The following is a 143,849-nucleotide window of genomic DNA, read 5'->3' as shown; positions in this document are numbered from 1 at the left end:
GTGGCAGTAGAAAACTGCTCCAGGGAAGAACCTTAAATAGGATCAAGGCAGGAGCAGTAGCACTGTTAGGAGCAGAATAGCGGGTAGGAAGTGACAGACAATCCAAGAGTAGGTTTACAGGAATGGAAATTTGTTTCCCATTGTGCTTGGTCCAAGGTTGAAAAGCAGCTCAGCTTTCTGTACTAGCAGACATTAAACATATGATATTTACTCATCAGTTTTCTGTGCTATCACTCAAGTTTTCTTGCTGCAGGCACTGAATAGTTTCACCACAAGTTCTGCTGCTTCTCTAGCACTTCTGGGTGTCAGGTGAAGCTCATGACTGTTTTTCACATGAGCACTGACAGAGTCACAGAGGGTATTCTGAAGAATTGTTCACTAAATATGACTGGAAGGGCTGTTGTGTCTTCTTAATGATGTTTTCCAAAAAATGGTGCCCTTCATATTTCTGCACCTAATTAGATATTTTTTATATGGTTTTGTTTTTTTCTCAGAAGGTCTTGACTGCAGTATATTAGTGTGTATTTCTGAAACACTTTACACATTGTATTAATAAAGTGGTTTAAAAGTGGCTGCTACTAAATCTTACAAGAAAACATCTCAGTAATGTGCATGTTAATTCCTGTGCTGGCTGTGAGCAGGCACTCAGACCTTAAGGGTGTGAATTACTCACAATATTGGACCAAACAAAGGCTCTAACTACCAAAGCCCAATTGTAAAAATTTCAGTAAAATAATTGCACCAGTGAAAAAAAGTGGGTAAACTCTACCCAGTTTTCTTCTCAGGGAGCAGCCTCATGGGCATTGCAGGCAAGTTTTAAATCTAGTAAGTCAGCTGCCTAAAAACCATGTGGGAGAAGATAATTTTGTTGAAAAAAAAACAGCAGTTAAGGAACCTTACATATTATGACTCAGCAATCATTAGATTCAACAGTAAATCTTGATCACTACAGCCAAAGTAGGATCACAAAGTATTTTGTTCTTTGGTCTTCCAACAGTCAGCAGCTCAGGGGCTTCCAGAAGTGCTTTCCTTTCTGTTTAATAGCTACTGACTTAAGGCCTCACCACAACTGCAGTTATGTCCTTTCTCAGTAGGTGCTGTATAGAGCCTTCTCCTGGAAAATCCTTCTTGAAGCTGCAAATTCTCAGTTGCACTTTTTGAGTCAGGAAACCCTTCAAAGTCTCAAATGCTCAATGGCTTGGAGAGTCAGGGCATTTTATTTGAATTCCAGCCTTGTGCTGAGCATCCATGCCTGGAAGTTTGGATGTAAGCTTAAATGTCAGTGGTAAAGACAAAGAAATCTGAGAGTTTTAGTGATCTGCAGCAGTATAACCCCACTGAGGGAAATACTCTGACCTACTCCTCCTAATCTCCAGCACATGGTAAAACAGAAAGGCTGAGTTTCTTTAATAAAGTGCCTGAAGCATAAAATCATGGGAAGCCTGTTATCCATGATTAAATAGCAATGTAAATCTGCTTCAGGAGTAACTGGAAAATGTAGGTAGGTAGCAAGGCTGCATTACACCTCGTGTTTCTCATACTGGCCATAAACATAAACAAGCCAGAGCTTGCTTTCAGATACATCACTCTTGTCAAACCTGCTGCTTCTAAAAAAAAAAAAAAAAAACAATCTTTTTTTTTTTTTTTTTTAAATAAGCAGTAATGGGAATCATGTCAGTTATATAGAGTTACTTCTTTCTGCCAGTACTTATATTTGTAATGTTTATTTTTAAAGTAATTCTGTTTTTTTTTTTTTAACTTCTATATCACTTTTTATTCCCCCCACCAGTGCAAGTACTGTAATATAATAAAATGCAATGATGGAAGCCTTTCTGGTTTGAAATAACCTTTTTAGGAAACTAATACAAAGGAAGGACAAAAAAAGGAATATGTAACCTTTTTGGAATAGTATTATCACCCCAGAATAATTGCTAAGCAATGTACTTTGAGACAGAGCAAATGTAGAAGTGACTGAGTCAGTCAATGCCCCTTTTGTGCCTGTATTTTTGGTTAGTAGGACACCCAGCTCGGATGGAGTAGTGATTTCACATTAAGAGGACATGACTAAGCTGCTAAAAGGCTTTTCAATATTCTGAAAAATTTCCCCTATAATGCACCGAGTCCCAGCCAACTCTTGATGCAAATTTGATGAAGATTCAAGAATCATTTGATGAGCATTCACAGGAATAAGCTATTCACCAGCCCTGTAAACATTTACCAGGCTTCGCCCTAAACACACCAGTGTCTGCTTTACTACACGTGTAAGGGAGTAGTAAAACCAAAACTCAAAGGGGAACCTAAAGAAAGATGCCTTATACCTTCATGGTTTTTACAGGTAAATTACTTTATAAAAGCCAGGCTGATTTTATTTATTTTGCACATGAGCTGCTAGAACTCACCTGACCCCACAGACCTACCAAAATATGGAGTCTGTTGAAGAGCCAAGAGAATCTACTGTTGTGTGTAAGTGCCTCTGAAGATATTGTACAGTTTTTATCTGTTTGCATCAGATTTTAGGCCAAATAACAAACAAACTCCAGGCTTTCCATACATCTAGATTCCAATTTGGATTGGTAACTGTTTTTAAAAGCAGAATCCCCAAGGAAAACCTGGCACCACAGACATCTAAAGTGGGAACTGCTTGGAGGATGGGCAGTAGTTAGTGGCAGGTTGGGTCATTACAAAAGCAGATGTCACTTTGACCTTGTTCTGACTCACTTGGTGCCAGGTGCCTTTGCAAGCCCACAGGCCAAGACTTGCTTCATTACCATAGAGGGAATTTCAGGAATCTAATTAGCAGGTGCTGTGTTGGCCTGGTAACCATTGAAGTACTAAATTAAGAATCAGTAGAAAATTGAATTATTCAGATGTATAGTGACTACAAGCATCACTTTTCTCACCTGTCAATTGCAATCTGTTCCACTGGCAAAACAAAAGTTTGCTGGCAGAAGAGTGCAACCCGTGCTGTAAACTGTTGGATGACATTGCTGGAATTTTTTGGAAAGGGCACCAAGTAGAGGAGCCTGCCCCTAGTTTGTTTTTCATGCCACCCTAGTGTGTGCATTAGTAGCAAAGTACTAATTCCAGTTCTCAATAACAAGTTTATGCTATGCTATTTCAGCTCCCTGTTAACACATTCATGCTGTGGTTATTTGCTGCATAACGATTTTGGTGATAGGAACTGATCAGTGCTCTCAGCCTGTTGAGGCTGTTTAGATCAACTTTTCCAGATTTATTGAGATATTTATCTGGATATTCTTCATCAATGAAGCACAAAGGTGGAATTCTGCCCCACTTTGATTTCTGGGTGCTGCATGAAGAAAATGAGAGCTATATGTAAAGCATGCAGAGTAGCATGGTCTTAGCAGCAGTGTTCTATGCAATTTCCTTTTCCGCTGAGGTTTACTCCATTTGTGATAATTTTTGTTGCATTATATCAATGCTCAGGCAAACAGGAGCATGAGAAAAGAGACCGGTGGGTGCTGCCTATCACATGTAATTGTCAGTTTACAGGATTCTGCTGCTGGGCTGCCCCCTGATGTACACAGTGGCAGTGCCTGCAGGTGGCACAAGCACAAGCCAAATGGCATTCACTTGCAGCCAGAGGAGGATTAACAAGGCATTTGTGCTGGCAGCAGATAACACCATGTTGTATGAGAGTGTTGGTCTGCTAGGGGCAGGAAGGCTCTGCAGAGGGATCTGGACAGGCTGGATCCATGGGCCCAGGCCAGTGGTCTGAGGGTCAAACAAGGCCAGGTCCTGGGTGCTGCCCTTGGCTCACACCAACCCCTGCAGCTCCAGGCTGGGGCAGAGGGGCTGGAAAGCTGGGAAAGGCCCTGGGGGTGCTGGGGACAGCGGCTGGACAGGAGCCCAGGGGGGCAAGAGGCCAAAGGCCCCTGGGCTGTGCCAGCCGTGGTGTGGCAGCAGGGCCAGGGCAGTGACTGTCCCTGTGCTGGGCACTGCTGGGGCCACACCGCAGATCCTGGGGCAGCTTGGGAACCTCAGGACAAGATGGACATTGAGGGGCTGGAGCGTGTCCAGAGAAGGGAATGGAGCTGGGGAAGTGTTTGGAGCACCAGGAGGGGCTGAGGGAGCTGGGGAGGCTCAGCCTGGAGAAAAGGAGGCTCAGGGGGAACCTTCTGGCTCTGCACAACTCCCTGACAGGAGGGGACAGCTTCGGGGGGGGGGGGGGGGGGGGAGGGGGCGTGGGTTGGGCTCTGCTCCCAGGGAATAAGGGGCAGGACAAGAGGGAACGGCGCCAAGCTGTGTCAAGGAGGGTTTAGATTAAATATTAGGCACAATTTCTTCAACAAAAAGATTATTAAACCATGGAACAGGCTGACCAGGGCAGTGTTTGAGTCATCATCCCTGGAGAGATTTGAAAGATGTGTAGGTGTTGTGCTTAGGGACACGGTTTAGTGCTAGACTTGACAGTGATGAGAGAACAGTTAGACTAGATAATCTTTAAAGTCTTTTCCAACCTAAATGCTTCTATGATTCTAACAGAAAACTCTCTATTTTTTCAAAGACTGACTCTGTTTCCATTGGACCAGTATTGGGATTTAGTGCTTCTCATGACCTGTGTTTTCTTCCTTCAGGAAGGGAAAATTTGGTTAAAATCAAACTCAGATTAAAGTAAATAGTCTGAACAGCAAACGGAATTGCTCTAACACATAGTGTGAATGTTTTGCTGTAGTTCTGACAATAACAGGTTGGAAAATGAAAGAAGGAATTAGAATTGGTTCACATGGCAGATACCTAACTCTGGAAAGGGTCTCAGGTACTCTTGTGCAAGTAATTACACTTAGACAATTAAAGTCCTAGTAATGAGCTCAGTACAGACATCTCTGTGGTTATAAACAGTTGAATTTTTTGTGTATACACAGATGAATGTTCAGATGTGAGTCAGGGCCTTGTGCTCTCTTCTTCAAAATTTGCAAATGGGGAAAAACAAAGAATTCTGCAACTTTAGTCAAAATTTCCCTGTGGAAATTATTTTCCAGAGTAATTAGTATCTACATGAACTTCTGCACAACAGTCAATAGCCTTTTGACAAAGCACAGGGAAAGCAGTGAGACACTGGAAGGTTTCTGTGGCTCTGCCTGTGTTCAGTCCAAAGCCTGCACTACCTCTTTGTCCATTAAAATTTTTCTCTTCATTTCCTGAAGTCTAATAGTGTTGGGTGTTCTCAGGAGTTTCTGCAAGTTGCAGGCAGTTTGTCAATGAGAAAATTGCTGTTGTTTCTACCCACCCAGAACCCAAGCAAAACCCAATATCCCTTTTACATAAATTTTACAGGGGTTGAGGTTTTTTATGGAGCTGCTGTGCCTGGCAGCAAAGTTGGCTTTAGAGTTGAAGGAAAAGCACGTGTGATCTGCAGGACAGAAATCCTTTGAAGAGAAGCTGTTTTCAAGAGGCATTTTTTACATTGAGCTAGGGAAATGTGGGCACAAAGTTTGCCTCACAGTGATGTGAAGGAAATCTCTCAAGACTCAGAGGCTTGGTTTTGACTGGATGTGGACCTCAGGCTTGCTGCACAGATTGCATCCAAGTCCCTGCTGCTCACAGGTGGGACCTGCTTTGCTTTAGTTTTGGTTTCTTAGGGAAAGTCATTCCCTACTGTGGTCCTGTCTAGCCTCAATTTATTCATCTAAGGCTAAAACTAGTTATACTCCATAAATAAACTTAGCATAGCAGCTCTTTTAGGATTACTTTCTTAATCTCTTTTGTCTTTAGTCATAGATTTCTATGGGGAAAACATAGTGGTAGAGTTTCTATTGCTAATTTATTATATTCACACCCATATTTATAATAATAATCTCTCAGAGTGAGGAAATATATTTTACTCAAGATCATGAAAAAAAGCTGGGGTTTCAGAAATTTTATAAATGGAAACATCAGATATATTTTGAAAGGTTAGGATGTCGTCTTTATAATTTGCTTTTTCTCATAGGAAGACTCATATTTAGATGAGATCTACCATGAAAAAAAAGGAGCCTGCTTGTCAAAAAAATTACTATTGGTAGTCTGACTCATATATGTAGGTATGAAATATGATGTTTAATCAACATGGATTTTAATTTTAACCCTTAACATGTAGCTTAAGAAGAAGGTGAGAAAACCTCAGGTCATTCAGGGTCCTGGCTTCAAAATTGTTTCGAGTCAGTGCTCTTAATTCCACTGAAACTTGTCACACAACCTTGTTAAAAAAAGTCTTTGTTCCTTTCCAGTTTTGGAATCAGTATTTGACTGGGATAGAGCAACAAACATTCCAGTCAAAATGGAAGTGGGTTTTGTTTTTTCTGATTAAAAGGAAAGGATGAGGACATTGTGATGGCTTTTATAAATACAAAGAAAATGCAACTCACATCAGCTGAGCAGAGTGATAACAAGGCTTTTATGACAATATTAATGACATGAATTTGTTTCTGTTTGAGGCCACTGTACTTGCATACACTGAGTACAAAGATGAGCTGAGAAGGTCTAATTTTGTTTCTTTGCTATTTAACTAGAAAGCAACAATTTCTTCAGTGGTCTCCATTGTAGCAAAAGCTTTATATTAGAAATAGTAAAAGAGATGTAGGCTTGAGTCCATCTTTTGTTGTTACTCGTTGCACATCTTACTCTAAATGTATTTCCTGCTATGCTGCAGTTAGATCCAGAAGTTACTTTACAGCTCCATATTATATATGAAAAAAAAACAGTTTACTGTATATAGCCTTAAACTGACTCCTCAGCTGGCCAAAAGTACCAAGAGAACAATGCACCAATATTTCCCTGGTTTTGAATTTTCAATTATTACTTCATTATAAAATTGTTAAAATGTAGATTGCTTGGTTTGGTTTTGTTTTACCACACTTTAGTGAGAGTTTTAAAACACCCAAAACTAGAAACAGAAATGGTATTTGTGCAGCCACCCTACATTCTCTGTATTTTGGGTCCATGTGACAAGTTATGTAATCTTAATTTCATTATTAAAAAAGCCCAAACCTCTTTGCCAGGATCTTGCATTTTCATGGAACTTCCCACACTGGAAAGTAAAGTTGTGTGAAGTTTAAGGAACTCGAGCTTGGTAGAAGTCAAACTATAGGCAAGGAGAGTTGCAACTTGCTTATGCATTAAAATAAAAAAAATTAAAAAAAAATAAAAATAATTACTGTTATGTTTAAAAAGTTGCATTCAGCAAAAACTGGTTTTAAACATTAAAAGAAAGAATATATAGAATATCCAAAACCATGTACACCAAATGTGAAAACAGAGAAACATTACAGTTTTGGTAAACCACTCTCCTTGAAAAGCAGTTGGAAAGATAATAAATGAGTTGCAATCACTCCCTTGATATTAATTTTCAGTCTAATGAAGTTTGATTTTTTTTTTCCCCAAACTGTAGTAGAACAAAATTACAATTAATGCTCAAGCAGTGAGTGAATTGAATTCTACTTGTAATTACAACACCTTGGTAATGCAGAAGGATTCTGCACAAGACTGATTTTGCATTTTAAATGGATTTTTTTATGGGAAAAATCACTCCTAATCAAAAAACGTGTTGAGCAAAATTCTATATGGCTGTTTTGGGCATAATGAGCAGCCAGGTTCACATTCAGCTCTGGCATTGCTTCAGCATGTGACTTGGAAGAGTTGTTTGGCTTCTTTATCATTTGACTGTCTGAAAAGTGAAATTAACAAATTAATGTGCTGGGGGCTCAGAAAGCAAATCAAGATTTTTTTTCTTAAATGTGGCAGTGACTGGCAGCTATGCCATTCTACTGGGATTTGTTTTACAAAGAGGTAACAACATTTGCAGAGCAGGTTTTATTTCCTAGAAAGTGAAAGTCTTTAAAGTTGTCCCTGTCTCTATCATCTTTTAAAAATCTTGGTCTATACAGCCATTCTCGTATTTGCAATCCACAATCATCTCTAAATGAACATTTTTGTCACTGCAGGTCACGTAAAATTCTCTGCTGGTATTTGAGGCTTTCATCTTCTGAAACAGCTTGCAAAGGTGTACAGCAGAAAAGTCACACAAATAATTTCAGTTTTCTTCTTGTAGTATACATTTAAAACTGGGTTTTAAAAAATGATAGTTGAGGTAGCTTGCAGTAGAACTTTTGGTGGAAAAAAAAATCTTCAAATACCAAACCAAACATCTCAAAGAATTCTGCCTGGGTTTCTCACAGAAACAAAAATATTGTGGGATGCTTCACTTAGAAAAAGTTCCCAGATGTCCAGAGTAAGAGGTGTTTTTAAGGCCGGTGTTTCTCCCTCCAGTAATTATGCACTCATTACAAATTGGTTTCTTCTGTGATGTGAGTCCAGAAGATTTATTCTAAGCCAGCACAGTAACAATGAATCAGAAGTTGTCCATAACACGTACTCTGAAAAATGAATCATGAGGTGATTTTGGCTGTTAAGGAATTAAAAGGAGGAGATTGTGCCTGGCCTTCACTTACATGTAGTTATACTTACATGTGGTTGATGGCCTTCACTTACATTCTAAAACACAGAGTAATTGCTGATGTCCATTTTCAGCAGAGACCTATAGATTTTTAAGTCCATGTAATTTTCCTGCCTTTAGTGGAAACAGTTCACTCAAACCCATATTCTCCCTGCCCACAAGGAATGAAGAGGGACTTAACCTCTAAGAAATAATTGCAACTGTTATGCTCCAGTAGTTACCTGAGTTCACTGAAATGCAATAATCTCTGTCCATCTTAAAAATAAAAACCTTTACAAGTTTTCTTCACTTTAAAATAAAGTGGCTTTGCTAGACATAAAGCACTGAGTGTTTTAGGAGTACAGCAAATACTGGTACAGCCAAATCCCAGATGTTCACATTTTCCTTTGAGAAATCTATGAAACAAAATAAAAAAATAATTACTTCAAGTTACACAACTTTCAAAGCTCAATCTCATGCTATGATTTTGTGACAGCTGTGAACACTCAGAGGACTCCCTCTCCTCTCTGATTCTGTGCCATCCTTGTGAGTTTTGAATGAATTTAACAGGAGGTGAAGAAACAGGGTGGGATTGGAACAGCATCCCCCCTGGAGGTGGATGGCAACCCTCCAGCTGACTGCAGTAGGAATGGAAAGTTCAGGGAGGTTTTGCATAAAGCACAGAGTGTAGGGATGCTGTGGAGGATTGCTGGGATTTCTTGGGGACCTGGGAGCTACCATACTTTTTCCTCATCTCCCTTTATTTTTCTTTTTTCAGAGGTAAGGTTACTTTTGTCTCTTTATTTGAAATAGTTTCTTGGATAAAAAGTTATACTTTGAGCTTTCTCAACAATAGAGGCTTGTATCTGTGATCATTTCAGGTGCATGACACTGTAAATAGCCAAAAAGTTGGAAAGAATAAATGTATAAATATAAATTGCATTTCTGTATTGCTGCAGTTCCCTCAAACTGTACCTGTGCAGGGAGAGAGACTCAATTACCAGCCAAGACAGGAGCTCTGTTTTCAAGGTCTGGATAAATAACTGGGGTTTTTAATGATGGGGGTGATGGGAAGTGAGAGTGTTTAGGCTACACTCTGCTGCTATTGTACTTTACAAAGAAACTCAATTACCAGATGACTTCAGCAACACAGGATAGAGAACAAGTCTTGTTAATGTTACACGGGAAAATCCTACCTATAAGGTTTAATCTACAGCTAATTTTGCAAATTAAAGAGGATATATGATTTGATAGTAACCAGTTGAGATTTTAAATTATATAAATTATTATAATTATGTGAAAATCCCCTTAAACATTTTCTGAACATGTCTCAATACATATTATATAACTGCAAAAATCTTTCAGTCACTGAGACAAGTAGTAGTACAAGTAGTGATACAACACTTCACATACCATAAAATATTACCCTGACCGACATGATTTGAATGTGAACTTCATTTGTAAGAACTGAGCTTTCTGTTTACTGGAGCTGACCTTGAGTTAGTATTTTTCCTGTTTTCAGACCTAAGATTATGAACTGGAAGTATTTGGCTAAGTCCATCAGTCTTCTATTGCCGCTTCATGTAGTAATGCAAGCTATTGTAAAGCTATTGGAAAGAATGTATTGCAATCATTTTTCTTAAAGTATTGTTCAGTGGTTTCAAAGAACTTTTCTTTTATCTGACCACTCTGTTATTTCTTATGGTAGGAAAATGCTTAGTCCACAAAGAAAGCAGGAGAGAGTTAAATGTAAAGAAGATTTATCCAGGTGTGAGCACTGATGCTACAAAGAGCTGTAGAATGAATCTGTGCCATCATGTCAAGGAAATGCTTCCTTGACAGCTTTGTCTTCCCACTTTTGGGACACCAACCTTTGACCTTCAAAACATGGTGCTGACTGCAGAGTTGGCTTTCTTAGGGTCATTCTGCACTAGGCTACCCTTCTAAGTGCAATAGAAATAATTTCTTCTGTGTGAGGCCTGCTTGTGAGGCCCTGCTCCACTCAAGGATCACACTGCTTCCAGAGCAAAATGGGCTGCAGCTGCTGAGGAATGTGACAAAGAGCTCCAAATTATCACCTTCTCCTCAGATGAGGGAAAATGTTCACTCTTATCATTTCAGAGAGGTGCTACTGGGAACCCTGCTTCTGAAAGGAAAAGAAGTTTGAGGGATTTTTCTTCTTTTTACAAATTGACATTTATGAAGTTACACTTTTGTCTGCAAGCTTTTGCTGAGCTCAGCTTGAATGCTGAACCTTTCAATTACATGAAGTTGCTTTCCACTGCTTAAAGACTTAAAACCTTGGTTTGGTGTGCCAGCCTCAAGGTAAATTCATGACATATGGGAATTGAGTCATAATGGTAAAAGCATTCAAGGTTTTGTCCAAATTTTAGCTGTGTCACATGTGTCTGAAGTAGGATCTTTGGAACAAGGATGAAAACTGAAACAAGTACAGATTTCTGCAGTGCTTCATCAGTCCTCTAACTGCCTTTCAAAATCCCATTTCTGTGAGATTTTTACTTTATTCTGTAGCTTCTTTTGGTTCATGTGAAGTGAAATGGTACTGGGACTGTTTTGTTTTATTGTGCCATGTACTACCTGTAAGATATAGAGACTGAGCTAGGAAAAGAACAAAGCCATCATATTTTTAGTCTTATCACTGACAGTTCTTTTGCTAAAAACCTCATGTGGATAATACAACTTAGAGTAGAGAAACTAGTATTATCAGTGCAAGGTTTTCAAACTAAAGTCTGACACATTAATTACACTTGATAAATAGTCTGGTCTGAATGTAAAATCTTCAACAATGATATCCTGCAACCCATGTACCAATAATGAGCACAGTCAGTTAAAATCTGGTTATAAATGATTGTTTCATGGTGTTTTCCTGATCCTGGAGGTGTTTTTCCAAGCCTCTGTACTGTCTGACAAGCACAGATGTTCTTGAAGAAAACTCCTCTGATTTTGAAACTGGAGATATTCTCTTCCTTTCTTTCCCTTATCAACTTATTCTCCTATCTACCTAATGGATATTCTGTGATATTTTAATAGCTGTCTTTGTGCTTTCCTATCATCCCTTGATGTTTGTGTAAGTCTGGTATTACAAAGACACAGGAACATTGTGGAGGCTAGCTTTGGAGCAAGCTGCAGGCCCCATGGCCTGCCAGCCCTACCTGAGAAGCTAGCCTGGGAAATTCATGGGAGGATTCAAAACAATCCTCAAAGACAGAAAACAGCCTGCAGGTGCTGTTTGTCTGTTCCCGTGTTTTCCTTGCAGGAGAGGGTCGGGGGGGTGGTGAACCCCACTGACCAATGATGGTAATGTAGCACTTTACTAACCAATAAGAGTTTCCTTTCTGTACTTTCCACGAACTAGTCTATATAACATGGCTGTAGCAATAAACTAGAGATTCTCTCCTGTTCTGACTCCCTTGAGAGTCGTGTCATTCTTTCCTGCCATTCCCAACTAGAACGACAGAACATAGTGTAAGAGACAGTTGTTTCTTATAAATATATTAATAATGTTGTGAAAAGCAAAGAATGTAATTGTACAGAGTGTAATTGTACAGGATAGGGACAGTCTATCAGTGATTGTTCACTCTATTTTTTTAATCATATACAATTATTTTGAGTAGACACTTAATTCTGAGGGTTTGGTGTGGGCTTTTTCCTGTTTTTCCCTTTTTATTTCTTCCTGAAGTAACACTTACTGTCTTGGCCTTTTAGTTCAGAGAAATAAAAAAGCATTTTTGCTTTCCTCTTACAGTTTGCTGTTCTTACTGTAGAAAAAAATCATATTCTAATACACTTATTGCTGTAAAATACAAAGTGCTTATAGGGCAAATGTATCCTCTGCTGATTAGGTGAGATAATGTGCAATTGACCTTCTCTGGATTTTTCACTTGGCACTGGAAATACTGATAGTTATTCTTTCATCTTCATTGCTTTACAGCTGCACTGTGTATTTTTTTTCCTGGTGATGGCACAGATTTAACAATGCTTTTACTGCATATTTTTTGTCACAGTGCTCTGGCATCATCAGGTTCCAGGGATTCCCAGTGCTGGATGTTTTCTGGATCACTGGAAAGCAGATCCCTAAAAAAGTCTTTAATGTTAAATAGTTTCTCAGTGAGAAGAGACTTGTGACCTGTCTTTAAAAACACGAGTGTCCTCTGGCATGAACTTTCTGCTCATCTGCTAATTCAGTAAACGTGTTTAATGCATAAATGCCAAGTCTGTAATTCTGTGGCAATGTCCACAGGGGTAAGTAGCTCGTAACTTCAAAGGAGGGCACAACAGTGCAGTGGTACCTGAAAGTTGGGAGCTTGGAAAGTCTCTGGGGATGAAGTGAACAGAAGAGAACGGCCCTGGGCCCCTGCTCTGCCTGAAAAACCCCCTCCATAAACATCTGGGGGCAGAAGAGCAATCTGTGATCAGGGTGAAGAAAAAAATCCAGAAATCCATAGTGAAAATACAGGATTCATTATTCCATTTTATGGAAAGCACCCACAATCTTGGACAAGAGAAGCGACCACCAGAACCATCCTTGAGGGAACAAAAAGTTTGCACTGGGTGCTTGGTAGCAGAGCTTGCAGGCCACAGGAGGAGAGTGAACTAAGGGTGTTCTCCTGCCTGGACCCAGGAATTCCCAGCCAGGAGCTTGGGAATGCTCATTGGTGGGTTTAAGGAGGAGCAGTTCTGCTCTCTGCCCTTGTTTTTGATGGAAGAAGATCAGCACTCACAGACTGGTTCTGCCTGCGTTTGTAGTATGAGTAACTCAGTAGTTAGTCTTCTTTATGCTGCTTTTCAACACACTTAAGCTTTGTGCAGGGACAGGGTTCTGAGTGAGAAGATCTGATCCAGTCTGAAAATTCATATCTTTCCAGTGGTATGGCACTATCCTACCACACCAGTGATTTATCAGCCACATAAGAACTTAACCTGAATGATATCTGGAAAAGGACTGGGCAGAAAACCCAATTAAATTCAATATATTCTCCAAAATTCCTCAACTTCTACTTTCTAGTTAGCCTTCTGAAACTTCTTACTCTGATTTTTATTGCATTTTCTAGTGATTTTTAAGCATTTATCTTAAAGACAATTTTCCCTCCACACAGAGTTCTCTTGAAAGCTTTGGGGTTGTTCACCCTCTCAGACATTTTCTTCCAAACCTCTCACTTCAAGCTCTGCTCAGCTAACTGCAGAATCATAGCTTGGACCTGTGAAAGGATTTCAGCCTGTTTTAATGTGAAGACAGGGATGGTATTTTTTCCTCAATAAACTCAGTTCCAGAGAGAAAATAATTTTTCTGGCAAACATCTTTTGATCCCTGCCTAGGATTGTGGAGGCTAGCTTTAGAGCAAGCTGCAGGCCCCATGGCCTGCCAGCCCTGCCTGAGAAGCTAGCCTGGGAAATTCATGGGAGGATTCAAAACAATCCTCAAAGACAGAAAACAGCCTGCAGGTGCTGTTTGTCTGTTCCCGTGTTTTCCTTGCAGGAGAAAGTCAGGGGGTGGTGAACCCCACTGACCAATGATGGTAATGTAGTACTTTACTAACCAATAAGAGTTTCCTTTCTGTACTTTCCACAAACTAGTCTATATAACATGACTGAAGCAATAAACTAGAGATTCTCTCCTGTTCTGACTCCTTTCAGAGTCCGTGTCGTTCTTCCTGCCGTTCCCAATTAGAACGACAAGGATCAAGAGGTGAAATTAAGAAGTGCGATTCATGGAGCACCATCCACCTGGAGGAGAGGGAAGGGTTCTTGCTTCTCATAAGAGAGAGATACAGCTGGGTAGTAGAAGGAGGCAAATTATTTAAAACTGCTCAGGGAGACCATGGGGCACTGTAGCCTGCTCAACATGCAATCATTTTAAACCTTGCATGAAAAAGAAATTAAAAATATATTCACTAATACTGAAGGCTGAGAGCCGAGGTAAAATCACGTGAGTCGTCAGGTATTTAAAAAACATAAACACAAACTAGCACAGCTTATCATCCTGTTGCAGTGTGCCTCGGGGAAGACAAAGAGTTACATTGTCCCACCCCAAACCCCTTGTGAAGGACGGCCCAGGTGCTCTGATTGGGTTTGTGTCCCTGGGGGGGGGGTTTTCCCTTGCTGTGTTTCTAGTGGTCCCTGACCCTGAACTCCACCCTCAAGGGTGGAGACCCTCAAGAGTTCTATCCCACAAAAACACCGGCTCTGCCTCTGTTCGGGGCTCTCTGTTCTGGACCTGAGTTTGTTCCCATGCTGAATAAATGGTTTCATGAACCGGGAGCCCATCTCGTCGGTGCTCCATGCTGGTCTCAAGAACCCTACTGCTTTCCCTGAACGAAATCCTGAGGTTGCTGACTGCAACATCATCCCTGTGTTTTCCTTCCAGGTACACTTCCTCCTGTGTATGGTCCCCAATTTTTCTGGGACAATCCTGATTTTTCTACTTAATAGTTTCCACAAATTGCTTTTCACTCTTTACTATTACTAAGTCATGCTCTTTACTATTTTACACCTAGGTATACTCACCTTGCATTGCTAACCCGTATGACCCAAGGAATTCAAGAATAGTAAATGTGAATAAGCAGATTTTTATTTGTAATGAGTATAGGATATTCTGCAGAATGACACCAATGTTTTATATTGACATTGAATGGTTTGTCAGGCAGGTTGGCCACACCTGATTTAAGTATTGGAAATTGTATAACATAATGGCTTGCTAAGTCCAAATTGGAGTTTTTCACCTTGGACACTGAAACATTAAATTCTCAGTAATTCATTTGCACCATTTAGGTGCAAAGAGAATTTTCATCAAAAATAACCATTTATCTTGGTGTAGGAGAGACCTCAATGGGAAAATTTCATGCTAATCATAGTGTTTTATTGAATGTTTAATGAAAGAAATGCTTTTTGTCTTCAATTTAATATATCTGTGAATTATATGCATGGTTGAAAAGTAGATGATGTAAGAAAAAATGATGAGTGTCATTTCTTCCACGACATCAACTCTGACAGCTGGATGTTGAGGAAGATGCATTGTCTGTTTTCCTTTGCTTGTTAGCTTCCTTTTATAAATAAGGAATGAGGACCAGCCTTCTTTTGATGTATAAGACATTTCTGAAAGTGTGTGTTTTTTTCTCTTTTTATTTCCCTACTATAATGGCGAAGTCACACTCAAAACTTCCAAGGCAAAACTAGGAGACAAGAACACAGGGCACATGTATGCTAGTTTTTATTTCATTTAGATGGCAAACAACTCATAAATCCTTAACTATCCCTGCAGTAACTACAACCTAGTTTGCAGTGAAAAATAACAGTCTCTCTGTCAATTTACCTTGCTATCAAAAGAACTTCTCCCCTATTTTTTTTTCGAGCCACAGAAATCTCTGTACAGTAGGAGTGAGACTTTCCAAGACAGGAATTATACTGAAATGCCCATCCTCCAACAAAAACCATCATGAATTGAAAATGTATGGCCTGTCCAGTCCTTTATGTACTCTAATAAAACTGCCTTTGGGTTTACTAATGGAAGCAATCAGTCGGGGATCTGTGCATAATAAACCAGCGACTGATTGAAAAGGGAGTTTCCTAGAAAGGGGGCTTTGACAATGCAGAAAACAAAGACTCTTTCCTCTAAATTGTGGCTATGCAATCTCAAAATGTAAAATGATTTAGGTGAGATGGTCAGTGCACACCCAGTCAGTTCATGGACAGCACCCAGCTAGGTGGGAGTGTGGATCTGCTGGGGGCAGGAAGGCTCTGCAGAGGGATCTGGACAGGCTGGATCCATGGGCCCAGGCCAGTGGTCTGAGGGTCAACAAGGCCAGGTCCTGGGTGCTGCCCTTGGCTCACACCAACCCCTGCAGCTCCAGGCTGGGGCAGAGGGGCTGGAAAGCTGGGAAAGGCCCTGGGGGTGCTGGGGACAGCGGCTGGACAGGAGCCCAGGGGGGCAAGAGGCCAAAGGCACCTGGGCTGTGCCAGCTGTGGTGTGGCAGCAGGGCCAGGGCAGTGACTGTCCCTGTGCTGCGCACTGCTGGGGCCACACCTCAGATCCTGGGGCAGCTTGGGAACCTCAGGACAAGATGGACATTGAGGGGCTGGAGCGTGTCCAGAGAAGGGAATGGAGCTGGGGAAGTGTTTGGAGCACCAGGAGGGGCTGAGGGAGCTAGGAAAGGGGCTCAGCCTGGAGAAAAGGAGGCTCAGGGGGAACCTTCTGGCTCTGCACAACTCCCTGACAGGAGGGGACAGCTGGGGCTCTGCTCCCAGGGAACAAGGGACAGGACAAGAGGAAATGGCCTCAAGCTGTCCAGGGGAGGTTCAGGCTGGACATCAGGAGGAATTTCTTCATGGCAAGGGTGGTCAGGCATTGGAAGGGGCTGCCCAGGGAGGTGGTGAAGTTCCCATCCCTGGAGGTATTCAAGGAATGACTGAATGTGGCACTCACTGCTGTGGTCTGGTTTACAGGGTGGGGATTGGTCACAGGTTGGACTTGGTGATCTTGGAGGTCTTTTCCAACCAAAATAATCATATGATTCTATTTAAAGATACACACTTCTGCATCACTCCATGCTTAGAAAATCTTCACCTTGCACCTTCCTGTGAAGTTTAAAGTAGAACTGTCTTATCAGATCTGGAACCTGAACACCTGTAGCTGAAGAATCCATTGTGTTGCTTGGTTTTCAGTCCCTGCTCTGTGGGCTGTACACCAGAAATGCTCTCAGGACAGAGAAGCTGCCTTAACTAGCTCTGGTGTGTGTGCTAGAGCCTGTCTGTCTGTGTTGTCCCCTTGTGTTATGGCAAGGACAGTGAGCTTGTCACAAAATGTCAAGTAATTTTATAACCCTTTTCAGAGCTGTACATGAAATGAAAGTAGTGCAGAAGACAGGTCTTCATTCTGTCAAATGAACAAAGCCACCTGGAAGGGTTTTTTATACTTTAAAGTAGTTTTATTCACTTCTCCCGACCTCATCAGAAAGTTTTGGTAGCTGACTCTCAGAAGGAAAATAAATGGAATGACAGGTGGAGAGGACAGCAGGTTTTGCCTACTGGCGAACAGGATGCCATGAAGTCAATTAGTTTATGAAGTCAATTAAATCTCCCTCTGTAGCCTAAGCTGGCCAGCCCTGAGTGAGCAGAGGAAAGAGGCTTCTGAACCAGTAGACCAGCTTCTGTCTCAGGAGATCAGACAGCGACTGCAGGCACAATTTTAAGCTATTAATTTAATTGCTGGAGTGAAAAATCAATCTGAAATCCCCTCTGCTCAAGGGACAAGTGCTGATCTTACTGAATCCTCCAAAATATTTTGTTGGTTTGCTGTAGAGAAAATGTATGGATGCTAAATATGAGCAAAAGAAGGGAGTACAGTGCCTGTAGAAAAGCAGGCCGCATAACATTCTCAGACTCACCTGAGAAAGTGGCCTGGGAAATCATTAGGAGGAATTAAAACAATCCTCAGAGACAGAAGACAGCCTTGCAGGTGTTGTTTGTCAGTTTCTTGTTTTCTTGCAAGAGAAGGTCAAGGGGTGGTGTACCCCACTGACCAATGCTGGTAATGTGTTAGTTCACTAACCAATAAGAGTTTTACCTTTCTGTACTTTTGTGTATCAGTCTATAAAAGAGGATCTGAGGTAATAAACCTTAGAAGCTCTCCTGTTCAACTCACAAGAGAGTTGTGTCGTTCTTCTCGCCGTTCCCAATAGAGCGACAAGAATGTTTCTCTATTGAAGTCAAGTCATAGCCCAGTAGTTCACTTTACCAAGTAGAGGTATTGCAAATAACAATTCTTTTATCTGAAAAGTTAAATACTGTCAACTAAAACCTTGATATTTTCATGTGGCACTTCACCTATCCTTCCACTGCAAAGATAGAGGGATTGCATAGGAAAGCCATTGCAGGCCAAGATGAACTTATTCTTTGGGCTCTTTAATTGAGAGGTGCTGTGATAAGAAGAAGGAGGATGGTTCTTCTCTAGGTGTAACTGCAGAGAATAACAACTGCTGTCACTAACAGCTCAAATGTTTCTAGAAAAGAAGAGACTAAAACAAAGATAGAATTAGAAAAAAAAGGGGGAACTGATAATCTATGCTGATCATGAAAATTGATTTGTTTTATATAGGTCTTTTTTTATATAACCATTTATTCTTGGCAGAAAAATTAAGAAGGCATTGACTTCTGTTTCCAGTTTTACCTTCTCAGTTTACCTTCTATTTGTATCAGATTTGGATATTTTTTCTTTTTATAGAGCAAAACATTTTATTTCTGGGCTAATTTAAACAGTTCTTACTTGCAATGTTTTACTCAAAGTGTTTCAGTTAAACTGAAAGAAGATTTCATGAGAGAAGGAAAAATGTTTTTTGACTCATTTATTTGGCATGAGCTGATATATTTTTACAGTATTTTCCTCTTATTTCTTTCCCATTATTCAGTGTTTCCCATTCATCATCTCTCCTCTCTGCGCTCCCTCTCACATTCCTTTATTATAGTGCTATGAAGCTTTTCTTCCTCAAAAGCCTGGGAAAAATTGTCAGGTTGCTCTTGTCATCATCTCTCTGTGTCACACAGAATAGTCATTTTCTATCCTCACAGATGACATTTTTTGGATTTATCAGAATCCTCAGCCATGAGAATGCGGTAGCTCACTGTCACCACCTCGCGGCACCAAACCTGTCTAATCAAGCTGCTGTTCCTTTTTGCACCTAGAAGCCATATTTCAGCTGCAGCATTTCTTGACAAATGAATGTATCGCAAAAGGAATATTCAAAGCATCTGCTGGCTTTTGACAGCTTCTGAGAATTATTTTCTTTAGCTTGAGCCCTCTTCCTTCCCTACTTCCTTTTCCTTAAATTATGACGTGGAAAAGGAGGGGAAAGAAAAAGTGGACAAAGCAGAAGCAGACTGAAATAAGCACACAAAACCTCTTTTCATTAAAGTCAGGTTTTTGATGATTTTTTTCCAATAAGAAAAGAGACAAGGGGGAAAAAATACATGGAAAGAGGCTTTTGAAATAATGATTTCTCTGAGTGGTATGAGATTGAGGAAGGAATAAAGTAATTTAAATCACCTATACATTTCTAAATACTTTTTATTTTTGCTGTCACGGGCTGGTTTGCAGTTGCCAGCCTAGACAGTGACAGCTCGTTATTTCAAGCCTTAGGGTGTTCTCTCTGCCTCCTGAGCCACACTGAGATGCTGCCAGGAAGGTGTGGTGGCAGGGGCACCTCCTTGTCTACTGTGCCAACCAGGATCTGAGAGGAAACAGAATTCCATTATTTATGGGAGGCATCCAGAAATGGGGTGAGGGGAATATTCAGCAGGGCAGTGTTACCACCCTGAGCTGCCTGCCAGCTGTGCATTGGGGGAGGTGAAGGTTTCCCCATCATTTTACAAACAAGATCTGTTGTTGCCTGCTATGGAGAGGAAGAAAATTACAGTGACAAATGATAATGTTGTTGACTGGTAAGGATGTGGATGCTTTATTTCTCCTCAGTCAAACAAACAACTTCCTTTGCAGCTAATGAATAGCTTCAGCTCCAAGTCAAATAATTGCAGATAAACCCTGCTTAATATATCAAAGCTGAAAGCAATTAAACTCCCCAAACTCCATCAGTTCTTTCTTGGTGACCTTTGCTGCACAAATTGCAAGAAGAAAAAATGATATGGAAAAAAATCTCATAATATATTGGATCATGATGCTTCATGAACTCTGAATATTCATAATGAGAACATAATTTCTGGGATTGCTTTGGGACTGCAGCCTTATGTCACACCAAATTTCTAATGTAAGGCGCATTTATTAATATTTTTTTATTATTATTATTTATTTGCTTGGGATAGGGGAAATTATCTGGGAATTCTCTTACTTGATCTGAGAAAGACTCATTGAGGAACAACTGTGTGGCTATACCAAGTTTTCTACCATTTCTAGCACCAAGAGACCTATACCAATGCTATCACTGACGTAAGCATTTTCCCCAGAGACTAATTAGAGAAAATATTAAAATTTCAGCATTGGTTCGAAGAAGATTTGCATTTATTATTTTACCGTTTTCCTCATCCATGACTGCAGTAGTTGGTTTTGCATCCATGGGTTTTCAGTGTAAATGATTATATTTCATGCCTCAGGCAACTTAATTTCTCATCACATTAAATACTAAAGGCTGTTTTTCTGCATCAGATCCACAACATCTGTCAGCACTTGCCTAAAAATCTTAGCCTGCTGTGGAAGTCAGAGTGGTATATCTGTTACCAGCAAGCTAAAAGTTAGGATGTGGCTCTAACATTCCTGATTACACCGGCAATAAGGTTGGATATATGGGTTTTATGAGAAAAATCTATAAAGTTTCCCTACTTCAAGGAAAAGAAGACATAATTAAGAGAGAGAAGTAACAGTATTAGCAGTGATTAAGTATCATACCCTTACTTAGTGACATTTCGCTTCTTATCTTAAACAAGAATTTGGTTCAAGTGATATTTTAGAATTAACTGTTGTCCTCCACTTCCTTCTGTAAGATGAGTTTTAGTCTGTTTTCAAGGATCTGTTCAAGGTCTCATTGTACAATTAATTTAATCTAATGTGATTCCCTAATCACCTACTGTATGAAGGTGGACACAGAAAAGTTCATGTGTCCCTGAAAATATTATTCTTATACCCTGTGGTAGTTATCTAATTATTCTAGTGGAGGATTTGATAGCTGAGCATCTGAACAAGGGGTAAGAGAGCTCTGATTTTGGTCACAAGAGAAACTTAGCTGTCTGGTTGGCAATTCCAACTTTTCACTCCCTTCCTGGTGAGCTGTGCTCTTTAGCCTTTCATGTACTAATTGGCTGGGTAACCAGAAAGTAAAAACACTTCCCAATTGTCTGATGGTTTTCCAAACAGTCCTCCAGTGTACGTGGAGTGGAAATCCAAGAAATCAATGCTCATTTCTCCCTGCCATTTCTGCCTGCTCTTCTTTGCCAATGTAGTGACACTTTTGCATCTGTCCTTCCTCTGTACTGAGGAAGTATTGTATCTGTGTCTTAAAAGCCTTGACTTCAAAGGCTGTCAAGTTTCCTTACAGCCTCATGTTTGTATGCCCAGCTTGTCACTGGGATGAATGAGAAAGCCTGAGAAATAGGAGAGAAATGCAGAGAAACTCTGATACTTGTGTATTATTTTGTTCGCAGCTGATTCCTGCAGCAGCAGGTGCCAGGCATTTGTGTGACCATTAATCCCTCAGTAGAGATGGTTAACAAAAGCTTCTCCAACCTTTGCATATTGTTAGTGTAACTTAGTACTTCATGGGCACATGAGTTATTATTTCACAGATGCCAGTGTGATTATTTTTCTTCCCTTAGATTTCTACTCTATTAAAAAAAAACTTGAATCCAATGACTTCCTCTTAATAAAAAAGTACTAGGCTGTTGATTAAGATAAGGAATAGATTAACTGAATCAGATCCACATGTTCCTCAGCTCCATTTTAGTAGAACTGAAATGCTTCTCACCTTTGCTTTTTTGGGCTGTCCTCTGCCTCCAAAAGGAAAACAAAAGCCCCTTGGGGGGTCTGAGAAAACTCTGCCTAAGGGCAAATAGAAAGTTAAGGAAGGAAGTCTGAACTTTGGATTTCTGAACTAACTGGTTATTCACTTCTGGACTGACTGTACCTAAGATGGAAGAACCTAACAAGGGGTGTTTTAGAAAAAAACAGGTGTATTTAAAAAAGACCACCAAAACAACAGGGACACCTGTTTTTTCTGTCTAGGATCAAAGATCATTATGTTCAAAAGCCTTAGAAGTGTTGCTTGGTCAAACAGGCTGCAATTATTTTTAATCCTCTTTGATCAGGAGAGACAGCAAAAATAGGTCTTTTGGGGCATTTTTTTGACCAATCTTATTTCCTCTAAATGTTCCCCATAGTGAGCTGCTTGTTAAATGTCAGACTCAAAATTGAGAAAAAGATATTTCCAGAAGCAAGACTGGAGTTTGCTGTATGCAAATATTTCTACTATAAACCAGACTTTCAAGGGTAGTATTGATTCAGTCAGAAGCATTTCTAAGGGAATTAGTATGCAGTAACAACATCCAGTAAACCTGGCACTTGAAATACCAGGCACATGTAATGAACTCACTTGAGAACAGTCTCCATAGATAAATAGCTATAAAATGAACAGTACTGGGTAGTAAATAAATACAAAGGTGTTACTCTCCTGGTGAACAGGAGAAAGGCGTAAACTGTTTACAAACAACTCGCTGTAGACTCCTATCCTGGTTCTCCATGGAAATAAATATTTTCATGAAGTACGCAGCCCATATTTGCAGACTAATGGTGTTGGATGAAGCAGATGAAAGGGACAATTACTAGAAACAAGTAATAAACATTTCTGAAATGTATGCAAGCTATAAACATTTCTGAATCTTGCCTATCACTCTGTGCTAGTCCTTCAGCTGCAGAAGCTTCAGCTTTTTATTTCCTTTTTGAAACTCAATCATGCAACTTAATTGATTTCAATACCATCATATGGAGCTAGATGCAAGGAAAATGCCTTTCAGCATTCATGGGGCACCCTTTAGGACAGTGGATGCCAGAAAATTGAGTGTCTGTGTTTACACCACTGCACTTCTCTGCTGTCCTGTTTTTACCTTCCAACATAGAGATGTCCCCAGTTGTGAAGAGAGGTCTGCTCAGGAGTAGTTTCAAAGGAGAGGCTGTGTCACACCACTCTATGTAATTTCCTGTATAATTTCCCACAGAATTTCAATGGAGCTATCTGGAGACAAGGGACAAAAATATGTCTGAAGTAGCTCTACCTCCCTCTCAGGCTTTCCAGTGGGCCTCATTCCCAACCTAAAAGCTTTCTGAAGTGACCCACTGAAACAGAACAATCTCTCTTCTATTTTGCAAACATAAGGTGAGAAAAAACTTGGGATAACTGGGAAGACTTCAGAAAAGCAGCTAAAAATCCTAGCAGTGGTTGTCTTGCTTTTTTTTTTTTTCCAGTAGTGTGATGGTGAGAGCCTCACTGTGTCCTATTAAACACAATGTCTTAAGCCTTTCCAAATAAATGCAATAAAGGATTGGAAACAGGTTTATGTTGTCCAGTTGTTTTGGGGAATTTAGTGTTGGATGGACCTTCTGGTATACTGAGTCCAGTTTACTTGTTGTGACAAGCATGACACATTATCTGCTACAAAAATACATCTTAGATCTTCAGTCCAGCAGTTTTTCTCAGCATCTACCAGGACAGTGTTTCAGAGGAATACTTTTCTTCTGTTACAGATCTCCTTCCTCTGTCCTTATCTATATTTATTTATATTTGCACTCTGTGCCAACATTATCTGGTAACTTAAATCATCTTCTCCCTGCACAATGCATTGCTGATGGAGAGGACATTAAGATGGATACTTTTCTCATTTATACAGATTACCAAGGACATCCATAAGAGTTCAGGATTCATCTAGTTTGTCTGTGTTTAGTATTCTTCTCAGACTTCATATATATCACACAGGACATGGCTACACATCTTCATAAATGTAGTAATTACATTAGGTCTGAAGTGTAGCTCTACCTTGTCTCCAGAATAAATGCTATGAATGTGATGATCTGTGGGGTCTGTAAGTAATGTTGGAAAGAATTGGAAATGCTCCTCTGAAACATATTCATAAGTATGTATTTGGAGAAAAATGCTTGCCCTGTGACCTCCTCAGAGCTCCAGCTTTATGAATCTTCCTAGTACTTCCCAAACTGGGATAGTGATCCTATCTCTGGAATACCCCAGGTCCAGCACAGTAAAGGAGGCCTGGTCCTTACCAGCTTTGCTGGAAACAAGCCGTTTCCATGTACAAATGGAAACATTTGTAAGCCTTTGGTTTCTCTGAGTATTCTGGAGACTTCATTCTTTTGAGGCAGCTGTTATTTTCACACACGTTCCTGAATTCCATATTCCACATTGGGCAGGTAAATATCTTCAGTAACACACCACAGGCTGGGAGCACCCCTAACCCACGCCCTAGTCTGTGGGAATGAGACAGACAGCTGTAGATGTATGAACGCAGCCAGTGAAGGAGCAAAGGACAAGTTGTGTTCCCATCTAGTTCCCTCTGAAGGAGCTGGAATCATCTCACAGCAAACATATCCTGTGTGTTCTGTTTCAGAAATAACGAAGGCTGTCCAGGAATAAGAAGGCTGAATGTTTCTGCTGTCTTTAAAATATCTGGGTGAGTAAAGATACTACAGGCAAGATCTGAAGCACTAGCATCGAGCCTGGTAAATCCTCCACCTTGCAGATGCAGGGATTTATCTGTTTAGAAGCAGTTACCATGCTCTGTGAAGGAAACAAAGAATATTCCCAATAGATTGGAAAGGGAGTTTATCTTGTGTATCTTACTGTGCACCAATACAACAGTCAGTCACTACTCGTGTTTCTTCCAGCTGTGTGAACTGCAGGAGAGGGATTTAAGCAGGATGAGTTACCAGCATCTGGATGGTCAATCCAGCATCTGCCTTGGGGGTTATAATGGTGTATTTGGTTTGTACTTCATTCATGTGAGCCAGTTTAAATACCCCTTTGTTTCTTTTAAATGTCCTATACTCCACCTAGCCTCCACCTTGTTTAGGAGCATGAAAAACCAGATTACATTGTAGCTGTTGAAGCTGTTGAAGAAATTAAAGCAAACCACAAGAGTCAATAGATCAAGTCCTTTCCTGAGTTTCTTTCTTTCCCAAAAGCAAGGTCTGCTTTCTTTCCCCAGAACAGTTCCTTTGTCTTTAGAAGGTCTTGTCTTCCAGGGCTTTTAGTATTGTAAAGCCTAGATTTGGACTCCAACAAGCAGCATCCTGTAAGAATTCAATTTTATTCCTCTGGGTATCTTAAACATTTAAGTATTTTGAATTGATGTTTTTGTTACTAAAACCATTGACATGTTTCTGGCTCACCCAGGTTGGAATACGGAGGCTGAGTGGTTAAACAAGGTGAGCTCTGTGTCCAAGTTGTTCACCTCACCATGTGGGGCTTTCATCCTCCAGGGCTGTAGCACCCATCTTTATTCTGCTTCTATATTTCACTCGTTATTCTTGCAGCATTGCCCATGAAGACAAATGGCAACTGATGGTGACAATTGTGTTTCTGGCAACCAACCAGCCTCTCACGTTGTATAATTTTTCCTGTTGAAGACATTCCACTCCATCACTTGCAGCTGTTTATCCCTAATTACTCTGCTTCAAATTGACTTCATCCTGCTCAGGAATACATCCTGCTACTTTCTGAAGTATCAATGGGTAATTCTATGTAATGTAAGCATATTTTTAACCCTTATACTTACTCCTTTTTTTGAGTATCCAGTACCAGGATTGTTTTCTACTGCTCAAGTCCTATATGTTATGAATTTTATAAAAGCAGCCCTAAGCAGTTGGCTTTGACCATTGTTTCAGATGTTGCTGTTTGCTAAGTTAATATTCATATACAATTTCACAAGATTTCTGGGCTTGGTTTAATATCACCAAATAGAAAATGTTTACTATATTTTGCATCACTAAAATAATGCTGGCAAGCAATAGAGTTGTCTGTTTTAGCTGTTGAGGTTGACTGCAGGCATATCTTTAGATATTTTATGGAAAAAGGCATTGTGTAAATATGTTATCTCTTTGTGCCAGATATTAAAATTGATGTCAACTTCTCAAACAATTTTCTCTGCAAATGAGGAAATGCAGATTTTTTATAAAATCAATTGCTTATCTCTTGCAGCTGGAAGAATTTGGACTGGGAATGATAGACACCCCTTTCTTCAGTTGCAAATCCTGCTGTCTCCATCCATTCATTCCCTGCAGACCTCTCTCCCTTGTGAATTTACATTTACCATGCTGTTTTCATGTAAGACTGTAAACTACCCAAAAAAGCAAACACACAGTGTGTCTTAATAGTGTAAATATGCTGAACAAATGGAGTATGCTGGGATGAACATTCTTGAAGCAAATCTATTCTCAGCAGTAACTCTTTGCCTTTTGGCCTGTCACAGGCATTCTCAGGGCATTATCACTACAAACAATGCAAGTCTGAAGTTCATCTGCAGGGTTAACAGCTGAGGAGGAAAACTTCTAGCAGTTTCTCACTGTGTTTCTCCCAGTGCAGAGGATTTCACTGTGATAAAATGCTGGTAAACCTTAGACAGGTGTCAACTATGATGACAGACGGAAAATGGGAAGGAGGGACTGTATGTTATGTGCTAAAACTGCATTTTTTTCACACAATGATTAGCTCCAGGTGCAATTATTAAATATAAATCAGCTCAGCAGCTCTTTTGTGCTCAGCTCTCACTTCCTACTCAGTTTGAGCCTGGCAGAGATCAGTTGGTGGTACCTGCTCAACCTCCATTCCCTGCATCCAAAGACTCTCTGGTCATGCTAAAATGATGTGCCATTCACTTTTCACTTGGCAGGGTTTCACTTGTCTCCTTCCTTACATTTTTATCAGCAGTGACATCAACTGCCAAACTTTGTGCACCCCTGGGCGACACAGTGCCGAAATTTCCCCAGCCAGCTCCCAGCACCAAGCCAAGAGTGGGCTGCTCCTGGAAATCAGGGCAGCTTAGGGCTTATGCTCTACAGCACAGGCTGTCCAGCATTGAGGGCAGGAGCAAGGATGAGGGAGAGGTCTTACATGCGGCTTCCAAAAGGGATTTATTCTTTTAAAGGTTCCAGGGAGGAAAGACAAAAGATACAGCAACTTATATATGGGGGAGGAGCAAGGGGAGTGTACAAATAATAAACCAATAGGGAACACTTAGGGGGATGAGCACAAGGTGGGGTTACACAATACCTAAATCAATGGGGAACACCAGGGGAGGAGAGTGGGGCACATGGGCCAATGGGGCTTGGAGGAATAGGGGAATTCCAAAGGGGCAGTCCAGACAGGGGGTTTGCACAAGGGAGGATTGACAGCTTAATGGTAGGGGGAACAGGGAACAAGGGGCAGGTGTGGATTGGCAACTGGGGTAGGGGGGCACAACTGCGACTAAACGATTAACAAGGAGGGCGGTACAACTTAACAATACAGAAGGTAATTGAATCAAATATAATGAACATAAATGCACTGCAACATCTGGGTGAGAGTCTATGCACATTATTAGCACATCTGTCTTGTACATTTAAATGCAAATCATTCATATACAATGTACAATTTAGCTCAGTATGTGCATACTGAGCACTGGGGAAAGGCTTGTGAGGGGCCAAATGTCTATTGCTGTGCACTCACCAGGACCCCTTCCAGGTTCTTGTTTTAAATCAGGAAAATAATTGCCTTTCCTCTGAGGAAAGGATAGCCCACTTGGCTCTGTGATGAGCACAGCAGAAAAACACAAAACTGCAGCAATGGACAAAAGAAGGGGTGATCAGAATATGTGGTCCTTGCTCCAGTCCAGCTCTTTGCCCTTTAAGCCAGGCATGCTTGTGCAAAGCCACACATTTGGTCTGAGGTTCAATAGGGCCAAGTGCCAGGTCCTGCCCTTGGGTCACACCAAACCCGTTCAGCTCCAGCCTGGGGCAGAGAGGCTGGGAAGGGATGTCAGGCATTGGAAGGGGCTGCCCAGGGAGGCACTGAAGTCTCCAGCCCTAGAGAAGTCCAAGGAACAACTGGATGTGGCACTCAGCACTCTGGGCAAGGTGACATGGTGGGATTGATAGTCTCAGGGTGGACTCAGCAATCTGAGTGTATGTGTTTGTGTATATGCATGGATTTGAGTTTAGAAAAATCACCTGCAAGCAAAATAAATGTAGAATTTTACTATCTAGTTGGTGATTCTAAATTCTTAAAGAAAAGAAACACTAAACTTTTCAAATGTATGAAATAGGTTCAATATAATTTTCCTGCCCCCCTCAATTACTCAGGCCTTGGGTTTCAATCTTGAAGTCTTCATAGCTGCCATCAGTAAAGTGAGCATTTCCAAAAACTGCTTTTGCTAATAATCTGCTGTCACTATTTGCATAAATAATTTGATACCTTAAGTGATTAAATGTGATTAAAACACATGTTTTGCATGCATCATTTTAGATTTTTATGGTTCAGGAGATTTTTTATTTTTTTCTTTCATAAATACAATAATAAGGTGTCGCCCTGAAAACTCAGCTTCTGAGCTTGCTAACATAGTTTTCTAAAGACTTTCCCAGGACAGTAACTGTAAACATAGATATGTGTACATTCTTTCTGTTACACGTCTTGTGATGGGCATCTCTCATGGCCAGTGCTGTGAGAAAGTGTTATCCTGACTATCCAGCCCCTGGCCGTGGTCAGGAACCTATAAATCCTGGGGGGAAAAATAAACTCTCTCTTTTCTTTCACCACACCTCGACCTGTGTCCGTGTGATCTATTCATCTTCAGCGGTAACAATAAGGTACATAGTCATTATCCCAAATAAGCCTCAAATATGAAACAACTGTCGGAAGATAGGCTATTTTAAATAAGTCTACAAAAATTAAAACTACTTGTAGAACTTGTTTGTGAAACAGTGACAGGCTGTTCAATCCCAACAAAAGCTAAACAGCTTTTGTTGGGATTTGTGTTTGTGTTTTTATAAGTAGAGCTGTGGGGTTTTTTTTCAAATAAAATACATATATATTGAATACTCTTCAGAGATAAACATTGTCCTGCTAAAAAATTATCCTAACAGAAAAAATTTAGAGTAGAAAGGGAATCTCCAGATTCCATTTGGCAAAACCGGTCTAGTTTATATTGACTTTGATTCAGAGGCTGAACTACATTTAAATATTTTACAGCAATACTGCCTTTAAGTGGGTTATAAATAATTCACTCAATAAGTGAACAGAGGTCTCTGTGGAGTGCCAAGTCCCTATATCTTAATGAGTAGATTTAATAGAGTAAAGCAAGCTTTCAAGCTTTCAGGTTTTGGAAAACAGATTACAGGAAATGTGACATGCTGCTCTGTGTAAGAGGAACAGAACTAGAAATAAAAGTACAGGGAGTGCTTAGATATTTTTTGCAATTATTTTTGAGGAGTCACATTGCACAGCAGTAATGTTGTAATGGCCTGTAACATTTTGCCACAATACTACAGGCAATATACTGTCTTTATAATCTTTATTACTCAGAGATGTAAAACTGAAAAAAAGAATTTTAACCATCTCCAAACTTCCGCAGAGTACCCAGGAAGGTTCAGAACATTTGTCCCACCCAGCATGACCCCCAGGGACATGAAGTTAGTTGATGGGCAAGGCTGTTCAGAGGTGATTGCCAAGGCTGAGGTGAATGGAATGGAGGGATCTAACTCTGCATTTCCTGTGTGCCCCTTTGCCTTCCCACTGTCCCCACCCACTAATACACAGTTTAATGCTTCCTGCATTCCCCCAGACCCCCTACACCCTCTTGCCTGGATGCTGAAGCAATAACCACACAAGCTGCCCTCCCTTCAGTGGCCACAGTAACCATTTATACTGACCACAGTAACTGGAGGCATCATACAGAGCCTCCAGTCATTTCTTGTTGCAGGAGATGGTCTTGTTCATTGCTTGCAGTAACAACATTCTCATGGCATTCAGATTGTGTCTGAAAAAAACCTGTAATTTCCCTATACTATACATGAAATACTCATGTACTGCCTGTGCAGAGGAGAGAGCTCTGGTATCCCAACATGCACCAAGGCTGGGAGGCCATGGAGGATTAAAACATGTTGCCTGAGTAGTTCAGTCAGCTACAGCTGGAGCAGTTTTGGGTTTTATTCTCTTTGGCTGGCTCATTAATGAGTGTGGGAGGAAATGATGGGGACATGATACTATCCCTGCAACCACCAGGATAACTCTGGGATGCTTTCTCATTAGAATCACAGAATATTCAGAGTTGGAAGGGACCCACAAGGATCATTAAGTCCAGCTCAAGTGAATGGCCCATATAGGGATCAAACCCACAACTTCGGCATTATTAGCACCACGCTCTAACCAACGGGGGTTTAAATATAAAAATATTGGGCATATACAGTCTCCAGCATTGCTGAAGGGCCGATCAGAGAAATTCTTATGGAAAAAGATAGAAGAGGAATTCTGCCTGCTGAATAGGGCCTTTCCTTTTTCCCAGCTGTGTGGGAAATAGCAGAACGCTGCCCCCTGATGGGAACACTGACGTATGCAAGAAATTAGCACGTCTAGAAAACTTGAGAAATCTTTTTCACAGAAAATAATTTCAATTTCAGGCAAGGGGGGAAATCAATAGTATGACCTATGTTGCATATCACTTACCTAAAGCAAAATTTAGGTGTTTTTAGCATAAATTGAACAGAATATTACATATATCCTAAATTAGGTAGAATTCACTGTAGAAGGAAAATTATCTTGGCCAATTGCTGATCTCCTGCAGGCAATGAAGGATTTAACTTTTAAACTACTGATGTGCTGAAGTGAAAATAACAGAGGAATGCAAGGTGTGCAATCTATTATTCTAGAAGAAAATACAATCTATTTTCCAGAAGAAAATATAAGTTCTGGAAAAATAAACAGTGTTAAATTAAACCATGCTAATTATAAAAATGTGTCAATATTCTAGTTCAATTCTTTTCTTGATTAAATAAATTGGGAATAATTATTCCAAGACACTTGAAAATCTTTCTAAAATTAAATATTTTAGATTTTATATTTTTGAATGCTTTAAAAATTGAATTTATGTGCATTTCACTGCCACAGAGTCACACAGTCAGTTAGATTGAAAGGGACCACAGTGGGTCGTCTCATTCAATCTCCCTGCCCAAGCAGGTCATCACAGAGCACATTGCACAGGATTGCATCCATAAGGTTCTCTAATATCTCCAGTAAGGGAGACTCCAAAACCTCTCTGGGCACTCTGTTACAATGCACAGTCACCTGCACAGTAAAGACATTCCTCCTCATATTCAAGTGCATCAGTTTCTGCCCATTGTCTCTTGTCCTATTGCTTGGCACCACTGAGGACAGCCTGGCTCCTGGTTCTTGGTGCCCTGCTTTAGATACTTGTATACCTTGATGAGGTCCTCTCTTAGTCACCTCTTCTCAAGGAGAATTTTCTTGTAAAGAATGTTCTCAAGAATATTCTCATTCAATTTTTTCCTGATTAAATAAATTGAAAGTCTTTCCAAAATTTCCAAAATTATCTTAGATTTTACATTTCTTAATATTTTTAAAATGTATGGGCATTTCACTGTCAATTAGATGGAAGAGGTCTCTGTCTGAAACACGTAATTTCCCTTTCTCTGCTTGTGCCCAAGTGTTGTTCTGATGCAGTCAATCTGGGACCAGGGGCTCCTTTCCTTACCCCAGAGTTCCTTTTGATGTCAGGTGGGTCTGTGAGCTCCCAAGCATCACCACAGACTGGGGTCTGACCTACCTGACAACAACTCTGTTGAGAAGGACCTGTAAGTTTTGGTGATGATAAGTTGACTGGCAGTGTTCCCTTGTGGCCGGGATGACTGACCAATGGTATCCCGGGGTGCATCAGGAGCAGTATAGCCAGCAGGTCCAGGGAGGTGACCCTCCTCCTCTATTGGACCCTAGCAAGGCCACATCTAGAGTGCTGTGTCTAGTTCCAGGCTCCTCAGTACAAGAGAAACAAGGAGCTGCTTGAGAGGGTCCAACAGAAGCCACAAAGATGATTATGGAACTGCAACACTGTCTTAAAAGGAGAGGCTGAGGGAGCTGGGCCTGCGTAGTCAAGAGAAGACTGAGAAGGGATCGCATCAATACATTCAAATGGGAAGCTGAATATGAATCAGCAGTGCCCTGGCAGCCAGGAGCGCCAAACATGTCCTCGGGGGCATCACCAGCTGGGCAAGGGAGGGGATTATCCCACCCTGCTCTGCCCTGGGCTGGCCTCACTTCAAATCCTGGAAGGAGCTTTGGGCATCACAATATAAAAAAGACATGAAGTTATTCGAGAACATCCAAAGGAGGCTGTGAGGATGGTGAGGGGTCTGAAGAAGAAACCTTATGAGAAGATTTATGAGACTTTATGATGCTTCTTGGTCTGTTCAGCCTGGAGGAGACTGAGGGGAGACCTTTTTGTGGTCTTGAACATTCTTCATGAGGGGCCGTAGACAGGCAGGTGCTCACCTCTTCATTCTCGTGATCAGTGACAGGATTTGAGGAAACATCATGGAGTCAGGGGATGTTTAGACTGGATATTAGAAAAAGTTTATTCTACAAGAGGGTGGTTGGGCACTGGAACAGGCTGCCCAGAGAAGGAGTCACAGCCCCAGCCTGACGGAGTCCAAGAAATGTTTGGACAATGCTCTCAGGCACAGGGTGTGACTCTTGGGGTGTTCTGTGCGGGGCCAGGAGCTGGATCCTGATGGGGGCCCCTTCCAACTCAGCATATTCTATGACTCTCTGATTCCAAAAATATATAGATATATATTCTATATTATAAATAGATATATAAATATTTCAAAGACTGGTGTCAAGAGGATGTGCCAGACTCTTTTCAGCGATGCCAGAGACAGGTTGGGTAGCGTTGGCCATAAAAAAAACCACAAGAAGTTCCACCTCAGGATGAGGAAGAACTTTACGTGAGGGTGACAGAGCACCGGAACAGCTGCCCAGGGCGGTCGCGGGTCTCCTCCTCTGGAGACATTCCAAACCCGCCCGGGCGCGGTGCAGGTGTCCCGGCGCAGGCGGGGTTTGCCGGGACCGTGCCCGCTGCTCGCCTGAGGCCCCGCTGCCGCCTGGCCCCGCCCCGCGCCCGCCCTGCACTGCGCCTGCGCCTGCGCGCGTCCGCGGAGTCCTTGAGCGGCCGAGGCGCGGCGGCACCGCGGACATGCAGCGTTGGGGCCGCGTCTCCTGTGCGCTCGCTCGGGTACGGCACCGGCGGGACGGCGAGGGGAGGGCAAGGGAGGGGACAAGGGACGGAAGCCGCGGCGGGCAGCTCGGGCCTGGGCTTTCTTTAGACCACTCAGGCCGCCGGGGGCGGGCGGGGCCGGAGTCGTGCCTTGAGACGGGCGCGGGCCTTGGCCACGCTCCCCTCCCTGCTCCGCTGTCCCTTTCCTTCGCCGCTCGGCCGGGCGGAGGGGACGCGGCGGCTGCGGCGGCCCTCAGGGTCCGTGAGCGGCAGGGACCAGTCTCCCTGCTGCCGTGTGCGTTGTCGGTGCTGGTCCCCCGGTGTCCCGGCCCGCGGGAGGCCGCGGCCGTGGTGACTGCGAAAAGCGCCGCCGTCAGCCGGCCCCGCGTTTGGGCTGCGGTGCTGGGGACTTAGCAAGTGTTTCCAGGGACATCTTCTACTCCAGTTACAGGGTGATCGGCCCTCCATGTGTTTGTAGCAGCTGTTCTGTTCTGTCCCATTATTTTTTCGTAAAGGTTAAAAAAACTTGCCCTCCCGCACCTCCTATGTGATGCAGCTGCCTACTTATAGGAAGTGGCCGAAGGGGTTGGTTACAGAACAAGGCTCTTTCTGAACTTCTGTGGATGTATAGTTTATGTCATTATGCGGTTTGAGAGTGTCATATAAACAGTTGAAAGTTTTGTAGTTAGAGGCAGCCTGAGGTGAGACTGACCTGAGAGCAGGTGTGATGACAGACTGAGGTGGCAGAGCAACTTCTGCCTCTTGTTCCAGTCAGTGCCCACTGTGCTTCAGTCATGCTGTTCCTGTTTTGGTTAACTGGTGACAGTAATTCTGTGTTCATCTGTGTGTGACTGAATGCTTATTTTTCCTCGAGGATAGACATAAACTTGTAAAACTAAGGGGTTCTTTTTATTTTGTTTTTTCCTTTCTAGAGAAGCCATTTTGATCGGATTCATCATGGTCTTCAGGGGGTTTGTGCAGTGCCACAAAGGTCCTATGCTGATCAAGGTAATTTCTTGTGAGAAACCTTTTTTTTGACAAAAAAACCCCATCAACACAAACTCCCACAAAAAACAGAACAATACGTCAAACTCAGAAATCAGTCTTCCAGATGAAGTCTATGTCAGGGTGGAGATTTAGATGAAAATTGTTGTTTATTTGCATAATATGATTTCAAGCTAAAGCTGTAAATAAAAGTTGGAACTTCACCATTGTTATTAATTAATTAATCAGTATTAATTAATGTTCTAAAAGAGATTGTGGTTACAAGATATGAATTATGTACAAAGTTCATAGCTTCCACTGCTTTATAATCAATAGAGGTTGCACAGATACCTATTGCAGCCATGTTTTCCCCTTTATAAATTTGTGGCATTCAGTAAGCATTTATGTTTTGTGCTAAACATCAATAGAAGGTATGTTGAAAAAATGCTACAATAAACTATGGAGACATCTTGAGTTAAGTTCTTAAAGGCTTTAGAACAAGAGGGATGGGAAATTCAGTTTCTTTATGCCATTTTACATTATTTTCCTTGTGAAATTTAAGACTGATTATTTTTCTTGTGGAATGAATATCTTTACACAACCGTTCCCCGTGTCCAGAAAGTTAATTTCAGATACAGGCATAGCTTCCTTATCTAATCCTATTTCATTAACTTGCATAATTCTTAATATGCAGTTATTTTGCTGAAAAAGCAATAACTCAACTATTCTATGTTTCAGTTGATGCTGACGTCACGGTTATTGGCTCTGGGCCTGGAGGATATGTTGCTGCTATCAAAGCAGCTCAGCTTGGATTTAAGGTGAGACCTCACACAGATAGCAGAATACTCATCCAGGTGAACTTGAAAGGTGTCTGTGTAATACTGTAATTCTTCTGTCACATCTTGGGCCACCAGATGCTGTTGACATGTTTTGTTAATCTTTCCTTACCTTGCTTACCCAGATTATGTGGAGTTTGAAATGGAGGTCTGTATTACTCTTTATAGTCCTGCTACTGACAGAGCTGCTTAGGAGAGCTTGGTTTTTGGTTGGAACTGATAATTGAGGTGGGCTTACACTCTTGTGAAAGAGAAGGTGAGAAAACAATGCTAGGGAGGATTTTTTCTCTCAACAGAGGGAAAAATAAAGAGATAATAAGTGACAGAAAGACCACTGGAGAATATTTTGAAGAACAGACTGAGGGAACTCAGAAGGGGAAAAAGCCATATTCAACTGATAACACTTTTTGAATGTGATTAGTGGAATTCTACTGCCATGTGAGAATTTTAGAGGCAAAAATATGTGTGTAGAAATACTGTAGTATCTTAGTTACATTTATTTATGTTCATCTCTGTTGTTCTGCCTGTTGTCTTTGAATGCCTTTCAGAAGAGGCGGTTTGTGTCTGATGTGTACTAGTGCTGTGTCATTTAATTAAGTATCGTGAGAGTTGTATGTATATATTATATTTCAGATGTTTTTAAACTTACAAAAATACAAAATGTGATTTCAGGATATTTTTTTGCTTTCACTTCTTAATATGAGACCAGCTGACACTCTTGGCATTGCATTATTGTTCTCATAATTACCTGGATCTCTCAGAAGGTGGTGCTAGCAGTCTTGAGCATGTTTCTGCTGTTTGATATGTCAAAATGTTTCTGAATTACCTAAAATAGACTTTATGACTGAAATGAGCTGGTTTGACCACCTGGCAAGGACAAGAGCTCGTGGTGATGAGTTACAGTGAAGCACAGGAATAGGGGCCCATGCAGTATGTAGTCTTCATCTTTCAGAATTTTCAGAGCTTGGCTGTACAAGGCCCTGAGCCACCTGATACATCATAGAATCACAGAATGGTTTGTGTTGGAAGGGATGTTAAAGCTGGCCTAGTTCCAACTCCCCTGCCATGGGCAGGGACACCTTCCACTAGACCATGTTATTCACATACCCATCCAGCCTGGCCTTGAACATTCAGGGGTGGGGCATCCACAGCTTCTCTGGACAACCTTTTCCTGTGCCTCACTCACAGTAAAGAGTTCCTTCTTAAGAGCTGATGTAAATCTGCGCCCTTCAGCTTAAGGCTGTTTCTGTCACTAAATGTGAAAAGTCCCTCCCCAACCTTCTGCAAGTCTCCTTTAAATACTAGAAAGCTGCAGTAAGGTCCTCCCAGAGCCTTCTTAGCCTGTCCTCAAAGGAGAGCTGCTTCAGAACTGTGGTCAGCTTGGTGGCCTCCTCTAGACTCACTCCAGCAGGTCCGTATCTGTCTTGTGTTGGGGGCCCAGAGCTGGACACAGTACTCCAGGTGGGGTCTCATGAGAGCAGAGTAGAGGGAGGGAATCACCTCCCTCAATGTCTTTGATGTTGACTCTTTGGAGAAGGAGTAATTCTGAGTGTTGTCCCTCATTGGTCAGTACTCCCACAACTGGGTGTCAGTAGCATCTTTTTGGGTATCTTTTAGCCTTCTAATATGTAACTGTCCCAAAATATATATGTTTGAGATTCCATTAAGTTGTACATCTGCCTGTGACCTAGTGCAAAATAATTGAGTTGTCTTTACATATCTTTGTGAATTACCCTTTTGTCATAGTAAATGCTCTTGCTTCTGGATGTATGTGGCTACTTAGCTAGCAGCCTGAGAAAAAAGGGTGCTCAGTGCTGCAGGTATTAATTAAGATTGTGGCCATCTGCCTTGTGAGTTCATGTTTGATTATTTTAAAGCTATTTTTGTGGCTGGCTATAAGCAGCTTTTCTTGGAACAGTACTGTCTTTGAGTGCTTCATATCTGTGAGTAACAACAGGATACCATACACAGAGGGGTTACAAAGTGCCCTGGATTCTGTTTTTATGATAGTAAAAAATAATTACACTGTTAATATAAATACACTGTTTCGTAGCTAGTTAGAGAGGGGAAAATGCTTTGACATACTTGTGTATGTTGCCATTGTCATTGAATAAACATGTAGAATGTTTTTGGTGTCCTTGAGGAATGTATGGAGGTGTTTTTAGCAGACTGGCAAAAAGATTTCATAGTTACATCATCCATGGAAGAGCCTGATTCTTCTCTACTGAATTACTTAAATTTCAATTTTAGTGCTATTTCTGCTAGCACAGGCATTGAGTCCTTGTATAACCACCACAGCATCCCATGTTATTGCCAATAGTGTTCTCTGGATATTGGCTTTCCAAAAGCTTTGCATGACCTTGTCAGTGAAGTTTATGTAAAACGGATGAAGCAGAACATCCTTATTGGGTAAAGGTAGGAGCAGTCTGGTGCTGTTTGATCCATAGTGCAGCTTTTAAAGCCCTTGTGTTGTGTTTCATGTATTCATGTGCCTAAAACAAGAGGAGGGAGAGGTAGGGGATAAGCATGTCTCAGAATGCTCTTGTGATTTGATGCGATGAATTCTGTTCTTCATGTTACCGTCATCCCTACCTTAGCACATAAGCAGCAAGTTGAAGAAATTGTGAAAGGCTTTCACCTAGGTAGCTGCCTCTCAGTGGAATGGAACTCTGAAGAGTGTAAACCAAGGAACAATTATTTTGAATATGTGTGTGCCTTCCAAAGAAGGAGATGCCAATTCCTTTGTTCCTACAAAAATAGTTCAGGATACTCTCTCCCCCATTCTTGTCTCCCAGTGATCTGTTTTTATATGAAGGTTTGGCAGTTGTTTTTGTCCTTTGCACACTTTGATGTTGTCAGTTTAATGAGAAGGAGATGACATATTTTCCATCCCTGTTGCTATTGACCTTGTTTTTGTTTGGTTTTGCTTTACTTGATTTTTGTTTTCTCTTTCTTTATAGGTGGTGGTACAACTTTATAGCAGTGGGAGGAAATGTTGTTTGTGACTTGGGGGTTCTGTTCTGTTTTGTTTTCTTTGAAGAAAATACTGCATCATGGGATTTCAATCCATGCCAGTTCACTTACCAGTTGTTTTCTTGTTTTTATGAATCTTCACATGATTTACATGTTCTGCTTTTTGCAGTTTTTTTCTGTAATTGTTAGGGAACATCTTTCACTGGACTTAGTGTTGTATTTATTATTTACTTTGTATATTTTTGTAGTAGGACAGCACTTGTATGAAAGTATGAATGGTGCATTAGCTGTTGTGTGGTAGAGAATTTGCAATTTGGTTGCAGCTACTTTGTGGGTTTTAAGTTAACAAAAAACAAGAGACGAGAAATATGAGCTGTAAAATAGATCTAGGAATGAATTTAATGGGACACTTGTAGAGATAGAATTACTAGACAAGTAGAAAAATGACTTTGTCATCAATTCTAAATTGTGAGGAAATGATGGCATAGTATTACTAAAACATTTTTTTTTCCTCTGTTCTTTTTCCTCAGACTGTCTGTGTAGAAAAAAATGCAACGTTAGGGGGAACCTGTCTGAATGTTGGATGTATTCCATCCAAGGTAAGTGTGTATAGTTTGTCACAGCTTCATTAAACAGTTGACATGATGTGCTTCACTTGGAAGGAGATTAGGAAGGAGTTTCTCAAGATGGATGTACATGTACAGAGTAGCCTGGAGGTGAAGCTGGTGATGCTTGTGTGGAGTAATGCACATATGGAGAGAAAGAGCTGAGTCCAACACATGCACTCAGAAAAAAAAGACAAGCAAGAAGAGATTAATAGGAACTTCATATTTGACATTGCCAGTCTAGGTTAAAGTAATTTCAAACCTCAGCCTTTGAGGTGAGGTCTTGTTACCTCCACAAGAGCAGTGCTGTTGCTGGGGGATCTGCCTCAATAGCACCCAGCTGTTGAAGGAAGACACTGCTAATGCCAGGTTTGTGATGGCTGTAGTAACAGACATAATATTCTTAACAAGATACCTTCTAACTGTATTGCTGTTTCTGATCCTTTTGCTCAAGAGGTTCCATTGGCATGGAAGGAAAAAATACAGTATAAATACTAAGGTTTTTTTTAAATTTTGTATTAATTTTTCTAAACATTTTAGTAATCATTTTAATGAAGTTCAGAGTATCTTAATATATTGAAGCACCACTCAAAAATGTCAATCCGCACCTTGAAATTTGAAACTTTGCTAGGATCTATTTAACTAACTTCTCACTTCCCTTTTTTTTTCCCTTAATCCTTTAGGGTTATTATGAAAATACTATTAAACCAATGGCTAAACTTGAATGCTATCTAGAGTTTGTTTGAATGGCAATAAACTTAAGTAGTGGATATGTAGGCTGTGTACACCAAAGCAATAACGAATGATTCTGATATTCCTTTCCAGAAAACAATCCAAAATAATACATTTGGCATGGATTTTTCTTTTCCTTTCTTGTTGCTGAAAGTGGTTACATCTTTTAAGTAATGTGGATGTTAGAGGTTCAGGGCTGTGTCAGTTACGTGAAGTAGAAAAATTACTTTTAAAGACAGTTGATAAAAATTATAAGAATGGAATTATCTTATTAGTCTGTGCAAACTTGCACTGTTGTCCTTGCGAAGATACAGATCATTTCATATTTGCAGTGGCTATAACAAAGGAATCAATTTTCTAAGTAAGATCCTGCCTTAACTATATTGTTATTTCTAATCGAAATACAATTATTTAGGTTCTGAATTTGAAGCTGCTAGTTTATAGCCATCCATATAAAAAATATTCTAATTTTATCTATGGATTTGGAGGATCCATATACCTGAGCTAGCTCCAAACCATCACGCTCAGCTGGCTATGTGGTTATAGAAACTTCAGCAGCACAAAACCTCAAAATTTAACTCATATGTCTACACAGGCTAAAATCTTAACAGGCATTTTAATGTTTAGTTTAGATTTTCCTCGTCCAGTTTTTCTGTATCTTCTCTTTGGCCATCCTTTCTTTTCCCCTGCTCAGTTTGTTCCTTCTTTTTTTTTTGATCTCTGTGGAGTAATTTCTGATTTCTATGGTGAAATGAGCAAAAAAGATAGGTGTGGATGTAACTGTTTTCTATTTCTATGTAAAGTATGTAACTTCATTGAGTATTTCAGTAGGAGCTACTGTGTACAGTTTCTGTGGTTAAAATACGCTTCTTCAAATACGTGTGTATCAAACTTAATAGTGAGAACATTTTGCAAATAGTATAATTATTCTTCCTTATAATAAATAAATTTTTCTTGTGAATGTGTGTCCAAATTCATGTTTTTGTGTGTCTGTTTTAGGCCTTGCTGAACAACTCACATCTGTATCATTTGGCCCATGGAAAAGATTTCGCTAACAGAGGAATTGAAAGTGAGTGAAGAGCTCTCAGTGCCTCTTACATGAGTGGTTTCCACCAGGAAGTAAATTTAGTCTTTCCAATCTGATTAGTATGGTTTGCTGGTCAGAAAATGTTTTTAGTTATAAATAATGTCCTTTATCTGTCATTTGGAGGCTTAGGGACTGCTCTTTGAACTCTGAATAATGGCTAGGTAAGTTATAGTTGGAAAGTGCAGTACTGGTTTTTAGCATAGCAGTTGTTGAATGTAACCTTTAGCATTTAGTAGGGCCATTCAACTTTCTGTGCCAGCTGTTAACTGTGTTGAGGTCAGCTTCTTTAACATTAACACACTGCAATGCCTGATGTATTATTTTGTTTTAACCTTAGTTACAGGAATCCGTTTGAATCTAGAGAAGATGATGGAACAGAAGAGTAGTGCAGTGAAGGCCTTAACAGGTGGAATTGCTCATTTATTTAAACAAAACAAGGTTAGTTTGGATTATATAGTGAGGTATATGTATTTTTCTGATATGAATTTCTTACTTTTTTACATTTTCATACTACTGCATAAATTAGAGTGACTGATATGACAAGGGCAGAATTTGAATGCTTCACTTCCAGAATACTTTTAAATGCCCAGTGCCTTCTTTCTTAATCTGTTTAAAGGAGTAGTATACAGTTACTTTGTGATTTGTACCAGATAGTGATACAGAGAGGTGTTTTAGCAGCACTTCTAAGCATTAATGAAATGTAGCCAAACTTACATATTTGAACCTGACTTCACTGTGTTCTGATTACTAAAGGTTGTACATGTATCTGGGTTTGGAAAAATAACTGGCAAAAACCAAGTGACTGCAACTAAAGAAGATGGCAGCACACAAGTTATCAATACAAAGAACATACTCATAGCCACAGGCTCAGAAGTTGCTCCCTTCCCTGGAATTACTGTACGTATTTGAACTTAATTGTACTTCCTTTTCAGTGTCTCATAGCCACATAATTTAATGTGTAATAACGGTTTGCACTTGATTGCACTTCACGATCTGTGTGCTTTGTATATAATATGTAAAAGAAATTGTAAACCTCGCTTTGTGCATTTCTTTGTCATTAGATTGATGAAGATAACATTGTGTCATCCACTGGTGCACTGTCACTGAAAAAAGTTCCTGAAAAGATGGTTGTCATTGGTGCAGGAGTCATTGGTGTGGAACTGGTGAGAGGAAATTTAAACCACTTGACTTTTAATTTGTAATGGAAAGGGTGTTACTTTTTGTTGTATTTGATGTTTCTGCTGTGATTTAACAGTTCAGTGAGTTGTAGTGAATCTGTTCAGACTTCATAGCCTATGAGCTCCATTTTTTACCAGAAAAGCTGGGATAAGTGTTTGCTGGGGCAGTACTTCTGCAGCTGTTTAGATAAGCAGAGAAATGAGAGAGGAGCATACAGGCCTTGAATATTTATTTTTCTGTTTTGGAGGAGTAAGGATGTGGAGGGAATGCCAGGATACTCAGGATAAATTCTTACGTTTAGTAGTTAATCTTAAGAGATGTTTAATGTGGTGTGATAGTACATACTGTATCAGCCAAAAGCACGGAGACTTTGTAGTTCATCATCGTCTGAGTCCTTTTGCGTCACACCTACACGTTCCAGAAAGAATTTATATTTCCTGGTCTTGCAGTTTCTGGAAGCTGTGCCCATCTGCTTAGCCTTCTGACCATTAAGCTGGGAAAGAGTAAGCAAAGTGAAATTCTGTGTTGGGTGGATAATGGGTAACTGCAGGTAAATAGGGTGTACGTGGGTTTTGTTGGTGAGGCTGATCATGGTTAAGGTTATAAATACAGACAGGACCAGCAGTGACTCCATTTTGTTGCATAAAATTTCCTTAATGTGGTATTGTTTTGATTAATTAGTAATGGTATTAGAGCACCACAAGCAATTCCCTTTGGGCTTTCCTTTCAGATTCTTTGATTTTGGATTTCTTCTATACCTATAGTATAAAACACACGAGTTATGTTTAGTTATTTTGTTAGCTATTTGGTCATGGAAGTTTTCAGTCTGCAAATAAACAATGATAAATCTCTTTTGTTGAAAGGCTGGGGAAAGTTGAACTTATTTTATGCTGTCATGTTTGTAGAAACTCATCAGTTTGCTGTTGCGTGTTATCCTGTTCTGGAAGAGTTTATAGTCTGTTGTAAATATTAGAGTAAAAGTATCTGAAGTTTGCTTTTCAAAAACTCTATCTGTATTGTGAATGCAGGGTTCAGTTTGGCAGCGCCTCGGTGCAGATGTGACAGCTGTTGAGTTCATGGGCCATGTTGGTGGAATGGGAATTGACATGGAGATCTCTAAAAACTTCCAACGTATTCTTCAGAAGCAGGGATTCAAGTTTAAACTGAACACCAAAGTTACTGGTGCTACCAAGAGACCAGATGGAAAAATAGATGTAGCGTAAGTGTTTAACATAAAACTCAAGGAATGCAAAATATATTCTTCCTCCCAGTCCATCAAACCTATTTCAAAATACAGTCTGATATTATTTTCTAAACAGGAATGAAAATTAATTATTTAGTGCAGTTAAGTGTTTATCTGCCTTTGTAACTTACAGACCTCATAATTTGAGTTTATTAAATCCTAAGTTGCTTATACAGGAGAGGTTCCATTGACTTGAGTTGAGGGCTTGCTGGCATAAAACCACTGTTATAATGAGATCAGTAATAGAAACAGAACTGTAAATCATTCTTTTCATGGAAGATATTTGCTTCTGGTATAATTAGGATAAATACCATGATTGTTCATACAGTAATTTCCAAGCCATTAATTCTTGACTACATACTGGAAGGTCATCATGTCTTAGGGTAAGCATGGCAGAGATATTATTGTTCTTGAACAGAAATAAATGAAATTACCCAGAGAGTCTATTTTAATGGTTATACTCAAGACCTTCGAAGTTTCAGTGAGATGTGACTAATGTGAACAGTTAATACAGAAACATATAAAGCAAATTTGCTTAGTAAAAGTCCATAAGTATGCACTAGTTCCATTTGTGTTAATGGATTCTCCATGCAGAAACTGTACTTTAAAAAAATGCTTGATGTTACTTCACAAAAATAAGCTTGAATGTTTTTTCACTGGAGACTTAATATAGTGACTTTTACTTGATGTATCACTGTAGCTTGGGGTAGTCTGTCATCCATCACTGTAAAGGTCCAGGACATGGGCTTCTTTACATGCCTTGCTGATGCTGGTTGGATCTCTCAAGTAGTCTGTTCCTACTTTTAGAATATCGTTTTGGTTCATGCTTTTGAAGCACACTTCCAATTATCCTCACTTCCCATGCTTTGGTTCCTGTGCTCTCAGAGTACGTGAACTGATCTTGTTCTGGGTGCAGTTAAACACAAGATGCACGTGAGGGATGCATGGAATGCACGGCAGCTGCTAACACAGGTTTGGTTCCTGGGCCGGAAGAAAGCTTGCTCAGAATACATGGCTCGACCCCACCCCAAACCATATATGTTTTGGGTGGCAAGTACTCAGAAGCAATTACTTTGCTGTACAGATTTGATCCTATCCGGTCATGCTATTTGCTGTTGAAAATACACCCTGAATTTCTCTGTAACAGTTGTTAAGAAATGTAGTAAGAGGTGTTGCCCCTTCTTCCGTATTTTACTGCTGAACTCTTGCAAGGAGGCATCATGGGGAAGGCTGAATGAAGTGCTTTGGGTGCCAGACCCAGCCAGCAGGTCACCATCTTAGGTCATACTAGTTACTAGCCAGAGAGAGATAAGGCTGCAAGTTTACAGCTTACCATTTTTGCTTCTTATTTTACTGTAGTGTTGAAGCTGCTGCTGGTGGCAAGGCAGAAGTAATAACTTGTGATGTGCTCCTAGTTTGCATTGGTAGGCGCCCTTTTACAAAAAATCTAGGTCTTGAGGAACTTGGAATTGAACTTGATAAGAAGGGAAGAATTCCAGTCAACAACAGATTCCAAACCAAGATTCCAAAGTAAGTAAGACTCATTTGTTTTTTTCCTTTTTTTTTTTATGAAGAACATCTGTTTTTAAAGTTTAACTTACTAGAGCACTTCTGGTTTTTAATAGCAGAACGTATTTTCCTTTTCTGAAAAGAAAACTCAAGATATCTGTATCATTTCAGTAGCTTAAAATTTTTAGTCAGCCTTTGAAGTTTTGTCATTTAAAGGTCACTGTTTCATGTCACTAAGTACCTCTTGAAGTGTAGTCATTCTGTGGAAACTGCTAAAATGAAATATTCTAATCTGTTTTGAATAAGAGTTTTCAGTAACATGTTTCAAAAGACTTATGAAAGGTAGCCCAGGTGTGCTAGGATGTTTTTAAACAGTGTCTTATTCTGTTTCATTGGTCTGATAGCATCTATGCTATTGGTGATGTAGTTGCTGGACCTATGCTGGCCCACAAAGCTGAGGATGAAGGCATTATTTGTGTAGAAGGCATGGCTGGGGGAGCAGTTCACATTGACTATAACTGCGTTCCCTCTGTGATCTACACTCACCCTGAAGTGGCCTGGGTTGGAAAGTCAGAAGAACAGCTGAAAGAAGAGGTATTGCTTGTTTTCTTTTCCAACAAAAATTGCTTTTCCACCTTGGGCCTGATTTCACTCTCTAGTTGTTTATCTAGCTACTTTATCCAAATTTCTGCATTTGAATATATTGCTTAGGGGGGTGTTAGTGAATGATGCTGTTGTGCATCCCACTCTCCCAAGAACCACCATGTTCTCTTTAATGACTTGCATTCTGTGACATTAATATTGTTTGTTTGCAAATTAATCTTTTTTAGTACACTCTTATACTACTTTTGGTGCTTGTTCATGTACATTCCTCTGTGTCTCCTGTTTTACTTCTGTTGCTTCTCCTCGTGTATGTAACAGTTGGTTACATTGTTTTTGTTGGGCATTAACTCAGTAACACATCTGTTTTGCAGGGTGTAGAATACAAAATTGGGAAATTTCCATTTGCTGCAAACAGTAGAGCAAAGACAAATGCTGACACAGATGGCATGGTGAAGATACTTAGTCAAAAGTCCACAGACAGGATGTTGGGTGCACACATTTTAGGCTCAGTAAGTATCATCAATTGTGCTTTCTTGGCCTTGTGATGTTCTTCTTATTTAGTGTTGCGTAGTTGTTGAAATTAGAACTGGTGTTTGTAAACAGGAAGGTTTGAGTTTGCTACTTTTTTTTAACGTTCTGTACCCCTGCCCCCCTTTCCACATTTTAGTTACTTTGGTGTAACTAAGAAAAAAGCCCAGCTTTTTTTTCTCCTCTTGAATTGCTGTGGTTATTTGGTTTCTTTGGCCATTTTTGTGTGGTGAGATTTTTTTGGTGGTGGTGTGGTGTTTTGTTTTTATGAATACTGCCAAATACTTGAGAGAACAGCAGAAATTGCTGATTCAACTTTTGGAAGTTGAGGGAGCTGAAAAGACTGTGGCTTTTTCATTGGTGTTTTCTTTTTTCCCTTCTCTCCAGCTAAAGACTTCAGCAAAGGTGGTAATCTTATGCTGCAGTCACCAAATCTGGGGTCAGTAATTTGTGGAATTTAGAGTAAAAAAACTTTTGGGATTTCCCCTGCTTAGGAGATTTTTGGTTTTTTTTTGGTCAAAGTTTAGACCCTTATCTTTCTCTGTTTTGTTTTTTAGCTGTAAATATTTTTCTTTTTCAAAATATTTTTTCAAAATATATATTCTGCAAATATGTTTGCAGAAACACTTCCATACATTTTTGTGTACAGCTTTCTTCAAGGGAAACACCAAACTGTTCTCAATAAGATTTTATGCTAGTTATTTTCTCTTGCACTTGCAGTAATTTAGAAACCAACATGCCTTAAAGGAAACACAACTTTGTCTGTCTCATACCAACAAATCTAATTTTCTTCATTAGGAAAGGACTGGGGGGAAATCTTATTGTCATGGATCTAAGTACTAAAAATGTGAGAGGAAATTTAACTATTTTTGACTCCTCAAAGATACATTCTCTTAGTAGATATGCATAAATACAGCAAATAGAAATGATGGTGTAGGTGTAGTAACATGCAGGGAAACACTGAAGTTTTGGTTAGGTTTTCTTTCATGGAAAAATGCCCAGCTTTTGCGCAACTCCGAGGCATAAGAGAACAAGTACTCTCATCAATGTTTAGATTTAAGCTGGGTTTTAGCACAGTCACCAAATAGATTAAGTACTTACGACTTACATTAGAACACAGATGGAAGTGCTGGTTAAAACATAACTTTTCTTTTTAGCAGAAAATTCTTATAAATAAGCTGTTACTGATACAGCAGAATCTGGACAACTGCATGAGGATTTGTGCTAATTGCAAGTACCATTAAATTACAGGGTGCTGGTGAAATGGTGAATGAAGCTGCCCTTGCTATGGAATACGGAGCATCGTGTGAAGATGTAGCCAGAGTTTGCCATGCCCATCCAGTAAGTGTTTTCTAAAGGGGCTGTTGAACATCATTACACACACATGCTGTTACTCCATGTAGCTGTTAATGACTTGTAACTTTTTGTGTTTGCTCTCTACAGACGGTGTCAGAAGCCTTCAGGGAAGCAAACCTAGCAGCATCCTTTGGCAAAGCTATCAACTTCTAAAATGAAAGAGCAGATCTTTGTACATATATAGTACATCTCTGAAAATGGACTGTGGGCCCTTATGGAAGGCTGAGTCTGAGGATTTTAGGACTGACTTAAGTGAATATCATAATTTTAAACATCAGATATTTAAACAAGTAGAGTTTGGAACAAGTGGAATTATCCAGTCTCTGTAAATTAAATACTTAAAATTACATGTTTATTTACACAATGAATGTTGCAGAAAAGCAGCCTGACAGAACTCTTTTCTTTTCCAAAACCAAATGTTTTGCTGCTGCATGGGATTATCAGGTGTGCTGGTCAGAACTCTGGATAATTGTCCAGAATACTTTGTGTTTTCTTATTTGAAGTAGTGACACAATAAACCAGTTAAATGCTGGCACTTAAAATGCCACTGGCACTTAAAATGCCACTGTCACTTCCGCACAAAAAATGTGTTTTCTTCTGAAGGGATTAACTTTGGTATTTAACCTTCTTCTTACATATGAGTACCAAATCTTATTTTGACCTTATAGTGTTGGGATGTTGGGAGAGGAGGAGCTCGTGTAGATCAATTACAATTATATTCACTTTCTAAAGAGAAAATTACTCTCTATGTGATTCTCCATGTCATGTTTTCATATTGAAAACTTGTTAGGGGAAAAATTGAGTGCTGATTGAGAAATGAAAGATTGAAGACAAATTCATTGTACTGCTACCTATTTTTTTTTGGTTTTAAAGCTTCCATTGTCCAGCTCTCTTAAACTTGAAATGCTAAAACTGGGTAGTGAAGCAGTGTTTGCTGTTAAGTGGTATGACATGAGGGTTCTTCTGCACCTTCCACCCATAAGGGCTGCAGTGTCAGCTCTCCACACAATTAAGATATACTTTCTTCTCTTCTGTTTTCTATTTTGTTCTCCCTTTCTGTCTCTTCTGTAGCAAGAGAGCTTAATAAATATTTGACATGACTGGAGGGTCTTCTTGGATTTTGTTTGCTGATTGGATCCTTGTATTGTCTAGGTTGTTGATTATGTGAGGAAGCTCACAAACAGATGGCATATTTGGAAGATCTTTAATCTGTGTATGGAGCATGCCTAAGTCCAGTAGTTCATTTTAACTTTTCCAAGGTGCCATTACTTCTTTTTTGTCAGGTTCTTCTGCCTTGAAGAAAACCTTAATACCTGCTGGTATTGTGCATGTCCTTTTTCATTATGCCAATGGAATGAGAAGTGTACATTCAGAAAGTGATGCTACAGCTACTTGGTTTTGTGTATAGACAAGATAGTTACATCTTTCTGGTTTGCTTTAATAGCTTCTTATTCAAGTATTGATCCATTATCCATAGTGAGTGATGGAGATGGATGCCAGCATTACCATACCAGTTAATTGGCAAAACACCAGATACTCTTCTTCATTGTGATTTATTTTCTTAACTCCTGCTTTAAATGTAGATGGGGTTAAACCATGATACCTCATTAAGCTTATCACCATCTGATTCGTGGGTATGCTGGGTTAGTGAATTAATGTGGATCTGCTTTCAGGTGTTAGTAGGAAGCTGCTGAATGGAAAGCAAAGCTGAGACAACAGGGAAGAAAAGCTTGATTCTTCCAATAGATCTTGGTATTTCAGAATCACTTCTAGCTTAAGGCAAGTAAATGTTAAGTGTTAATCATGTGATTTGCAAGTTCTTCCCAGAAGCCTTGCTCTTTAAGTAACAGTTTTGTGTCCACTCCCTCCACCTCCTGAATACTTGTAGCAGCCTAACTGCAATTCATTACTGAATTGCATCAGTTACAAAAGTTTCTGTGTCATTTTATGTTAAATGAAGTTTGAAAAGCCTGGGAAACTTACAACCAGTACTACTGCTAAGTCTGTACTGGAGGCTATAGTTTTCCAGACATTTAAAAATAAAAGTCAAGGCCTTAAAATTATTTTTGTTACTTCTCTCACTGTCATTCCCATTCTTGTTAAGTGTACAAAAAAGTGTCTGTGAAAGTAAAATGAGCTCCTGAGCAATTTGTCAGTGGTCTCATGGCATTTAGGCCAGAGTGCTGCCAAGTTGGCACTTTGTAGAAGCTACTGAGTGTACTGTGAACATGATGCTGTTGTGATGATCAATTCCTTCAAAGGATTTTTTTTGTTGTTGTGTGTGTAACCTCTGGAGCTTAGGGGTAATTGTTTATTTAACCATAATGTTCTTCAGTTTGCTTAGGTGGTGCTGTATCCTGCCATATTTGTCCTGATTTTGATGATGTTAGTCAAAGAACATACACAGAATCCTGGAGTCAGAGTTCACAGTTTGGATGTGCAAACACATTGCAGTTTTGGGTGCTGATTTGTGTAGCTGATGAATGTTTGTAGCTGTAAATCAGTTTGTGCCATACTGTACAGCTCTGTGAAGGTACACTGTACTACAGTAACTTTGAACTGAAGTCATGGTGAACTGGATGCTCCTCTTGCACATCATTTGTGTTAAGTACAGGCTGTTCTTAGAGCTGTTTGTATACAGCTCCTCAACTGTTCACATTATGTGCCCTGTGAACTTCTGTAGTTCTTTCCCAGGAAGGCCTAATTCTCAGATGTTTTTACACTAATGCATGCAGCATGAGGAACCAACGAGGAGCTCGAGGCTTTGTCCCAGTCCCATAGATTTGATATCATTGGGATAATAGGGATCATAGGTGTAAGTGAAACAAAGTGGGGTAAGTCCTGTTAGTGGCATGCCTGTTGGATGGTCAGGAGGGATAGGTGAGGCTGAGGGGTGGCACTGTGTGTAATAGAAGGGATAGAATGTTGGCAATGGCACCATTAAGAGCCTCTGGGTAAGAATCAAGGGGCAAACAAATAATGCAGATGATAAATATATGCAATATATTTATACAATATGCAAATAATGCATATTGTGGGAGCCTACTATAAACTTCCCAGCCAGGATGATGATGCAGATGAATTATTCTTTGAGGAACTAAGGGATACTTCCAAATCAACTCTCCTTGACCTTATGGGGAACTCCAGCTTGCCAGAAATTAACTGGTAACATGACACCTGGGCCAGAAGATTCCTAAACAACTGGATGCCAACTTTATGGGACAAGTTCTAAGGGACATGACTCTGAAAAATGGCCTCCTTGATCTACTGCATGTCAACAGAGTGCATCTCATAAGTGGAGAGTGGTAGCTGTCTTGACCACAGCAACTATAAAGGGATTGAGTTTAAAATCTCTGTTGACAGGAGGAAAAATGCCAGCAAAACTTCAGCTGTGGACAGGAGGAGAGCAGAACTTCAGGCTGCTCAGGGAACTAGTCAGGTCCCCTGGGAAAATGCTGTCTCCGGTGTTGAGGTGTCTCAGTGCTGGTCACTTCTTAAACATCACCTCCTAAGGGCATAAGAACAGGCACTTCACAAGTGTTGGAAGTCAAAGAGGTGAAGCTTGGCTGAACAGGAATGTTGTCTTGGAATTAAGATGAAAAAAGGAAGATGTGTGCCCAGTGGAAGCATGGTTAGGTGCCAGAGGAAGAATACAGAGATGCTGCTGGCCACTGTAGAGAGAAAAATCATGTGGCCAAAGCTCAACTGGAATTGAAGTTGCCAGAGTGGTGGGGGATAATAAAAAGAGTTTTTTTCAAATATATTAATAGCAAAAGACATAGCATTGTCCCATTAAATAATGAGGATGGTCATGTCACAAACAGGATCAGGGACAAGGCTGAGGTGTTTAATATGGTCTTTGCCTCTGTCTTCAACACAGATGAGGGAACAACGGGGTCTCACTGCCCTGAGCTGGAGGACTATGTGCAGGATGTGCTCTAGCTGCAGCTGGATCCCTACAAAATCTATGGGGCCTGATGGGATTCATCCAAGGATCCTCAGGGAGCTGCTGCTGTCATCACAAAATGCCTGTTGGTTTTTTGGGTTTTGTTTTGGGTTTTTTGGGGTTTTTTTTTGTTGTTTTGGTTTTTTTTTTTGAGCAGTCTTGGGACTCTTGAGAGCTCTCAGCTGACTGGAAAGTGGTGAAAGTTGTCCATGATTTCTGTGAAGCACAAGGGGGACCCCAGAAACTGGCAGTCAGAGGCCTGTCAATCTCACTTTAATGCGTGATAGAGCTATGGAGTTTATTCTGGGAGGTGTCAAAAAACACTTGAAAGACAATGCAGCCATTGGTCACAGCCACCATGCCTTCATGGGAGGAAAGTCCTGCTTATCAAATCTGATTTCCTTTTATGACATGATAACCCTCATAGCTGGTTAAGGGAAGCCAGTTGGTGTACCCAGTTTGGATTTCAGCAAAGCTTTTGATACTGTCTCTCAGAAGAGCCTTCTGGACAGGCTATCCAGCACACAGCTGGATAAACACATCAAAAGGTTATGGGTGGCATCAAAGTGGTGACCTGTCACTAGTGGAGTTCCACAGGGCTCCATCTTCAGCTCTGTGCTCTTCATTAATGACTTGGAGGCAGGACAGGAAGGGATACTAATCAAATTTGCAAATAATACAAAACAGGCAGCATCTGTTTGACTTCCTACGAAGGCAGAGAGGCCCTGCATAGAGACCTTGACAAATTATAGAACTGGTCAATCACCAACCATTGAAAGTTCAGCAAAGGAAAGTGCCAGATTCTGCACCTGGATGTATGGACAGACTGTGGAATGAGAGGCTGGAAAGCAACGCTGTGGAAGGGACCTGGGGGTCCTGGATGATGGAAAGTTGAACATGAGTCAGCAGTGCACTGGCAGCCAGGAGGGCCACCCACCCATGGGGGCATCAGGCACAGCATCGCCAGCTGGGCAAGGAAGGGGATTGTCCCGCTCTGCTCTGCTCTGGGGTGGCCGCACCTCGAGTGCTGGGGCAGTTTTGGGCACCACAATATAAAAACTATTCAACTATTAGAGAGCATCTAAAGGAGGGGCAACCAAGATGGTGAAGGACCTTGAGGAGAAGCCATATGAGGAGTGGCTGGGGCCACTTGTTCTGTTCAGCCTGAAGGAGACTTAAGGGAGACCTCACTGCGGTTACAACTTCCTCATGAGGGGAAGAGGAGGGCAGACACTGATCTCTGGTGACCAGTGCTGAGGGAGTGGTCTGAAGTTGTGTCAGGGGAGGCTGATGTTGGATAATTAGGGTGGGTGGGCACTGGGAAGGGCACCAGCCCAGGGCAGTGGTCACAGCACCAACCTGGCAGAATTTAAGGAGTCTGGACAGTACTCTCAGGCACATGGTGAGACTCTTGGTGTGTCCTGTGCAGGGTCAGGAGTTGGATCCACCCCAGCTCTGCTTATTTTGTGATTCCAAGCTTGGTTTATCACATAAATTTGGGGCATTTATACTTTCAGTGCTGATCTCTGTTTTCACTCTACATCTCAAGTGTCTCATAATCAGTGACATGACAGTGGGGGGTACACAATTCTTTTTGAGTACTGTGGTGTAACTAACTACATGTGGATGGTATTTCTTCATTCTCTGGTAATTTGGTCTGAGTCACCATACTATATTTCATAGTAATAGGAACCCTTCTTTAGAATTACATAGTTCAAGCCAAGATTTTATTAGATCTCTAACCAGTTTAAGAACAAAACTCGCTAAAGGACTAACTGATGTACCATTGCAGCTACTGAAAATAGGAAGGAACTTAATAAGTCGTACTAGGTACATACAGTGATACAAAAGTACTGTTTATTTTCAATATCAAAAAGTTACTTTTCTTTGGTTCTGTGGCTTTAAAGTTCAATATAAAACCTGTTCACCTCATCAGGTCTTAGTGTAATGTCAAAAAGAACTAGTATAATACTTGTAAAATCCATCCTGAACACAAGCATTTCCCACTCCTGTTTATAAGCAGGTGCTATAAACAGCAACCTTTTGGCTGATTGTCTGTAAGAGGGAGCGAACTGTCTCTTCCAGCTCCACCAACTGCTTGGCTTTGTCTTCCAGAACTTTTTGATTGTTTTCGTATGTATTTTCCAAATCTGTAGGCAAAGGAAGGCAAAAAAAAATAGCTTAATTACTAGTGCTTTAATACATGTAATTCATTATAGCTATGGATAAACTATTCAAATTTATTTCTATTGTGGAAGATACTCTGATTGGGGCAAAAAACCAAACCTAAACAAACAAACAAAAATAAACAAAGGCTGGAATGGCACCTTTTTGTTTCATTAACATAGGGATGTAAAGGAACAAGGAAGTTATTTTCCAAAGGTGAAAATCCAAAACTGTATTCTGAGGGTTAAAATAATTGTCATTTTTTGCTCTATGTCGTGTTTACAGAACAGTGAAATGTTTTGGCTTGTGATGACTAAATCTACTCAGCAAGTCACAGTAACTGTGCAGGAGTAGCAAACAGGGAAAGACTGAGTTCTTGGCCTGGCAAAACCAGAAGGAAAAGTTAATTCTGTCTCTTGTAGCAAGGGACAGACTGCCTCATCCTGGTTCAATCAACTTTGTCAACAGTAAATGATTAATTAATATGTAAACTGTAAGTCCTGTGTCCTGACTAGCTTTTGTTTTAAGAGCTTTCCAGGGTGGAGTGAGGGGAGTACTGTTGGGGGATGGGGGGTCTTGCTGGAACAGATGAGTCCTTGTCCTGAGCAGTTTTATTCCTTCCCTGTGGTGGTTCTGGGGGCAGTGAGAGGTGCCACACCAGAAGTTTGTGTCTCACCTGTAAGTTTCAGCTTATTCTATAGAAATCTTTGCTTCAAAAAGCTGTATTATGTCCATAAGAATAAGGAAAGCAGATCAAGTCTCAGTAACAAATAAGTACCTTTTCTTTTCCCCTTCTGCTGATGAATAGCTGGTTTAACAGTGTGATATTGGTTCATGTTCTAAGGTGCTAAATTACCTCCTCAGAACAGCCTTACCTTTGAGCAGCTGGAGTTTGCTGTTTGCTTGAGCCAACAAGGCTCTAGCTTCATCTTGCAACACGCCTGCTTTCCTCCTGGCCTCGGCCGACTCCTGTGTCTTCTTGGCAATGAGCTCTTCCACGGTTCTGTACTTGCCGCTCAGCTCGTTGTTGAGGACCTGTTCCGAATTCAAGCACAAGATGGAGCTCACACAAAGCCAACACAGGGACTTGGCATTTCCTCCTCTGTCCTTTACTAATCCGCGTGCAAGGAGAGACTACTGAGCTGGGAGCTCAGTTAACAAAAGCAGAAACAGGGCCAGGGTATTTCCTACTTCCTGTCCAAGACTAAGAGCTGCAATGAAGACTCATCAGTTGCTCTTTCGCAGCTCTGTGGCTGTTTTACAGCTTCAATACTGGCACTTGGCAGAGGTTTATGGGATTCAGTAACAGGGTTCTGTAACTAATGGAAGCCATGGCCCCTAGAACTGCTGGGAAGCTACACATGGCACTGCTCCTGGCTGAGTGGCTGCATCTGGGGAGGAATACCCTTGCTTACTCTGTCAGCAACAATAACTGAACTAGCTGCCCAGCTGGTGTTGGTGAAAATGCTGGGAAAGGCATGAGGTTGGTTTCTCAGCTGTGCTGAGAATCTGGGGTTAAAATTAAGAAGTCCTATGGCCCAACTAAATTCAACCATTGAGCAAGATAACAAACCATAGCTACACTGGAATTCTCTTTTGTTTACTTGACAGCACCTGAAATACTACTTAGTGTTTGGATATTGTTGAGTTGATGGATAATGCAGCTCTCCTGTCAGAAAATGGCTCTCTGGAGATTGATACACTAACTAGAAACGAGAGATGGGAGCAATGAAACTTCCTTTGGCAGATTGGTCAATTGTTTTGTTAATGAACATTCTTTTGCTATTACAAAAGTGTGTAGCAAACATTGGGAGTAATGCCATATGTTCACAGAGAAAATCTTGCAAATCTGATACTTAGCAATTACTTCAGTTTTATGTTAAGATAATTATTTTTCCTGTTGCTTGATTCTGTATATGCCAAATTCTGGTTTGTTTGTCCAGAACCTATCATTGTCATAGAATCATAAATACTCTATACAAGTGGGGAGAAATTTCCAATTCTCCTGTGACAGCTCGTAAAGCTGAGGAATAGAAACCTATCTCTGAAAGGCTGACAGGTTTCCTGCAGCTATTTCAGAACCTGAAAACTTCTCAATACATCTCTCTCAGGATCTGATACCAAAGTAAAAAGTAGCTATCTTTGGTAAGAGCATAAATGTTGGAGTATTTTCTACCCCCAGAATATGAACAATAAGTGTGACGGATCACATGTATTCACTGATCTCATTTTAGCCAAACCTGGGGGAGTTTTGCTGCCTTTAGGATTGTTCCCAAGCTCACCTTTTTGACTTCTTCAGCATTTTGTTTTGCACTAATTATTTTGTCTTCTATATTTCCCACATTCTCTGAATTTGTAGCAGCCTTTTGCCTAAGGTCTTCAACACTCTTCTCTAGCTCAAACAGACGTAAGGTAGCATTGTTCAGTGTTTCTGCAGATGCTGCATTTTCAGATTCAATCTAAGTGAAAGAAGAACAAGAGTTAGACTTGCAAAAGACAGTGGATATAATACTAAACTTTCTCCTTAAACCCTGCTCAACTAACTAGTTTGTGTCCATAGATCTGAGTTTAAAACAGTGTTTTAGTTTGCAAAAAAATGTCCCATTGCAGTCAGGGTGAAAAAGCTCAGTGCTTGAGAATGGTACATATGGGGCTGCAAAAGCATTAAGGAACATGGTCAAAAAGTACTTGATTGCATTATATATGCAAGAGTTGACTAATCTGCTGACAAAATTTCAGACACTTGACTCCATCATGTGATAATGGACTTGAGAAGCTTCTAAACTGGCCAAGCTTCATAAGTACAGCTAGCACTGTGGTCTCATGAGGGCTTTGAGATGAAGTCTGCAAATACTTTATCTGACAAGACTGTGGCGCTTGGCACTTCAATCCAGCATTTATTTATTTTAGTCTGGTGCTGCAGTGTGGATGACACTGAGCATACAATACACAGCCAGTGTGGCTGACAGGTGTGGCTTGCCAGGGGTCTTGTCAGACCTGCTGTGTTAGAGGGCTACAGTCCTGCTCATTTAACTTGGCTGGTGCCAATGGGGTGAGAAAAGCCTTTTGGTGGTTTTTTTGTTGTTGTTGTCTAGTTGGGCTTGTGCATGAGCAGATAGTCCCCTAGCATCTGTCCCACTCACTCCAAAGTTGATGTGAAGGTGGGAATGGTTTAGATGCATTTTAACTGCAGCCTTTGCTTTGCAGTACCCAAGAGCTTTCCCTAGACAGGCTTACATCAATTTCTAAGCATCAGACTTGGTGTTGTTTCTATTATCCTAAGAAATACTCATAAAGAACTCACTGAAGTCAGCAGGTCTTGAGTTCCTTTAATATCTTCATCAGCTTGTTTGATGGCTTTTTCAGCTGCATTTTGAGCTTTTTCAGCTTCTTCCAGCGCTGCTTTCACCATATCTGCAGTGACTTTGACATCTGTTGCACCTTTGCTGTGGAGCAAGATTGTTAATGCTAAAAATGCTCTTACTTTGGAACTGGAAAAAGAACATAGGCTGCAATGGGCTGGTTTTGCCCCTTACAGAAGGAATGAAAATTTACATCAGGGAAAGTTAAACTGCATTTTCTGATACAATGAGATGAAACAGGGCTGCATACCTCGCTCTTTTAGCTTCCTCCAGTAGCATTTCTGCTCTGGCAATGTCTCCAGCACTCTGCTGCAGAATGACCTCAACATCAGAAAGGCTTTCTACACGCTCACGAATATCTTCTGTCAGGGCCTGCAGCTGCTGGGGAGTGCTTGGCATCTCCATGTTCAGCACTTCATTAGCCACTGCCTCAATGCTATCCAGGTCAGCGCTGTCTTCTAGCAGATGGACACAAATGTCAAAGATGTGAGTAAAAGCTTCCCTCTGTCATGTCTCAGCACTCAAACTCTTGTTCAGCTGCTTCCTTAATAATGAAAATCATGGGCAAACTTCCTCCCCGAGATTTATGGAAAATCAAGGTGTTAAAACTACTTCCCAAAGTGAAACTTCCTTCTCAGGAGAGGCCCAGCAGGTGTATAGGCCCTGCTGGCACAGCCCTCTTGGAAGCCATTTGAAGATCTTGGTGCTCAGCTGGGGGGAACCTGAGCCCACAGGGAACAAAACCAACAGCTGCACGTAGATGTGTTTGTGCTCATGTGCAGCATAGTCAGCCCTGAGCAAACAGGTAAGGAATGGGCTGCTGGCAAACAAAGCTCTCATTTAACCTTTACCTGCTTTCTTACAGAGAGAGAAATGCAGTTTCTGACTTCCTTCCCCTTTTATACTGCTTTGTCTTTCTGGCCAGAACTTACAGACATACTTGTCAAAGTACAGCAGTACAAGAGCCTCAGCTGAAATGCGCACAAGAACATGTCACAGTTTGCTCTCACTTTCTTATTATCTTGGTTTTCTCTTAGTTTTTCTCATGTTTCCAGATTTCATCATACACACTGTCTGTCTAGGAGAGGTGGGGGGAATGATGACAACCATTGCACTAACCCTTGGAAGATAATACAGATGTAAAGCTAGTTTTCACAAACACAGAATTAAAATATAATCAAAATATAAAGTTCTTACGCATTAGGAAGTCTCTAATCTGTTTAATAAGATTTCTCAGATCTTCATTGCTTCTGTCCACTTGTTCTTTTGTAGCATTGGTTTTTAACAAAACTGCTTGTGCATTTTGCTTTGCTTCATCTGCTCTCTGTTTTGCCTCAGAAACCTAAAGAGAGGAAAATGGAAGGCTTCCTTGCTTATCTCCTTATGCTTTAGGGGTTGTTTTAAAACAATTCATCTGAAGTCAGAAGTAATAGTAACAAGGAATGCTTTTTCTCATAAAACTCACAGAACACTTGGAAGCTGGCCCTGATCCATACCACCAGCGCTAGTTTAAACAATTCAGGCTGATGTTTAGTTATCCATGAAGCTTCACTTTAGCAAGCTCCCTTTTCTGAAGATATTTATAAGCATAATGAAGTTACACAACTCAAAAGAAGTATTTTCTGCAGAAACCCAGCACGTACTTTGTCAATTAGCGTCTGTGCTACAACATACAGATTTTTTTTTTTTCTTCTGTACTATCTTAACAATTGATTTGGCATATTACCATTCTGGAGAGTTGCTCAACTTCTGCTAATGCACTGAGGATGTCTCTGTCAAAATCCATAGCCTTCTGCCAGGCATTGTGAGCTACGGTCACCAGCCCATCACAGCCGGGGCCTCCACACTTCTTCTTGCCTTCCTCCGTTCGGCAGTTCAAACCTCCGCACTCAGACTCGGCACAGGAGGCTCCCGGAGCAGTGCCACACGTCTGCAGGGACACAGGAGACAAAGGAAGCAGTCACAGGCTGATCTCCATTGCTAGGCTGCATGGGGAATGGAGTAGGATGCTATTCTACCACAATATTTGAGAGTAAACTTTTTTCAAGAAGTGAAAGTATTTCTATCAGCAACATTGTGCTGAGAATTATCCACAACTTGGTCAATTGTTTGGTTATGAAATAACACGGGAGTTGGTTTAACCAGAGGGAAAATCAGAAAATTCCCTGTTCTTGTGAGGTTCTTTTATCTTTTCATGCCCCACCCCCCCACTCTCTTTTTGCCAAATGATAGTCACTAACTCAGGTTTTGCAGCCAAAATACTCCCTGGGAAAACCTAGGGGCTGAGCCAAGTTAGCTGCAGCTGTCTCCTGTGAAGTGTAAATGAGTCTCTCTTACCTGTTTGGCATGTAACCCAGCAGTAGCTAGAAAGCAGAAAGATTCTGTGTGTGTGTGTGTGTGTGTGATGATTGCACCTCCGAGCAACTCAGTATTTACTGCTTTGATAAACATCTACCCAAGATCTTCAGTCCTCAAGAACAGTCAGGGCAGGAATGTAGGGGAAGGGAAACTAAACAAAAAGATGTCTCTTTCTTCCCTACAGAGAAAAAAGGAGGGCTGAGGGAGTGGGAAGAATGACTAGTTGTAAAGGACAAGAGACAATCAGCATGTGAAGAACTTGCTCTCTACCACAGGCCTGGCCTGCCTAGGGGAGTTAATGAGCAGTGCCCTGCAGCCTGCCTTCACCCAGGGTTGTTCAGGGATTGTTCACTGAATGCAGCTGGCCAGCTTCCAAGAGAAACTGAAGGAACACCCAGCCTCTCCCAAGAAAAAGCCATCCTTAATCATATTTACAGATGAGCAGGCACGTTCAACAGAGAACATGCCCTTTTGACTCCAGCTCCTTGTAAGTTCTGCTTTGGCTCAAGCAGGAGGATGAGCCTGGGGTGATGCTGAGGCTCGTGGGTGTGAGCAGAAGCTCAGCCTGGCCAGGTGCAGCACAGGCACAGAGTGTACCCGATGGAGCTGCAGCAGGGAAGAGGGGAGCCTAGGGAAAGCAAGCACTGAACTCGGGATAGGCTTAAGAGGATGGCTCTCAGCCCAGCAGATTTGCCACACTTTTCTGCGTGTGGGAACTCCATCCTTAGCAAAGAACACTGGATTAGAACGGGGTGATGCAAAAACAGGTGCTCTGTTGGAGCTGGGGGGAGTAGGAGGAAAACCACCATGAAAGGCTGGTCTTTGAAAGCCTGTAGTATCAGAGCCCACCAGTAAAACAACCCAGTTCTAGCTCACAAAACCGAGGGGTTGCTCAACCAAGCAAGGTACATTTTTCACAAACCAGCCGCACATCTCACACTGTCACCCTACAGTTCCTCCCCACCCGTCACAAACACGACTATTTCTGCTAGGGGTTTTATCCCAGCAATTCTCAGCTGTGTACCTTCTCAGCCACCTCAGAGAGATCCAGGCTCTGAAGCTTTCCAGCGAGTTCATCCAAAAGGCGCGACTGCTCCTCTTGTTTAGCCTTGAACTGGGCCTCCTTCTCATTGATTAAGTCTTCCACTTCCTGCCGCGTTTGCGCTGACAGCTCCACGGCGCTATCAGGATGAACAGTGGAGGCATTGACCCTCTCCTCTGCCTCCAGGGACATCTGGAAATACTTGGTGATGCTATCCAAGGCTCCTGCAGAAATCAGAGCGAGCTGATGAGAACTCTGTTAAGTTACCCAAAGGAACATATATTATAGATGTTAGCAGATGACACATCAGGGTTAGTGACATTTCACATCACAGTAAATGAAACACTGGCCTTGGCAGCTGTGTTCAGTGCCATTGCAAGGATGACAGAATTTGGCCTCTCATAGAAAAAAGTTTTCTTTTTTGCTTAGTGGACAGTGTGTCAAGCTGGACTTTGAAGTTTCCCTTGACCCTAGTGACTAAGTTGTGCTTGCCCTAAGGGCAAAAGGAGATTTGGCCTTTTAAGGTTTTTAGGGGAACAGTCTGTTTTCTAAGGATTCCCTTATCCCATTAATTCTTACTGCTTGCCCTGGGATGTCTGGCTTATGGAGTCACTGCTTGGAAACTAGTCAGAGCTTTCCTAAGAAACAACTGCTTGAGGAAAGATGATGATTTTTAGAACTGTTGATTTTGGACAACTCCTAGAGAGGCCTTGTGTGGGTGTGAGGGACCCTATGGGGGTGGCTATACTCTGCATCCTGGGGCAGCTTTCCTCTGCAGAATACCAAAAGTCAGGGACTCCCTTGTTCTACATGCTACTCGCCTCACTCTGAAATCTCCCATGATCACTGGAAACAATCTCAGACTTTGTGCAACCAGGAAATTTATAAGAAAAATTCAAAATACTGTCTTTGAAGTCAGCTTTCCAAATTTACAAATAATTGGGTGACATTCCTCCTCCTTCAGCAAATTTTGATTCTTGGCCCATTTCAATGTGCCAATGGACATGCAAGGCTTGGGTGGCTCAGAAGAACTGGGCCCTTTACCACGAGCTCTTTTTTTTTTCACCCAGAAACAGCAATTGAACAGACTGAGGGGAGCACGAGGGATGTCCAGGCATATCTTGAAATCTGTGGTGCACTTTCTTCTGCTGTGTCTCATCTACAATGTGTTCAGCATGACACCTTAAGATGATTCTGTGCCCCAGTAATTTGAGACAGCTTTGCAATGTGCCGAGGAAGAGAGACAGGGTGAGGGGGCAAAAATTCCTGCTGCATCAGCAACTCTGCTAATGCACAGAAAGAACCTGTCCCTGAGGAACTGTGTTTTATTACAAGTTAGAAGATTAATCCGCTACTTAAACCCATGCACTAATTAAATCTTTGGCCACCCTGCTGCTTTCTTCCCCTCCCTGCAACACTTACCCCGAACATCAGAGATCTTGATGAACTCTAGCTGCTCTGCAAGCTCCTTCACAATGTGGTCAAGACTTTTGGCATCTGTCTCCAGCGTGCTCAGGTCCGTGTCTGTGCTGTTGCTCTTTGCTGCTAAGGCTGATAGGTTTTCTTCTATGTCAGCTATCTTAACTGTAACATCTGCTGTCAGCTTTCTGTAAAACAGGCACAGGACTCAACGTGGGGAGGAAGAAGGGTCATATGCACGTACTTCACTGGAGTGTGGTGGCTAGAGATGTACCCAGCTTCTCCCATGGCAAGACCTGTCCTCCCCCAGTGGAGCTCTGAGTGATTTGTAGCAACATGCCTACCTAGAATACTGTTTTGTTTCCTTTATTATACAAAACTACTTTTTAATCTACAGCACATTTATGAACCCAAAGCACCAAATTACTCAGAAAACAGCTGCTTTGTGTAAGATATTAACAGGAGGCAGATTCCAGAGGACTGGTGTAATGCTCTTGTATCATGGCAACTGCATAGGTCAGAGTTGACTACTATGATCCATACATAATTTGCTTCCCATCCCACACAGCTCAAATGTAGTTTTGATTACTACAAGCTCATCGGACAGATTTGAACTTCAGGAAGCAGGGAGGGGGGAGCCTTAGTTTTAACACAATGGATTCTTTAAACTCTTCAGTAAAGATCCCTCTTCACCAGGGTTTTGTAGGAAAGCCTCCTGCTCTAAGCATTCACTCAGTGAGCCACGGAGCAGGCTTTAGCTAGTGGGATAACCCTAAAAGGAAGTGAGTATTACATGTCAAGGCTGCTGTGGAACAGAAGTGGGCATAGGAAGCTATTCCCATGCATGGTGATCCCATCAAGCCCAGTATTTCCTCATTCTGAAAGAATTAATGCAGTATGTAAGATCTAGATCAATTTACAGCTCTCTCAATAGCCCAACAGCCTGCTGTTTTCCAGGACTCCTCCAAAGCCCAGTACTTTTATATACAGCCAGAGGAGCAAGAACAGATACACAAAAGGTATGTTAGGGAAAAGCAGCTCCTCAGCTGTTCTGACCTCCCTCAATACACACAGAGCCCAGAAGCAGCAGCAACCCCCAGCTCTCCAGCAGGAGGGAGGGGAGCTGTAGGACACAAACTATTCCTAATTGAGACATTTGTGCTTTGATCCTCACCCCTTTGCTTTGTGCAGTTCCCTTTACAATGCACAAGCAAGTTGGAGCAGTTGCAGATACGGCTAGAAAGCCTCTGTAATCCTGCTTAATGTTGGACTGCCCCATCTCCAGACTACCATCTTTTGTAAGCTTAGCCCTAAAAGAAAATACAAGGCTTCTACCCTGAGAAAAATGGAAACAATCCTTGTTATAAATCCGGTACTTCCCCCAACACATGCTCAGAGTGCGGAAAGGAGCCCAAGTTTCCAACTCATCAGCTACACTTGGAAATCCAGGAATTTAATCTCTCCCCCTCTTAATTCTCTCACATAATAGCAGCGTTTGTCCTTTGCCCTGGGGCAGCACAAGGCAAGCATGAGTGGCTCCCTGGTAATTAGCTGCCTGGAGAGCAGTGAGAGCAGGACAACCCCAGCCCAGCACTGCACTGCTCCTGCCTGCCCTGGCCAGGTCTCTGCCCCCGGGATGGGCACTCCCTGCCAGTTCTGAGCATGGCCAGGTGCTTCAGCAGCCCAGGAGCCACAGCACCCTCAGCCAGCCAGAGGAGCAGGAGTGCCCTCAGCCCAGCATGGGGACACCAGTCACAAGTAAATCCAACTCACTGGAACTCCCACTCCTTCTCAGGACAGACTTATTCATGTAACTACAACTGTACTCACTCCGCTTCTTCGAAGAGGCTCCCAATGTTCTTCAGGGGCTCAGCAGCTGGATTTTGAGCGATGATGGTTTTAATTTCAGTGAGCTTCTCCTCCAGTGTGTTGAGCGTCTGCTGGTATGGGCCAGTGACTCCAGTGATTTTGAGGGTATTCGCCCTGTCCAAGAACTGCTGGGTCCTATTAGCCAGCTCGCTGATGATCACATCCCAGAGGGCAAAGCACTGGTGGCACGGCACGCAGTCAGGGAAGAAGCCTGAGTAGCCCCGGGAGCACTTGTCACAGTGCAGCCCTTCCACCCCCTCACTGCAGATGCACTGCCCAGTGGCACGGTCACACTGTGGGGTCTGGATGCCACGAGGATTGCAATCACATGCTGAGAGAAGAAAAAAGGCACATGTGAAGGCCATGGAGAGGGAAATTACTGTGACGTTGGCACGGTGGAAGAAAAATCAGTTATAATAAAGTGGTGAGTATAGAGATGGTCAATGTCTGAATTATAGAAAGCTAATTATGGATGTATCACTTGTGTATGGAGAAATCAAGTGTGAGGGAGAAAGGGGTGAGAGGTGGGGAAATAACTCTAGGGGAGACCAGGACTTGCACATCTTGGAAGTACAGACAATGACGGAGCAAGGGTGGACACTGCTTGTTGCAATATTCAGATGTCAGCTGGATAGCAACTGAAAACAAAGATCCCAGTTTCTCTCCTGCAATGAAGATTGAGTAGAGCAAGGCTCTCGGGACAGGAAAAGAAATGGCAGGCAAGACATAGCAGAGGGTTTAAGAGCAAGCCATGAGTGAAAAAGAAAAATTGAACTAAGAACAACCATTTACTGTTTTACATATTCTCCTCCAGCAGAGGAGTAACAGTCAAGTGAGGAATCCTGCAGATCAAAACCCAGCCACCTTCCCCTGCACCTCCCACAACAGCACACTAAAAGGACATAACTGGTTACACAGCACTTGGTTAAGTGGAGGAGCTCTCTTCTGTAAGGTGCTGTGGGTGCTGAAAGCTGAATTGGCTTCCAAGAACAGGAAAAATCTATGGAGCAAAAGCTCTGGTGAGATCTTCTAGGCAGAGGTACACGGACTGGCTGAGAACATGCTCCTGCCATAGACAGTGGGAAAATATTCACAACACACATTGAGGAGGCTGGGCACTGGGCTGACATTTTGGGTATACAGAAAATCAGAAAAAATCTGGCAGTGAAAAGCAGACTAGAACAAAGAATGTGGTTATGAGCAGCCCTGTAGTGTTTGAAGTATTAACAACCAACAGCCTACATGCTGTTTGTCACCCTCAATGTCACCCTCAGAGAAAATGAGGACACTTAACAGATTTATAAATTTTTAAAATTATTTCACACTTTGAGCACCAACTTCAGAGTTCACACCTTCATGAAATGCACTTCTTTGGCAGGCACTAACCCACTTCAGAGAGAAGCTAGTCAATTAACTTAGGGATGCAGTGTCACTGCTGAAAGCATAGACACGCTTTGTACACAGTAACGCTATCAGAAAGCGTTTCCATGCAGCGAGGCTGCCACTTGACCTCCTTAATTACAGGAGGCAGCAGGAGACACCACCAACATGCAAACCTTTTAATAAAAAGACAGCAGCAAGCAACAAAAAGAGAAGCTTTGAAAATATGTACATCATCTACCTATCATTATAGCAGAATACACTCGAAGCAGGTCAAGCACATGTTCCTTAAACAGGAAAAGGACTGGCATACCTGATAAAACCCCTCCCTTACGCATCCATTTACCAGGCGTTCTCAAAGGAGGTTAAATGGCTCAAAAGGGCCCATAAATCAATTCACACACCCAAAGCAAATGCCCCCTTGAAAATAGGGCAAAACACAAAGCTGTTTTCAAGACTGTACATTGTTTGCTTCAATGCCAGAACACAGTGGTGGTCTTCAGTTCAAAAATCACACAAAGAGCCTCAGCAGAACAAATCACTCCTCAACAAAACGACTTTCTTGTACAATGTGAATATGATAGGCAAGAGACAAAAATAACTTCTGCTGCCTGCACAATTGAGCAAAACGGTCCTTTGTTCTTTGAATTATACCCTGACACAAGAGATTGTTTTTACTTTACATCGAAAGTGCTTAAGTAGTCAACTCGCCATGGAATATGTTCCCTGCAGGCAAACCGTTGAGTTCCTGTTTGAAGGTCAGTTAACCCTTCTGTCAACTAATAAGGCCCTTGGTATAATGATGAATTGTCTAAATTCTTCTGTATAGAAAGAGGCTAAATGGCATGTGGTTTTTCTCAAAGATCCTGAGGTCTGATCAAGTTACATGAGTACTTGCTGCTGGCAAATCAGATCACTATATTTACTTGCGGATTTAAAAGGCTTAATGTGAAAAGAAAAAAACCCTAACCCCATGTTGGTAATTCTACTCCTGAATACCTGCATGTTCAGGAAAAGCAGATGACATAGCTTCAGTAGCATTTACATGGTGAAGTGGATTTCAAAATCTCTGAAACCAGAAAGAAACCAAGGAAAAAGAGAGAAGAATTTAGGCACTGACGTACTGTTTGCAAAGTGAAAACCCAAACTCCACAGCTCCCTGCTGGGGGATGATAAGAGCAAAGAAGAAATTTATTCTAAATGCAGCACAACAGTTAGAAGAATCCAGTCCTACAAAACTCCCAAATCAAGCTTTGCAGGACCATGAGAAAATTGTACAAGGCAGCTAGAAACATTACTGTTATTCCTCCATTTTAAGATTTTTTTATCAAGCCCAGAAGCAAGCAATCCTGGCTCTGAATTACTTCAGTCCCCTGACTGAAATATATATAAAATGGTTTTCAAAAGTGCTGGTTTCATATTCCTCTTCCTCTTCTTCATGCTCTTCCCAAGACATTAGCCATATACAGGACCATACCAGCTTTCACCCCTAAATACCTCTAACACCTCTAGTGGTTGAGTCCTGTACCTTGTGCCCTGGACAACAGCACCAGGCAGTTTAACCCCCAGCAAGGAGCACATTCAAGGCCACTGAAGAAGAGCACCTTCCTGTTATGCCATGGTGGGGGTCAAACCCTCCACTCACTTCAGTTGTGGCCAGTTCTCAAGAGATGGAAAGCAAGCCCAAGGCAAGATCATGTAAAGCCTTCTAGGTAGCAAGGAGCACCTTGAACACTGCAGTCCACCAGGCAAATAGCTCACTGCCAGCTTTCACCTCTGCCTCAGGCAATGCCTGTCTGCCAAGAACCCACCGGCTTCAGTCTCTTTGACTGAAGGGCATGACTTCATCCTGAAAGAACAAAAACATAGTGACAGTGGCAGGATGTATGTGAAAGGAAAGGAGGACCTCCAAGCTGGCACAGACTGGAAAAGACTGGCACAGGATTGGCAAATACCTCATGGAATAACAACTGAGTTATGCATTCATCATTCATGATAGTGGTTGCACATGCACCAAAAAAATTCCTGTGACATTCAATTATCACTGCCAATGAACTGGAATGTGAATACCAGAGATACCTTGATTCCTATCACCTGCTATAAACAGAGCAAACACCATGTCAGAATGATCCAGCCCATCATGCCCAGTATTGTGTTTGACCAAAGTACTGCACCATCACTTCTTGGCACAGCAGAGCTCTTGTTTCTCCAGCACCTCCTTTGTTATGTCCAGCTATTCCTACGGCCATCGTGTGACTCAGAAGCAGTTCAGTACTGAGACTGCTGTTACAGCAGTTTTGCTTCTGCTGTACCCAAACAGGCTAACTCACACACAACCTTCAAAGTCATGCTTTGCTCAGGAGATTTTGGCTCCAACCAGCACACTCCTAAGTCTGATATAAGACCCAAGCAATACAACACATCCAGTGCAAGTGTTTCTGGTTAATCTGATTTTTTTCAAGAACAAGAAACACACAGGCACATCTAGGAATACAGAAATGTTTCAGATGTAGCTCAACAGCTTCATACTCTACTTATCAGAGTATATGTGGTATAAGGAAAGACAAAGTCCTGTAAACTCCTTTTATGTGGCTTCCTTATGCTTACATGACAAGAAACTGGGAAAGTAGTTCATTTTGCACTGCAAAATCAAACAGATGGAGTTTACATCAAAATACTTGTATGCCTTGACCACTTTGAGTTGGAAATGCCTTCAAGACAAATGGTTGATTAGTGTCCCTTCATGCAGACAGATGGCCCAAAGCCAAGGTGAAAGGCTGAAAGTTAACACAGAAATGGCTGCTTGCACAGAAGATCAGTGTTAGACAGGCTTCAAAATGTAAGCAGGGCAGGACATTGCAGTACCTCCCATGGAAAACACAGTGGGGGAAAAGAAGGATTTTTCTTTGGAAATTGTTGGCCCAAGATTTAAGGGTTTTCAAAGGAGCATTTACTAAATTAAACAATAGGTTTCTGTTTTGAAATGTCATTTTGGAACTAGGCGTATTGTTTTCTTTAACTGAGTGTGTAACTCAATCAGCAATTTTTCTGTGGCATACTTCAACTTCAGGCAAATCATATTTTTGACAGGAAAAGTTTTAGCCAAATTCTTTAGTCAGGATCTGCTGATTATCAGATTATGAGTATAAAGGATTGTAGCTGTATCTGTTTACAAAAGCATGTGCATGTATGTGCATGCATACACTGAAGATCCATGGGTAATTTTTGTATCAGCTTCATCAGTGCATTTCTCCTGCTGCTTTTTCCTGATGCCAAAGACAGAAGTAACACTCAAACATGTATACCAAATGCAGTCATGTAAAAACCTAAGAGGAGAAATCCAAAAGAAGCAAATAACTAGCTTGAGAGGTTTGCTTTAAGCTCAAAAGGCTCTATGAATTGCTCTTTCACCTACTCTGACAGCTCTGCTATCTTTTAATCTGATTTTAAATATTTAGAACTCACTTCCATTTAAACTACTGTAATTCAATATGCAGTATATTTGCACATCACGTAATTCAAACTCAGGTGTGTCAGAGCACTTAATAGCAGAGATGATAGAATGGATACTGAATGGGCTGTATGAAGACCAGTATCAGTGTTCAATTCCTTACTGGGGGGTGCCAGGATTGAACAAGTGTTACACATCATCCTACACTGGCTAGAAATAACTTTTCCAGAAATATTTTTTTACTACTTGAGACTGAGGGCGGTGAGCATCAAATGTTTAACTCCCCCACAGAAAAAACACACAGGTTTTGTTCAAACATGATTTCCTGGCATCATTTCCCAGGGGTAGTGGGGCACTGTGATAAGAAAACCATTCAACAATTTGTAAGGTTGGAAGTTTTGCAGAGCTAGCAAATTTCTTCTGAATAATCAGCTATTGATTCAAGTTACCCTGCAAGTATAGTGCTAACTCCTCAGCATTATGATTTTCAGTAGGAATGTTAAGATAAGATCCCAGCCTAAAATTACTGGAGTTGTGCTACATCGTAACATGCTAGCAGACCATGCCAAAAGGATGGTTTTCTGGAAACAATCAATACACATTACAATATTTTATGACCCTAGGTCAATTAAAATTATGAAACTCAAAGTGAAAATTACATTTTCTTCAGTATATAATTTATCTGATTTCCTTTAGACACTTCTCACAGAAACAAGAAAGAAACAAGACATCTGGTAACCTTCTCTCAACACCAAAAACACCCCCTGTAAAAGCAGCCTATGTGAATAGTTTAAGACCCAGGTGTCAAATTTTAAGACTACAAAACTTATTCTTAAATGGCAAGAGGGTAATTTTCATTGAACAGCTGTTTCTGCACCAGCCACATAACAAGGACTAAAAACTAGGAAAAATAACATTCTTGTCAATGTAAGCAGTATGTATTTGACAAAAAAAAGTGACTATTTTCATCACAGTTCAAATTAATTTTATAATAGGGCTTGATACTCATGTCCAACACAAGACATGCTTCTTGTGAAGGGGCTATAGCAACATCACCTAACTTCCAATCTCACACAGTACCTCCTACTAACTGCACTTCAGTCTGCTTGTTCAATTTATTACAACAGTAATGGAAGTAGAATTGTAATCTTCATATTAGATCAAACATAAACTTTAAGTATCTACTGTGCAAAGGCACTGTTTCAGCTGCATCTGCAGCCACTCCACATCTCTGGCTTCCAAGGAGCCTGGAGCCTTCTGCTGGAGGCTTTGTGGGTTGAAACTGGTGCAGAACTCGGCATGCTGAGTCCTGCACTTTAGTTGCCAGGCTTTGGAAAAGCTCCAGCAGAATGCCTGGGAGACATGAATTTGATGAACTCTGTAGTGCCATTATTTACTACCTCAGGGAGGATTTTTACGCACACATTCATGCGCAGGCTCATGCAGAGCTGCAGACAGCTCGAGGCTGCAGCCATGGCAGAAGAGTCCTGCCAAGGGGCTGGCCCTGCCCCCAGAGCAGGCAATGCTCACAGCACAGCTCTTGCCCACTGTAGTCTTCCCAGGAACCTGCATGAGGCCAAGAGAGAAATGCTGGGCTTTTCCCCATCCTCTGCTTCTGCTGTGCTCGTTTCAGGTATTATGTTAAATGCAGTGAGAGATTGCTGTGCTTTTTCAAAGCACAGGGAGTAAGCAGTCTCTGAAGACCCAGCCCACTGGCTCTCTGTGGTGTATAATTCCCAGTGGACATTTGTGGGTGCTGAAGTGCACCCAGTGCTGTAGGTTCTGCCTAAATAAGCTGCCCAAATACAGGCACCTACCTCAGCTTGCCCCAGCAGTGTGGTGCCAGTGTGATCTGTGGACACTCAGAGAGGAGACATCAGATGACACTTTTTCTCCACAGCAGGGGGGCACACAGACTGTAAATCAAAGCGCCCAGACCAGGTACAAAAACCTGCCTTCCCTGGTTTCTGCTTCACCATGTCTGATCTTACCAAGGTTTCTAGAAAAGACATCACAGGCAGCAATGGGGATGGCAGGGAAGAGTGCCCTAGAGCCTGGTTTCCAGTGGAGTGTACTGGGACCCTGGCCCACATCCACAACTCACTGCTGCTGCAAGTGCCTGAGAACCCATGGAGAGCTGCAGCCTCCAGCCTGTCCTAGATGGGTCACTTTGCAAATCTCTGCACAGCTATGTCCAGAGCTTATTTGCAGGTGCTTGGGAATTTTTAGTATTGTAGAGGTTGTAAAAGCAGCATGAGCAGTATGGTTCCCATTTCTCATCAGGAGCTTGTGTTTCTTGATGCCAGCAACCTGAAGACGTCATGTGAAGAGATCACACATCACCATCCTCGGAGTAGTTGATTCACTCTGTGGTTTTCAACCTTGAGCAGAAGCCACTTCCCCTAGAGAGTGGAGGATCCCACGCTGGAGTCCTTGGGAGCAATGTCCACGCCTTTGCATCAGCTCAGTGAAGACTGTGTCCACACTCACATGGTTCAGAGTTTTTGTTCTTCCCTATCCAGACTGGTTTCTATTTTGCTCCTGAATGCAGCACACATTGTGCCCATACTGGCTGCTTGGGCCAGCAAGAACATGCCAGGTGGCAAATGCCATGGCAAGAGTCCACATGTTCCCTGCAACTGGAGCAGACGTCTGTGACAAAGCCTTGTCTCAGTTCCAGCTTCACTTTGGCTGCAGGCCAGATCCCAGCTGTTTTCCAGGGGCACTGCTCAGCAGCTCCTTAAACATCAGAGTTTTCCAGTTTGCTTGTAACCCGTGCACCCCTGAGAACTGCTACCTGCCCACGCAGCAGCTGCAGGTCTGCCAGCCTGAACATCACCACTCACTCCCTGGGGCTAAATGAGGGCTGAGAAGTCAATTGTCTTCTTGCCAAGGAAAGATAGGAGACAGGCAGGAGGCACTGACCCCACCACACCGGGGAGAGTCTGCAGCACCACCCAGCTGGATGTATTCCACGAGCAAGCACACGCTTGGAGCCTGTCCAGTGCATCACGCCACAGGCTGCCACTGCTCAGCCCTGGGCATGCCACAGAGACCTCCTGTTGGATGTAATCATGAAGGAAAATCTGCCTTTCCACCTGAAGGAGTCACCTCTGTCACTAGGGCACAGAAGGGATGGCAGACTGGGAGTGTAGATCTTGCACAGTAAAAAGAGCCTCTGAAGAATATATTCTCTCTTTACTTCAGAAACATTAAAACAGGTTATCACATGTTCAAAAGACAGCAGAAACTCCAGAGAGATCAGAAAAGACGGTATGCTGCAAAATCCTGCTGATAAGGTATGCAGATGGTCTCCATCAATGAACCCGATGGAGACAACTGATACCAAGAGACAAGCCCTGCCCTGGAGCCAGCAGGGTCAGCACACCCCTTACCATGTCAGAACACTCACAGCCTCTCGAAAGGCAGCCATTCCCCCAAGAAACCCAATATGTACTCAGGAACTGGAACAATTCCCCAGTCCTTTCATCTGCTGCAGTAACCATGTAGCTGTGACCTGCCTATCTACCAAGATAATGGGCTCTAAGGTATCTCTATTGTAAGGGATTTATTAAAGACCGAAGCAAGCACATTCCTCCCTGCAGGAAAAAATAACTTAATCTATTGCAAACCCTACTGGCAAAGGGTTCTATTTGAACAGATCAGAGCTACAAGTTTGTTCTGGTCTGGACTATGTTTGAAGTTTCTTTTCCAGCTAACGAACAGACTTGTTTATAATGAAAGGACACAGGCCATCCAGTTTTCTAAACAGCCTACTCCATGGTGCTGTTTTACAGCATGTAGCTATGGCTATCCTGCTGCATGGTCTCTGCTTTCTCGTTTATTTTCATCTGAAATATAAGGAAAGTCTCCTAAATAAAAAACCTCCAGTCTCCATAAGAAGACACAAGAGCTGGTGGTCTTGAGCTACACACAACTGAAAGGCAAAGGAAACTGGTTTCCAGACCAGTTCTCAAACTCAAATGCTTGTGATATGTTTTTGTTATCATGCTGGCTTACCTGACAGTATTGCAACCTTACCCTTAAGAGTTTCTTCTAAGCAGAGAGGTTTGTTTCTAAATAAAGGTCAGACTAGAAAAACACAGACAAGCACAGGGCTGGGCTCCTGCCACATGTCCTATCCCACAAGGCATCAAAACCCCAGGGCAGACCCTACCATGCCTTTTTCCTCTATTCCAAGGCTCAAGTGGGCTGCTCCTAGCAGGGGTGTCCTGGTGATGGTGTGCCCAGCCACACAGACATTTCCAAAAGGAACAGGTGGAGCAGGCACCAAGGTTGGACTCACCTAAGCACTCCACGCTTGGGTCACCCCAGAAGAGCTCCTGGCACTCCCGGCAGGTCCGGCCTCCAAAACCTGGCATGCAGTGGCACTGTCCTGTGAACTGCCGAAGCCAAAACACAAACCCATCAGGAGACATGAGCCTCTCAGCAGCTCGACCCTGCACCAGAGCAGAGGCCAAGCCTGTGGCACACACCCGTGCTCCCTCACCTCGTTGCAGGCAGGGCCGAGGGAGCGCGCGGGGTCGCAGTCGCACTGCTCGCAGCCAGTGCCGCTGGCCAGCCGCCACGTGTGGGGGGCACAGCGGTCACAGGTCTGCCCCGCCACGTTCGGGAGGCACCGGCACTGCCCCGTGGCCGCCTCACAGCGGCAGCTCTCCGAGCCCTCGCAGTCCTCCCGGACAGTGCCCAGGTAATTGCAGACGCACTCTGTGAGAGAAAGAGCATGGCACCTCCATGTCGACCTGCCCCCCGCTACCAGACTGCCCTCACTTCACATCTAGTTTATTTTCTGAGTCTGCAGGGGTGTGGGCAGATGCTGGCATGTCCCAATACTAGTGGCCAGGCCCGGCTGACCCAACACTGAATGGCACCCAGCACTGCTCAACAGCCCTCCTCATGTCCCATGGCTAGCCATCTCTATAGCTTCTGCCCCAGCAGCCACTTCAAGCAACCCAGCCCTCCCTGCTCTTCTCCATTCCTCCCTCTGTACAACCAAAGCCCAGGTCTGCCCAGCTCTCATCAGTCACCTATAGTGGCAGATCTGCTTGAAGTGGCCAAATGGCCAACAGCGAGCTCAGCTGCCCAGTGACCAGTCTGTCCCGCTGGGCTGTGCCTGATGCTGCAGGAGAGGTGGGTCTGCCTCCCCAACACCCATTTCAGCTTCCTATCATGGCCCCCATTGCCACTGCCCAACCACACCTGCAGGGACGTGGTATAAACAAAAGCCAAACCCCCCCCACCTTATCTCTGGAGTAGAGAGAAACAGAGACCAGTATCAAGAGAATAAAAAGCCCCCATCCTGCAAAATCCCCCTCCTTTCAGCAAATGTAAGTGCTGTCTCTGTCTTCCCTCTCAAGAGTAAAGGGCCCCCCTCCCGGTCAGGAGCCCCACCCAGCTGCAGGCAACTCCAGCTGGAAGTAAAGAAGTTTTTCCTCCACCCCAAATGCTCCCAGGCAAAAAGCGTTCAGGTGGCCACTGCTGCCCCCGACAAGGGGTGCTGGGGCTGCAGTCCACTCACTTCTGCAGTCCTGCTGCAGGGCACTCCCGTAGTAGCCCTCTCTGCAGAGGTGGCAGTTTTCACCCTCGGTGTGATAGAGGCACTTCACACATGCTCCGGTCCTCTTGTCACAGGCCTCTGGGTCAGTGGTGTCGATGTTGTTGTTGCACTGACACGGCTGGCAGGCGCCGCCAACCTCATCGGGGCTCCCAAAGAAGCCAGACGCACATTCATCACATCGACTGCCTGTTTGAACAAACAGGCACAGTGGGAATTGCCATCGCTGCTCCCAGTGCACAGCCCATAACCGGCAAGGCAATAAAGACCTTTATTGGGGGGCATTAACTGGATCATGTTTAAAGAAACAGAGACAGCCCTTGGTGAGACTGTGGCAACTTGGTGCAGAGCATGGATGGTACCACCCAGGGCACCAAGGCACGCTGCTTATCCCCTTGGTTTCAGTGCTGTCCTGCCCACCCTTTGCTGAACACTGGTCATCCCTTGCCACACTGATGGAGATGAGGGTCACGGTCATGCTGGCATAACACACCCAAGCCACTCTGCCCTGGCACCTTCCATGTGAGGCAACCCCCAGCAACAACCCACTGATGCTGGTGCTGTGGTCACATCTAGCCCATATGAACATACCCTCTCCCTGAGAGGTTCAATCCAACCAGCCACCCCTCCATACTCCCACCAAGTACCTATGTATCCCACGCTACAGACGCACACGACTTGCAGTGTGACTGGATCCTGGTAACAGCCACTGGCAAACTGGCGTCCACTCTCGGGGCCGTCAGGGCAAGGGCAGGGGCGGCAGTGGTCACCAGATCCCAGGATGGGGTCTCCATAGTAGCCAGCCTGGCACCTGCACGACAGGGTACACAGCATGCAGGGACTGCAGGCAAACACACTGCAGGCCTTGCTGTGACTAAGCTCAGATTTTCTACCACTGTGAGGAAGCAAAGGGCAGAAATATCCTTATGGCTCTCCCTTACCACTCAAGCTCCTAGCAGCTGTGTCCACAGACACAAATTTGCCTGGTTTACACCAGCATAGGAGATCCAAGGTTGGATGTCAGCCTTGCCACTGTGAGGCCTCTCAGAAGACTTGCAATGGCTCACTAAGGGCCTGGGGTCCCGCAGCGTACTCTTGGTCACTTATGCAGGCACTGCTGTGAGGTGCAAGCTTGCGGGCAGGGAAGAGGGGATCCCCCTGCCACCAATCTCCAGAACCACAAGTACTTCTCTGACTCCCCGGGCCCAGGGACTTTTCCTGTGGCTTAACACCTGCCTGAGCATCAGCACCAGAGAGGAACAGCTGCTGTGCCCACCCTGCTGTGGGGAAGAAGAGGGGCCAGGGAAAGGGCGCACATGCCATACCTCTCACAGTTGTGTCCGGCTGTGTGGTCTCGGCAGCTCAGGCACTCCCCGGTGTAGGGGTTGCAGTCATCAGCGTGGCCATTGCAGTGGCAGGGCTGGCAGCTGGGGAAGCCCCAGAAGCTGGGCAGGCAGCGGTCGCACTGCCGCCCGTACACCCCAGGGAAGCAGTGGCACTGGCCCGTCTCCACATCACAGAAGGTGTTGTAAGAGCCTCGGATGTGGCACTCACACGCTGCAAGGAGAGCGGGAGAGGAGCTGAGTTTCCAGGACAAGCCATAAACTCAGAGCCCCAACAACAGCACAGCCCAAGAGCCAAGGGTTTAACATACGTCGGCATCCACTCGGCCCAAACCCAAAGGTGCCAGGGGCACATCTGTCGCACTGTCTTCCAACAACGTTGGGACGACACTGGCACTGTCCTCCATTGGGGTCACACACTGAACTCAGGGAGCCCTGAGGGTCACACTGGCATGCTGAGCAGAGAAAAACATTGGAAAGAGTGAGCACTGTGGCACAGGACATGTATGCCCTGCCTCATCCCATGTACACGCCTTCCCCATGCAGACTGCTCTGCCTGCAAGTGCCATCCAGCTCCCATGCACAGCTTGCCCTACGAGTAGATGGTTACGTACATAATGCAGTCTCATGCAGTAGTGCAGAAATGCTGAATATTATGTTCTTGCAGACATCTGTCATGGGAGTTTTCACAACACTCCTGCTGTTTTCCAAACACCGGTATCTTTGGAAGGTTTCCCAAGCGCTGTTTGTGACCACGTCTTCGCCCGAGCCTCCCACTGTGAATATGTCCAGCGATTTGCAGTATGGCATGAGAACAAGCTACAAAATAATTTTACAATGACAAAAGTGTTACCACTTATAAACAGCCTCCACCAAAATTGTGAAAATTCAGTATTATCCCAGTTTCTAACCTTTTTTTGGCTAAAAAGCAAACAGCCAGACAGAATTTGGAAGGCAAATGACAGTATTTCTCTAGTTTTGGTGGAATACTTCTGGTATCTGACAAATTCTTACCAAATCTACCAAATTCTATCCATTCTAAAGAAGATTGACACTGTCATTGATTTTCATGACCTACATAACACACATTAGCCTCCCGAAAGAAACTATATGTCTGTGGACTAGCTGCAGTCCTGAAAAATACCTCAAAAGCCTCTTAGCAGAAAAACAACTCACATACTTTGAGGAACTTTTGAAGAAACCTATGCTGCATTATATTGTTCAGTTGAAATCTGACTTCAGCTGTAAGGAGCAATGCTGCAAAATACTACTTTGAATTTACACAGACACATGCCAGAGGAGATGCAAATATCCAGGCTTTTAAGAGCATCCCTGAAATAAATTCTGCTCACAGAGTCAATGAGTGTGTACGGGTTCTCTGTCTCCATATCCACCGAGGAGTACTGGGGCAGCTCCAGGCGGATGGTGTAATTCAGCCCCTTCTCGAAGCACACGGGCCGTGGGAGAACAACGTATCTGAATGAGGAACAGGAAACAGTCCTTACTTCAAACGCACGGCACTGTAAAGCATTTCAGGTGCCCCTATAAAGCAATCAAGATAACAGAAAGCAGCCAAGACCCAACAGAACAAAAGCTGTGATGTGAGAGAGGCGGTTTGGAGGCTTGTGGAAGTCAGAACCAAGAAAGGTTATCAGCAAGGTAAAGAGTCGAATCAATGTTCACTCACAGGCTGTGCAAACACCACCCCCTCCCTTTACTCAGTGAGCAAACCATATGAGAAAATGAGAATAAACTTAAAAGCTCTCAGTCTACAGACACACTACTAAATGTGGCTTTTATTACCCACTGGAAATTAATTTGCATCTATTTTCATAGAGATTACAGCAAACTAGAAATGTGACATTATCGTACTTCAATTTTTAAATCTTTTTTTTCCTCTCCTTTTGTCTATCCAGTTTTACCAACCTGGATCCAGGTGGCAGTGAGATCACTTGATTATCATCATCAGGAACTGTGTTGCCACATCGGCTGCCTGTGGGAATCTTGCCTGGGCGCGAGACACTGATCACAGCTTTTTCCCACTGATCAGGCAACTAGGGAAAAAAGAAGGCTCATCAGCATCAAGTATTAATCATAAACCCCTGGAAGCATCCAGAGCTCAGGCCAGGAAAAGCATGAGCACAGACTGGGTGGTCACTGTGCTTCAGGGAGTATGTGGGCTACAGCTGCAGCATCAATGGGGCATCTACCAGCTGCAGGTGTGGGCTGAGAGCAAGGAGCAGGTGGCCAGCAGCCCCATCTGCATCATGGCATCACCAGGGAGGGGGTTTGGTGACCTCCTCTCACCTCTGAGTCCTGTATCTGAGTGTTCACTGCAGTTAGTTGCTGCCAAACTCTAGGCAAGGAGATGGCATTTTTCTCCTTCCCTTTACTCTGTGAATTATCAAAGCCAACTTCTTGCAAACTCTTGGCTACAGGCATTTAACATCCAAGATAGGCAATTTGCTTCCTAAGGTGCACAATGCCCGTCTGGCCAATAACAGATTTATAGTTTAATCTGTCCTGATGGGACTTGCTGCTTTTTAATTTGCTCATTAAACAGGTGCTGAAACAATGCAATAGTAAAACAAACTCTAGAACAAATAGTGCTAGAAATAGTCAACATCATTTTGGATTTTCACACATCTCAGACATTTAACTGAGCACCTGTCCTTGTCTTTGAGCCCTGATGACTCCCTAAAGTGCCAGGCTCTTGTCAGTTGTGCACCAGGACAGCCAGCACCTGCTGGGAGGAAGCAATGCCCATACTCACAGACCCACCTGCGGCTCGTAGCGGATCAGAACATCATACTCCATGGAGTAGGGGATGTTGTCAATGTGGAATTCCAGGTACGACCCCTCAGGGACTCTCACAAATCCTATGCCTGTCCATGACGGTGTGCGGTCTGGTGTGTACTGGCGCTCTATTATGTTCACTCCCTACAAGACAGGGAACAGATATTTCAATACTGATCCATTAGATTTGCAAGTCCCATGGGAATACATGAAGTGTGGGGTTTTGCTGATGGATGACTTCTGGATTGCAGTATCCACTGTTTGCATCCCAGACAACACAAATTCTCTTTTAAATCCATATGTGTGCACACCATTGCCCTTTCACTTAACAACGTAACAAATGCAAGAGAGATAAAGCAAAACAAAACTGTACAACTCTTAATTTATTTCTCTCCTATGGTGCAGAATGAAATTTAAAAACTTGTTGTGAGTAACTAATTTACGAGCTATGACATCTCATTTACCATACAGATTTCCACATTGTACTTGTGGCAGTAGGATTTACTGCGGTGGCACATCACAGTTCCATTAACCACCCAAGCCTGAGTGCTAATTGCTTCCTGGTTACACCAGGCTGTTTCAAAGCAAGCCACTGCTCAAAATAACATTGGAAAAGCAGATTATGGCTTCAATGAACACGGTGTCACTAAAGAACAGAGATCCTAATCATTGACAGGTATAACAGCCAAATCAACACGTGGTCACCCTTCTCAGTCTGAGGTGTCAGGTTTTTTATCTGTTTTTTATATAAAGCAAAGAAGAGGAAAAAGGTAACAGAAAACAGAAACATGCTGTTCAAATTTCCTGTTTCAAGTGTATCTGTATCCACAAATAGTTCTCTCCATAGAACAACATCCTGTGAATTCCTAAGGAAGCTGCTTCAGTAGAAAGGGATAAAATGCAAGGAAATGTCTACATATATACATATCACTTCAGGATGTCCCATCATGTATTCTCACACTCTTTGAATAGAACCTGGCTGTAAGTTTTTAGCCTCTGACTTTGCACAAAGATCAGAGCTCCCCAGAAAGGATGGTAGGCAGGAAGTGAGCAAGGGCGTGCAGCTGTAGGAGCACAGGGGCTTGGCACTGCTTGTCAATCCCTGTAACTCTGTGCCACTGCATTTTGTCTTGTGTTGGGCCCCTACTTGGGAATTCAGAGTTTTATTCTATCATCAGATTTGTGAGAAAGCTTTTCAATATTGGTGCTTTTTAAAATTGTTTGTTCTGAAGGATTCAAAAGGCAAGCCAGCAGCACATCCCCTTGCTCTGTCTGGAGTGGATTTTTGTGCCAGGCTCTTCCATCCCTGAGCCTTGGAATGGCCTTGGGTACCACCGCTACAGCTGGGTGGACACAAATGCACCAAAAACCATGTGCTAGGCCATGTGCCCTCTGCTGTGGTACAAATTCTGTTCTGTGCTGTCTTCCATTTCTGATATGAGAGCAAAAATCCTCTGCCTTGGCTGAAACTGCAAAGTGGCTGCATTTTGCTCAAAATAAATAAATTAGGGCACCAAGTACCCTGATTGTAGGCAGTCAAGGATCTGCTTCTTTAGAGAAACAATTATTTCCATCTCCCTGATTCCTTGCTGGAGGCAAAAGTGAATGATATGATCACCTAGCTGCTATTAATGAATTGAAAGCAAGGCTGTGTGATGGGCAACAGAAAGCCAGAGATCCTGTTGTACCATGCCAGCAGGCAAAACAAACTAGAGGCAACCTCACTTACAAAAACAGTATTTTGCACAACCAATATGGTTTTAGGCATGTTACTGGTGTACAGAAACTATAAAAAGTGTGTCAATGTGCTTAAATATGTGCTTTGTTCACTCCTAGTGAAGTGCCACCAAAGAGAAGAGCCAGTGTCTGTGTCCCACCTCTAGAGATAAGAGAAGTGGATGTGGTAGGTACACATGCAGTGGGTACAGAGAGGGATGGTGGCAGAAAACAAACTGTACAGTCATGATCAAAAACAGGTTTAAAAAGAAGAATTGCAAATCCTCCTCTCTCAATTATTCCATTATTTATTGTGACTAAGATTGAAAAGCTATAGGCAAATGGTTTTCTGATACATTTTGGTTTTGTGTTTTCTATATTTTAATTGCAAAACACACAGGGTATAAAAGACTCCTCCAAGAGCCAACTGGTGAAACAACTTTCCCACAATTCTCCAGACAGTCCAGACCACTAAAACTGATACTCACAGGACCCAAGTTGGCTTCCTCTGCCTCGTAGATGTAATGATCAAGTGAAATGAAGTAATAGCCAGGCTCCACTTGGTTGCACTGACGTCCAAACATGTGGGGCCGGCATTCACATTGGCCAGATTCACTTGAGCAGCTAAAATGGAAGAGCAGTGAATTTACAACAGATCCCGGCTATGCTGAGACAATGTTGGAGCTGTCTTCTGCTTTGACATTTTAAATAACACAGGAGAAGAAGCACTTCTGAACACAGCAGACAGGAGATGCTCCTGGGCTCTGCAGCTGGGCCACCTGCACTACTAACATGGCAGCACAGTTGGAAGTACAGACTTGGTCCAACCCAGCTATCACACTCCAAAGCAACATCTAGGCTCAGGCTGGAAGCAAGCATGGACCAGGACCATTCCAGTGGGCAGTTTGCAAATAGTTTCCTCTGTTTGGGTGACAAGAGGATTTCATGCTATGGATGCAGTGGTTCCCTGGGACACAGGCACCCTGGGATTCTGACTTGCTACCAGATACAGCCAACAGGCACATCTGCCCTGAAGCCGAGGGCAGCCTTTGGCTCCTGCAAGCCACACAGGCAGCATATCGGTTTGTATGGTCTCAGGCAGAGCAAGAACATGCATGACCCTACATGCCCCAGGATGCTGAGCTGCTCTCACTTGCTGCACAGCATCCAGACAGGTCACCATCAGCAGCTACACAGGGCTGCTTTAGAGTAGGACAGACACAACCAGTGACATGGAACAGTCAGGGCCATCACCAGAAGGTCTGTCCAGAGTGACACACAGATTTCCTGTTCTTTCATAATGAGCCATTTTCTTTACTCAGTACAGCTCTATCCCCAAACTGCTTTCGGCTGTTTTATTGTCCCCAGAGTGTCTGCCCTGCATCCTGCATCCATTGAAGATCCCTCAAGCACATTGCAATTTTGCACACATCCAATCACACTTTTTCAAAGGAAGTTTTTTTGGTCCATCAAACTACACCTCTTTCTTTAGCTTTGAGTATGATATAAAAACATTTTCTAAAGGTAAATGCCTGTGGTTTCCATGAACAATCTCCAGACTCCTCAAGCCTCCAGACAATGAGTAATTTTTAACCTAAAGTGGTTTTGAAGTTGCAGAGATTCACTTAAATGTTCACTTTGAGATGCCAGAAGTGCCTTAGCTGTCCCAGAAGAGGAGCTGGGAAGTTTTCCCTCCAGGGAGACAATAACTCCACCACCTGGGTTACACCACAGGGATGAATTCTGGGCGAGGCACAGCATCCCACACCCTGAATGGGAGCCAGAAAGCAGCAATTCAGCAGCTGAGGAGCCCCAAGGAGGGCAAAGCTCCCCCTTCCTGATGACGTGAGAGAGTGAAGTCAGGAGCCAGAGCTGGGCTTTGCGGCTCTCCTGTGGCTGGAGGAAAGCACAGCTGCTGCCTGCCCATGCCAGGATGCTGCACGTCCCCTCCCCACATGGTTTTGCAATCGCTGGGTTCAGTGCATGGGAAACAGGCTGGGCTGTTACCCCAAAGCCCTGGAAGCAGCTGTGCTGGGGGAGCTGTTATGAGCTGTGTGGTGTAACCCATATGTGCGCAGGGGCAAGCACGGGGGAGTAAATAATCCCTAACATCCACACTGCTGTCTGCCAAGGGCTAATAATTCACTTGGGAGCAGACAGGAGAGATGGCCTGTGGGACATTCCCACGGCAATCCCTGATGCAGATGGGTGTCCGTAGGCTGTGACGACCTATGGGAGGCACACCAAGATGAGTCCCACACTCCCCCAGCATTGTCCCATGGGCTTCAGAGGGAAAGAGTTCTTTGACCCCCTTGGGAAACTTCTGTGGCTTTAGACAAAAGCATGACATTTCAAAGGGTTTGTGGAAGGAAGGGGAGAGGAAAAAAAAAAAAAAAGGAAAAGAACGTGCTGCTGTTGACATGTCAGGGGTTGGACACACACCTAGCACACAGAGAACTGCTCTGGTCAGAGAAGCAATCTGGCTACCCAGCACCCCACTGACAGGGCATCTAAGCCACTACTTTCCATGCAGATACTGATGGATACATATTCAAAACCTACAACTTTCTCTAAAAAATGTCCGCCTCCTCAGTGGCCACTTCCAGGTCCACATCCCACCCCACGCAGCACCTCTGGGGCAACAGAGCAGTACTGTGCAGCTAGCATGCTTCCCCTAGCAGCAGTGGGAGGAAAGATTGGGCAAAGGGTGATCTGGGAGCAAAGCAAGACCAGCCTGTCCATGTCACTGCCCGATTCCTGCTTTCATCCTGTAAGAGCAAAGCTTTTTAACAACCATGGTTATGCCATGGGTAACAGCCAAGGAAGAGCTTAATCCACATCTGGCTCCTACCTTGGCTGACAAAGGCAGGGCTACACTAAAATAGTTTTACATGTTCACCTGCACCAGTGGCAAACAGAGGCTGCTCAGCACAGAAGACACATGGATGCCGCATCACCCTTGCTACAATCAAGATCTACCACCTTCTGAAGCAGAAAGATGGTATCAAACATCCTCCCCCAGAGCACACTGAGCCCTGGATGCTGTGGTTGCAAAAACATGAAACTGGGTGAACGATTACAGGAGAGTAACTGGGCTGAGACTCACTTGTTGTTCAGTGCTCCTCCCTGGTCGCAGTCGCACGGCCGACATCCATCCATGTCGTTGCTCAGGCCCCAGTGCTCAGGCTGCAGGAGAAAACATCACCGGCGCTGTAACCTGGTGCACACTTAGTTCCATCTAACCCAAAGGCACATTTTTAAACAGAGCACAAGCTATCCCAGACTGCCCCACAACCCATGAATCCTGCTCCCCTGGTTGTGGGCCTACCCCCTAAGCACCAACACCACTTCCCTACCTGCTCTCCTCCCACCTTGTTGACCATTTCAAGGGCAAGAGAGCCACACATGGGGCAGTGAGTATTTGTGTAGGGCACTGCCCTTGCAGGACTGCTACTCTGCAACTTGCTTGCTGGATAGACAGACAGACAGACTTGTTTGGCTTTTCCGTGCAATTCACTGCTAGATAAGAGTTTCTCAGTGTTTGTATAAACACATCCAGTTATCTGACAGTGTGTTTCTGTAACACTCCAGCATGCATAAACACTACATGGAAATGTATGTGTATGAAATAATCCCTGCCTAAAATAATGGCCAGTTTAGAAAGCAATTTTTTGGTAAGTTTCCCTGACCATTTCATCTTTCACCCCAGCAATGACTTCAGCAGAACAGCCCTAGATCCCTCATTTTCAGAGCAACCACAGGTATCCCAATGTCTCACTCCTTATGGTCCCAGGAATTAGACTGGAGGCTCCTGTCTGCCTTGACATGCATCCCAGGTCCCCAAAATACGCCACATTTCATGGCTCCTGACAGCCCAAGGTGCCCTCCACAGCCTGAATGCCATGCATGGGCTAGTAGGCAGTCAGAGACAGTGGCCAGCACCTTGCTCCATGCTTCCCACACTCCAGCCTCCCTCACACCAGTGTTGCCTAATTTATTTTACAATGAGCTACTTGCCAGACATTGATTGCACTGCTTTCCTGTCACCAGACGCTTACAATAGCAGTTTCCTGTCTCCGAATCACAAGGATTCCCCCCGGGGTGGGTACCCAGAGGATTACACGCACAAGCTGGATTGGGAAATACAAATAGCAGGTCAAAAGCAGGACTGGATTCATATTTTAGACAGTGTTCAACTTAAATATATACATTAAAGTTTCTCCTCAATTCCCCATTATAGAAATTAATTTTGTTCTTTGCCCACCACCCATCCCAGTAAAACTTTCCTGGCCTAGAGGCTTATAATTGAAAAGGAATAAGGAAGATTATGCTATTTCCACTGAATACACTAGAAGGATCAAATGGCAAACTGCATTTTAAAGGCTGGTGGACTGAAAGCTAGGTCAAATCTACAGTAATGTTTTTCTTTAGCCAAAACATGAAAAAAAAAAAAAAAATCCATCCCACAAACCAACTTCTCCTGGCACTAACAGCTCCTCAAAGAGCTTTTGATCACACATAAAGGAACATACGTTTTTACTCACACTGACAGCCCGCTGGGTCATCAGCACTCAGGCCATAGAAACCTTCTTTGCAGAGGTCACAACGCTCCCCCTGGACAAATAATTTACAACGGCACTGTCCAGCAATGAGGCCGGTGGAGAAATCAGTGTAGCGGTCACAGATCCCCCCATTTTGGGAGCCAGCTGGGTCACAGTTGCAAGCTAAGAAGGAAGCACCACATGTGTTTTATTAACTGCTACAAAATTAAAGGACAAGTCTCACACTGAATTACTGAAATTCAGCTCTGTGTAGAAAAACTGTCACTCCTGCAAGTATTAGACATGACATGGGTTGGACACACAAGGACTGGGTAAATGTCTCTCAAAGAGAAAACAAAACCCAGCCAAGGCTCACTCAAGACCTCCAAGACAGCCACCTTTGCTCAGGGATCCCAAGGCCATTCCCAGGCTGCCGAGTGGGGCTGCACTTACGCTCACAGACGTCAGGGTCCCGCAGATCTCTCTCCGGGTGCTGGAAGTAGAAGGGCTTGCACTGCTCACAGTTGCGTCCCACAGTGTTGTGCTGGCAGTCGTCACACACCCCACCGCTGGTGTTCCCCGTCGTCATGTACACAGCCATGTCAAAGTGGCACTGGCTGGAGTGGCCATTGCAGTTGCACTCTGTGACAGCCAAAGAACATGAAGACTTTTACACACAAGCACAAGTAACAGCATGTAAAGCTCATGGCACCCAGTTCTGCATTTTACTGCAACTCACTTTTGCATGCATTACTATTGCGACCTTCAGCAGGGCGCCAGGGTAAGTCATGGTAGAAATCCAAACACTGCTCACAGTTTAATCCTTTGGTATTATGTCTGCACATGCAGTGACCATGAACCTGTAATTGAAAAAAAAAGGAAAAAAGAAGGAAAATAAATTAAAAAAAACCCTGTTGGTTATAAATGAAAAAAGGAAAAAACCCAAAGGATGAATGCAAAATAAAGCTAGCACATAATGGACATATACTTTTGGAGACTTTAAGCCATGTAATTGCATTTAGAAAAGGCATAAAGGGCCATAGGAATGTCCTTCACCTGCCCAGGTGTCCTCATACAAAGTTGTCCTTCTTTCCTTACTGGAACTAGTGCCTGAGTAAATGCTTTCAGAAATAAACAAGGAGAGCACAGTTCCACCCCAATAATCACAGAAGCCTCTTGGAACTAAAAGTTAGCTGTTTATTAGCTGGTAATTAGCTATTAACATGCATCTATTTATATCAGCAGGTCACTAGCCCAGTGCCCTCTTTCCAGCCCTGCCTTGGTTCTCAAAGCAAAGATAACAGCCAGTTTGGATGGCATTTATCCATCAGCCCCAGGCTTTGCCTTTGCCCAGTGTACTGAACAAGCACCAAGCAGACCAACAGTGGTTGTGTGACAGCTGCTGCCACAGACCACCAGCACTGTAGCCATGATGTTAAAGGCAAAGCTTGGGTGGAGACACTGACCCAAACACAGGGCAATGGAGCATACCCGGCTCGATGGCATCCTGCAGCTCTGGACAGCCCACACAACTGTCCCACATGCTCCCACATCTCCAACCAGTTAATAACTCACCCATTAACAGGGTGCTATTATTGCTTGTCATGCAAAAATCATGAGGAAAAACAGACCCCAGAAGGGATGTGGCACTTGTGCAGCAGCATACCATGGAGGCAATCAGAGTTTTCCTTCAGGGCCTGTGTTTATTAGGGCTACAACCTCCACTTCTGTGCTGGTAACGACTAATACAAACACAGGTTATGTTTGATTCACGAGAGTTTCAGCCTTTGATGCCTCTATTCCACTTCAATTTGGAGGTAACCAAGTCAACTCATACACTGGTGTCTGACCTAATAAGGTTACACTCCCTTCCTTCATTCCTACATTTCAATTTCATCAGCTCTTTAACATAATTAGAAAAGGAATGTAAAAAATTATCACATAATCTGAGATGTTTGATTAACACCAATAATAACAGATGTGTTTGCCAAGGAGGAATAATTATAACAGCTTTGTTGTTTGAAAATCAACCATGCAGGAGTGAGAGACAGTGTCATCTTTACATTTGTGTTCAAATCACTTAAAAAAGACACAGACAAGAAGAATTTCATGCAGAAAAGTGCAAATACTTACCATTCCTTCCACCTCCTCATCCAAGCCCTCCACGGGCGCACACTCACTGGCGTGCCCATAGCAGAAACAGTTCCCACGAACCACCATGTCGTAGATGGCATAGTAGTACTTCTCTCGGATCTCCATCCTGGAGTCCAAGAGGTTATCCCCCAGCGTGTGCAGCTTGACAAATTTGACTCTCAGATTTGTGATCTTTAATAGATCTGCAGGGGACACACACAAAATACCTAACCAGCAGGCCTGTTTTGGAATTATTTACTAGATAATATGCTGAATGGGAGAAAGCCAGGAGTGACCTCCTAAGCACGCTTCCTATGGGCAGATTAGATCAGATTTCATTTCAGCACCTACACATCACTTCACACTCCCCAAATTAAAAAAAAAAAAAAAGAAAAAAAAAGAAGTTGCATTATTTTACCACTACACTAACTATGTAGGTAAGTTTAAGCATAATTTAAAATAATGGTCTATTTTGTTATAGACATGCACAGGCACATCCGCAAACATTAAAGGCAAGGAGAAAAGCACCACCTAAAAGACACTGGTTCTTTGGGGTTTTAAAATATAAGATGGGTAAGGACTTGATATCAAGAAACTGCTGCCAAGTGGACCAGAATCCATTGGAGTTGTGAGACTTTCGGAAAAAGCCTTAGTTGGAAACAAAAACAAATAATTCTTCTTTTGTATACGCCCAACTTTCCTAGCAAATATAATTAGTTACATTTTGTGGGAAACACCCCATCACTGATCAAATAGAAAGAAGTTCTTGAGGGATGATCCATGGGAATACAATATTGCAGTAATTAATACCGTTCACATGTTTCCTTTGATATTGTGAATCCTATGCAATTTCTTACAGCCTTGAACTAGGCTTGACAAGGCACTTCAAGCCCATGAAAGCAGTTTCTCCTTTAAAATGTTGAGTAAAGGCAAAAACCAACATTAAACTCATAGCAACCAGCAGACACTCCTCTACTTCACATATTTCCTTTTGCTTCAGGTAGCTTTACACTGAGGGCCACGAACCCAACCTGAGAATGCATATTAAATCTGAGGTCAGCTTAAGGTCAAGCACTGCAGCTCCCTCAGGCCAAATGCCCTGCAAGGTTTCTCTTTAAGCCACTCTGAGTAACAGATCTCTCTACCTCTGCATTCATGGATTGCCGTGACCATGCACAAAACACTACAGCAAATTGTGGTTTATGACCAAATCTGTGTGGTCCAGCCATGCAGTGCCACCATGGCCAGCTGTTCCAAAGTCACAACTTTGTTCTGAAAAATAAAACGTTACCCCATTCATTTTAGCTGAAGTAAATGAAATAAATACCTTTGCAGCTCTGTTTATTTGCTTTTTGAGTACTATACAAGTACAGGACCACATTCCAAGGTTTCTCTTGGCAATTGCATGTATTTTGGGGAAAGAGGGTCCTGAATGAAAATAAATCCCTGCTCAATTAAGAAAAGGAGCAGCTCCAATGAAGTGTGCAAGAACAATCCCTTGAGTTCACAACACTGATCTTTATTTCCGAGCACATTACTGTCTGAGCCAGGAAAAGGAGCTGTACACAAAGGTATTCATATGACTTCAAAACTGCTACTGGGGCTAATGCATGACTTTGTTAGTGGATTAGTGGTTTTTGTAAGCAAGTAAGTACTGAAATGCTCTCAAATCAGCCTGAAAGGTAACTGCATACATACTCTGAATCCTTGGACTGTATGGATCTTCAATTCGAAAAGCAGGATCGAGAACACGATAAATTACCTGGAGGAAAAATCAAACAATGAAGATTCAGGTTCCAAAATAAGAGAATCTGAATTTCTAAGGAAAAAGTCTACACAATAAACATATTAGAAAAAAGTGTCTCTGACCTCTCCCTCTGTTGAAGGTTCAATATCAGAGTATCGGGAATCACAGATTATATCATCCACTTTCTTCATGGGTCCAGTTGAAATCCCAGGGAAGGAGCTCTCACAGTCATATGCAAAATACCTGTAAACTTGCCAAGTCTCTCCGAAGTCAGATGATCTTTCAATCAACATTGCAGCAGGACGGAATGTCTAACAGTAAGAAAAACAAGAGATTTAATTTGGTTTATTATTACTTACATTTACACTGAGTCTTATTAGTATGAGCAATCCACATGTCTGGATTTTAATCTCTCTCCCTGAACCGAATATTTCCAATATGTGGAAATATTGTAAATACCTCTCTGATGATATTCTGCTTTCTTCTCAGAGTCAGATACATGAAATAACACACATCAAACCACAGTGCCAGTCTTCAAAAGACAGCACTCAATGTCCAAGTGCTTGAACACACTTAAAATAAACTAGGAAACTTGTAAAGGTTTTTTTGATTCCAAACCTTTTCTGAAAAGTGGGGGTTAAAGTAGGGCTTTACAGAGACAAAAGGCTTTTTTCCCCACAGCTTGTGGAAATCAGCAGAGCCTTCTTCCTTGCTGTACCTCTTTGAGGGATCTTTTGCAAAGGACCTAATGGGCCTCTTCTCCTTACTATAGGGAGCAGGAGGCCACTGCCAGTGCTTCCCTTCCAGCTCTAATGCCCAGAAGTTACTGCTGAGCAGGTACCTCTAATGCTCAGAGAAGACCCAGCATTTTCTCTCCTAGTCTGACCACATGACCTTTTGCAGCATCTCAGTGCCAACTGTCCTCTGTGCTGCCTTAAGAAAACCTTTATGGAGATTGAGAAGTTCAGCTTCATCCACTCATGCTGCACTTGACCCCCCCAGTCCCCAGTGACCCTCCTCCAGCTGCCCTCCCCAGACTCTGGCAGGCTGCATTTGCTTCACACAAACCAGTGTCCTTCTTACCTACATGTATTCAACTCTAGAACAAGAAATTAATGAAGTTTTGAAAAGATTTTAAATCCCTCTTACCTAAAAAAATAATGCTTTAATTTTTGTGCTGCCTTTCAAAAACCAGTTATTTATTTAACCCTGGCTTGTACCTACCAAGAAATGCCAACAATCTCTTCCTTAGTTTTATATATTCAGAGAAGGACCTCCTTGAGCCAAGCACAAAAGCATTTCAGTCACAGCTGGAAAGAAATTTTCTCTCTGCTTCCTGGCTGAAAATATCACCCAACTTAGAAACTAGTATCTCACCCAACAAAAAAATTTAGCAACCCAGAAGTAAGGCAGCTCAACTGTCTACAACACAAAGTCCACAAAGCATCATGAAAACTTTCCCCTGCAGTCTTCCTTCAGCAGACTGCAGACCAAGCCCCAGCACTGGGGTACGATGGCTGCAGCACCCACATCATGTCAGGGGTCTTTTGGGGGTCCCTCACTGCTGTCTTCAGTAGAAATTACCACCTTCCACCTCAGCCACCACCTTAAGGCACAGAGAGAAATCCTAGTTGACAGCACAGGAAAGAGGAACCAGCTGTCCTAGAAAGCTGATGCATAAAAATGAAGAGATTAATTTGTCCACATGGGAAGAGCATTTAGGACGTACAAGACAAGTTCTTCCAAGACATCTGTTTGTAAAAAAACAAAGACGCTCTGTGTACAGATGTTCCTTCTTCCTGAAGACCTTTCCATTTGTGAAATGAAAACTGATACCATGGCCAACTATTTTCAGGAAAAAAACCTTGCTACTATGTGACTTAGCTAACAATCTTCTAGAATACAACCACAAGACACACACCAACACAAAACCCAGCTTCAGCATGACTCCTTCTGCAGCCTCACTGGACTTGAAACACAAGTCAGAACTCAGCCTTTCTGCATGGCTTCGGCACTGGTTAATGGTTGGCAGATCCAAAAAATTCAGACCAAATAGTTCAGACAAAGCCCAAATCCCAAATATCAAATAGATGTGAAGGACTGTGAGACCTCTCATTTCCTCATGTTTTAGGGTTCAGGCTAAGGCTGTGGCTTCCTTACCTTGAAGGTCATAATGAGATGAGTGAAATGAAACTCAGCCTCCAAGTCCAGCTGGATAGTCACGTTTTCCAAACCTGCAGGGACAGAGAAAAGGTGTTCAGCAAACAAGGACACCTTCCAGTCTCTACATCTAAATTTTGCCAAAGTTCTTCACTCTGTTGGCATGAGACTATTTTCTTTACCACTTGGTTGTGTGTGAATGATGCTTTAGCGCGTGCCTGAGGTACAGGAGGACACACCAAGACCCTGCTGAAGAGTATCATGCATGGGATTCCTGCACATGATCAGCACCAAACACACCACACCCAGAGCCTGCAGTGCTGTTTGAGACAGAACCATGGCTGGCATCGCTGGATTTGGGGCAAGGACAGGACCACCACAAGCTGAGTCCTGGCACCAAAGCTCCCAGCAGGGACCTGCCAAGCTGGGGATGCTGAGCCCAGATCTGTGTGGTGGCCGCAGGCTGTTCTCCCACACCACAGCCTCTCTGGCAGCAGCAGCAAGCTTCTGCAGCCCTAACATCCCCAGTCTCATTATGTCTGGTGGGGGCCATTCCCCACCATTTTTCACTCACTCTGGACTTTCCTGTCCACAAGAATAGCTCCTTTATAACCTGGGTTTGATATGCTCCTAAAGCAACTATTACAGCCCCACTTTGCAATACCAAGCATAAAGAAAGTGGTGAGAGGCAAAAGGTTTTCCGAACTGCTGTAGGGACTACCTGTGGTCAAGGACTCTACACAGAAAGGAAGAAAAACAGTTAGAAATATTATTTTGCCTTGTGAAAAGAGCTCTCAAAACAGCTGGATACTAATTATACTGTAGTTAGAAATAAAAAATAAAATCCAGATTTACAGAGAGGAGAAAGGGTAAGAAATGAAAATAATAAAACAATAAGGCACTTAAATTTTTGACCAGCTGTAACCTTCTGTGAAGCATGCAGCAATGGTCCCTTATGCTGTATGCCTGAATAGATGAAAACATGAATTGGACAGAAAGAATCATTTGTTTTTTATTGTTGAGGGACATTTTCATGACCTTATGAGCTAAGAAACTTTTCTGTATGAATGCTGCCAAGCCTGTTGCAAAAAACATGAATTATCTGGAATGCTGGAAGAGAGCCGCTGGAAGCAAGTGGCTTACTAGGTTGATCTAAATGGTTAAAAAAGGGATTTAGTGAAAACCTTTTTTTAATAGGCAGAAAAACTATTACAAATATTACCTTCTTTTTTCATATACAATAAGGCAGTTACTGCCAATGCATTTTCAGAAATCCCATCCTGTCCAGCTGGCTTTAAGGCTTTGGGGTAGGACTGCTGAGAAACCCTCACTGCCTTGTTTTGTGTATGAAGGCATGCCAAAAGCAGAACCAGAAAAGTAAAACAGGCGGAGGAAGGATTAAAAGAACAAAAACCCCACCAAATTTATATGTATTTTTTTGTTTTTAACTAGCTGGCTTGTTTCTGCAGTTCATTTTATTGCTTGGCAAATGTTACAGAAATTCAGGCAGCTCAGGAAAGAGAAGGCAGCTTGTAGGGTAAGAGATATCCCTGGCTTTACTGTTCTGGGGTAGGAAAAGGAACTTGGAGGTTTGCAGGCAGGCCAGCAGCCCCCAGCTCTGGCCAAACGCCTCCTTCCACAGCCTCCAGCCCCGCGGGAAGCCCTGCTGCGCTGCCTTGGCAGCACCACCCTGGGATATTTACTCCTGGAAGGCTGCTCTGCTCCTGCTGCCCAAATATGAGGGAGATCTGAGGCCAGTGTGGAAAACTCTTCTCTTTAGGAAAGGATTCTTGCAGACCGCTTGGACTGCTGTTTCCAACACTCCTGGAGGACTGGGGGGGTGTTACAGATTAAGGACCGCTCCAGGGCACACAAAAGCAGCCAATTTTACTCATTGCTCCTCACACAGCGTGATCCTTCACAGGGCAGTAATCACCAGGCCAGAGATAACAGCAAACCCACAGGTACCCTTAAACAAAAGGAGGGAAAACAGCTCCCAGCCCCGGAAATTGCTCTGGACAAACCGCATACCATTTTCCGACTGCCACCAGAGCTTCAGGCGATTTGGAGCGAACGTGGTGACGACATTTTCAATGCGATGACTGTCGGGATTGAGAGTATCGTGGAAGGGGTCCTCCGAGTCACATATGAAACATTTTTTGTCCTCCTGAAACAACACGATAATTAGCATTACCGATTCTATCCATGGGGCAATAGTTGCTTCCTGCAGATAAGAGTATTTTCCATCCATATCACATTCCACTCATTTTGCTTGCAGTAGTCATCAAAGATTTTTTTTTTTTTTGTTGAAATGCTAAGTGTTTTTACCTTTATGAATTAATGCGAATTGCCAAATGGAAAATATGCCAGAAATTCCATAAAATTAATTTTTAGGGCAAGCATGTTTTCAATGAAAATTGCAGTTTCAGGAAATCTCTTCCAGCATACGTATTCTCCTCTGGAATTCAAAACCAACGGCAGCATCTACAGAAAATTGCTGAATTGCTTCTGTAAAAATGCATACGTGCAAAACTGCATCTTAACAACTTGTGTAAAATAACTCTGGCTTTTGGAAGCTGGCTTGGAGATGCAAGTTGCCTGCATTAGGGACACCTCCCGTGAGGCTTCAGTGCACATCAAGGGGCCCTCAGTGATTTAGCCCTTTTCTCTGAATTCAGCTTGTCAAACTCCAACTGTACATCTTCAGCTGGTATTACAATCCCAAACTGTGTACAGAAAGTCCATCTGCCCATATTACAAGGTCTGCCCAAGCAAAACCAGCTCGGAACAACTCTGGCATGTGCTGCTTGGGAAAACTGGAAGCTTCTTCACCAGGGGGACAAAACCTCATTGTGGCTATTACTACAAACAGTGCTGGTTTTGCATTGTCCTTCTGCCTAAAACCACCACTTTCTGATTGCAAGGGAGGATGCAAACTGAACCAAAAGGCAGGGTTCCTTCCCAGACAAACTGGAGGGGGTAGATGAGGGAGAGGAGTTCACTGGATGGCAGTGAAGGAGCCCCAACACACCAGCAACTCACGCCCATCCAAAGCTACACAGGCTTCATTCCTCCAGCATGGAGACAAACGCAATTCTTTGTCAGTCAAGAATGTGAGAGCTGGCAGGTCTGCACCACACAGGCTCTCCTTTTCACCAGTTCTGACTTCAGAGGCTCCTCCCAAGCTCAGGGCTTCACCTCCCACGAGCCTTCAAACACTCCTCCAGCAGAAAGAATGGCAAGAGCAGGGGTCGCAGGAAAGAAGTTCCCTACTATCTGCTCCAGGCTTCTCTCCCCCTGCACTTCATACCACAGCTTGCTCCTTCTCTGACCAAAACTGAATCCTAGAAGACCTAATTCTGCCAAGCACCCTGTGCAACCATGCCCCATATTACTAAAAGGATATTGGCACCTGCCACGATTTCTTCAATACCACACACTATGGTTCAGGGACATCCCAAATGCTGAACCGGGGCTGGGAGACCAAGGATATGGGCACATGAGAACTTCTGAAGTGATGCTTTCTACAAATGCACTTCAATATTTTTTGAGACAAGAAAATGTAACAAAGCACCTCTGCTGTCTTATTCTACCAGAGATGCTTATGTTGTTAAAGTCAATCCCAACATACACTGAAAATGTTCAGTGAAGCTAAACCCCATGTCAAATAAAGTATTAACTCTACTAGACAGTAGTTTATACGGTAAAACTAAAGGTGGGGAAAGGATGAAGGGAGAGTTGGTAACTTCAGGACACAAATGGGTCGAGTGCTACAGCCCCTCCTGCTTCCCGTGGTTTTCCTTCCAAGTGCCAGAATCCGGCCCTATTGTCTCTACAGTAATTCATCCGGAGATTATCCATTTACTTTCAGTTCAACAGAATTCCACGTATAACGGATAGTTTATTCTCCTCCACCATCCTTTCTGTCTCAGAGATTTTAAGTTTGGTGAGCTGCTTCTGGCTTTAAAAAGCTGCAGCTCACCAGATGTGCTGAGACAACCTTATTTGCATCCTTCCACTCCGAGACCATACACATGTAATTTCATTACGGGGATTGTGGACAAAACATTGCCGGGCCCTACAGCCCACTCTCCTTTAGGAAGCTGTCTAGACGGCTCCGAGCGAGCCTGGAAATAAAGCATTAATTGAACTTTCTGCAGCACATTCTTCCTTACTGGCCTCGATCAGGAAAGGGGGGGCGGGAGCCGAAAGCCGCGGGGGATTCCCTGGACCCGGGGTGTGCGGTCCAGCACGGAGCAGGATGCTGCCCCACCGGAGACCGCTGCCCGCGCCTCCCACCCGCCGGCGGCGGCTCGTCCTGCCGCCCCGGCCCGGGCGCTGCCCGCGGGCGTGCACCCCGTGCAGGCTCCCCTGAACCACGCAGGCTCCCCTTCCCGGGCAGCCCCGGCTCTCCTTCCCGTGCAGCCCCGGCTCCCCTTCCCGGGCAGCCCCGGCTCTCCTTCCCGTGCAGCCCCGGCTCCCCTTCCCGGGCAGCCCCGGCTCCCCTTCCCGGGCAGCCCCGGCTCCCCTTCCCGGGCAGCCCCGGCTCCCCTTCCCGGGCAGCCCCGGCTCTCCTTCCCGTGCAGCCCCGGCTCCCCTTCCCGGGCAGCCCCGGCTCTCCTTCCCGGGCAGCCCCGGCTCTCCTTCCCGTGCAGCCCCGGCTCCCCTTCCCGGGCAGCCCCCGCAGCCCCGGCGCCCCGCGCAGCAGGCGATGCCCGCCCCACCGCCGGCACCGAGCGCTGCGGCCGGCGCGGTGCCCGGGAGCGGTGCCCGCCCGCACCCGGCGCTCACCTGGAGGTGGCTGACGATGCAGTAGGGCTCGGGCTGGCGGAGGCCGCAGGTGGAGGAGGCGGAGAGGCGGGCGGCGCGGCCGATGAGCAGGTCGCCGGTGGCGGGGTAGCAGCTGCCCTCGGCGCAGCCATAGCTGTACTCGGGCTCCTGTGCCGCCGCGGGCCACAGCGCTGCGCGGCCGCGGAGGGAGAGAGGGGGACAGAGGGTGAGAGAGGGAAGCGGGAGCGTGGCCGAGCTGAGCGCCCGAGCCCCCCCGGCGGGCGCTGCAGGGGCGCGTCCAGCCCGCCGTGCCCCGACGGCGGCCGGAGCGGAGCGGGAGTTACCGAGGCAGCAGCAGAGGTACAGCGGCAGGCGGCCCATGGCGGGCGGCAGGACGGGACGGGACAGGACAGGATGGGACAGGACGCGACGGGACGGGACGCGGCTGCCCCTCCACGCGCCGCCGAAAGCCGCTGCTCCGGCTGCTCCACGCAGGCGCCGCCGTTCCCGATCGCGGCCCCGCGCCGCCGGGTGCCCCCCGGCCCTCCTCCTCCTCCTCCGCCCCTCCGCATCCGCGGGGCTGGGCCGAGCCCCTCCCGCCCGGCCCCCCGCCCCGGGCCAGCCGGCCTTTCGCCGGGGCAGGGAGCCAGCCGTCGAGGAAGGGCAGCTCAGTTGGGCTGGGGACAGCGGACTGGGGAGATCCTGTCCGGCTGTAGTCAGGGAGCCCCGAGCGGGGGACCAGGGGCTCCAGCCGCCCGGGCCGCAGGTTGTGCTCTTCCCGCTGCTCCCCAGCGTCGGGAACGGGCTCTGGGCAGGGTGCGACAATCTGGAGGAGGCTGCGGATAGGTGGGGGGGAATAACGAATCGGGTGGCCCCTCCTTGCCCCTGTCAGAATCAATGAAGGAATAGGGTTATTGACCTAATCCTGCCTTCTGCCGGTAGTGTGGATGGAGCAGCTGGGCCCCTGTGAGGAAAGGATGGATGGATGGATGGATGGATGGATGGATGGATGGATGGATGGATGGATGGATGGATGGATGGATGGATGGATGGATGGACGGACGGACGGACAATGGTGCATGCTTATGTAGTAAGGTCAAAAACCCAGCAAAGAACCAGGGGGTTGGCAACTGTCACACGCAAGGCTCAGTACCCCACTCTGCCTGGTGCTGTGGTGCCAGCACGTGTGGCTCAGGAGTGCCATTCTTGGGGATGATGGCCATGCTGCCATATGTGGCCAGGTCTGGCGCTGGCACAGGCAGAGAGGCCCAACAAGCCTAGACCAGCCACTGCCAGGCTGTGTCGCACTCGCTGGGAGGACACTGTTACCTTCTCAGGGGCACTGGGGTGGCTGCAAGGAATGAATGGCTGTGCTGGAGCTGACCCTGTGCCCCAGCCTCACACATCAGTTCCCTGGCCTCTGCTAGGGAACATGTGGGTTTCATTGGCTGGTGGCAGTCCCCTCAGCACCCAGGGAAAAGGTTTACTGGTAAATAAACACCTAGGAGTCTGTATAAAAGATGGATGTGGCTGGGACAAATGCCTGGGTTTATATACCCAGGTTTTGCTTGTGCACGTGTAACACGTGTACTTGTGTAAATCTTTACCAGGTACCAGTGTCCCTCAAGAACACTTTGCCCTCACTATTTGCAGTGCCAGAATGAAAACACACCATGGTCTGTCTGGCCCAGCAAACCCTGCCAAGGTAGGTAAATATGTTCATTCTCATTTTACAGATGGATAAGCAGAAACAGGGAGATACCAAGTGACTTGCCCTAAAGGTTAAACACCAGGTTTGAAACATAACCCAAGACTCAGGATTAAAGAACTTGTGGAGCTGTTTCATTAAAGATATCCGTGAAATTAAATCATTCTAAATGGACAGGGCAGGAATTGTAATATTCTAAATATCTGCTGCAATTTGGTCTTCTAAATTCACAAAACAAATTCAGTTTCATAACCCTGTTACATTTTTAAGTTTCATTACAACAAATGTTTTTGTATCCTCACTAACAGAATTTTTTTTACTTTGCTGGTGTTAGAGCCTCCTCTGGTCCATGGCAGATGGGCAGTGGCATCACCCCATGTGCAACTGTTTAATTACCACTGGACTTCTTCTGCCTCTTATTTTTTCAACTTTTGTTGAAGTTTTCTCCTTTTGTTTTTTTTCTTGTTTCACAGCCTTGTAGAAGTCCTATCCTCCTGTATAGGCTCCTTTGTGCCTTGCCACAGAGAACATGAAAACGTGCTTTGTTCCAGCCTGGGGCTGACCCTGCCATGTGACATCAGGGATTGAGCTGGAGCTTCAGCCACAGACTGGGGTGGCCACCATCACCCACAACTGTGGTATTCTTTCAGACATAACCAAAACCACCACATTTCATGTGTGAGTAATTAGGAACAGGGAACTTGTGCTTCTCCCTCTCTGCAGTGCTCATGACAAATAGCGAGTGGGAGTATTTTAATTTGATTCTTCAAACGATAAAAACTCAATTTTGTGTCATGCCCTATCCTTATGGTTGGTAAACCACCTCTACAGCCCTGGAGTGTCCATGTTTGTGCATGGTTGGAAGTCTTCTCAAAAAACAAAATTTCAGAATTTGACCCCAGTGGGACTCACTTGTTCACCCATTTTCTTAAAACACTGCAGTGGTTGAATGCCTGGTAGATAGAGCTGATGATATGATTTTGATTAAATAGATCTTTGATTATATGTCAGTCTGGTTGTGTTTGTATTTTGATTAATTCCACTGAATCCAAAATGCTCTACAGCAAGAAACTTAGTTCAATTCTTTTTCAAGAAACAGTTTTCTGAAGCCATTTCTGCCCACAAGGAAGAGGTCCAGGGGGAACTACAAATAGGTAGTTTTTATCTAGAAGCAGCATTTTCCCCACTAATTAACTTAAAAAAAACCACTTTGAAAGTTTTTGCATCATTTCCAATGGGAAATGCCTCAGAAGCTGTCACAGGATGGATTTGGAGTTCTGTGGCCACTGGTCCCATCGGATCTGCTTCCTTTGTGTGTCTGAGCATGCTTGGAGGCAGGCAGGGGAGGTTGGACTGTAGACTTTCTTGTTCCTGCTTCCGCTTTCCTTCCAGCTATTTCTGCTTCACCCCATGGATACATATCCTCTCAAGGCCTATTCAACTGCCTTGTTTCCTCATCCATGCAGCGTGTGGAAAGCCATACAGCAATTCTTCTAGTCAACAGTGGATTTTAGGAGGAAGTCCTCTTTCAACCTTTTGCTTGTGAATTCAGATTTTTAAAGCTATGAATGAAAGAATTTTGGTTTATATGCAATTGGGAATTTCTAAGAGCTTCAGTTTGCCTCTTCCAGGTGCAGTCCAGCAGAGATGCACTGAAACCTGCAGAAAATCCTTCATTACCTGGAGATCTGCATGGGAGCAGCTAGGTGTGTGCTTTGAGTAAAACAGAGATGTTTGATTTCATTATATCAAAGTCAGTCTAAATACAATTGTGATTCCAGCCTAGTAACTTAGAAAGAAACTTCACACATCACAGATGATTTTTTTAAAGTGCCAAAATTCAGAAAATGCTAACCCACAAATTCCATGTGTTCCTCCCTTCAGGTGGCTTTGTTAGATTATATCAAAATTATAATTTGATTCCATTATTTTCACAATAGAATGTGTCACAGAGTAATGCGTGTTGCACATTGCCCTGGAGCACAGCTGGTTTGAGTTAGAGAAGTATCTGAAATCTCATCCTCCAGCACTTCCCACTCAAGCCCCCAGCGCATACCAGCGCTACTTCAGCTCTTGTAAACACGGGGTGATAACTATGCAGTGTTTATCTCCGTTGGATCGATGAGGATTGTTTCACGGGTGCTACTGCCATGGGTAAATGTTAAGAGCCCTGTGTTCCCGCAGAGCATTCCTCGTCTTACAGATGTGGTCTGGGCTACATCCGAGCTCTGAAGCAGCACAGTGCTGAATAAATCCCTCGCTGTGGGACAGTTCAGGAATGACACGACTGGCTTTGAATGGGGAAACTCCATCGTTAGTCTGCTCTGTGTCCAGCAGGAGTGTGTATACCAAGGGCGGGACTTTGAAATTGCGTGACTGAAGTCATTTCAGTCTTTTTAAGACTCTAGCACGTCTATGACGTTTGCTTAACTGCAGATTCCTTCTTTATTTATATATTAAAAAAAAAAAAAAAAGGAAGAAATACAGCCTAAAATTTAAGCTAATTCATGCACTCTTGATGGCTAAAAGAAATTGCTGAGAGAATCCTGACTCCTGTGAAGTGCTGCATTAGTAGAAGAAGAGAAACCGGCTTTCAACATTTCTGGCCCTTTAGATTCACTGCTTAAACCTAAGAGGTGGAGTTCTCCAGTTGTTGGTTATGCTAATGAAAAATGTCTGAAACCCCTTACAAGCATAAGAAAAATGGGCACGGCGGGAGTCCATGGCCAGAGAAAAGATTTCTAAGTTGCTTTCAGCGTTCAGCATCTGAGCACCGCCATCCAGTGGGCACTAGGGAATCAGCTCTGTCGCCCAGCGCTAATGGCCCGGAGCCGCCGCCCGGAGCCCGTCGCGTTTCCAGGGAACACAGCGGGACCCTCACATCGTCAGGGCTCCTGGTGAGGGAACCCTGCAATGTCTCAGTGAAGAGATGGGGTTGGAGCAGTGACAATGCCTGGGGATGCTGCGGGCTGTCAGCAGGGGTGGCTGCAGGAGCCCGCAGGGTTTCATCTGTACTGCCCCATCGGAGTCTGGGCAGCCCCGTGCAGGGTCATGGCACAACCACGTTTTTTGGGGTTTGGCAGAAGACATAGGGTGTTGGGAGTCTGTCTTTGCTCTCTGAGCAATCTTCTTTTGCATTTCTGATATACTCCCCCACCACAAGAAGCCCTAGACTGTGCACAGGAGTATAGTGCAGAGCTCCCTCAAAGACTACATCTGATTACTAAATCAGATGGTTTATTACAAGGTATTTCCTATTTCCATATAAACTCAAAAGGACAAAAGAAGAAAATGAAAAAAAATTAAAATTACATTATTCACGAGGCCACTCCAGATGTATTTCCAGAGGACAGTGGCCTGTGCCAGGATGCTCAGGATGTGGTAATCATGGTGATTTCAGCTTCATTTTACCTGATGGTCTGTTCAGACCCTAACTCTTGCATGTTGCATACTTGCTTTCCTGTTCCACAATTTCATTTTTAATGGCTATCACTTGTTCCTCTAGTTTTCTCAGTTGTTCTGCCTTATCTTGTTTGGTTTGATTCAGTTCCCGAAGCTTCTTCTCCAAATCTGGAAGAGCAGAGACATGCAATGATGCTCACATTTGTTGTGTATGTAAAATCCAGGGATTAACAGAATTTCTCTTCCCAGAAATTTCAGAAGCAATAATCCCATTTTGAATGGGGAATGTCATATATGCAACTGGAGGGAAAAGTCTGTCTTCTGGATAGCAAGAGGAGCATGGCAAGAAGAAATTAATTTCTCAGCATGTGCTTTTGTGCATCAGCTAAGATGGGGCAGGACATGGAGCTCTTAAAGGACTTGGTTTAAATGGAAACACTCAGAGGAACAGTGTGTCCCCTGAGGAGTGTAAAGCCTAGACAATTTGGGTGTGATGGGCTTAGGTCTCCTTTACTCGTGTAACTATTTTCTGCTGGTTCCTATGAAGCTACATTAATGTAAACATACTGCTAGTGACTTAAATCCACAGGATTCACTGCATGTTTCTAATGTCCTTATCATGCAGGCATTTGGAGTGACTGGGATGATCTTAATGCCTTCCCTCAAGGTATGTGCTCAAAATATTTATTTGGATCCTGTCTGAAGAGTTTTCTATTAGGATAGAGTTTCTGCTTGGTTTTGTTGATGTTACATGGTATTTTCTGATATTGAGCCTGGCAGGATCCAAGGCCTAAGGGCTCCCTGTGGGAATGCCTAGACCTTCAGTACAAGGACAATTAGGTTCCCTGTGTTCAGGGACATGATATGTGCTCTTCCTTTTTGGTGACCCTCTAAGCCTGTGTGAGCAGTGGTGCTGGTACAGCCACAGCAGCTACAGTCACCACTGCCCATGACCCCTCTGCCTGACAGTCATGGCCTCACAGATTCAGGGCACGTCAGCTTCAGTTTCCACAAGCTGGTAATTGTACCTGGTTTGTTCTGCCATTGCTCAGAGATAATGTCCAAAGGGGAACAAGTATGGACTGACAGAAAACAGCTGCCCTACAGCTCTATCACACAAGCCCTTACTTGTATTTTCCCTTACTGGGGTGATGTGGGGAAAGACAGAGAGTAGAGGAAGGATCAGAGGTCCAAGTGCCCAAAGCAAACGCATAAATCAGGGACTCCAGCTAAATCTGCAGCCAGGTTTTATGCAGGTTTTGCACTTGCCCTGTTTTTAAACTGAAGAAAATCACTGCAAGTCCCTGTGTGGACAGTTCTTAACTTTTGCTTATACTAATGTATTTAAGTCAGAAAAAGTACATAAGCCAATACTTTCAAAATGAGTAGCATCAGGCAGGGATTTTCACCAGGTAAATTGTTTTAGACCTAATTTTAGGTGAACTTAGTGTGTTAGTGTCTGTGGACAAGGACTTCAGCCTTGAACTCATGACTATCAAAGTGCTTACCACTCACTGTAGAAGTCAGAACATTACCTGTTATTCTTTTTATCTTCTTTTCAGTCTCTTCAGCCAATTTTTCTGCTTCTTCTTTCAACTGTTTCACCTTGTCTAGTGTTACTTTTGGAGGTCCTTGGGTTTTTAGCTTTTTTTGAAGAATGTTGTACTTTCTTTTAATGTCAGTAAATTCCTGTAACAAAATGCCATTATTTAGTTCAAGAGCATCTCATAAATTAATCTGGTGTACAGAAGGAAATTTTAATACTTTTTTTTAACATCCTCTTTGAGCCAAAGTTTAGATTTCTCATTCTCTTAAATATTAAAAAATATATCCTTAATTTGTAGACATTGAAAATGCTTTGCAAAACATGACAGAAATCAATTTTAAAAAACTGCCAGTGGAGTAATCTAAAGGAGAGGGAAGGGCAAGGATATAAAGAAAATATTATTTAAGATATTTTAAGTTTATGCTGGTTTTACTTCTGTTGATAGGGTTTTTCTGTAAATTTCATTTTGCTCTAAGGCTTAATTAAAATTTAATGAATTATCTGTAGCAACATTGGGGTTTTTACATTTTCAATTGCAGTAATATTTACTGGCTAATCTGCTCCCTGCTGATCTAGGTTGCTGTTGTGGCTGTAGTTTAGATTTTGCCTATGGTTCTTGTAATTTGGAAATATGGCCATGTTCCAAGCTTGTGCTGTGGGTACTTGGTTCTTGCCATTTTAGCAAATTTCTAGCTGTATATTCCAAAAAAACTGAACTACTGGAAAGTATCAAGCCAACCAAAAACTCCAAGTAACTTCCAAAGCAATTTTCTCTGAAGGAGAACAGCAAAGGATGAATTGTCAGGCTGCTTCCATCACTCATGTATTTTAATATCTGGTTTTGTGATTTGTTCTGTTGTGTTTATTGGTGCTCATGGTGACTGGCCATGGACAATATCTTATACACAGCGCAAGAAAAATTGCTGTGAAGTATCCAGAGAAATGTGTATGTTTTCTTTCATTCAAGCAAACAGAAGTGTATGCCAGAAACCTTAAAATAAAACACAAATTCTTCTTAACCTGTGGCATTTTACATGAGTGGCATAAGAAAAAATGTTAATTTTTGATGACAGCAAGGCAATGCTTCTGAAGCAAAAGTACTAATAATCATGGAGGAGGTTTTTTTCCCCTTAATATGTGACAGAAGGACTTACATTATCAATACTCTGGGCTCGCTTGTGAGCTGCTTCTGCCTCTGCTCTTGCCTTTTTAGCTTGATCCTTGTTCATCAGCATTTTTGCCTGCCATGTGGCACTTTCATCTTCCATCTCAGTCTGTTTGGCTGACAAGTCATTTAGTTTATTGTTTGTCTGGTTCACTTGGTTCTCAGCCTAAAACAGAGCAATTGAAGGCTGTGATTCCTTATGCAATGTCTATCCAGCTTGCGGAATGTGGTAATGAGGGACTGTCAGTGGATTAAGAGACCCTTAAGCAGTATCAAATTGGTGTCATATCTGTGCCACATTCTGGTTTTATTTCTTTAAGTTCATATTAAGGAAACTTCAGAATGAAGTGTCTTTTTCTAATAAATATAGCAAATAAATTAAAATATTTGCAGCAAGATACCTGAGAGATTTGTGTTCTGATGACTTGTATCTCTTCATTTAACTTCATGATGGTGTTTTTGGAGTGCCCTTGGGACTTCACAACATTTTTAAATTTATTATTAATTTCTTCCACTGGCGTAAGAGCTTTAGCTGCTTTGCTAAAATGGAAAAAAGGAAGTGTGTGTCATATCGTGGTGCAGTGAGCAAAACAAGAACATGTTTGAAATGTACCCATGATGTCATGCAGGAATGTTTCCTCAAGTCCAAAAACAACCATTAAAATTGTGGTAAATTGGTAAAGCAAAACCTCAGAAAAGGACTTTGTTGGGGAGCACCTGAGTTGCTGTACTCAGGGTGAAGTTCGATGCCTCTGGCTGCCTGGTGGTGCACTGCTAGTAGGGAAGACTTATAGATGAACATGTATGTTCTCTTGTTGGGTCTTTCTCACCCTTATTCAAACCACCCGGTAAGCCATATGTAATGCTCCACCAGCTCCAAGGTGGAATTAAATAGCTGTTTTGGCCTCTCTGACTCAGCAGGAAGAGGAGCCAGAGCTGTCAGGAGCTGCTTCCTTTCAGCATGCTGGCTCCTGCAGCACAAGCAGCTATGGCTCCTTCCTGCTGGAGAGGCCCTGTGGAAAATGCAAATCTCCATCTGAGCTCTCCTTCCAGTGTTACTGGGATACTGCCAGGGGTATGGAGCAGTCATCCTGTGCACAGTGGTACCCCAGCTGGAGCTGCCACACCAGTATGAGAATACTCTACTTACTCAGCTTCTTGTGCCTCCACCAGCAGCGTCTGAGCATCCTCCCTGTTTATGTTTCTCTTATTATTCAGTTTGTACTTCTCACAGTGGTTCATAATGCTTTGGAGTTTGCCAAGCATGCGTGTGAGCTCTTGAGGAGCCAGGGGAAGGTTTATTTGTAGAACATAATTTGCCACTTTCTCAATGTCTTCTGGAGGTGCACTCTCATCTGCAACAGAAATGGAGCTGTGAGTATCCTGAAGTAGCTCCTTCCTCCCAGGAAATGGTCATTATGGCTGCCTACCCTTTGAGTTACGTGGGAGAGTAAAGCTGACAGGCACAGCCAGGGGGTAAGAGAATTATCCCCAAAATTTTGTAATTTAATATTATGCTTCCAGGTACTGCTGTTAGTGTTGTCAGAACTGGCTGAAATGAGGATTTGAACCCACTTTGAACTAAGTTATTAAAATTCTGATGTAGGACAGAGGCCATGGAGGGTTTTAAATCAGTGCCCAGCACAGCTAGATGTGTCAGAGCCCATTTCTCCCTTGGCCCATAGATCAAAGAGGTGCTGGTGAGGCTGGGGTGTGAATGGAGATTTCCAAGCTGGCCAGTGGATGTAATCCCTTCCCTGGAGTTGCCACAATATTGAGAAAGTGGTTCCTTTGCTGGTTAATGAGAAAGGCTAAGCTGCAGAGGGAACTTGGGTCAGACTTGCATAGAATTAGAATTTACAACAGAAAAAAACATATTTTGACAATTCCCATTACAAATGAGCTTGTCCTAGCTCTTTGCTAAGAGGCAGAGGCATGCACAGTTGAATAGTCAATGCCTTGAGAAGTCACATCATCAGTTTTGTTTTCTGCTCACTTCTGTTTATAGACAAGACCTTGTGTGATAAAGCAGTTGCAATATATTAAATGGTTGTGTTAATCTCCAGAGTAATTTAATTCAGCAAGATTTAAATAGAAGATATTTAGTGTGCAAACAGTAGTGCATTCCTGAGAGTTATTTTCTGTAGCCATATATTCGTCCAAAATCACCATTCACATCAATGTTGACTACAGCAGATTTAATGTAACCGTAGGCTTTTCAGCTGTTCCTGTTCTTAAACTTCAATTAACAAAGCAAAGATTTAAAAAAATTCTTTTATAATTGTTAATGAATGCTGAATGTCTACTAAGAAACAAAGAAAGAGTGAAAGATAGAATTTTCAGTGCTATCAATAAAAATTTGAGACTCTTAAGAAACAAAATGGACCTAAATCTTTCAATTCAATAAAATAATGTAATTTTTTTCTGAAAAAAATAAGTCTTCTGTCTTCTGCCCTTGCTCCCATTTGGATGTAGAGGTATGAATGCCAAAAGACTGCAACCCATAGAAATTTATGAGATCAGCTGCACTGAAGAGATTAAAGAAAATCCTACCACATTTGAACCCTTTGATGTGCATATGGTTAAAAACTTTAGGATCTGTTTCCTACAGCATTTTTCTGCAGTCCCAAGAGTGGAAAATTTTTAGGGTATATACGGTTGTTTTGTTATTTTTTTTATGAGAGCAGTGAAGTTCTACCAGAATCCTTTCATTCTTTGAGTTACAGCTTTATGGAGACGATGGAGTGGGATGTGTCCTAATTCCCACGCTCCCTACCGAGAGCCTCTATTTATGGGCCTGGAGGAAGGGGGTAGAATAACAATTTGAGGATGCATTGGATGTGCCTGGCCATTATATATTGTGTGAAATTATCTTAGTAGTCCTTTACTCAGATAAACCAAGAACAGCAGGAGTTACTTCAAATTAAACACAGTAATAAAAGATGATAATCAGAATGTAACCAATATATTGTAAAATTGATACAAAGTACTGTCACCTGGGAGAAAGAAGCACTAGAAAAAGTTTACACAGCTCAAGAGGTAGATAAGAAATCTCATACATATACAGCTAGATCATCTGTCTGTCTATCATGCTGCATTATATTGGAATATATTTATGAAAAATTAGTCAAAAGAACAGCACTTATTTACCTAACAAGAAGTCTTTCACTTTTCGGATGAACTCCTTAGTGATCTCACCATCAGCTTCGATTTGACTCATAGCCATCTCCAGCTGCCCATTAAGTTGTGAGCCTTTCAGTTTGCTGTCTTCTGCCATTTTTCTAATGCTTTCAACCTGGAAATATTAGAAACAGCAGTGCCATTTTCTGTAGGTTATCTGTCATTGCTTTGCAAGCTGGGCTCTGACACAAAGGTAATTTTGATCCAAGCCTCAGCTGGAATCATTTGATGTGGAAAGTAGTAGGATTCCCCTTGGGGAACACCAGAAGCTGCTACATCTTGGTCTTCATCTGGCCTCAGAAAAAGCCTAATTCAAGTATTTTTTTCTCTCTGCAACCACTGCTAAACCACAACCCCCTTCTGCTTCTAAAAAAGAGTACCGACAGTCATTGCAGTATGGCAGCTTGTCATTGATCAGATTCAAATCAAAGCAGATCTTATAAAGTTCAGATCTGATCACAGAAGATGTAATTTCATTTGTCATTTCATTTGGACTTGCTATTAAAAAAACACTTGAAGAGGACACAAGGAAGTTATAGTTCAAGGCTTGTTTTTGAAAGTTACATTTCACCACTAAATTAGTGTTCTTGATAATTTAAGTGAGAACTTCAGATTAATTATTAAATTCCAACCGTATTTTACTTTGGTAGGGGCTTTGCCTTCAAGAGTGGCCCAGGTACACCTGTGGTCTGCAGAGGGAAGAGATTTTGTCTTTCCCCATGCAACGAGAAAAATGCTGATGTTTTTATTTCTGACACGTCTCAGAATAGTTCACTCATATTATCACAGAAGTGCCTGAGGTTTGTGCGCACCAAAGGCGATGTCCCAGCAGCCTGGCTGGCTCTCCCTGGCTCGGCAGATGCCTTTGGCTGCTGCCTCTCTGTGTCCTGGGGCCCCAGGGCGGTGCCCCAATTTCCCTGCTGGCTGGGATGCAGTATCATGTGCATTTTAAAAAGAGGAAATGGATGCCCAGGCATCCTGCAGCGACAGAACAAAGCCACAGCAGAATGTAATTTCTGCTGGAAAATGTGCTTTGCCTATAACTGTAACAGGCATCTCTGACTGTTAATAAGAACAAACTTCTTACTGGTGTTTTGGGATTTGTCTGGTTTGTTTCTTTGGCCACACTTTGCTTGAATTATTTTTCACTGTAACTGTGCAGTATAGTCAACTAATTGATGCCCTCCTAAACATTCCTGGGGGAAGAAAAGCTTAATCTTGAAATTATTTTCAAAAGTAATTTATTGGCAACCATAAGAGTAGTATGAAGTTGTATAAATAGATCTGAATGCCATGCACAGCAGTAATCCCACTGCAATAAGCATGTCAGGCTACTGACAAATGGTGCCATTTAAATCCTTCCCAGTAAAAATATAGACAATACTAGCCTGACTCCACTGACTCCCATAGACACAGGGCACCATGACTTTTGAAATCTTAGCAGCTGTGAGGAAGAAGATCTAGATAAAGCCAATCCTTTGGTGGGCCTCGCACCTGGTACTGAATCATGGTAGATCTATGATGTTGGGACAGACTCCATCACTATGTCAGTGCTCTTTGTCCAAAGAGCAGGTGAGATTTTGTAGATTTGTAACCTCCTAAATCTCATCCTCCATCCATTTTACTGAACAAATGTAGATTTGATATACAGCACCTGATTCTCAGGTTCCTGTAGCTGAGTAGTCAAGTTATTTAGCAACACAGCAGTCTCCTCAGCTTTCCTGAAGGCCTCAGAGGAGAGAGGAAGAGCTCCAGTGCAGTCTGGGCCTCCACACTGCCTTAGTCCATGACTGTCCTGGCACAAAGCTCCCCCACAGGCTGCTGTGGCACATGGCTGGTCTCCTGGAACACCACAGATCTGCAATAATGAAGATGCTTATGTCAGGACTCCTCTGGGGGTCTGAGATACATTCCTGAAGGAAGGAAGATGTTTGATATCATATGAACATTGAATATAGGATGGGATTTTCCCTAAAACACAGCATCTGGTCCTTTTAAAGATGGGTATCACTGCTAGTTACAGGTCCCTCTCCCCTGATTTGAAGGATGCAATGGCAGCCCATGACTCTGAGCAGCCTTGCAGGAGCCATTTGTTAGGCTCCATGTGTTGCACGAAGACCCTTGCTTCACTCTTCTTGGGAAAAAGGGCTGAAACTGTTCCCTAATTATATCCAGACCACGGGTCAATGTCTTCTAAAGGATCCAGGTAACCTCTAACAGAGCAGAACAAGGTGCCACGTCTAGACCTCCATATATTTTGACACAGATATGGAACCTAAAGTCTTAGGTGGATGACCTCTTCCAGATTTGTCATGAGTTACTACTATGAGGTATTTACTGCTGCCCTGCAGAACAGAAATCCCCTTCTTTCCCAGAGGTGACACAAAGGATATGTGAGCACTCCCTATCCACTCCAGGACAAAGTCACTCTGCTTAGGTTAACTTACTCACGGAGGAGGTTTGCATTAATCTTTCTGAAATTACCCTGATATCCTCTTGAGACTAGAGAGTGCTTGAACAGTTCCTTGTGCTGGGAACAATGGCTTCCAAAAGGTTGAAAATAACTACAGCTGAGAAGTGCAGCTGTTTTTAATGGGATTGCATGGCTGTGGCAAGAAAGTGACATTTTCCAGACTTAAAAATGCATGTAAGCACCCTTTTAAAATAAAATCTACTACAACATAAAAAAAAGCATTTTTTGGGGGGAGGGGGGGGTGGGGTGGGGGTGGGGGGGGGTGGTGTTGGATTGGTTTTTTTGCTGTTTTTTTCAAACAACATGGATTTTCATTCAAAATCCACAGAGCCTACCTTTTCATTCAAGTTTTGGATGCCAGGGCTTTTGATCATTCTGAGTTGTTGCAGCACACTGCTTGCATTTAAGACCCGATGGTCCAACATAGCGAGTGCATAGTTCCTGGTCTTCTCTGAGTGTCTTACAACAGGGGTTGTCCCCCTGGTCTTCTGTTCTGCCAGCAATGATACTTCAGAGTGTTTTCTAATGTTGCTGATGGCCTCTGCACCAACAGAAATAGGGTTTAGTACCAACTGCAATTGGTTGCATTCAGTTTGTGCATCTACTTGAATCCTGGACAATTGCCAAGTGACAAGTAATTTACTGGTGTTTGATTTGGAGCAGTGGGAAAGAACAGGAACTATCATTTCCTCAGCCAAGCTTTTGAATCCTTTACTTATTCAGTTGCCAAATAGAAATAGTTATTGATGCTCATAAAACCTGCTAAACTAGATGAAACTATGGTGGGTCCTAAGTCATCCACAGAATGCTAAGGTGTATGAGAAGGCAACAGAATAGCCAAAAGTGTGAAGGAGATCCCATTATTGACACTACCTGTTACTGATCTGCATTCATCAGTCGCTTATGCATTGCTGCCATTCATGATTGGATAGAAGCTCCTGACTTTTATTATGTTTTAGGCAGAAAAACTGTTTCTGCCAGTTGTCATTAAATGATCAGCTCCCTGATTGTGAGTCAGGAAAGCGTCTGTTCTTTCTGTTCAGCATAGCACCCAAGAATTAAGTGTTCTGCTAGATTGAGACCAAAATTTACAGTACAAGTGGGAACATATGAGGCATTTTTTGTCTCTAGAAAATCCACTTTCAGGACTGATGAATTAAAAAAAAAGCATTTCCACCATGGGCTTATAAGCCAGGCAAAAAATGCTTTCCAGCAAGAATCTTCTTTGGTTAGTGACAGCTTTTCCTTAAGTAGGCTCAAAAGGGTTGGAGAATATTACATTTTTTGCAGATTAGTAGTCTGAGAAAAGGATTCAGGCCCTTTGCAACACACATAATTTAAAGCTGTTACTGCTGCTGTCAAGGTTTCCCAGAGAGCCTAGATTTGTCCCCACATTCCTAGGCAGAAATATGCCCAGAGCCAGAATTGATGTGTCAGCAGTGAAAAAGCATTAGAGGTCTCTGATTGACATCTCTCTTTGTGCTGGTAACTGACTCAGTTACTAGTTGAAGACAAGACACTCAAATCCTGTGTGCTTTGGTTCAGGCTCTAAAGCCCTTGGCTGTACTTTGACTGAAGCTGAATAATGTTCAGTTAGCATGTGGAATCAGGGATATTTATTTATCTTGTAATTCTTGGAAACAATATACAGTTTAAAGTTAGCCCTTAGTTCAAAATACCTGGCAAGAGACTGCTGTAACTCCTCATCTATGCCAGACACTTCTTTCTGTGCAACAATTCCATTGCAGAAATATTTCACAGTGGTTCAGCTCTCCATTAAGTGGCCTTAATGCATTTTCCACGTTTGGTTTTTGATGGAGCTATAGAGATTCCAAGTTCCTCTACATTAAACACAGTGTCTTAGCCCAGGGATGATTTACAGCAGCCTAGGAAGCTTCTCTCACTGCATTGCTGTACTTGGCTGCAAAGCCAGGGCCAATGCGAGAAAGCCATAATTTAATGAGATCTCATAGACTGCAGAGTTCTTTAAAGGACACTTGTGTCTTTTTTTTTCCAATGGTTTTAATTTATCATTAGATATTGATGTTTCCAGGTCATGTATGCCTGTGAGGAGGGCATACAACTCCTGATCCTTTGCAGAGACATAGGCAGGAGCTCATTCTGTGTGTGTGTCTAGAGCACAAGTGCCAGATGTGGTGTATGTAGCCATATCCTGCTCTACCCCAGCAAAAAGACAGAGACATATATAGGATATGCTGCTGTTCCAAAATGAAGATGGAGTGAGGAGCCAGTCTCTCTCCTGGGTATCAGAAAAGCTGATTATCTTGAAGTAAGTGTTATTTTTGTGCTTGGTAGCAGAACCCATAAATATTTGTGGCCTTGATAGGAAATGTATCTTCAATTCAAGGTCTTTCCCTCCCCACACTCCCATGTGCTTTTTATAGGCTGTTTATCTATCCAGAGGCCAAAAGATGAAGTGGGTTTGGAATGTGACCAAAGAGCACCATGGCTGTTTCAGCTCTGCATCCACTGACCTCCCTGGGATTTATTGTTTCTTTGCCTTTCTGCCTTTCTCAGTCTGTGCAAGGCTCAGTTGAACTGAGAAGCAGAGCCTGGGAGAGCTGTGCTGGCTGCTTGCAGAGGGACCTGAGACAAGGAGCTGCCCCAGGGGGCTGCCAAGTACAACATGGCAAGGGAGCCCTAAATCTTAGTAAATCTCTCTTTTCCCCTCTTCCATTCCCTCCACTTTGCATTTTGTTGACTTTTCCTTTTTTTTTTTTTTTATATTTTGTTTTGGTTTGGTTTTTTGGGGTTTTTTTGTTTGTTTTTTGTTTATTTGTTTTTGGTTTTGTTTTTGTTTTTTTAAACCCACAAAACCTGCCTGGGCCAAGATTTTCTTGCCTGAATGAAACACAGAGGAACTGTAAGTGGGAGCAATATTGCTTGTACCTTGTGTCTTCTGTGGTGAGCACCCTGTCTCCTGGGGGTTTGTATCTTGGCAGCCATGTCTGTGGAGAGGATTCTGCTGACTATCCCCTGCCATTGTGGGTGGTCTAGCATCTGTTCAAGATCCCTGCCTGATATATCCCCATTTTTCTCCAGAAATTAGTGTGGGACATCATCATTACATCTATTAGCAGCTGATGGAGACTGCACTTAGCTCAAGCACAGAGGGTGTAATTATTTCAAAAATGCCAAGGAGCTCAGTTCTGCTTTCTCATATTTGATGATCGAGAGCTACTTCTGTCCCACATAAAGTCATCTTCATAAAGTCATCTTCCCATGGGAACACTAAGAAGCTGCACTATGACACTATGGTTTAACTAAATAAACCATTCCTGTACAACATTCTTTAAGTACCCCTATGAGCAAGAGGAGTCAAACATGGTGGGGGAATCCTTTGCTGTTCTATTGCATGTGAGTCTGTACTGTGAAACAGGGTTTCTTTTGTATCCTGATGTAAGCATTTGGGTTTAGTTTATGAGACTTCTGACTGATGTGACCCTGACACATGCATCTGAAATTTGGGATGCTAGAAGTCACAGAATTTTAAGATAAAAGAGAATTTGGAAAGTCAATATAAAATGTTGTTAGTGTCAACAATTTTGTGCTACCATAGGAACATAAAATCTAAGGATCTTTGAAATGTTGTATGGTTTAACGATGAGAAAGAATTCCAAAATTTCAGGGAAAATGTCCACCCATTTTATTTCATTGCTGGCTTACCTTTTAAGTTCAAGTACTGAAAACTTTGATGCAGATGTATTTTCTCTTGTAGAAATTCAAAAACTAGATTAGCTTCTTCTCCAATATCTTCTATGCCCTTGTTAAGGTCAGGAAACTCAAAGGGAAAACTGTGAAGGGGATCCATCTGTGCAACTTTTTGTCTGAAGGGGAAAAGACGGTTATGCATAAGTCAGACCAAATTGTTCTTAAACTAGAACTGAGTTACACAATATTTTAGAGGGCAAGAGATACATTTATAAATATACAGAAACATTTAATTTTATGGCTTATTTAGAAAGCCCTCAGTATGAACTAAAAAATTTCTGCATTTAAGTATATGTCTGTATGGGTTAGGCTTATATTAAGGATTATTTTGGTCTCAGATCTATTGAAAACAGTGATTTAGTAGACCAGCATCTGTATGCTGATCAGAAGTAGGACTTGATATGTGGACTTGGCTGGTGGAGTCTGGGGAAAGACAGTTTCTCAGCTAAGGGATTTTTTCAGGAGCAACCTAGCCCTTACTGAAGGTAGCTCTGAAAATCCCTGATGCCTGAGAGGGCCTCAAGTGAAAGGACAGGATGTCTCAAAATGCGTTCAGTTTCAGAAATGGCATCTTCAAAGGCTTTGAAGCGCATATCACAGCTGGGCATTCGTCCTCCTTTATCTTCCAGCTTTGCTGCAAACCTCATTAACCCCTGCACAGTCAGAGCAAGAGCAGCAATTTCAGTGTCCCACTGATCAAAACAGAGATGACACTGATGGCAGGATGGAAAGTCCTTCTCAAAGCCGCGGCCGCACTGGTCGCAGAGCCGGCCAGTGACACCAGCACGACAGTTACACATGCCAGTGGCTTTGTCACATGTGGGCTGGCGGGTCCCCTCCAGGTTACACTCACATGCTGCAAGAAAGGAACAGCAGGTTACATCCAGTTGTTCCTTTTCTGTAGGATTAATGCATTTCAAGATATTAAAAGAAAACCAGTGTTTGAGTTAGAGCAAGGTGGACTGCACAGTAGTGGCTCTTCTTCATCTCTGACTTCCATCTTAACCATTGAAACAACAATATAGATAAATAATATAAACACTTGTCCATCTCCTACACACAAACATATGAAAGGCTGTTTCTCTACATGCATGCCTTGTCTTCCCTGTGAATATAAAAGGTAAGCATTTATGTCAAGGCAGTTTCTAATCCAGTTGTCCCATTTAATAATACTTACAAACACAGTACATCTGGGGATTGCCAAAGTAGTTTTCCTCACATTCATTGCAGCATCTTCCACTGTAACCTGGCTTACATGGACACTGGCCTGTAAGCTGTAAAGACAGGTTTGAGTAACCTCCAGCAGAGCCATAGGGCTGGATAGACATTATTTCAGCTGTACAAGGACTGTGGCAGCACTGCTCGCCCACAGTCTTTGAACACTATGGTTTACACAGTATTGGCCCAACTTTCCTGTCTTCTTCCTGAAGGTCCTGAAAACAAAATGCACTCTGAGAAATGGTTTTGCTTTACTTTACTGATGTCAGGGATTTTGTACAATCCAGTCTACTGATGCTGATTGAGAACTCATCCTCTGACTATGATCTGATTCTTTTCCTTTGCAAAACAGACTTATTTTTTATTTTTGCTGGATCTAAGTACTCATCTTAACATTTCAGCTTTAAACTACATGATATATCAATTTCAGCTGAAAATCTTGAGGGTATATTATGCACATTGCCTTAGAATGATTATTCTGTAAATCAGCTATTAAATTAAACTCCAGGGAATTACAACTTCGATAACTGCTAGTAGTTCTTTGAGGTCAAGAACTAAATTTGCTATGAAAAATTATAAATCTACTGGAACAAACTGGAACAAACAGAGAGCATATTGAAAGAAAAATGTGCAAACGCATCAGCAAGACTTTAGGTTAAGCTCCTGGTGCTCTGAAGTCAATGGCAAAATTGCTATTGACTCCATGGGACCACAATTTCACCTCTCTAGTCTGAAACACTGTTTAATTTTTTCTACATTTTAGCCCTAAAATGTGCACAGCAATTAAATATGAGAAAAGGTACTCTAGCAGTATGATACATGAGGCATGATTAATGTAATGGCCACGGCTGCTACTTTTTGAAAATAAACATATAAAGCTTAATACTCATAAGACTCTTGGGTCCAAGCTTGAATTTCCTTCTTCCATATATGCGTATTTATGAGGCATTTTTTTCCTGTGACATTTTTTTACGAAGTATTTCTAAGATCCACTTGACAAAGAAGCAACATGCATGAGAAATTGTTGCAAGCTGCAAAGCCACATTATCAGAACAACACTTTGGATTTAATTACTCACAGTGTGATTGCACCAACTACAGACTTCCAAAGAATTTTTTGTTTTCAGGGAACATGACAAAAAACCCGTCCTCATTTATAAGAGGATCGACACTTTTCCGTGTCAAAACACCAGCACCCTGATTTCTGGAAAGCAGAGTAATTTTCTTGCCTGGTTGCACTGGTTGCTTTGGGAGTTTTTTGGATCACAGTCACAGGTCTGACATCCTTTTCCACTAGCCAGGTCCCAGTAGCCAGAGACACACTGGTCACATGTGGCACCCAGCACATTGGGCAGGCAAGGACAAGCTCCTGTGGCTGGGTCACACAGGCAGGCTGCGTCCCCTCCCGGACACATGGCAGGGCGAACACCTGCCAGATTGCATGTGCAGCCTGGAAAAAGAAGGACAATTACTACAGCAGACAGTAATACAGACAGCTGATGGACAATCAGAACTGGATATAAAGCCCACGCTGTAGCATTACTTTTAGTGACCTTGAACGTGTTTAATCTCATACACATTACCTGTCTTTCTGTAATAATTTATATATGGCTTTGAGAAAACTTACTGTGAATGTTCAGCACTTTTAATACAGGCACAAAAAATGAGGGCTCAGTGAATTTTGAATCTTATTAGAATGCAATGTTAAATATGTTGGGTAAGGATAAGTTGATTTACAGTAGGCATTATCTAGCATGGGAATCCCCAGTAAGTCAAGTAAGATAAGAAGCCTTCCTTGTGAGGAGCCAAAAGTTTATGCTTAACGATTTCTAACATTTTCCAAGAATGAATGAGGGATGGGCTTGGAACGTATTTTAGAGATTCCCAGAAAAACAGTTTCTTGACTATATTTATAATCATCTTGGCCATAAAAATTAAATCCTCAATCAGGCACATCTGTGAAAACGAGTATAGAGAAAAATTGGGAAGAAGCTTGTGCCTTGCTTTTCCCTACACTACCACTCTTCTTTTCAAAGTGCTCAGTTACTGACATGTCCTCATAGAATCCATTAAATTGCCTGAACACTCTTACTCTAGCCACTTAATGAAAACAACTGCTAAGGCAGGAAGTTCAGCAAGAGATCATCTGGTTAACTGAGCTCTAACTGGGTTTAGTTGGCATCAGCCAGAAACATGGATAAACAATTATCAGTGATTCCTTTACTTTTGATTACTTCCTGAATAAGCTGAATGCACATTTATTTTTCTAACAGAGAGTATTGTTTTCATTTCATAAATTAGTATTTCCTAGGAGTGATATTCACTGTGAGATTTAGTGAGACTTGGATGACAAAGAATTTAATAGATGCCATGTTAAGTTATTTGTATCACCGATACATTTATATTTAGCAAATAGAGAAATAGATTTGTGATTCTTATATTTTGCTCTGTTTCTCTGCTTTATTTTTGCCCTCCCTCCAAGATCTAGCTTTTTCCTATAGTCTATTTTTTAAAAACATTTTCTTGGTAGTAAAACAGACTTGCAGTGCTTTTACTTACTTTGACAGCTTTGATTGAGGGCTGAGCCAAAATAACCTGGCTTGCAGAACTGGCAGTTTGCTCCATGGGTGTTGTGTAAACACTTGGTGCACTCCCCGGTGACCCTGTTACAGGACTCTGGGTCTGTCAAATCAATGTTGTTATTGCAGGGACATGGCGCACAGTCAAGCCCAGGGCTGCTGGGATTTTTGTAGAACCCACTAGGACACTCGTCACATTGACTTCCTGTCAGAGCAAGGTGAAAATTTTGATGGCTGATGGTAATTCAAGTGAAACATGTAATTTCCACTAACATTATTAAAAGATTCAGACTGTCTGTTCAAACGCACATTTCCAATGGAAAATATCCACCTGTTTGAGACCATTGCCCTTTAATCCTCTGATCAGTTTAACTTATATCTTCCCCACTGAAATCTGATGGAAATACACCCTCCTCATCCCAAGCTGCTTATACCAAGGAAGCCCTTTCAGTAAGAGCAAATAGGTGCTCCATCATACAACACCTCCAAACATCTTTTTCCATCAAAGTCCATTCAATGACAGTAGTCAGGGTTAGCCATATTTGCAGGTTTTTCCTTGGCCCTTCACTCCAATAGCAGCATTGGAGGCTGGGGAATACTCAGGAGTTCAGATGAGCTCTGATGCTCTGTCTTTGATTGCTAGCATTACAACTATTTCTGCATTCTGTCTCAATGCCTTCCCTGATTAGGGTGCTACCTCTGCATTTCAGAAACCATTCTGGGAAGACTGGTGTTTCTGGAACCACATCCACTGGCTCACCCTCAGCCCAGGACTCTGTTCCTTCACTGTGCTCCTCAGGACCCAGAGCCTTTCTCAATCTCTGAGAAAGTGCAACCACTGCTACAAAGGTGACCAAGAGTCTTGCTGGAAAGGAGCAGGAGCAATAAAGTCCAAAACTTAGGAGTGCAGTGATTTGTGAGGACAGAAGTCCCCTGGGTGAGCACCAACATGAGTCATTTTGGCCCTACAGCAATTACTGGAGCAAAACCACTCTTGACTTATAAAGGAATCTTGCCTAAGTAAAGATGACAGCATTGGTTTAATTTTCAGCAGTGCTTCCCACTAAGGTTTGCTTCCATCAGAGGGGATCTTCCTAATGCCCAAGGGAAGCAAAATATCCTCAGCTTTCCTTCAGGAATTCAACCTAAGTCAACAAGATCTTAGGAAATGAGGAATCAGTTTACTGGAAAAATATCTGCATTTGAGACAGCTGAGAATAGAAACCCCATTTCTAATGTGACCATTTGAACTATGAAGCAGTCACTTTAAGGCATAACATCAAAGAGTTTCCTCTATGTGGAGAAAGACTTTCTCTGATTAGGAAATATTATCAGCTCTTTTTGGTGCCCTAATCATTCCCATTTGGGCTTCCAATGCTTCTTTTCAGAGGTAACAAGCAACTGCAGATCTCCCCACACCTCCCCACCAGATTAATGTAATGTAATGTACATTGTAATTGTAATGTAATGTAATGTAATGCCCCTGGAAAGGAGGAGATTTCCACAGAGTGACATGATGAATGACTTCACTGTATCCACATACATTAATCCCTTTTTAAAGCACTAACTGCACAATTCCCATTCTTCCTTGTCAGAACTTACCCACATAATTTCAGTAAACTTGAGTGCTAACTCTTCTTAGCTGTTTTATTAGCATTACCTCATCATCATTTCTGAATACATGACAGGTGGAGGATGACCTTTTTTTTCTCTTACATTAATTTAGTAGTATTGAAACCTTATTTTGCTTCATACCTGAATATCCCTCGAGACAATTGCAGACAAGCTGTGCAGACTGGGAGTCCTGGTAACAGGAATGTGCAAAATATCTATTGCTTGTAGGTGCCTCTGGGCACATGCATGGGTGGCAAGGTTCTCCATCCAGAGGATTTCCATAATAGCCATCCATGCACCTGCCAAAGCAGACAACACAAGGAGGAAAAATTGTCAGGTGTTTCATGCAGGTGATTCAATTTATATGTATATTTTGAAATTAGTATTCCAGATCATTGTAATGTTATCTCCATCAATTGGTAGAGATATATCAAGATTCAAAGGTGTTCTAAAATGTAAAATCAGAGCTGCATTCTCAAAATCTAAAGCAAAACCAAAAAGATGTATGTTTTCCTATCAGTAAATGTTTTTTAAAGATTTTCACCTACTCTGGAACAATTTTAATCTAAATTATTATGATATGGCATGTCACACATGCTCTGCATAGGCAGCTAAAGAATCTGTAAATGTAAAGAATCTGTATATTTACCTGTTAGCACATATATTCATCTATTTCCACACACATAGAGTGGTTGGCATGACAATAAAAGGTGCTGGCACAGGACAAAAAAAAGCAATGATTCCTTAAGAGTAGTCAGAGAATACTGCATATTTTAGATGCAACATATGTATTGAGTCCTGCTCTGTCTGACGTGTTCTGCAAACCTGGGGTAATGGCTCTTTCAAGGCACTGGTGGCTGGGCTGTTACTCAAACTGGTGAGGGCTTTCAGGGCTCCCTGGGGGCTCAGACACCCTGCCCACCACCACTGCCTCTGCCTCCAAACCCCCCATAGTCCTGCAGCAAAAGCAAAAGCAATGCAGAGGCTTCTGAAGCATCTTCAGTCTTTGATTTACTTTCCTATGACAAATGGGAACACAGTTCTCCAAATGTATACAGGCAAGGCTAAAAGACTTGTCTATCTAATTATCCTCCCCCTGGGGTCTGGAGATCCTGCAAAGCCACAGGGCAAAAAGTGTTTAAGTTTCACATTTTTAATCTGTTTGCCATCTACAAATAGAACAGCCAAAGACTGCATTGTCTAAAAGCACTGCCCAAAAAGCTCAACAGGTTTCATGAAGAAATCCTCTTAAAAATGAATGACAAGGTACAGTCCAGCCAAACCAAACTAAACAAACTTAATTTCAATGTCCATGTTGAACTGCAATACTGCTGCCAGTCTACAAAACAAAAAAGAGGAGCAGTGTTCTGAATGGAACTGGAACATGTGGGAAAAGTAATTTACTGGTGATACGGAACTAATATGATCAGCAAAGAGGTCATATTTACTTAAACTCCTTAGAGGTAATTGCAGGTATTAAAATGAGTATTCAGCACAATATTAAGCCTCTTGGCTAGCCTCGTGCTGAATCTTAAATTTGGAAACTGGCAACTTGTAACCTGGTAGGAGTCAGTTTATCCCACACACAGTGCTTTGTGCATGTCTCCAAGTACATGGTGCCATGGAATCCATGTCTCAAATGCCTTCTTGCAGGTAGCCTGCTGCAATGCTGGGTGCCTGCCCTGCCTGCAATCCACCCACGTGCATTGGGAATATACATTCCCACATGCATTTGCCAAAGAAATAGATACCTGACATTCAGCAGCCAAGGCCAGTTTCATCCTGGTTTAGATACGTGTTTCCTATTAAGGTCATGGATGCATTTGTAGGCACCCAGCTACACAGGCATTTTGGAGACCACCAGTGTCTGGTGGAGCTTTGCAGCACTGCCCATCAACTGACCTTTCACAGTGGCTTCCAGCGGTAAACCCGCGGCAGTTGAGGCACTCTCCGGTCAGAGGGTCGCACAGCTCCGCATGGCCATTACAAGGGCAAGGACGGCAGTGGGGAAATCCAAAGTACCCAGCCAGGCAGCGGCTGCAGCGCTGGCCGTCCACCTCCCGGCGGCAGGAGCACTGCCCTGTCACCTGGTCACACAGTGTGCTCAGCGAGCCTTGCGGGTGGCACTCGCATGCTGGAAAACACCAAAAGCAAAGCTGCGTCCTTAAAGTGTTCCTGCCAGCCCATCTCATCGCTGACCTTGCTCAAAGGCAGCAGGGATGGAAAATTTGTTACAGAAACGTTTTTTATATTACTTCACAAAATCTGGGATTCAAAGCCCTAAAACTGGGGTATGTGTGAAGAGCCAGCTAGTGGTACTGGTAGTAGTGCTGGCTGCAAGGCACTCACCGTAGCAGCCATGGAAGCCGAAGCCATAGCTGCCTGCAGAGCAGGTGTCACAGCAGCGTCCCACAACATTGGCTTTGCACTGACACTGGCCCCCCAGTTTACTACAGCTGGCATTCAGCGACCCTTGTGGATTGCACTTACATGCTGGTGAGGGAAAAGAAAATCAAAACAGGTTTGGTTGTCAAGGAGTTTTACTGCTCTCATCAACTTGCAGGTTTCACACTTTAAAATAGGTAGGAAAGAGCTTGATTATTCTTCTCAGGGGTTCACTAGCCTGATGATGGCTATAGTTTAAATCTTTTGATGGTGTAGCATCAATGGTGATGGTATATCAGGCACCAGCACGAGTCTTGGTGTTGCAGTTGCCACATTCAAGTCACTGACTTCAGCATGCATTTGGGGTAGGACAGAAAGGGAGTAGAAAAGTGTAGATGCAAACAGAGACATCCTGAAGTCTAGAAAGGTTTTCTATGAATCTGCATCTAGCTAGAGCACTGGACATAACCTGCAAGCTGTATTTAGTCTGCATCTGTGTACTGTTTGTTTTCTTCTGGACACCTTGGACTAACTTGTTAAGTGAAGATGCTCTGCTAACCCACAGGGAATGTTGGCCCAGGATGCTCTGGAAAGCACTAGAAAACCAAAGTGCCACATTTCATCAGGAGAATCTTGTCACTTTAGGAATCAGGCCAATGGGGAGTTAGCACAGCCCAAGCCCAAATGAGGGGTTCACTGTGCACAGCTTGTGACCTCTTCACCTGATTTAAGTGTGAGACACTAATCCTTCTAAAACTCGCCCAATCCAAGCAGATGCTATCACTTTGGAGGCATTGCTGCTAGGCTCCCTGAAAGAAGCTGGCACCGAAGCTGTCCAGAAAGGCCCCTCCCATTACTGGAAGTGCAGAGGAGTTCCATTTCTCCTGGCCAAATACCTGGGAAATTCCCTGAGCTACTGAGCCCAGCTAACCTTTCCATGGCGGGTCCAGGAGGCTGCCTAGGAATTTCAAATCCCACCTGCCTTCTTGCTGGAGTATCATCAAGGTTTTCTTGGTGAATCTCTTCCAGTACACCAAGTTATATACCAACATGTTTGGAATCTCACCAAGGTGTTCAGCTGACCTACAGCATCTACACTAAGGGCTTAGAAAACTTCTCTGCCTTTTTGAAGTAAAGTAGGAATATGCCTTGGTGATATGGTAAAGGCATCTCATTTAAATGCTTTTCAGAAGGCACAAAATCACTGCTGTGGTCCCTGTAATGCTGCTCCAAGAAGCCTATTAGGAGTGATGAACTCTGAGATTTGTGCCACCTGTGTTTGCAGCACATACAGGGTTCAGCTGGATATAACCTACGCATCCATGAATATCACATGCTGACCAGCTTCACTTCTATATCAGCGTGGGCTGAGAGCTCTGCAAATCCTACAAACTCAAGGGAAAACCAGCAACTGCCCAAAAGAGCTGCCTGTGCAGGCTGGTCCTTACCGACGGCGCCGTTGTGAATTCGGGCTGACAAGCTCACTATGAGCCGTGCGCACACTTCGGGCAGCACGTGAGGCCCAACTTCAGATGCAATTTCAATACAGTGATACTTCTGGTACTCATCTAAATCCTTCTCACTGCATAAATTCTCCACGGAGCTGATTCTGGGAATAAGTCCAAGCTTTGTCATTAAGAGAGAAAAGAAAATAGTTTTGCTTAGATATGTTGAAAACCAGAATTTCCCAAATTCTCTTAATGTGCTTTCCATTGCAACAACAGAGGCCTGGTTGCAATGGCACTGGTTTTCTAAATCTGCAATTGTGCCATTCTGTCATCTAAATTCATATTTATTCTGAAGGTCTAAACATTCCCTGAGTTCTTCAGTTAAGAGAGACTGTGTTTAAAAAAAAACCCAGTTATAGTAAGACCTCTGATATATGCTCAGAACTGGTCTTGCTGTGCTGTGTTAGTGACTCCAAAAGCAGTATCTGGCCAAAATTTTTACTTGGATTACTGTGATACTGTGGTACTGAGAAAAATCAGCTGAAGGTTCTATGTCCAAATATAGCCAACCCTTGCAAAGTCCAGTTCTACAGGAGTAATTAGAGAAACAGACCTAAAAATATTTTTCTCAAGAGAAGGACCCAAAACTAACACCCAGTTCCTAACTTGATGGAAACTTCAGAAATATCTGGACCTGATTCCCAGGAAGTACACAACCAATTTCACTTTTCCAATATCATCTTTAAAAATATCCGTGACCCTGACAAATTAGAAATATTTAACAAAACTTCAGTGATGAGAAGCTGCACAAATTTATATCCATAGCCACAGCATCTTATCAGCATATATATGGACTGTTCATAATCAATGAGCAACAGATAGAGATACATGCAATGTATGAAACAAGTATGACTCATTGTATTGATCCATGAAAATTTAACCAGATACAATTCTCCCTTTCCATACAAAAATATGCAAACACTGTCAGTGGAGATAAACAGAAGCTGAATTTCTATTAAAACACACTATAAATTATTTTAAAATACTTCTAACAAGTCTGTAAAAAAAAACATCACTGTGTATAAATACAACCTCAAGGGACTGGTGACAGAACTGGTGACTTACTGAGTCAATCAAAATGAATGATTTTGCCTTTTTGTCAGAGGCAGAGAGATGAGAAAAATACACATCCACAAAATATTCTCTTTCTGGCTCCAGGCAGACTGGAGTTTGCAGAACTGCCATCCTGTTTAGCAAAAATAAAGCACAGTTATAGCCAGGAGTCAGGACAAGGCAAGTTTACTGGATGTTGTGAGCTCTCCCTTCCCTCTGTGCATGCAAACTGATGCCTGCAGCCTTGAGCAAGCCCTTCTGCTGTGAGAAGCACACCCAGCCCCATGCTTGCAGGCTTTGGGAAAGATTCAGGGCTTCTGCTGGATGATTCACCAAGCACAATTTAAACCTGGGGAGATTAAACTGAAAATTATAGGTTTTACTATTTCAAGCAAGGGGGTTTGCAACTCATTGTTCATATTCATCCTTTCCTGCCCCTATTTGATCAAGACATTTGTCACATCCTCTTAGCTTCTCTCTGTTCTTTACACGGGTCCAAGCTGAAAAGCTGGTTTTGAAAATAGACTAGGACAGTGACTTTAAGTCAATATTTCCTTTCTATACTGAAGCAGCTGCAGTTGGATCTTCACCAGAGCAACGACCAACCCCAGCTGGATCTCAGGCTGTACTCCTGGGTTTGGCAAACCTTTGCCAGACTAAGGACTGGGACATCAGACTCTTCATTAGGGCCTATGTTGTATTGTGGTGTGCCAGCAACAGAAAAGGCCACACACGTGTTTCTGATATTCCCACTCTCTCACACATGTGCCGCTCTGCAGTGCTTCAGTAAATGATTTGTACACGGAAGATCTACAGACAAAAAGACAGCAACAGTCAGACCTCTTTGTAGCTGGGAGAGGCAACTCATGTGGCTCCCGTGAAAGGACCTTGTTTTTGCAGTGTTGACCTGACAAGATACCAGCAGGCTGGATGGCAACACTTGCAAGCCAGTCTTCCAAGAACTATAAACAAAAGACAAAAATTATGGCTATATTTTGTATCTGAAAAACCTGCTTTCTCTTTGCAAATGTTAATGAAAGCCATCTGAATAATTGCACACTGCAGTGAAAAAACAGATTTTCTCTTTATTCTTTACAGCACTGAAAAACTATGTTATTTGTGAAAAATTCATTGTATTTGCAATGGCTAATGAAAAGCAGAGACGGAAATGGGACCTCAGCTGGTTCAAATGGAAACAGCTCTGTTAGAGTCCTTGGAGTTGTCTCTTTTCTTAGCACAGTGTTATTCTGGAGATATCCTTCATTAGCTGCCTTCTCACACATCTAATAAGAAATAATAAACATAAAAGAGTTTGTAACAAATGTATTTAAAACCCAGCTCTTCAACACTTAGACAGGAAAAGCTACCTCAGACCAGCCCACTGAAAAATTCTTCCCATGTTTTAAGATACTGGGAGACTGTTTTCTCTCAGAGTGACAGTCAGAGAATAGAATACAATAGGCAGCAGGAAAATTCTGAGTTGTGGGACTGTCCCAGAGAATTGCAAAAGAGTAAGGCATATACAAAACCTGGTACCAATAAAATACTTGCCTGTGTTTTTGAAGACATGGGTGGGGACCTGAGTTTAACCAGATGTGGATTAACAGATTTCCCTAGACATGTCATCATCATTGAGAAATCTTCTCCAGGCAAAAAATAGTAATTTGGCTATTTTCCTACAATTTTCACACATCTCAGAGTCCAGCTGGAACAACTGGGAAGCAGGATGCCTGCAAAAGGCCTGGATAAATATCTATGCAGATCACTCCTGCCTGTGCACATTTTACTGCCCAAAAAGTCCTAGCTAGGAATATAGGATGCTTGTTTAAAAGGAACTGTATTTTCCATGTATTTTCCATTTTGATTTTTGAGTAAAAGTCCAGTTCAAGTAAAGGTGCCAAAAGAGAAACATTCAGAAGATGAAATATTGGCTGATGCTTAGAAAACACCTTTAGTGCTGATTTTTCATATTTGAGTGGAAAGGGTTAAGGAGGTCAGTGGAGGATATATTACTTGGTTGGTAGGGCAACTTGTTACTGGGTGAAAAGGAAAAAAAATTAATTTTAGCTATAAAGAATAGGACAAGTTGCTCATCCTATTATTCACAAAATAGACCCTGCACCTTACAACATCACAAGACACACACGACTTCACAAGTACCTCAGGCTCATAACGAACTGTGATATCAAAGTCCATAGCAAAGGGAACATTGTTGATGGCAAATCTCAGCCCAGCTCCGCTGGGAACGCGGGCGAAGCCATGTCCTGTCCATGTGACAGCCCGACCAGCGCTGGGCTGCCGGAACACCACCGCCAAATCCAAGTCCTGTCCAAACTGCATCGCACCCTGCAAAGACACACTGACATTTGCAACAGCACACAGAGTCAAATGACAAAAACAAAAACAAGAACACTCGGAAAAAAGAAACGAAATATTTTTGCTACATTCTTTACTTATTTTAGCCATCAGTCTCATTTTCTGAACAAGCTCATAGTCAACAATATAAGAACTCCCAAATGTAGGATATTTAGGGTCACATGTAATGAAAAGCCTCCTATAACTTTGCAGCAACAGCAATAACAGGGACTAGAACAATCCACTCACCTCTAAATATTTGGCATCTCCAAACATTCACATTGCAAACCTTAAACAGAGTAAGCCTGATTTCATACATGGCTGGGCCTTTCATTATAAGCTGGATACATAAATACTGATATTTACAATGGCTGCATTTAAGTGCAGGAGGTACCATGCTAATGTCTTGGTAAACTTCTTGGAAATGTCTTGCAACCAAGAAAAAAAAAAAAATTACCTTTCATAAGGACTTTTCCCTTCCAAAAATTCATGGAGCTTGAGTCTACATAAGTGCTGGATATAGCAGAGCAAGCCTGTCAGTATGAATAATAAAATGTCCAACACAACTGTGTACCAAAAAATTGATTTGTGTCAGGAATTTAATGTCTAAGATTGCGAATCCCATGTGCTCAGGCATTTCCTTGCCCTTTGTTACAAAATAAAATTTTATTATTTGGTGTAAATTTAAGTAACTACTCAAGTACTAATTTACCTGTTCCAGTCCAGATTTTCTTACAGTTCTTTTCTTATTCCTGTTTAACACAATCTTTCCATTTTCAATCATGAACTCATAGCCTTTCCTCTGGAAGTAGATGTCACACCTTGGAAGAGCGCTTGGCTGAACCTATGTAGGAATAAAAGAGGAGCAGCACTGTCTCAACAGTGTTGAAGAGTGGTAAGCAACTAAATGAAAATCCACATTCTTAAAACAAGATCTATTATCTTCTGGGAGAAACTCTAAACTAAGGCCCAGCAGCTTCTGGAAACCTTTTTCCCTCACTTCCTTAAAATTAACTTGCACTTTTCCCTCATAAGCTATTCCCCACACATCTGTTTTCCATTTAATTACTGGACTGTAGGATAATTACTGAATGTGATTATAGATAAATATTTGTAGATGCAACCTGAAAATAAACATTTTTTTATTATTCCTTACCTAGAGTTTCTGTACAACATGCCAGAGAAAAAATGTTAGCAAGAGCATAGACAGAGGAAGGGATGCATTCCAGGCTTGCACTCAGGATGGGGAACAACCACCCCCATGTTGAAGGGGGAAAAAAATAATTAATTTTTCTAAAAACATTACAGATGGATGCCAAATCCTTGAGGAAATTAGGCCATAATCAGTGCCTTTATATAAGGCAGCAGGAATTAGTCCAATGAAGCAGAAAGTAATTTGATTCTTCCCATGTTGTAGATTCCCAGAAATAAAACATTTCATGAGAACTATTGGCAACTCAAACACTTTCCTCTAATTTAAATAATTAAATTAATTTCTCTAATTCATGCTAGGCCAGCCTGCACTTGAGAAGCAGCAAGAGCAGCTTTGCAGGTCATACTGTGCTGTACTGACTGTCCTTCTTTAACAGCCACAGTTATGGAATAGTCATGTCCACAAAAAACAAAGACAAACTGATGATGGTCGAGGGACTTGCTTTGCATTTTCCTGCTAAAGAGCTGCTCTCCAAGCAAGGGCTCTCCTCCTCAGCCTCAGCTCCCATCTCACCACCTCAATGATCCTCTCTCAGTACAATACCTAAAAAACCAAAAACCTACCAAGGGTGCAGAGCCAGAAAGGGGCTTTGCATGCTCAGCTTCATAAATATAATAATCCAGGGGTAGAAAGAAGTATCCTGGAGCTGGCTCGTTGCACTGGCGGCTCACAATGTTGGGCAGACACTTGCACTGACCATCCATCAGGGAGCACCTATGGGAGGAGTTGGCAAAGGGAGGACATCAGTGTGGCACAGCTGGGCTCTCACAGCATGAGGACAGCTCAGACCCACCCTCGTTCCACCTTTGCTTAATATCTCCCATTGATGGATTACCCCCATTACTAAACTTCTTCCAATCACCCACCTCCTCTGTTTCTGATACTGGATTTATTCAATGCTACTTTTCCATTACTTCAGAGTCCATGACCTGCTTTGTCTGTGTCTGTTCCATACCTGAAGCACTGATCCTTTTGTTTCCTGAGCATCTGTTACTGTCTACTCCTGTATAATTTCTTGTATCTTTTTCTATAAGAATCACTGTATCACTATCCTTAACAATCTGTCACCCACAATTATGGAGGTAGGACATGAGATCAGAAGGACCTTTCATGTGATATGGAATGTTTTCATATATTTACAAGCATATTTAACACACCAGGTGATTTACCTGCTTACAAGGAGCTGCTCTGCAGCATGGGACTGTGTGCTCCTCTAACTGAAGTCTAACAGCAGTAGTGAAGACCACTGCCCAACAGATTTTTGGAGGAGCCCAACTGAAACCAGCCTTGCTTCTAAAATTATACATTTGAAATAGGAGCCAGGAAAAAAAAAATTAGCGTTTAAGGTAGATGTAGGAAGCTAAGCTAAAAATGTCATCTCTAACTTACTTCTAATTTCTAATAATATTAGGGCCTCTGGTTCTCTCAAGGCATACATTTTGTATTTCATATTAAACACATATTGGCTCAACCTGATTTAAGGTTGCCTTCAAAAGAAATAGGAAAGTCCCCTTACCACAAATAAATTTCCAAGATCTCCACCCAACTTCACACTGTTTGCATATGATGAAATTCCATCTACATTCTATTTTCCTATCTGTACTGTGACTGTATTAACTTAACCAGAGAATCTAGCCTAAGAGTTTATAAAAATTAAAACTAAGAAAGAACTTGAAGAACTTTAACTTACAAGTTATTCTGGGATCCACCAATATCACAGTCACATGGAGAACAGCCATACAGGCTGTTGCCAAGACCCCAGTATCCTGCCTGGTATAAAAAGAAAGGTTCTTTTATGGCAAATATTGAAGTATGCAAAGCAAAACAAAACTGGTTCTGCTGGACGAACAGTGCTCTGGAGCACTACTGTGCTTGGCCATGGGAGATCGCTTCTCTTATGGGATAGCAGGGGTGCTCAGACACTACAAGAGCCAGATATTTACCCACTTGTAAAAGCAAATTGCTCTGTAAACAGCAAAGATGGATCAAGGACATAATTTTGCATTTCCTTTCCTTCCTGGGAGTGCTCCTCCCCCTGCAATTTGATTGCACAAATGTTTGGGATTAGTGAAAGAGAAGCAGACATGTCAATGTAAAATGGGAGCATACAGCTATAAAATTATTTCAAATTTTGACTAATTGTTTACTTTTTTGGCAATGAAAAGATGTGAGACCTCCAAAACCACATGCAGAAGCAAAACCAGAAACTGAGTACATACGAGGCATTTTTCACAGCGTTGCCCTGTGGTGAACCTCTGGCAGAGGCACTCTCCCGTGGCAGGATCACAGATGGAAAAGGGCAAACTGCCCAAAGGATTGCAGTTGCAGGCTGCAAGGATGGAAAAGTGCAGTTACCTCTGCAGGCCCCAGTGATGGCAGCAGGACTGGCATTTACATTAGATGTGGCATGACATCAGCATGACAGGCAGTCTCCATCCTTCACACAGACACTCTGCAGATGAATGTGCTCTGGCACCCTCCAGCCCTCAGACTGCCCTTGGAAATGGACAATTTCCTTCATGGGTCCCTCTCTGGGGGGAGCAGAGACACTGTTGAAGCAGAAGGCCTCTGTTGTGGTTTGCCAAGTGAAATGAGCTGATCTGCACTGAAGGCCTTGTGTGTGGCTGAGCACCTGGTGTGGGCATAATGTGCTCATAAACCCAGACTGCAGCTGGGTAGAGGTGGCATGTGCTTTCACCAAGCCTTTCTCAGAGGAATGGTTGGCTGGAAATTCTCTTGGCAAAGCAGAAGCTCTGGTCATCTCAATAGCCCTTTTCAATTAAATTATGTGTTTAAAAACTCTTCTATTAACAAAGCCTGATCTGCTATATTAGGCATTCTGTAAGTGATTTTGCATTGTTTCGGTCTTGGATGCTGCACTAGAAACCTTGAACTATGTTGATGTTAAATTACAGTAGGCAACTGGGTATTTTCTGACTGAAGCAGAGCATCAGTGTGGATCTGTGCATTCAACTAACCTCCATGCTTTAAAAAATGCTTTGGAAAGGAGACTAGAAGAGGTGGTTTACATACGCTGGCAGCCCAGGGGGTCGCTGCTGCTCAGCCCGTGGTAGTTTGCCCTGCACTTGTCGCAGCGAGCGCCCTCCACATTCTCCTTGCAAGGACACCGGCCCGCGACCGTCCCCAGCATGGGATCAGTGTGGCTCTCACACACGCCTTCGTGCAAGGTACCCTCTGGGTCACAGTTGCATGCTACAGGCAGGGTCAAGGAGACACATAAAAAATGCACATGTAGATGTAAGCATGGAAACACAATTACAGAGCTGCTGGTAATCTGCCCTCAGCTCCTTCAGGACTTTGCATGCTAATCAATTGCTACAATTAAATAACCCTCAGAGCATTTTCCACATCCTATGTTAATAATGAATTTAGGTAATCTTTCAGAAGAAGAGCTCTCATGTCTGAAAGATTACTTTTCTTGCATATGGAAGGCATCTAGCAAAAGTTATTTACTCCTCTCATCATTTTGGAGCCTCTTCTGTAATCACTGAAGGTCACAGAAGCAACATCACCACTGCTATTCATATTTATATTGACCTTGTTCAAGAAAAATTATAGCTTCGCTGGATTTCTAAGCTCTGTTTAGCAAGGAGTTGGAATATGCTGCTCTTTTTACAGTGCTGTCATGAAGCTACTTGGTAAGGCAGTTTGGATGTTACAGGTTTGGTAACATTTTTACAACCATGTGGACATTAAAGCATGGGGATGGCCATAGGGCTCAGAGGAAAGGGAACCAGCACAACACTGTTTTGAGACTTTCTTACAGAAGTTAAAAAGGGAAGCTTACGGAGGCATGCCCGAGGATCTGAGATGACTTTGAGCGGATCCTGGTAAAAGGAACGTTTGCACTTGTCGCAGTGTTGGCCGGTGGTGTTGTCCTGACAGTCCTCACAAACGCCACCACTGACCCCGCCACTGGCCTGGTACACAGCCATGTCAAAGTGGCATCTGCTGGAGTGGCCGTTGCAGTTACAACCTGAAACCAAAACAAGCAGTGGGGTATTTCACACTATGTAAATATTGTGGTCTGGCCACATTGCTGTCTACACCTAACACAGGGTTACTGGTTAGCTGTATGATTTCAGTGTCCAGCGAGATTATTCCTAGGCCTTGTGTGTTACAGCCGGAGGGGAAAAATTGGAGTCTTCTGACAGAACTGTATCTTAAACTTGGAAATGCAGGCGAGTGTGCCTGATATGCAGTGGGGAACACTGCCCTGCTGAAGAAATCTCTTGTTGAATATTTGTTATGGACAAATACATTTTTCTTGTGTATACTATATTACTCATTATTGTGGAAATAAACAATTTAGCCTTGTCTAAATTCTTCCACTCACATGAAAAACACTGTACAAACCAATGAATGATCTTTTTTCATTAGTTTCTTTTTCCTCTATTGTTTTATTCTTTTTCTCTGTATAAGGAATAAGAACATGGAACAGCTCTTCCTCTTGTAGGATAACACAGCACCTACAGAGGCAGGAATCTGTTTTTCTGGATGAGGCATGAAAAAGTCTCCCTCCCAGAAATCTGGCCATCCCATTATGGGTTGGACTAGGATTGTGTCACACCCACTCCTCGCTATTAAAAAGGAAAATATAATGTTTGAGTTACGTTTGCAAGCATTATCTTGTGTCCCTTCAGCTGGCCTCCATGGAGCATCATTGTAGAAATCTTTACATCTTTCACAAGACAAACCTTCAGTGTTATGGTGGCAGATACATCTCCCATGGACCTGTAATGTGGTGAGAAAAGAGAGGAGATAAGGTGACAAAAGAGAGAAAGAGGAGAGAAAGAGGAGAGAAAGAGGAGAGGAGAGAAAGAGGAGAGAAAGAGGAGAGGAGAGGAGAGGAGAGGAGAGGAGAGGAGAGGAGAGGAGAGGAGAGGAGAGGAGAGGAGAGGAGAGGAGAGGAGAGGAGAGGAGAGGAGAGGAGAGGAGAGGAGAGGAGAGGAGAGGAGAGGAGAGGAGAGGAGAGGAGAGGAGAGGAGAGGAGAGGAGAGGAGAGGAGAGGAGAGGAGAGGAGAGGAGAGGAGAGGAGAGGAGAGGAGAGGAGAGGAGAGGAGAGGAGAGGAGAGGAGAGGAGAGGAGAGGAGAGGAGAGGAGAGGAGAGGAGAGGAGAGGAGAGGAGAGGAGAGGAGAGGAGAGGAGAGGAGAGGAGAGGAGAGGAGAGGAGAGGAGAGGAGAGGAGAGGAGAGGAGAGGAGAGGAGAGGAGAGGAGAGGAGAGGAGAGGAGAGGAGAGGAGAGGAGAGGAGAGGAGAGGAGAGGAGAGGAGAGGAGAGGAGAGGAGAGGAGAGGAGAGGAGAGGAGAGGAGAGGAGAGGAGAGGAGAGGAGAGGAGAGGAGAGGAGAGGAGAGGAGAGGAGAGGAGAGGAGAGGAGAGGAGAGATCTGCTTAAGGTATGTCAGCAAGATCAGGAAAATTTTAAGCTCTTTGGCTCCCTCAGCTGACATAAATTTCAATTATTTGTGTAAAAGGTCTGGTGAATACCTGCAAACGTTAACCAAATAGTTTTAAAGCTGCTGAGCAACATTTAGAAAAGAAATACTTACAGATATTTCAAAGGAGCCTTCAACATTTTACATATGTATCTCACTATGAACCCCTACATGTGTTCATAGTGAGATGCATATTTTCCAGGAGAAAAAAACTCTTGTTCCCAGAGGGAAAGAACTTGCAATCGCATTCCTGGAATTTTTAACCCATTTTCATGTATTATTTCATGCTATTTTTCAAAGATCATCTATTTCATGGTTAGCTTTGCATTATCAGCTATTTTTTGTGCCAATGCCTCCTCTCCCACTGCAGAGCCTCCAGGCCCAGCTGGAGTGTGGAATGCACCCAACAAGTGGCCATTCAAGTCTGCACATGCCATAGGCTACTTACTGCATTACATTTGCGCCATTACAGCTCTGGAATTTTGCTGCTATTATCAACATGTCTTGTCCCAGTTGCTTTTGAAACACCACAGTAGTGCCAACAAAGACAGTTTCTGTGCATTCCAACCCCGGGTTTTAAAGGAAGAGTCTGCATTGGAACGTTTAACAACTAGAAGTTGCAAATGGTCAATCCAAAGATTATCAGAGATATTCCTTCTGCTCTCTCCCTCCATCTCTTACTCTTACAAAATAACAATCGAGCCTCCCCTTTTAGAGACAGAATTAAGGACACACCATCCCAGATTGATGGAAAACATCTCCCCGTAAGTTCTGCATGGAATCACACTCGCTGGCATGGCCATTGCAAAAGCAGCTGCCCCGCACAACCATCTCATAGATGGCATAGTAGTACTTCTCAAGGGGATCACTGTGCCTCCTCCCGAGCAGAGCATCTCCAAGGGTGTGCAGTTTAGTAAAATTGATCCTTAGGTTAGTCAGTGTAATGAGATCTGAAAGGAAAGGAGAGCAATCAGGAGCCAGAATTCAGTCTAAAATGAACAGTATGAAATCTTCAGCGTGAATCAGTCATCCAAGAATTTTCCTGTAGTGAAGAAATAATGAAAATGATCCACTATTGGCCAGTAATGGCTACAGTAGCAGTGCAGGGACCCACTCCTGGCACACAGTGTTAATATGTAAGAGTTAGCATCCTGCTTGGTATGGCTCTGCATTTTCCCAGCCACTGTCTTCATGGGTTCATGTGCATCTCTGGGGCTACTCTCAAAAAGCAGTGTGGATTGGGCCTGAATTCAGAGGGAAAGACAGTTTAGCTCCATGGATGTGCTCTGCAGAGCTTTGCTGTTTGCCCCCAGGGTTAGAGAACAAGGCTAGCCCATTTAATTTATTACTACAATATCTCCCTAAGATCTTTAGGTACCTAATTTTCAACATCATTGACTTAACACCAGCTGAGCTGTTGGCCCTTTCAGCATACAAAATGAACAATACCAGCAAAGTGTCTCTGGACAAAACATGTAGGGTCCATACCTTGGATATATGGCACATATGGATTTTCTATTTCAAAGCTGGGATCCAAAGCTTTTAAAACAACCTGCAAAACAAATCAATAAAGCTCTAGAGATGGGATGAGCCGCCACCAAAGGGCTCAAATAACAGGCCTTTGCTTTTAGCAGACACAGACACAGACAAGAGACCTTCAGTTCCACATATGATTTGAACTTATACAAACAGACACTTTACAGTACCTCGCCTTCAGTGGAGGGCTCGATGTCTGAATATCTTGAATCACAAACAACATCTCCAACACTTTTTGCTGGACCAGAAGAGATGTTGGGAAAAGAAACAGCACAATCATGTGCAAAATATCTGAACACTTTCCAGGTCTGACCAAAATCAGTAGAGCGCTCAACCAGCATTGCTGCAGGCCGAAATGTCTGCAAGAAACATTTCAAGAATTCCCTAAGCAGGCATTAATGAGACACCTCAGGGGTTGCTATATTGATATTCCCCTTTGAAGGATGCTAAAATTTTGTATTTGAGAACTTATAGGCTTGTTACAGGTACAATGATGGTTACAGGGGTCTCTGAAAAAGCTCATTAGAACCTCTCTCTAGCAAATGGGAAAGGTAACATTTCATATAGATATATGATTACTTTCTAAGTAAGGAAGTTTACCATAACAATATAGGAATTTTTTACAAAAAAAAATTGTAATCATCTGGATCATAATAGATACGCATGAGCTGAACTAAATGGAAAGAACAACTGCAGTTTAGATATGTCCTACATCTTTAGAGTTTAATTTTGCAAAGTATTTTTTCAGTTTTAATTCTTGGATTTATAGAAAATAGGACCAGAAGGCACACAAATAGGAAGCTGTTCATTCTATTCTCTGACCCTAAGGCAGGTTCAACTATAATTTAACCGTACTTGACAGGTGTTTATCTAACCTGTTCTTACAAACCTCTAAAGATGGAGTTTTCATTGCCTCTCTAAACTATTTATTCCTGTGGTTAAGTAATTAGAATATAACATTGCATAAAAGCTCTGGTAAAAGATGTACCTTAAAGGTCAGGATAAGATGGCTGAACTGGAATAAAGTTTCTAGGTCCAATCTAATGCTGACGTGGTCAATGCCTGAAAAAAGAAGGAAAATTAAGTGCACAGTTCATTTAAGGGGTTGCTAAGGCAGTTTTCCCATTGTGGATTTAGAGATGCCTTTTCCAGCAGAGCAGCTAGACCCTTTAGGGCCTCCCCTGTACACAAACCAGTGCAGCTGGACTGCTCTCTCTGCGGCAATACAATGTGCTCCCTTCCTGGCACTGGTACCAGCAATGCTGCATGGTACCAGCAGAGGCTGCAGGAGGTGGCTGAAGGTCCTGCTCACATAATTCAGGCTGTAAATGGTGGTCATGGTAGGGTTCTGGGTTTGTGTGTTTCTATATCCAGTTAGGTTTATTTTTTAAAATCCATTCATGTAATTTACTTATTTCTAAGAAAGAAAAAGAAAACTAATAAAATGAGGTGTTTTCTTCATGCTAAACAGACCTGTTAAACCCTTCTATAATTCCAGATGTGAAATTTGTCATGAAGAGCTACTGCGCCAGGCATCGTCTTTCCAAAAAAACAAATATGGAAAAAAAACCACTCCAGAAATCACACATTCTCTGTAGAGAGTTGCAGGAGCTCAGCTGATATCCCCTTTGTGCACATCTACATGCACCATGTCAGGACTCTCACTGACCAGGCTGTGCATGAGACCTCATCCCAGAAGAAAGATAGAAAGAAGAAAGAAAGCTCCTCTCATAGCTGGCCCACAGGTTTATTGGCAGTGGTGTCCAAAGCCAGTGACAGATCCTTGTTAAACTCCATGAAAAAAACAAGGCTAATGGATTTTCAGCTGGATACTCAAAATAGAGATAACATACTATCTTATTTCTCTATGCCTTTATTTCCAGCCATTCAAATATTTTTCATGTAATCACTGTATGTCAAATAAGACAGTCAATGTTACTCCTCTTAGCATGTCTTCCCAGAGAAGCTGTAAGGGTACTATCTTCATCAGTTCTGGGATTGCACACATCCTCAGCAAGTTGCAGAGGGCACAAAGCCTATGTGCTGTTGACACATGTGAAGGATCAGTGGCCATGCAGAGGGACCTGGAAAAGCTCAAGATGTGGGCCCATGGGAGTCTGATGAGATTTGTCAAGGCCAAGTGCAAGGTGCTGCACCTGGGTTAGGACAACCCCCGGTATCAATACAAGCTGGGGGATTAAAACATCAGGAACAGCCCTGAAGGAAAGGAACTTGGGAGTATCAGAATGAGGGAGCTGATAGCCAGGATTTATTTAATTTTTTCCTGAAATATTAGTGCTTTTAAAATAATTTTTTTAAATGGGTATTTGTGTTTTACACACTGTCTTTACATTGCATCTGTAAGCAAATGTATATTTTGCCCCAAATGAAAATTTTCTGACAGGGCAGACAGCCTGTGGAAAATATATGGTTTTCATGTATAACCCAGCATTGCCACAGGTCCTCTGGACAGCTCTTGGAGGTTCTGAGTTTAAAACTTGTCCATAGAAAAACAGACTTTCTGAAATCTTATCTTGCTACACAGAAATGTGTTTAAATCTCTCAGTATTACCTAATCAAAGAATGCAGTTTTTTTTCATCTCTTCATGAAGACAACTTTGTGAAAGCCAGTTATGTAAGGAAATCTCACAGTAACATTTTGCAGTAATATTTTCTCTAAGAAACTTTACCATTTTCTGACTGCCACCATTTCTTTTTCCTTTCGGGCTCAAACGTTGTGATAACATTTTCGACCATGTGACTGTTGTGCTGGGTATAGGGATTATATGGGTATCTGGAATCACAGAGAAAACACTTCTCTTCAGCCTAGAAAACAAAATAAGCAGAATAAAAGCTTAATTTGGATTCTCCACCAAAAATTAAGTGGATGTACATATATTTATGCCATTGCAAGGCTTGAACTTGTCTTGTTTCTTTGGATGCCTGTGCTTTTAATCACTCAGACTTTCCATACACAAGCCCAACAGAACCAGCATATTCATGAAGCATGTACATATTAAAGTGTTGGTCATGGTCTTCCCCAGGTACTTAAAAAAAAAAATTAGACTTTTTCAGTTGTGGAGAAGGGATCCCAGTAAGACCAGGTAAAAGGTAAGTAGATGCTTTGGGATGACACCACCACCTTGACTGTGTCAGTGTCTTTTGAAGCATAAGGAAACTGGATAAGTTTAAAACCAATGTAAAGGAGGAAAAACAGGATAATCAATAGGATACAAGGGTCTTGTCTGAAAATGCTACAAGCAGAAGACGAAGGTAGTAATGATTAACAAATATCAGTTCTGAATGAGAGGCTTTGATAGGGCAAGGAGCTCCTGTTTAAGGTGGTAAAATGCAGATTGAGTGGGAGACCAAGAAGAGGTGACAAGGTTAACATGCTGGGTTGGGATAACATGTGCTGGGCCATATGGAGAGCCTGAGCAGCCGTCACAGCTAGCAGGGCCCTAGGGAACTATTCAGCAGGGTGTGCACGGATGGACACACTGGGCAGACTGACTACTTGAGGAGATTTGGGCAGAGCCTGAGTGGGAGGATGAGGGAATAAGCCACAGCAGAAGATAATGCCCAAGCTGTGTGCCTAGCTGCTGGGGAATGTGGCAGGAAGAAGGGATGACACAGCACTCCAGAGGGAGCTGAAGAAGGAGACATGAGTTCAGTGCTCATAGCTGGGAGGCTGAAAACGACCCAGAAGGAAATGGTTAGAGAAGTACACTCTTGTGTGCTTCATCCTCTTGGCACACTCAGGATCCACAGAGAAGAATTGGGAATAGTTTTTACATCTTTGCATTATGAAATCATCTGGGAATTATTTGTATTTAAATAAATGAAGAGATATAGATTTACAGGTATGGTATAATTCATATATTTTAAAAATGGTAATTATGTATTATATTCAGTCATTCTATGCTACACTTGACAAGTGCATGAATGCACATTTTAGAAGATGAGAGTGAAATAAAAAAAAAATGCTCTATCATCTCATTTCACAAAGCTCTGGTAAGGAGATCTCAGTCTGTTGAAGCAGTTGGAAGGACTGTGCACACTCACACTCTGGTTTATATAGACATAAAATAAGACATGGGAGCAACTTAAGGTTGCTCCATAAAAATCTGCTTCAAAAGACAAGTATGTGCATGTTCATGCCTGGCATATCCCACTTGCCTCTGAATTGTGCAGCTTTATATTCTCCTCAACACTGAGTGACCTGGCTTTTCCTTTCAAAACATGTGTAACTAGTAAATCCAATCATTGAGCTAAAACCCACTTAACCTATATTCTAAAAACAGTAAGACATATTAAAGACTAAAAATTATTTGTAGCACTTCTTTCCAAACACAAAGTAGTTGAATTCTACTTTTTTCCCCGTCTGAATCCCAGCTAAATCCTGGCTCTCAGTAGCTTGGCACGTTGACTAATACCCACTTTCATGAGTAAGGTTTGCTTTTATGAAGCCTGACACAGGTCATCAGGCGGGGAACTGGGAGAGGAAGAACTTTGGTCTACAAGATGCAAGATGCAAAACTTCCTGGTCTGCCTCCAGCAAAGCATTCAAAATGTGCTGGTGAGAAAGCAAATTGAAATTGAATTGGGACTCTGATGCACTGTAGGTGACAACACATTTAAGGCAAACTGATAGAACAGAACACATTGCCAGAGCATCATCTCTCTCCCCCAAGCTCTGCAAAGAACCAGAGTTTGTAGTTTTCACCCTCTTCAGGAGATAACCACCAGGGGTCAAGATATGTTGAAGCAGAAATCACAGGGATTATTTCAGAACAGCTGCTTCTTTTCATGAGTCTGTATTTACATAATTCAAAGGATAAGTACAGGCAAGTGAAAATATTAATTTTTTATTGCTCTTTGATCTCCTCCTAGAAACCAAGAGTAAAAGGCAATCATCCAACTTTAAGGCCATAAAGAAGATTCAGGCTATTTCAACAAAGGAAAGAGATATTTACATTTTGAGAGACATTTTGCAGAAAACTGTTGATACAATGTGCAACTTGGAACAGTTCTTGGTTCCATGTCCATACTTTACTCTGCAGATGTGTCACAACATTATGCTAGAAGGTCATGAACTGTAATTATTTTCAATTGCTTGTAAATTAAGCTGTATTTTAACTTCCTCTTCAGCCTAGGCTGTTATTTAGTGAAACTATTTCTATTTGTGATGACTTATTAGCTCAGTGTGGCCAAGTCCTCCAGGATGTACAACAGGGGAATCCTCATTTCTGCACACCTTCCATATACCTAGTGGTTCCCCCTCATCATTGCAGCCAGGGAATGAGAGGCACCCTCTGGTCAGCCACATTTTGGATCTGCTGACCCAGCCACATGGCCAAAACCTGAACCACAGAATTAGGTCTTCCCTTTTCAGAGGCAGCTTTCTGCTTTCAGCAACACTGGCCTTATTTCAGATCAAAAGAGAGGAGAGTGTATGGTGTGACTCTCTCAACAAGCTGCCTCAACACCATATGGATATGTCCTCCAGAGAAGGTCCTGCAGCCTCTGGGACCCCACTCCCCCTGCACTCACACACACAGACTGTGGGCTTCACCTCTGGGGCCTGAGTGGGAAGAGAACTTTTGGAGTAAAGCTCCTTCAGAAACCCCTGTGCTCAATCTCTGCATCTCAGGGATGTTTCTCCCCCTTGAGAAGATATACATCACTGCAGGGGCTGTTTGCTGCCAAACCCTCCATATGTGTTGCAGTGAGGCACAGCCTTCCCCCAGACTTAGTGTTGCACTGTCTGATAATTATTCAGGTAACTCCCACAGGAGCTTCCTAGCCTGGGCAAATTCCCTGTACAGATAAGAGTATGGTTAGTAGGAAGAGTGAGAATATGGTTAGTAATAAGAGTTCAGTTTATTAAAAGAGAAAGCAAACCAACCTCTAGGTAGCCTATAATGCAGTACTTCTGAGGGCTGTTCATCCCACAGGTTGATGAGGCTGTCAATTGCTTGCTGCGGCCCTGGAGAAGGTCCCCAAGGGCTGGGTGGCAGGACCCAGCATCACAGTCATGCTGTGCATGCTGGGGTCTTATCAGCACTGAACATAAAAGAAGATCAAAGAAAGATTAAATTGTTTTGTATAGCCAGCGGTACTCTCCAGACAAAATCAGTTAAATCCCAACACATTGAGAAAACTCAATTATCCTTTGCCTGTACCCCTTTTGTCCTTACTTATAAGTTTTTTAAAGAGCTTCAGTAATGAACACACCTGCTGCAAAATAATCATAAAAAAATATAACTAGTATATTGCAAATCTATGCTAAAACTTAATATTTCAGCACATTATTCAGTAAAATGCCAATCTGCCATGAGAAATAATTTATTGTGCTTCCTGCCCTGATACACTCATTGCCAGCAATCCTACAAAGGAACAGTGAGCATTTCAATTGACTCTGTGAACAGAGACAGATTTGAATTAATTCCACTTATTTCCATTGATTTACAAGTTATAATGGTGGAAATGAGACCAGGATTGAGACCAGGATTGCCATCAGGAGTCCCTCAGATTTTCTTTTAATTTGCAATGAATCCCTAGTTTAGTGTCAGAACCCTCTCAGACTCCATGGAGTGGCCATTAATAAATAAACAGAATAATTCTGAATTCTCTGAATAATTGCAGGACTTTTTGTTTGTATTGCCTGAAACAACTTTCAGTATCTTCCCCATTATATTAAGACTTCCCTTACAGGGCTTTTTCTTTTAAACAAGTTCTGTCCTGAAACTCTGAAAAGGAATGGGTACCTTGGAGGCTATATCTGTTCAGCTTTACTTGGCTCAACTTGTTAGAAAAGGTGCAGTTAAAAAACCCCAACAACTTATACTTTGAAGATTCCACAGAATACTAGAAACACAACTACAGCAGTAAAAATACAGCATTCTATAGCTAGATTTCAGTCTGTGACTCAGGCTGTAATTCAGATGATGAGTGACTTGACTCCTTAGGTGTAAAGCAGCGCCTGTTTAGTTAGCCTGCTCTTTTTAGTTACACATATCCATGCTCATTATTCATTAGCAGATGTTGATTTCCCCTTTCAGGACCTGAATCAGACTCAATCACAACATGCATGTTTTCTTTGTACTTAAAGGTTTCTTATCACTCGTAGGTCCCTCACTGGTAGGAGAGTGGGGAATAAGGATTCACTGTCATGTGTTTCTCAACAGCATTTTCCTAAAAGAAGTGCTTTGACAAAATCTTGGAGATGTGTGTAAATCATGATAAAATTTCAAAATTGGCCTGAGTAACTGTAGCATCTGTACTTACTGAGCTGTAACAGGATGGCCAGCCCCAGCCTCATGCCTCCCCATCAAACTCTGACTGGTAGTGCTGCAAGAGAAAAACTGGTCCATTACTTGGTGCTCCCTCTCATCAGGGCTCACTGGTGTACCCAGAACCAGCCTTAGTAAAGGGACAGAGATGTAATAAAAATATAAAGACTAAATGGAAACCCTGGCTTTGATTTAGTTGTAGAAAAAAAAATCCCATGATGGAAGTTTTGGCACTGAAACTGGAATGAAATCAGAGGAGCACTTCACAAAGGCTTTCAGAGTAGACCATGAAAACATATTCACACTTGGTGTAAAATATAATCAGAATGCTATCAGCTAAAATATTGTAGTATTCAAATAAAAACAGCTCAATTCTAAGTATATTCAGCAGGGCTGTTTGCAGAGATCTAGCTCTTTTTCTGGAGGTTCTTGTTTGATTTCATTAACTTAAAACATAGTCAGAATCCTAATGAAGATGCCTCTGAGAAATGCCTGATGTCAGGTGCTATAAATTTTGTCAAAGACATGACATTAAATGCATCTTAAGCTGTAGTGAAGAAAACCAGGTAATGTCAGCATCGATGCAAAAAACTTATACAGGGGAGCCTCAGTATGAGTCCAAGAGAGGTTGGTTATGGCATTGTGGCATCCTTCCTCTTCCTATTTACCTGGAGAAAAGTGAAACTTGCCAACACAAAACTTCTGTTGGGAAGACAAAACGCAGCCATGGCTATAAAAGACAATCCAGCATCCTGCCACCAAGTAGAACTCCCAAACCAAACCTGCCCCTGTCTTTGCATCTTTCATCTCCTTCTTCACCGGGGCTGGTGTGCCCTGAAAAAGTTCCAGCTGCTGGGGCATCCCTGTATGAGCATGCCCCAAGCACCACTTCCCAGCTGTGTTCTTGTTCCTCACCTTCACACAGCCATCACTGTACTGAGTGAACTTAAATGAAATACACCCCCAGAGTAGTGGGAACATAAACAAAAGCACTTCAGATGTTACAGGCTCCATGTGGGTTTGGTGCACACAGCACATGACGCAACAGCTGTACCTAGATGAATACTTCATCAGGGAAAGCTAGCAAGAGTCGCCAGGCTTTCATGCTGCTACAGCTACTCTCACCTGCCACAACCACAGAGAGCCTGGTATGTGACAGGGAGGTGATGCTGGTGAGCATCCATGCAGCTGTGCCTTGCTCCCTGGCTACAGAGAGACCTGGCCACAGATCCACTGTCCGAGGCAAAACTGAGTAAATATTTTCCTCCTGTGTTGGACTTTAAATTTTATACTCTGTCAGAAAAATGGACAGACTCAGAGATGATTTAAGATGCAATCACTGCGACAGCACTGTAGTGAAATACAGGTGCCCTTGGTGAGCAATCTTGGCAGGTACACATCCAATTCCTACTCTAACACTGTGACATGTAATACCAGTGATATCCTCTAAACCTGACTCTCTTTAACAGAGAAACAAGGACCAGAAAAACCCCAACATACTTTGTTTCCATGCTTAACAGGAAAATTAAATACTGAAGAAGTCTTACCTGGGTTCCAGGCAGCCAAGTGTCGCAGCTGGGAATGAACAGAGCTGAGTGAGGGAAGCAAGAAAAAGCATACCTGTGCACTTCAGCTGGAGAAGACAGCACGTCCCCCGAGGCACCAAGGTGTAGGTGAGAATGAGACCCAGCCTGCTACCTGTCAAAAGCTTGATTTGTGAACTCTTTCTGCTTCTGGCATCAGCAAATATATTCATTGAAAGACAATTGTGACAGGTTAAGTTCATGGTAGAAAAAGTTCATGCAACTGAAAACAGAAGGCTGAGATTCTTAAAATGCTGGCAAACAACACGTTGTCTGTTGTTTAATTAAACATCTGTTCAGTTGGTCTTGAAACCAAACATCAAAGTCTTTATAGCTAGTTAACATCAGAAATCTAGTGGCTCTGGATTATCCGAGCATGGGCTAAAAAGGATAAAAAGGATAACTCCTCACAGCAGGAGTGTGAATGGTCTGGAGGGCTGTTTGGGGTTCTGAGGTGACTGTAAACATGCCTGCCAGACAGCTGTGATTGCACTTCTGTAAACATATTGAGCCAAATCTGAAACAGTTCAAACTCTGGATCATCAGTGTGAGCACTAGCTTTTTCTCAATTTAAAACTGAAGACAACAGGGCAACTTGAGTCATGTCTTTGCATTTCAGCACAAGTTTTGGCTGTACTGTCCCCAGCAGCAAGCACAGGCCAGGGATTGATGTGTGGGTACAGCATGGTCATAGGCAAAACAGTGATGGAGCAGCTGTGAAATGGTGTTCAACAGCTCAAGCACAGAGCTGGCCACTGTTTTCTGGTGTCTTTGTTGAAACCTGTGGCACTGTGATTACAGTTTTCACAATGTCAGGTTACCTTGATACACAATTTTAAAAATGACATATTTGATACCCTCTGACTGTTTGTAAGGCTTAATTCATGAAAGTATGTCAAGTATCATCACACATCCTTAAACAGAAGGCTTTCTATGTGAGCAAAATATGTTTTATAAATTATCACTGCCTTTTCTTTCGGTTGTTCCTATTCCTTTGGAAAAAAAAAGAAATGTGTTCTCTTATCCTACTGCAGTGCTCAGTACCAGTGTCCTCTGCAATTCTTATGATTGTTAACTCTAGCAGATATAATTCTTATACTTAAATTTTTTGAAATTATTTTCCTGAAATGCATGTGGAAATTACTTGTGACTTTTTTTCAGGTCAATTTAATCTGCATTTGGTTTGCACTCATGCATGATTAATTATTGTAGATTGTTTATACTTAGGGGTTTTGGTATTAGGAAAAAGACTAAATGATATATTAAGATATTAGTTTTACCTTTTATCTGCAAACTGTACGTCAAATGTTGCCTGAAAGAGACACATATAAGTGAAGAAAGTATTATTACTATGATGCTACTAAATTATAAAATAGTTGACATTTTATTAGCATATTTTGTAGATAATTCAGAATTTGTTACAGAGAAGTTATGTGAGAAGTAAATATCAAGGAAGATTTATTTGCAGAGTATAACCAGTCCTGTGTTCAGATTTATGTAGGACCCCAAGCAAGAAGGATGTTTTAAACTGCTTGAGGCAGGGATTAAGAAACTTCTTTCTTGCTTCTTTAATCTCTGCACTGGTAAAGGATCTGGATTTATAATGCATCACTCGTCCCATGCTGGCTGGAGGGTAGATAGCACTGGTGTGTGATTTTTCAAGTCATCACAGGTCCAAGGGCTGTCATTGCTTAGGCCCAAGGCATATCCTCAGTACACACAAAGAATGGGAATTTCTAGCATATATACCTTTCACAGACACCAATTAGCAGTGAGGGAAGAGGCAGGAGTAGAGCCACCACTTTAAATTTTCAATAAGAAATAAAATTATTTGAGTCTAGGATTATTCTTACTGTGTGAAAGTAAGAAAAAAAAAGTAAGTATTTAATCTAAACAAATCACTCAGGCTTCCTCCATGTCAATGGAGAAAGACAGGGAATCCTACAGAGTTCATCCCACCACCTCTTTTAGACACCTTAAAGAGATAAATCCCCTTTTGGACATATCTGCTGTTTTATTTTGGTTATGGGCAGCTCAGCTCCTTAGTTTAGGACAGATGTATTTTATTGCTGTTTTTTAAGCAACTAAACTCCACTGAGATGAATCCTACCCATGGCCAAAACTTTAAACAAAATCTAATGGTGTGAAAATCAAAATGATCTTCCTAAATTTCTCTCTCCCCTCTTTTGTTTCTGCACTCATTTCTTCTAGACTGTCTTATGCCTAAAA

At 42.7% G+C, this 143,849-nt stretch overlaps 3 protein-coding genes across 3 annotated transcripts; 1 reads left to right on the top strand and 2 right to left on the bottom strand.

The window, feature by feature from the left end:
- The first annotated feature begins 33,119 nt into the window (after positions 1-33,119).
- Positions 33,120-47,946, top strand: LOC131572731 (dihydrolipoyl dehydrogenase, mitochondrial). The gene is made up of 14 exons (XM_058826038.1): positions 33,120-33,229; positions 34,144-34,219; positions 34,934-35,013; positions 38,535-38,603; positions 40,341-40,410; positions 40,766-40,866; positions 41,182-41,325; positions 41,490-41,591; positions 42,636-42,826; positions 44,210-44,380; positions 44,764-44,953; positions 45,334-45,471; positions 46,742-46,831; positions 46,934-47,946. Exons 1-14 carry the CDS (start codon positions 33,191-33,193, stop codon positions 46,997-46,999), a joined length of 1,527 nt encoding a protein of 508 aa, XP_058682021.1. The 5' UTR covers positions 33,120-33,190; the 3' UTR covers positions 47,000-47,946.
- A 4,681-nt stretch (positions 47,947-52,627) lies between these two features.
- On the bottom strand, positions 52,628-95,170 carry LOC131572729 (laminin subunit beta-1-like). Its single transcript, XM_058826036.1, has 33 exons — positions 94,965-95,170; positions 94,642-94,811; positions 91,882-92,017; positions 89,851-89,924; positions 87,813-88,001; positions 87,642-87,705; positions 85,944-86,146; positions 84,550-84,670; positions 84,264-84,452; positions 83,814-83,993; positions 83,287-83,399; positions 82,376-82,455; positions 79,758-79,893; positions 77,539-77,697; positions 76,684-76,811; positions 76,110-76,233; positions 75,372-75,576; positions 75,069-75,212; positions 74,740-74,971; positions 74,062-74,225; positions 73,379-73,603; positions 72,350-72,567; positions 72,146-72,242; positions 62,970-63,339; positions 61,143-61,327; positions 59,703-59,944; positions 58,047-58,250; positions 57,518-57,662; positions 56,571-56,778; positions 56,263-56,404; positions 55,241-55,417; positions 53,834-53,993; positions 52,628-52,942 (listed from the first exon to the last, which is right to left on the bottom strand). The coding sequence occupies exons 1-33, from the start codon at positions 94,999-95,001 to the stop codon at positions 52,806-52,808; spliced, it is 5,358 nt and encodes a 1,785-aa protein (XP_058682019.1). The 5' UTR covers positions 95,002-95,170; the 3' UTR covers positions 52,628-52,805.
- A 3,659-nt stretch (positions 95,171-98,829) lies between these two features.
- On the bottom strand, positions 98,830-140,066 carry LOC131572730 (laminin subunit beta-4-like). The gene is made up of 34 exons (XM_058826037.1): positions 140,033-140,066; positions 138,651-138,808; positions 135,433-135,568; positions 133,731-133,804; positions 132,913-133,101; positions 132,695-132,758; positions 131,942-132,156; positions 130,385-130,505; positions 129,559-129,747; positions 128,784-128,963; positions 127,970-128,079; positions 127,441-127,520; positions 126,314-126,464; positions 125,250-125,381; positions 124,343-124,528; positions 123,023-123,144; positions 122,195-122,315; positions 121,070-121,247; positions 119,586-119,729; positions 119,139-119,370; positions 117,378-117,535; positions 115,603-115,827; positions 114,273-114,493; positions 113,004-113,100; positions 112,307-112,682; positions 111,782-111,942; positions 108,430-108,635; positions 107,276-107,479; positions 105,592-105,736; positions 103,592-103,796; positions 102,843-102,981; positions 102,431-102,607; positions 101,266-101,419; positions 98,830-99,898 (listed from the first exon to the last, which is right to left on the bottom strand). Exons 1-34 carry the CDS (start codon positions 140,064-140,066, stop codon positions 99,759-99,761), a joined length of 5,424 nt encoding a protein of 1,807 aa, XP_058682020.1. The 3' UTR covers positions 98,830-99,758.
- Between the last annotated feature and the right edge of the window lie 3,783 nt (positions 140,067-143,849).

This window comes from Poecile atricapillus, chromosome Z, assembly GCF_030490865.1.
Source record: "Poecile atricapillus isolate bPoeAtr1 chromosome Z, bPoeAtr1.hap1, whole genome shotgun sequence".
In the NCBI taxonomy this organism is placed as follows: Eukaryota; Metazoa; Chordata; class Aves; order Passeriformes; family Paridae; genus Poecile; species Poecile atricapillus.
Note: the sequence above shows the minus strand (reverse complement) of the source record. Positions and strands in the feature narration are given on the sequence as shown.

Coding starts and splice junctions, on each gene's coding strand:
- LOC131572729 (XM_058826036.1), bottom strand. CDS start 95,001: ATGGGCCGCCTGCCGCTGTACCTCTGCTGCTGCCTCG. Junction 89,925..91,881: donor CTGGTGGCAGTCGGAAAATG/GTATGCGGTTTG, acceptor CTGTCCCTGCAG/GTTTGGAAAACGTGACTATC. Junction 58,251..59,702: donor TCTCTGAGGTGGCTGAGAAG/GTACACAGCTGA, acceptor GTGTCCCTGCAG/ACGTGTGGCACTGCTCCGGG.
- LOC131572731 (XM_058826038.1), top strand. CDS start 33,191: ATGCAGCGTTGGGGCCGCGTCTCCTGTGCGCTCGCTCGG. Junction 35,014..38,534: donor CAGCTCAGCTTGGATTTAAG/GTGAGACCTCAC, acceptor CTTTTTCCTCAG/ACTGTCTGTGTAGAAAAAAA. Junction 40,867..41,181: donor ATTTATTTAAACAAAACAAG/GTTAGTTTGGAT, acceptor TGATTACTAAAG/GTTGTACATGTATCTGGGTT.
- LOC131572730 (XM_058826037.1), bottom strand. CDS start 140,066: ATGAGGCTGGGGCTGGCCATCCTGTTACAGCTCA. Junction 135,569..138,650: donor GCATTATAGGCTACCTAGAG/GTTGGTTTGCTT, acceptor TTTGTTTTCTAG/GCTGAAGAGAAGTGTTTTCT. Junction 107,480..108,429: donor TCCAAAACTTGAATGAAAAG/GTAGGCTCTGTG, acceptor TCATTATTGCAG/ATCTGTGGTGTTCCAGGAGA.